The 144,179-nt window shown below is 40.1% G+C and overlaps 2 protein-coding genes and 2 long non-coding RNA genes across 4 annotated transcripts; 3 read left to right on the plus strand and 1 right to left on the minus strand.

Moving 5' to 3' along the window:
* Positions 1 to 17,627: 17,627 nt before the first annotated feature.
* On the minus strand, positions 17,628 to 39,004 carry LOC118713643 (APAF1 interacting protein). The gene is made up of 7 exons (XM_036428478.2): positions 38,862 to 39,004; positions 32,084 to 32,184; positions 27,041 to 27,089; positions 25,655 to 25,772; positions 23,857 to 23,992; positions 18,520 to 18,687; positions 17,628 to 17,938 (listed from the first exon to the last, which is right to left on the minus strand). The coding sequence occupies exons 1-7, from the start codon at positions 38,916 to 38,918 to the stop codon at positions 17,839 to 17,841; spliced, it is 729 nt and encodes a 242-aa protein (XP_036284371.1). The 5' UTR covers positions 38,919 to 39,004; the 3' UTR covers positions 17,628 to 17,838.
* A 234-nt stretch (positions 39,005 to 39,238) lies between these two features.
* PDHX (pyruvate dehydrogenase complex component X) lies at positions 39,239 to 81,417 on the plus strand. The gene is made up of 11 exons (XM_036428469.2): positions 39,239 to 39,453; positions 48,768 to 48,848; positions 58,722 to 58,822; positions 65,492 to 65,691; positions 65,980 to 66,078; positions 67,590 to 67,776; positions 69,947 to 70,094; positions 73,896 to 73,954; positions 76,525 to 76,683; positions 79,969 to 80,033; positions 80,566 to 81,417. The coding sequence occupies exons 1-11, from the start codon at positions 39,294 to 39,296 to the stop codon at positions 80,822 to 80,824; spliced, it is 1,518 nt and encodes a 505-aa protein (XP_036284362.1). The 5' UTR covers positions 39,239 to 39,293; the 3' UTR covers positions 80,825 to 81,417.
* Positions 81,418 to 96,164: 14,747 nt separating this feature from the next.
* On the plus strand, positions 96,165 to 99,979 carry LOC118713644. The gene is made up of 3 exons (XR_004986343.1): positions 96,165 to 96,843; positions 97,255 to 98,699; positions 98,791 to 99,979. It is a non-coding gene; the product is annotated as an uncharacterized LOC118713644 (long non-coding RNA).
* Positions 99,980 to 117,522: 17,543 nt separating this feature from the next.
* On the plus strand, positions 117,523 to 142,443 carry LOC118713646. Its single transcript, XR_006740869.1, has 3 exons — positions 117,523 to 118,496; positions 118,821 to 118,988; positions 141,230 to 142,443. It is a non-coding gene; the product is annotated as an uncharacterized LOC118713646 (long non-coding RNA).
* Positions 142,444 to 144,179: the final 1,736 nt, after the last annotated feature.

The raw sequence follows: 144,179 nt of genomic DNA on the forward strand, positions 1-144,179 counted from the left end.
CCAGAGAGGCAAGAAGGATGTGTGTTCACAGAGGGTCCCTGAGACCTGGTATGCTTTGATGCCCAGGTGAAAAGATGGTACCAATTTGGTCCCTTTCTGGCTAGCAGCTTAGTAGCACCCTGAGACACAGGCTTGACCCAGACACCAGATTTGTCATTGAGACCATGGGGGGAACTTGGGAAGCAGACATTGTCAGCACAGAGCTGGAATGGAACACAGCAGGCTTGTATGTGAATGCCTATGGAACATCACCAGAAAACCTTGCAAAGTGGGCAGAATTTTCTAGAGTCTGATGCCTCGTGTTCACATAAGTGTGGGCAAGTGCTAGCTACTGACATGGGAATTGCTATTGTTATAGTGATTCCACTAGTATCTACAAATATTTTCTCCCTGCTTTCCTTGGTCTGGTTGGTCCTGGGTGGTTCTCCTCCCTCAGGCCATGCTGGCCTATTGGGCTTTTATCCTGGCACGAGCGAGGGCAAGACAGATGGGCAGCATTGATCTTTTCTTCTCTGTAACTATCTCTAATTCTCTGCTGATTTATTTTATTTTATTTTATTTACTCTTTTAAATGCATTTTTTAAACAACTTAGTTTCTTATTAATCCTCACCCAAGGATATTTTTCCATTGATTTTTAGAGAGTGGAAGGGAGGGGGAAAGATATATAGAGAGAAACATCAATGTGAGAGAGACACATTCATTGGTTGCATCCCACACAGACCCCAACCAGGATCAGGCATCTAGCCTGCAACCGAGTTATATGCCCTTGACCAGAATCGAACCCGGGACCCTTGTGTCCCAGGGCCAATGCTCTATCCACTGAGCCAAACCTGCTAGGGCATCTCTGCTGAATGTAAATAGGGAAAAACAAAGTCCAGAATAGAAACTACATAGGAGGATTCCGAATCTGCTCTGGCATCCCACCTCTTGGCGTCCCATCTCTATGGACATGGGTGAGCTCCTGAGAGAGAAAGGAACCCGTTGTCCTCCCCTTTGTCCAGGCCCAACTACCTTGCTGTGCCTGAATTCCAGTGTCACAGGATTGGAGTGAAATTGCCCTTGATTTCTGGTAGCTGAGCTCTCTGGAGAGGCCCCTCCAGTATTGAGCTATTCACTCACCACTCCTTTATTTACATATCAGTTGGGTGAAGTACACCCACTCAGATTGTGAAACACCATTCATTGTTTTTGGCAAGTCACTCTTTAGGTGTAGTCATGAAGTCTTATTCTTAGGGGTTCAAAAGTGTTTCATAGCAATGTCAACTCTGTAGTTAAGGCCCTACGTGAAAACCTTGACCTGAGAAAGGAGAAAAACTCCCAATCGGTGAGGCAAGTCATTAAGCAAAGGACTATATTTTATTGTGTAAATTACACCACATTTACTGTGACGCTAAACTTCCAATAACCCTTGTAAAGTCCTCCTGGGTAATGACTGAACCACGAATAGTGAGTTCCAGGGCTGCAGAACAGAACATGTTTGTCCTTAAATGCTGTTGGGAAAGAGAAACTGGATTAAAATGGAAAACAGCAGAGTTCCCAGTCTCTAGTCACTGAAGAGTTGGCTTGGGTTCAGGGGTGGAATCCTGGTTTTCCCCCCAAACCTCCCCAGTACCGGGTTATGCAAATCTTAGGTGTATCAAGAGTTGAGCATGAAATCGGTTGCAGGTTGGAATGTTTATAGCATATAGGCAACTTGGTAGAATATTCTCTCTCTCTTCTCGTTGGCCATTTTGCTCCTTATTTCCCTGGAACTGAGAGGCATGTGAGCATTGCTTTCAGAACCACAAGGTTTGCTTCCTAAATATGGAAAGTGTGTGCACAACTCCTGGAAGCACCATGACCCTATGTGAATGTTGCCCCCTAGAGTTGTGCAAAGCACCAACCCTAATTCCTTTATAATGGGGCCATTCATACAAGTGCCTGCAAAAATGATGTTCATGTCCTGGATATTCCATTCTAGTGTTCTCTTCCCACCACCTGGTTCAGTTTAATGGTGTTGCTAGTCTCAGTCTATTTTCACCTTTTCCCGTTCAGCCTTCAAAGATGGAACCTTTCATCCATGTTTATGACCAAGGGTTGTAATATGCAACATCTGGCCCAAGGGAGATGGGAGGGGAGAATGAGGGTTGTGAAAAAGAGAATAAGTCCTAGTGGCCCCAAAGAACCTGGAAAATGTGAGAATTGTTCTGGGAAAGATGTGATAATTGGCTTTTAATAGAAAATATATTTTAGACCCCATAGCTAGTGTCTGGTGCTGAGATGAAATGAGGGCTTGGCATTGCTGGCAGGTGATGAGGAAAGTGATGTATTCCCCACATCCCTCTTTCTTGCAGGAAAGCAGGTTTTTTGTTCTTTTTGCAATAGGTGCCTACTTACAAAAACAGCTGGTTCTCTTAGGAAGTGTGCATCCAACTAATCCTCCACATAAATACTTGGCCTCAACAGAGAAAATAAGTTTACCACATTCAGCAGAAAACTTGATTGCACTTGTCTCTGGGCCTTTGAAAAAACAGGGCTACTTTGCCCATTAGGCACCATAGGCATAGTGCCTAGGCTGGAGCCCAAGAACTTTTCAAGAGCCGATTAAAATACCTTAGACCTAGGAGGAAAAAAAGAGAGAGAGAGAGAGAGAGAGAGAGAGAGAGAGAGAGAGGGAGAGAGAGAGAGAGAGAGAAGGAAATGTTTTGCTTCCTAAAGATGAAAATTGTGAAATCAGAATTTTAAAATGTTTAGTGACATAGCTGCAAGTTAGAGCATACATCATCTTCATCTGTTATTACATTCGATATTTATAAGCATCTTGTAACAATTAAAAATAATTTGTGGGCATTTGATTTTCTTAATATTTCTCAGGAGTGTCCAATGATTGCTGAGAAGGCATAGTTAGTGTGAATCAAACGAGTTACTCATAAAAGATAATTTTGAGAAATTCAAATTAGAAAATGCTTTTCAAGTTTTTTATTTATGGATTCAACAAAGCTACCACATGCTGCTTGGGATAAAGTTGAGGGAAGCACAGTGTCTGACCACTTCATATGAGACTTTGCAGTCTGGGAAAGAAGGTAGAAAAGAAAGCAGGTTAATTGTAGCACGGCCACTGCCTGGAGGATTATTCTCTGTTGCTTGAACTGACACAGGGTTCAATATGTTTTTATTTATTTCATAAGTGTCTTGTGTATCGGGTACTGTTCTCAACAAGGTGCTAGTTAATACTTTTGCAAATATTAACCCATTTAATTCTCAAGGCATTGCTTTGTAGCATTATTATTATCCCCATTTTACAGATGAGGACATTGAATGATACTTGAATTGCTTTGCATGAAATGGGATTTTGCCCAACAGATAAATTTTAAGTCTAGGACAAAGCATTGCATTCCAAATAGAAAGACTAGCCTATGACACAGCCTATAGGTATAAACAAACAAACAGATATGATGCCTTGTTTACAAATAATCTACATGGCTGGGACTTGATGCGCTTAGAGAGGGTGTGTAGAGATCAGAAAGGAAAGCAAGAAAAACATAAGCCCTTGGTTATCTTGAGGAGTTTGGCTTTTAGTCAGTTTTGACTGTGGTGGGTTAAATGTTAAGGGCCTCTCCCAACTTCTACTAATTAAAAACCATGGAAGAAGCGCTTGCTAAATTTAATTATGCAAAAGAAGATTTTTAGTATGCAGGGAAGGAAATGATCCAGAGTCAAAAGTCAAACAATAACTTAGGATAAAATATTTGCTCTGCACAATGCAGTCAATCTTTCTTAATTTACTAATTGTGTTTACAAGTCAATGAGGGAATTAGGTGTGGTGATGGATGTTAACTGGACTCATTGTGATGATCATTTCACAAGACTTAACAAATATCGAGTCATTATGTTGTACACCTGAAACTAACAGAATGTTATAGGTCAATTTTGTCAATAAAAAATAAGGGGGAAGCCAAAACTGGTTTGGCTCAGTGGTAGAGTGTCGGTCTGCGGACTGAAAGGTCCCAGGTTCGATTCCGGTCAAGGGCATGTACATTGGTTGCGGGCACATCCCCGGTAGGGGGTGTGCAAGAGGCAGCTGGTCGATGTTTCTCTCTCATCAACGTTTCTAGCTCTCTATCTCTCTCCCTTCCTCTCTGTAAAAAATCAATAAAATATATTTAAAAAAAAATAAGAGGGAAAAACACCAACAAATCAAGAGACAAAGGACATGAACAGATATCCAAAGAAAAGGCAGGTAAACATTTCTGAAGGTGTTCTGTCTACTTATAATAAGAGAAATGTACGTGAAAATAAGAAGAAGGTATGATTGTCATTGTTGGTTTGGCAAAGGTAAAAGGTTTGATGACACACTAGCCCGGCCAGAGTTTGGGGAAATATCCACTCTCATACGTAGCTGGTAGGAGGATAAATTGGCCCAATCTCTGTGAGGGCAATTGGGCAACATCTATCAAAATTATGAATGTGTACATTTATTAACCTGATGGTTTCACTCTCAGGAGTTTATTCTGCAGGTATACTAACACATGGATATGATGTTGTACATATAAGAATATGTCCTTCACTAAGAAATTGGCTAAGTCCATACCACTTCCTAGAATTCTTTGATGTCTTTAAGAAGAGTGAGTCTGTGCTATATGTACTGATGAGGAAGGACCTATATGTTTTTTTCAAATATATGTTTTTTTCAATATATAGTGGGGGGGGAAAAGTACACAACAGTGGGATGAGTTTGTTACCATTGTATATGCATGTGTGTTTAAGGAAACATATACATTTAGGCTTGAGTATGCATTAAATGCTTCTAGAAGAATCAGAAGAAACTGGCAACACCAATTGCTTCTAGGGAAGGAAACCAGGTAGCTGGGAAAGATTATGAAGATACACTTTTTATAGTATAATTTTGGTCTCTTTCAAGTTTTTTTAAACCATGTTTCCTTTTTATTTATTTATATATTTTAATGTATTTTTATTGATTTCAGAGAGGGAGAGGGAGAGATAGAAACATTAATGATGAGACAGAATCATTGATCGGCTGCCTCTTGCATGCTCCCAACTGGAGATCAAGCCCACAATCCAGTCATAGGTCCTGACCAGGAAGTGGTGGGAGCATCTCCACCTCCACAGCAGTGTCTGACTGACAATTTAGGCCTACTCCCCAGACTGTGAGAGGGCGCAGGCCAGGCTGAGGGACCACTCAAATGCATGAATTTCGTGTACCAGGCTTCTAGTTTTTTATAAAACTCCAAACTAAGTTATGTTCTTGAGGGAGGGAGAGGAGAGAAGGGTGTGGCCATGATAAGCAGGAGCCTCAGGTTGAAGTTGGCTAGAGAGGTGGCTGCTCTGTCCACCTCCTGCTGTGAGGTTCCATCCTGGGCCTCCCTGCAGGACAGGCCAGTGGGAGAGATAGTGCATTCAGGGAAGGTGTAAAGCAGACCTTGTTGGAGTACTTTTATTTAAGAACCTTCCGAAATGCTGGCTTTGTGGTTACTTAAGCATGGAGATAAAGGTTGTGAAATCCTTCTGGCCTCAGTTTTGGTTACAACCCTGGGTTTGTGCTCACTGACACATTCTGGCATGCACATAATCCTCGCTGACCCTAATTGCAGCAAAGCTCAGTGTGGCTAAAAGGAATGAATTATCTATATACCTATTTTTAGTGAGCGTCTGGTATCAATCTGAATTGCTTTAATATGCTTATGTAACCTCCCTGAAGGACTGATGTCCTCAGTTAAGAAGGATGAGCGCGGAAGACTGCATGCCCATTTAAAAGAGCCTGCGTTCAGACCTCTCAAGGTCTGGTGAATAAAGAGAATAAAGGATCAACGATGACTTCAACTGACAAGGCCAGGCCCTTCTAATTATGAAAACTGCCCAGCTGCCCTGCAATATTTTCTTTGCCAGGAGACAACTCCTATCCCCAAAGTTGAAGCGACTTCTTGCTGAGCTGGTTTCGGAGGATTAAGCTCAGTGTAATTTCATCCTTCCCAGGTGTGAGACGCCTGTGTGCGCAGTAATATGATTCCGTGCTGTCAGGGAAACAGTGCGTCTTTGTCAGCTCTGCCTGCCGGTGTCCAACCAACCCCTGCATCATGACCTCACTCTCAGCAAGTGTGGTCACCATTTGCCCTTCTGCTGAGAAACGCGAGGGCTCAACAGCAGCCACACCGCCACCCTGGTCAAGCAGAGTGGAGGTGTGTGCCGGTGACCAAGCTGGACTTCAGAAAGCGTGTCCAGTCCCATTCCTTTTGGATTCAACTCCTACGTGGTGAACAATGCTATCTCTGATTTCATCCAGGATGAAAACAAAATGCTTAGTAATTAATTTGTGTTTGCTTTAGCTAGTCATTGGGTTAATTATATATCAGATCTTTTGAATCATGGCCTCAATAATGGTCTCCTTGATGAATGTTGACATTTTTGATACATAATATGTACTCTGTAATGTAAAATATTAGCTATCACTTATTAATAACGATGGTGAACTTTCATTGAGATATAAGAATCATGTACTGCTCTATGTGCTTACACCGATTATTGCTTTTGAGACATGCCTCTACAATTATCATGTTCATTTTTACAGATTGAAAAGTAAAATGCAGGTGATGATAAGTAACCTGATAGAGGGTTGGTTGTAGGATTCAAACCCAGGAGTCTGAGTCTGGCATTTTTGCATGTAACGACAAAGGTATCTACCTCCATAGGCAGACACATGAACACTCTGAGGGGTGGTGATGGTTATCCCCACTTGATAGATGGGCAAATAGGGTCTCAGAGAGTTGAAATATGTTACCCAGGCTCCACAGGTAGGAAAAGGTTAATGCTAGCAAGCTCAGGTCCAAATCTGAGCTCTTAACTTACAAATTATCTGACAGAGAAAGGTGAATCTATTCATATCTCGTCCACATGGCGCCTAGCACACGCGATGAGTAGAAAGATACAGGCCATATTACCACTTGTCTGTACCTGTCCATACAGAGCAGCGTTGGAAGTAAGCTGGGGATTATAGAAACTTGTTACTCTAAATCTTACTGCCTTACCCTGAGTCTTCTTGTAGCAAAAGAAGAGTCTTGAAGAGGTGGAACCTTAACTATCAGAGGTCAAAGCGCATAATTTCACAGATGAGGAGCTACCACTTTAGAGATAGGAAGCGATTTATGCAGAGTCACAGAGGAAATGTTAGTGGCCTTGCAGGGGTTGGAGCCAGAATCTCCTGACACCTGGTCTAGTGATCTCTCTTTTACACCTTTGTTACCACAAAGCTTTACTGTCCCTTGCATCGCAAAAGTATCGTTTGGGTGTGGTTTCCTATTGTGTAGTTTCGGGTCAGTCCTGTTCTTCAATATCGTACTTTAAAGTTCTTTATCTGAAGTCTCTACAGTGTCTACACAGTTAACCCAAAGCCCGAACTTGCTGCTTTTATGATACAAAAATATTGAATATAACTAACTTCTTACAATTCTACCTGATAGTTTTTAGTTTAGGAAGTACCAACTAGTATAGTCTGCCTTGAATTTAGTAAATCAAGAAAGCATGTTCTTGTCCTAACCAGCTTGGCTCAGTGGATAGAGCATCAGCTGGAGGACTGAAAGGTCTCAGGTTTGATTTCCATTAAAGGGCACGTACCTCAATTGCAGGCTTGATCCCTGTCCCTGGTTGGGCCCATGCAGGAGGCAACCAATCGATGTGTATCATATTGGTGTTTCTCTTTCTCTGTCTCTCCCCCTCTCTTCCACTCTATCTAAAAAAAACCATGGAAAAATATCCTCAGGCAAGTATTAACAATAACAACAACAAATAATAAAGCATGTTCTCTTATTGGATTACTTCTTTATCCAAATACATTTCCTAAATCTATGTGAATACTTTCTAGTCTTCCCTGTCCATCCCGAGGAAACATTAAACAACTCACGAAGAGTAGAGGAGGGACATCATAGCTAAGACTTTCCCAAGGTTTCCAAGTATGATGAGTTGTGAATAACCTCTGTGTTCTTGGCAATTAACTTTGATATTCCTTAACTCCGTCATCATGACCACCAAAATCGGGTTAAACTTCTTTATCTTCCATTCTTATAGCACCCCATAGTTCTCTTTTGTAGTGTTTACACTTTTCTATTGACTTGTAAAATGATTTGACAATTTCTTCTGTTTCCATTAGGGCAGAATCCTGACTGGTTTTGTTCGTATTACACTTCCAACACTTCACACAGTGTGCAGCACATAGTAGGTGCTCAAAAAATACATGCTGAATGAAGAGTAAACAAAAATAAAAACATATGCTTTGTTTTATTCCTGTCCTCACCACCCAAAAACCTAATATCAGAATGTTTTGTTTAAATTGAACAATGAAATCTGTAGAACAAGTTCATCTTAACACTGAGAGATTCACCTGCCCCATGCCAGCCAATGAACTATACCCAGTATCAATGCCCTCAGAAAGCAGCTCTGGCAAAGACTCACTTGATATTTCTTTGTATGGCCATGAGGTGAGAAGTATGTAGATAACTTAAATTTTGAAATATCAAGCTTTAGGAGGCTTTAAAACCTATCAGCAAGACATCACCATAAACATGTGGTCATTATGCTTTCTGACCATTCTGCCAATTTTCCTTACTATTCTTGCCAGCACATGTGCACACACAGCAGATCAAAGGCAGACCCAAGTGGTCATAGGCTGGTAGAGCCATTCTCCTAACAAGGGCAGGGATTGGAATTGAGAGGAACATAAATGGAAGGTCCAGTCTCCTCGTGTTCACTAGGGGCTAAGTTAGTACCATTGTGACACAGTGGAAGATGCTCAGGAATTGATTTGAAAGGGACAGAGGTCTTAAGAACATTGAGCCAAACCATAGACTTTGACCCCCTTCATTGTGCAGTCCTTCTTTGAGAAAGTTATCTGACTCTAGCATGATTCACAGCCTGTCAGTAACTGGGAAAGCTAAATCCTCACAGATGACCTAGTTGTTGCCCTATGTGTATCCCGGAACCTGACATGAAACCTCGTGTTACTGCAGAGACTAGAACTTTTAGTGATTGCTTTATTTGTTTAAGCTAAGGCATAGAAAGAATGATCTCTTCCCAGTTGGAAAAAGGACAATGTGACTTGGCACCTTCACTGCTCTTAAATGCCTTGCAATCTTCTAGTCAAGATCATTATCTGCAGGCTGGGTGTACCAGAAAGTAGAGTCTTCACCGCTGACATCTCAGCGGGGATTATGATCCTTTCTGCTTATGGAACCTGAGAAAGCCAGGCCCTGGAAAAGAGCCGAGACAGATTGCTTGCTTGAGAAATGAACTCACCAAGCGGGACGTGGTTTAAGCAATCAGTCTAAGCTTAGGTTGAAGTTGACAGTTGCACAGTCAGAATTTCCTGGGTCTCTTGTCTTTTCACTACCAAACTTCTCCAATGAATGGTCTGTGCATACTTCTCAAGGTCTTCTCCTTTGCCCTCTGACATCTAGCTTCCATTTTTCAGTCTTCCCTAAGCTCAGCCATCTCCCCTTTTCGATGTGGGTTTGTCAATATTTTCTACAGTTGCCTCTAATGTTTCTCTTAAAGGTTCTCTGCTACTATCCCTGCCTCCAAGGTCCAAGTAAGGGCAAGAGGAAAATGGTTTGTAGCTTTCTCACTTGGGTTGACTCTGATGATTGATTGATTTGTATGCTGTGGAAGACAGAGTCCAATTCAGCTGCAAGTTCTGAGTTTTGAAAGCCTGAGTATATATTTTGCTTAAATTTCCAGTTGTGTGACTGACCACATGCTCTATGCAAAAAGCTTGAGGTGTCTGGGCACCAATTAGTGGCCCTAAATTACTATAAAAATTTCTGCTTTATTAGCTTTCTTCTTACATCTTATCAGAAGGGTGAATAGTGAAAGGGTGCATAGTGAGATACATAGACAGTGGCAGGTTTTATGAACATGTTTGTTGAATTTTAAAGACATTAGGCAAATTTCCTAGGATTCACCAAGTCTCCTTTTTGCAAATTCAAAGATGCCCCTCAAAACTTAAAAAGCTGACCAAGACCGGTTTGGCTCAGTGGATAGAGCGTCGGCCTGCGGACTGAAAGGTCCCGAGTTCGATTCCGGTCAGGGGCACGTACCTTGGTTGCGGGCACATCCCAATCCAGTGGGGGATGTGCAGGAGGCAGCTGATTGATGGGTTCTCTCTCATGGATGTTTCTAACTCTCTGTTCCTCTCTCTTCCTCTCTGTAAAAAAAATCAATAAAATATATTTTAAAAGAAAAAGAAAAAAAAGAGGGTGCTGGCGTGTAAACTCACAGTCTGACCCCAGGTCCTTGTTTAAAAAAAAAAAAAAAATTAAAAAGCTGAAAAACTAAACCTCTACTTATTAAGAAGTATACTTGACACTTTGCATATGTAATCTCATTTACATAACCCTATAGGGGGCATTTTCATCCCCATCAAAATCATATCAACAATCAGTGGTGAAGTTGGACTCATAGTTATGTTTTTCTGAAGCTATAGTCCATATTCTTAATATTATTCGACACTCAGTCATATTCTTGATTTTTTTTAGCAGTAGGTGATATTTTATTTTCTTTCTTCCTTTTGAACTCTCACATCTTAAACTAAGTATTATGCTCTTCTAGTTTTCCACATATCTCCTGTTTCTCTACCTCCTTTGTTGGTTTATTTTCTCTTTTTTAAATGCTAGAATGTGCCCCAAATCTTAGTGTGTCTTCAAACCTTGGAAAGATTGTTTATACTCATGGTTCAATTAATACTTTGACAATACCACCAGATTCTACTGGTAAGTACCACAACAAAAGAGATTAGCTCTGTCATATTCCCTAGAAATTTTTGAACATCTTGCAGAGTTCCTGACATGTAGTAGGTATTCAAAAAATATTGTTGACTAAATAAATGGCTGAATGTATGGGTGAATCACTGATCTGCTGAGATTTCTCAGATGTTGTTTTTCACAAAATCTAAACCCACATTTTCAGCTGTCCACTGGATATTGCCACCTTAGTGTCCTGCCCTTGCTATGAAATGGTAGTAAGAGTTTGGAGGAACTACTGAGAGTTTTAAGAATTTGCTGGGGTAGTCACACCAGTTTAACTATCTCATGTTTTCCTTTTTGTAGGAAGCTGTTTTACCAAGGTGGATTATAAATCTCTCACAGGCTTCTATTTTACAGGAGGTAATAGAAGCCTGGTCCTTCCAATGACATAAGTTTGAGCTCCTTACGGAGTATCTCAGTGTAGCTACTGAATGGCTACTTAATAAGGACTAAGTAGACATAGATGGAAAGATTTTCTGCATCTTAAGCAAATGGTAGCTCATTTGAGGGTGCCAGTATCACCACTCTCAGTGGGTAAACGCAGCCTAATGTTGAATGCCCAAGGAGGCTTAATTCCAGGGCAAGTCTGAGCATGAAAGGATAATGAGCTCATAGCCCTGAAGAGTCATAATTCTATCAGGGGCTCCAGATCTGTCTCTTAGTTGCTTTCTCCTACTCTGAGTCCTCAAATATGCCTATCAAATTTGGCTGTGAATGCCAAGGTTGGTGGCTGTTCTTAGTTACTAGGGTTGTGGTCCACTGAAAATTTGTTCATTCTGAAATAACTAATCAAATAACTTCTTGTGGGGGAGGCAATTATCAAAGAGAGACTTAGAGGCTGGATGGCATCTACTGGCTGAGTCATCCTATCCATTTTTCATAACTATTCTATAGTATGTGCCCTCTAGTGGGCATTAACATATGATTCAACTATTTTCACACTTCATGACCACTCTCTTATGTCTCTCTATTCTCATGCTTCTGTCCCAGGCCAATTTGACCCCAACTTTCCAATCTTTCTCCCTCCAGACATCTGATGAGCCAGTTAGGCCATTTGCCACTGCCAATGAGTCTGTACTAGTATATATTTCAACCTTGGGCCACTTCTTTTGTCCATATAAAGGGAGTGACCAGATTTTTTTCCTAATTGGAAGAATTTTTGCATCACCTCTATCTTTCAAGGCCACCCCTGGATAGGGATGTAGTTGGGCTGCTGGCCATTTTTGGCTACCTCCCTATACTAAAGTGACCCATCCATAAACCAAGTGGAGACTTTTTCCTTCACTTTCAGCGGGGTGGAAGAAACCTATCACAACACTGTAGGTGTGAGCTATGTCTACCAATACAGGGCTTTCCAACATTCATATTCTTCTGGCCTTAATTTTACCCTGCAACATTAATGCCTACATTTCTATTTCTTTCTTTCTCTTCACGTCCCCCCCAAAAAATTATCTTATTATGTACATTTTCACATGGTCCTCAATCCTTTTTATTTACTTATTTTTTAATATATATTTTTATTGATTTTTTACAGAGTGTAAGGGAGAGGGATAGAAAGTTAGAAACATCGATGGGAGAGAAACATTGATCAGCTGCCTTCTGCAAACACCCTACGGGGGATGTGCCCACAACCAAGGTACATGCCCTTGACCGGAATCGAACCTGGGACCTTTCAGTCCACAGACCAACATCTATCCACTGAGCCAAACCGGTTTTGGCTCAATTCTTTTTAGAATGAGTGTGGGTATATATAAATGCAATATAAATGCTCTAACACCATATACATATATGTTTCTAAAAAATCCATGCTATGCTAAAAATAATAAGACATTGGGATCGACAAGACCAAAGAATTTATGGAACTACGTACCTAGAACAGCAATAAAAACAATAATATTACTAATAAAAATGCTAAAACAGTTAGCTCTCTTCCTTCCAGTGTTTGCTCTTAGCATCACTGTTAAGCACTTACTTCCTTATAATTCCATCTGAAGATTCCTTCATTAATCCATTGTTTTATGTAGTGAGGGGGAAGGGGTGAGGAGGGGAGGGAGTCTTCTTAGTGTCTTCATCATGGCTGTTCTAGACAGCTCAGCAGAGTGAAAACACTGAGGGCTTGCAAAGTTACTAATTGAACCTTTTTATTTATTTTGTAATGAAGTAAAATTTGCAGATTTTCAGTCCCCCCCCCTTCACCCCCCAAGGTTTCCTATTTTCTTTTCTAAAATAAAGTCTTTTTTTGTGTGTGGTTTTTTAAAATATATTTTTATTGATTTCAGAGAGGAAGGGAGAGGGAAAGAGAGCTAGAAACATCAATGATGAGAGAGAATCATTGATCAGCTGTCTTCTTGCACACCCCACACTGGGGATGGAGCCTGACTGGGAATTGAACCCTGACCTCCTGGTTCATTCATTGTCTATCGTTGATGCTCAGCCACTGAGTCATGCTGGCTGGGCAGGTTTCTCTAAAGCTTTCTCAATTGTGAGAGCTTGCCCTGATGGCTCTAACACAATGTGCTGAGAGAAAAATTGTGTATGAACCCACACCCCTTTCAGTGATGCCAATATATCAACATCATTTATCTATTTACCAATTCTGTATGAAGTGCCTAAAAGACCATGGTATCATCTACATCACATGTGTCAAACACAAGGCCCGCGGGCCAAATCTGTCCCGCCAGGCCTTGCAATGTGGCCCGCACCGCGCTGTCATCACTGCACTCCGCTGCGTTTCCATCACAATGACAGTTTATGACTGTTCAGTAAACCATTCGGCCCGCGATTTAGGCTGGATTTTAGATTTTGGCCCCTTCTCTGATTGAGTTCGACACCCCTAATCTACATTAATGTGAATTAGCCTTTTATTTTGTGTAATTGAGTAGCATCTATTAGTAAAGCTTTTTTTTTATCAGCTAAGATTATTAAAAAAGAACTCATCTTGAAACAAGTTTAAAAAAAGCATATTTGTTCATCTCTTCTGACTCAAAGGCTGAAGGTGAATTCAAGGGCTTGGCTGGATCCAGGTACTGACCCTCACTTTTTCCATAGATACTTCTCTATTAGAATTCTATTTCTATAGCTGCTTTTCCTGCTTCTCTTTGTGTGTTGGTTTCAATCTCTTCAGCAGGAGACAGGTTTTCTGTGCCTGGCAGAGTGGGAGAAGGGCCCTGACAGCTTGCTTTGAGTCAGGAACATCATACTTAAAATGAGCTCTGTGGGCAGGGGATAGGGGTGCCCTGATTGCCCAAGCCTGGGTCATGTGCTTATACCAGGCAGGATATTGTGATTGACACCTATGCCAAAACTTCATAGACTAGGAGGTTGGATGAAAGTGGATTCAATGAATGAGGGAAATTGGTTAGACTCCAACAATGATTTACTACTACCGTGTTTCCCTGAAAATAAGACATCCTCCGAAAACAAGACCTACTTACAGGTTTCCTTCTGAGTGAAATATAAGGCATCTCTCCGAAAATAAGGCCCCCCTAGGCTAAACATGAGAGATTTGGTCCACTGATTCTGAAAGAGATGGAGTCACAAGAAATTCACCAGGAAATTCAGGAATTGGATTGTTATGATGTTCCAGAAGATGATGACATGATTGTCATTGAATAAATGAGTAAATTCTTGATACTGTAGGATTCACAGTTTGTCTGGTTTGTGTTGACAACTACCGTACTACTGTACCATATACAGGTAATAAATTTCCTTTATTTTCATTTAACAATAAATGTGTACCGTATTCTTTTTCATGGAAAAATAAGACATCCCCTGAAAATAAGACCTAGTGCATGTTTGGGAGCAAAAATTAATATAAGACACTGTCTTATTTTCGGGGAAACAGGGTACATAATACCAATATGTATTATAATAACACAACGTATAAAAGAAAAATAGCTGAAAATAGGAATTAAAAGATTCTTAGAAAATAGAAAAGAAGAGGAGGAGGAGGCGGAGGAGGAGGAGGAGGAGGAGGAGGAGGAGGAGGAGGAGAAGAAGAAGAAGAAGAAGAAGAAGAAGAAGAAGAAGAAGAAGAAGAAGAAGAAGAAGAAGAAGAAGTTTAAATAATTCTGCTCAAGGTCATTGCAAAAATACTCAAAGTACTAACGTGTTGAGAACATAGGTGTCAGGAGAGAAAGTATGTCAGGACAGAAAGATAAAAGTAAAAAACAAAAGATGTATATTTAAAGAATAAAAAGAAAGAAAAGGCAAAGGGAGAAAAAAGTAATAAAGCAATGAATAAAATCACTTTAATTAAGAATGAATGAGCAGAGGTAATTGGTGAAAAGGAAAATGAGTATGAAAACCTCAGTCATGGGATGTGAAAGCTTTTTTTCTTTTTCTTTTTGTTAATCCTCACCTGAGGATATTTTTCCATTGGTTTTTAGGAAGAAGGAAAGAGAGAAACACATCAATTGGTTGTCTCCTGCAGGAGCCCTGAGCAGGGCCTGGGCCAGGGAGGAACCTGCAACTAAGGTACATACCCTTTACCAGAATCAAACCTGGGACCTTTGGTTGGCAGGCTGATGGGCTATCCACTAAGCAGCTAGGGCAAGTGAAAGATTTAAGAAAGATTACAAGTGATAATATACTTTAAGGTAATGAGGATTTGGTTTACAGTAATGTTTTTATGCCATATTGGAACTATAGGGGGTGATTTGTTTGTTAAGTAAATAAGAAAAGTGCCTGAAGAGTATGTGAATGACAGTGAATGATTGAAGATTAACAGCTAGAAGTAGTTAAGGCCTGGGTTAAAATCACACTTTTTTGTCAGGTTGGTGAGTCAGAATGATTGTTAAGTGCTAAATGGCAATTCTTCTGAGGTTCCCTGGGGCAAAAGTAATATCTTTCACAATGCCAGCTTTCACAAGGTGAGGTTTTAACAATGTCATTGGAGGCTGGGAAGGGAGATCAGCAGCTTGAAGTAAGTGGATCAGAAGAGGCAGGGGAGAAAATTACAATAGATCCCGAAACTCAGGAAACAGAGGAAAGACTTTTTCAAAGAATTGCTATAAAAAGCACACAGGGATTGCTGATGTGGCATTAATGAATGTAGATCAAAATGAGTGAATTCATTCCTTTGTGTGATAAGATCACTACTTAGAGATGCCAAGCAATTAAATGAACTGCAGTAATTGCTAAACACCAGGGAATTTAAAGGGCAGAATTATACCTGATATCCTGTAAAAGGAATGGTTTAAAAAAAAAAAAAAAAGAAGAAGAAAAGTGCCATTGGAAAGTGTCACTTTGGTGCAAAGCCCTTAGAGGTTTGAATTTATTATTTTTAAAAATATGTTTTATTGATTTTTTTTACAGAGAAAAAGGGAGAGGGTTAGAGAGTTAGAAACATTGATGAGAGAAAAACATCCATCAGCTGTCTCCTGCACACCCCCTAATGGGTATGTGCCTGCAACCAAGGTACATGCTCTTGACCAGAATCGAAGTGGGACCCTTCAGTCCACAGGCCAATGCTCTATCCACTGAACCAAACCAGTTAGGACAGAGGTTTGGATTTTAAACAAAATTAACACATTTCTAGTTCCATGAAAGAGAGGTTACCAGGATTCTCCTACTAGAACCCAGTGGGAAGACAGGAATGTACAGGCTCATCAGTGTGTGTAAATAAGATTATTCTTAAGAATTGTAGAGGGAGGGAGGGAAATAGTTATTTCTTTAATAATATCCTAATACTCAATAACATTTTGATGTTACTTATCTCTATAAGTATTGTTAAAATGTTTTATTCAACATATTTTGTTTTAATAAAACGTCAGAAAGAATATACCTGAAATTTATATAAACAATGAAAATAGATATGTCAACCTGGAAATGTCCCTGTTTACATTATCTTGAACAATTTAAGGATTAACCAATCAAATGCATAGATTGGTATTAGCAGAGGTATTTGCTTATCCCGGTTAAATGCCACAGAATTAGAGCCAAAGACCTGGAATTTAGAGCCAAATTCCCACCTCTACCACTCATAGGCATTGAGCAAGTTAATGTTTTCATTTGTAACATGGGGATTTCCTCAGAAAACAAATATTTGTGGGCACAGGTATGGAAACTGATAAAACATGGTCACCTGGTTCACCAGATGTTTTTTTGTTTTTTTTTGTTGTTGTTTTTTTTTTTTGTAAATGGTGATAACATTATCAACACAGGATTGTTGAGAAGTTGATGAGAAGAATGAGTGTTTACTACGCTATAAATTTTATGTAATTACTTATTACTACAGGCCCGGTGCACAAAATTCGTGCAGTGGGGGGGCGGGGAGAGGAAGAATTGTCCTTCAGCCTAGGACAATATCCCCTTTTCCTTCATTATATTAAATGTGATGGATGCAATTAAGTCTGAAACTAATAGAAAAATTGTGAGTGATTTTATAACACATCACTCAAATAACGAGTTTGCCAACCAGCTGGGGAGGGGGAGAGTATAGATGAAGACATGGCTAAGGGCAGAGAGCACTGAGGCCCCCTAACATTTTGAAATCTGATAAAGGAGAGAAATTCAAGAACCACAAAAGCAACAGGTGAGGTAAGTAGAAAGTCACATCCATCTAGTGTCATGGAAGCCTGAGAACAATGTTTCAGGGAGGGAGTGGCCACCAGTCATGCTACTGCAAAGTCAAATAAAATACAGAGAACTAACCACTAGTTTTGGCAAAAACAAGAAAGCGCTCATCTCATAATTAAGTGGAAATTTCCCAATGAATTCTATTATTACCAGCAACTTTGAAGAATAAGAGGAATTCTTTGGAAATGTATATATAAAAAAGGGAATTAATTTAAAGGGAAGTATTTTTGCTGTTATGGATTTAAAAATAAACAGAAACATTCATTATTAAAAATTTTTATTCTACTGCATTGTCATTCAAAATGACAAGAATTTAAGCAAATACCATCCAAAGTCAGAAGATATTCAGAGTGATCCTCTGCAGTGTATAGTGGCAAATTAATGGCAGCAGGTTCAATTTTTAAAAAGTCAGGTTTCATTTCAGTGACAGTTAAGATAAGCTTTGTCTCTGTACATAAACGTCCATTTGGCTTATACAATCCCATTTTCTCCAACTGGAAACCTTGTAGGATCCAGTCCAATTTTCTTCATTGATACGGCGATGTCAAACAAATAGTCGTAACACTCACACCTATCAAAGAAAGCAAAAAGGGCTGAAGGTCCTCAGAGAAACAGAGTCATCCAAACCTAATCCTCACACTTCTCCTCTCCATAAGTTAACCCTGTTCCTAGCTGGTTAGGAATTTTTCTCAGTTTCAAGCTATGTTTTTCTTATTTTGCCTCCACCATTGTTAAAACATGGAAAGTGTCAATATTGGACCATGCAACCGTATTATATAATTCTCAGGATATAAAAGGGAATTTTAAATGCACCACTGATATAAATTTAAATTTGTTACTATGTGCCACTTTTTGAAATAAATGTAGCAGGCCGTTATATAACTTGGATTCTAGCCTTAAACTCCTCAAACAAGGTCCGACTGCTTCCTTGTATCAAAGTGCATGGTGTCTTTCCAAATAGTAGCTCATCCAGTCAAGTAAAAATGTATTTCTTATTAAATGAATACACGATACAAATCAAATATCTAGATTTAAATAATAAAAAATATTTAAATCAACTTGATCAATAACATAAATCCTAAGATATAGTTTGTTCTCTTTCACATTGAGAGTGTAGCGACTTGTCCCAAATGCTCTTTGATTTATGCTTACATGGTTTTAGCCTTCTCCCACGTTTCTCCCCAGACATAGACGCCATGACGTCTGACTAGCACCGCAGAGGAGTCTGGGTATTCATTCATCGCACGAGCCATTCGTTCTTTGAGGTCTTTCTCCTCAGGCGTATTCTCAATAATGGGTACCACCAACATGTCATCGTATCTACAGGATGAAACAAGCCATCCCCCCCCCCCCCAATTAAAACAAAAGTATTCATATGTAACATTTACAGTTTTTCAAGCAACCAGTTAGACATCCTCTTTGTATCTGGAAAGCCACTTGAAGTTACGGAACAAGATGCTGCATGTTAATTCTTTGTATCTTGCACAAACATCTGTATCAAAAGATGCCTTGGGAATTTAGCAGGCATCATTCCAATCCCAAGACTAAGTGGCAGAAATTTGTATGGGATACCAAAACCTAACCAAAAAAAAATTATCAAGATCATACAAGTATTTCCTTGTAGCAGAGGCAATCAAAATATATTCAACAGGAGATGGGGAATGATAGAGTTCAGCATCAGAACTGAAGGAGGGATTAACAATTGAACTACTTATTGAATAGGAATTTTTCAATGATACAAAACCTTTTACTTAACTCTGCAGGACCTGAGCGTCTCAGACAAGTAAATACAGGTGTGGACTGTGGCACTGGGCTAGCAAGAAACTTCTGGAGATCACTATTAAAGGTATGATATCATTTCAGAACATCATTAAGTCAAGAACTTCACTTAGTTCACCTTGTTTAATATAATGAAATCAGAACGAGTGTTCCTTTTTGTTCATGTAATAACATTTAAAGCAAATAATTATTATAAAGTTTAAGTCTATCCCTGAGGTCATTTATAACCAGTCAAAACTCAGACAAGTTTCCTTTTTACATGAATTTCTCTTGCCTTGGTAATATAACACTTGCTTTTTCACTCCCTCTGTAAGGGCTAAATTTAATCAAAAAGCTCTGCTGAAGCATTATCAGAAATTGCTATGTTAGGGCAGGTACAGACTAAGTAGCTGTCATATGTAACGTGGCCAATCATTATTATTAACAGTAGGGAGTTGCTCATTACTTCATTTAAGTAAAGTAGATGTAATTATAAAATATCCTTCCATATGGAAAGAATGAATTGCTAGTCACAAATCTTTCCTAATATTAGTCAGGAAAACTATAAGCTTACATTTTCCTCTAGCACAGTGGTTGGCAAACTCATTAGTCAGCAGAACCAAATATCAACAGTACCACAACTGAGATTTCTTTTGGGAGCCACATTTTTTAAACTTAAACTTCTTCTAACACCACTTCTTCAAAATAGACTCGCCCAGGCTGAAAAGCGACTTCTGCGCATGGGCCACAAAGTTTCAATGGCAGTGTGCGTGCGCGCCTGCATATGGTATTTTGTGGAAGAGCCCACGTAAGGGGCCAAAGAACCACATGTGGCTCATGAGCCGTGGTTTGCTGACCACTGCTCTAGCATATACTGAACAGTCAGACATATTTCCAGGGGCAAATTTATTTCACAGCAAAAGAAGACCTGAAAGCTAACTCAATCCAGGCCACCCACTTTAAAGCTGGAACACAAATCCTTACCATTTAAATGAGGGACAGAGCAAGGATAGTCCATGATCACCAACTGTGTTCTTTCCACTATACTATGTACATGCATTTGCTTCCAAAAGGGAGGGCAATTAATTTAAACTAGAGGCCCAGTGCAGAAAATTCATGCACTCAGGAGGAGTGCGGCTCAGCACAGCTTGTGCCCTCTCACAGTCCAGGAGCTCTCAGGGGATGTCTGACTGACAGTTTAGGCCCAGTCGGACATCCTTAGTGCTGCCATGGAGGCGGAAGAGGCTCCCACCACTGCTGTTGCGCTCTCCAGCTGTGAGCCCAGCTTCTGGCTGAGCCGCGCTCCCCCTTGTGGGAACGCACTGACTACCAGTGAGCAGCTCCTGTGTTGAGTGGGATCAGGCCAAAAATGGCTCTCCAACATCCCCCAAGGGGTCCCAGATTGTGAGAGGGCACAGGCCAGACCACGGGACCCCACTGGTGCACAATTGGGGCCAGGGAGGAAAGCAGGAGGCTGACCAGCCGGAGAGGGACAGTGGGAGGGCTCCAGGGCGTGTCCAGCCTGTCTAGCTCAGTCCCAATTGGCTGGACCCCAGCAGCAAGCTCACCTACTGGTTGGAGCATCTGCCCTTAGTGCCCAATACACATCATAGTGACTGGTAAATTGGTCGACTGTCTGCTCCCTGGTGGTTAGTACATGTCATAGTGAGCAGTTGAGGGGCCTTAGTATATTATTAGCATATTACACTTTAATTGAACGGACGACTGGACACTTAGCATATTAGGCTTTTATTATATAGGACTAGTGGTCCAGTACACAAAATTCATGCACAGGGGGATAGAAGGGGAGTGTCCCTCAGCCCAGCCTGTACCTTCTCCAATCCGGGACCCCTTGGGTGATGTCCAACTGCCGATTTAGGCCTGATTCCACATGCCTCTTGGATATCCCTTTCACAATCCGGGACCACTGGCTCCAACTGCTCAACTGCTTGCCTGCTTGCGTGACCACCACTAACCACTCTGCCTGCCAGCCTGATCACCTCTAACTTCTCTCCCACCCTGACAGCCTGATTGCCCCCAACTGCCCTCCCCTGCCGGCCTAATTGTCCCTAACCAATTTTGCCTCGACCCTGCCACCATGGCTTTGTCTGGAAGGATGTCTGGAAGGTCTCCCAGTCTAATTAGTATATCACCCTTTTATTAGTGTGTGTGTATATATATATATTCATATTCATATATATATATATATATATATATATATATATATATATATATATATATAGGAACCTCCCCTGATAAGAGCTGGATATGTGAATTTTTTTTTCCCAAGGTGAACTTTAAAAAATAGAGTAGAGAATATCAGAACCTTTCTTTCTTTCTTCATCCACATTCTTTTACTCCTTCTTTGGAAAACTGGACTCTCAGGATTCTTCCCAAACTCTGATAAAATATCACTACCCCTTGAGCTGTAATAATGACTATGTTACTGATTTCCAAGCCAGGCTCAAATAAAATTACAAAGGATGTCTCAAAAAAAATTATATTTTTTAAATTCTGAAACATTCACAAAATATACTAAATGTGTATGTTACAATACATAAGAAATGGCATCTTTTAAAAAAAAACTCATGTCTGCCAAAATCAGTTTGGCTCAGTGGATACAGCATTGGTCTGCGGACTGAAAGGTCCCAGGTTCGATTCCAGTCAAGGGCATGTACATTGGGAGCTGGTCAATGTTTCTCATCAACGTTTCTAGCTCTCTATCCCTCTCCCTTCCTCTCTGTGGAAAATCAATAAAATATATTTTTAAAAACTCATGTCTGTTTTTTTCTCTCACACAGAATTCAAAAGCTCTCTATTCCTCTACCCACCCTTTCATGTTTTTTTAATTCCTTTGCCAAAGCAACCAAATACTGATGAAATTGATATCTCACATAATGCCTTTCCTCCAAGACCCAGATATGGAAAAGGCACTATACTTTCTTTAGTACGTATACTTTCATAATATAAATATTTAACTTTTGTAAATAGGTATTTCATGGTGCTGAGGCATGCTTTAGGCACACAATAAATATTAACTACAATCAAATCAAATTAATTTCTCAGCACACTAGTTTAAACATGTACTTTCTATTACATGCAGCAACAATAAGATATTGCTGTCAGGACACTTTATAAAACTGGCACCCCTTTCCCCAAAACAAGGCCCTTTAGGAAATGAAGACTCAGGAGTAAGGATGCCGATACATTCAAATAAAATGCTGAGCTTGTACCCAAGCCCAGAACATGTTTCCTCATGTCACTATATTCTAGATGGATGAATATTAACTACATTTTTGTGGGCTGGTGAAATTATATGATTTTTGTCTAGGCCTTTGTTCTATACTATCTATGCTACTTTCCAGACTGAAAAATTATAAAAATATGGAGATCTACTTAATGGAAATAATTATAAAACTTTTATAAATAGGAACATACTTGGAGGCCTGGTGGACAAAATTCCTGCACTCGGGAGGGGATGGGGAGGGTTCCTCAGCCCGGCCTACACCCTCTCGCAGTCTGGAAGCCATCAGTCGGACATCCTTAACACTGCAGCAGAGGCAGGAGAGGTCCCACCACCACTGCTGCGCTCATCAGCTGTGATCCCAGTTTCTGCCTGAGCAGTGCTCCCCCTGTGGGCAGCTCCCGCATTGAGGAGTGTCATAGCAACCAGTCATCCTGCCATCAGGCTAAAACTGGCTCTCTGATATCCCCTTAGGGGGTCCCAGATTGTGAGAGGACACAGGCCAGGCCAAGTGACCCCAACAGTGCATGATTGGGGCTGGGGAGGGACGTAGGGGTTGGCCAGTTAGGGAGGGACTGTGGGAAGGCTCCAAGGCGTGTCCAGCCTGTCTCATTCAGTCTCGATCAGCTGGACCCTAGCAGCAAGCTAACCTACCAGTCGGAGCATCTGTCCCCTTGTGGTCAGTGCATGTCATAGCAAGCAGTTGATCGGTCTTAGCATATTATTAGCATATTACACTTTAAATGGTTGAACGGCCAACTGGACAACCAAACACTTAGCATATTAGGCTTTCAATCTATAGGATTCTAGAAATATGAAATCAAATAAAAACTAAGAGAAAACTTTAGTGGGGACTGAAACTCCCTGCAGACTAAGTGAAGATGGGGATACCTTGCTCTCTGGGTGCTTCAGTGTAGGGACATAATCTTTCCATCTCTACAGAAGTTTCAGCCAAGGTCTTGTCATTTTGCTCTGACAATCATTTCATTACTCATGTTGCTAATCATTTACCAAGGCTGCAGTGAAAAGGGTCAGGGGAGGTATCTGATCTGTGTCACTAAGAAGAGATCTGGAAGTATAACATCAAGTGGGGTATTACTGAACACAGATTCCACAACATCTCATTAAGTGCATTAAAAAATCAGTTGGCTCAGTGGTAGAGCATCGGTTTGCAGACTGAAAGGTCTCGGGTTCAATTCCGGTCAGGGGCATGTACGTTGGTTGCGGGCACATCTCCAGTAGGGGGTGTGCAGGAGGCGGCTGGTCGATGTTTCTCTCTCATTGACATTTCTGGCTCTCTATCTCTCTCCCTTCCTCTCTGTAAAAAATCAATAAAATATATTTTTAAAAAATAATTTTTAAAAAATTAAAAATAATAATAATAAAATAAAAATAAATAAAAAATAAATTAAAAATCAGTAGCCTGTTTATAAAAAAGAGGAAAAATGTTTTTCAAATTCTTTAAGCAAAAGTAGAAAAGAAAATACCTGTAATACCCTCCCGAGGTACACTTCCTTATTCCTTTTATCATCTCTTGATGTGTAATTTTAAACTCCGGTCCTGGAAAGAGAAGGGTGGCCATGACCGCGGCTTTAGAGTGGGTGTGAATCACTGCGCCTGCTCCTGGGGAGGAAAGAAAAGTCACACGTGAGGTGAAAGCTAAATTATACCTTAAAATTAAGAAAAAATACACACATGCACACACACACACACACACACACACACGTACGCATTGGAACGCACATTTATTTATGCACTTGTTGTTCTAGGTATGGAATAAGTTGGCAGTACGTAGTAAGGTAGGAGGGAGGGAGGAAAATAGAAATACTAATAGAGGAGCCAGAAAGCAAAAAATAGGAAAAAAAAATTTAAATTACACTTTACAAGCATCAGAACCATTCCTTATACTTTACATGTGCCCACGAACTAGCTCTTAGATGGTCTGAAGTGCAGCTATAACGATTATGGAGATCACAATCACAATACTACTATCACCTACTTAGGGCTTCCTATGTGCCAGGCACCTACTTAGGGATTCCCTTTTTATGTCATCTCTTCGCATCATCACAATCACCACAGAGGTCACCAGTTCATGGTCAGTGGAAGCTCGGAGAAGTTAAAAAAATGTGTGCATGGTTCACGGACAGTAGTGACAGCACTTGAATTTGAACCCAGGTCCACCTGACCCCTGATCACCAAGTTAGGCTTCATAGTACAGGACGTATCTTGGTAGCATAAGGGATGACTCTGAGGTGTAGATGTAATGAATTTACGTACAAAGGACTTGTATGCTATACAAGTCGGTAAGCTTGTTGAGCTTCATGCTGGGAAAGCTTCACGCTGGGAAAACCTGCTTCCTTCAATTATATCGTCAGTTGAAATGACAATGTTTGGAACAGGAGAGCATGGTGACTTGCTCAATACAGATTTCATGAAAGCGACCGTCTATGACATCACCGCTGTGGCTGAGCCAGGACTTCGGTTACGATTTCCCATTTTCACAGTGTCCTCTAGGTTCAACCTTTATAGGCTGTCTTCTACCGCAATTTTGGGGGATTTAAAATAAGACTCCTATTTTTATCACACAGTACATTTTTCAAAAGGAGATTTACTTCCACTACAAGTTCCCAGAGGTATAACTCTAAACTGAAAGTGGGAACCTGATTACAAACACAATCTTTGGTCTACTCGACCATCTACTAGAGTCCCACAGATCTCGGTTGGAATTCTGGACCCAAAATGCTCACTAGCTGTTTGTTTTGGAAAATATCTTTTTTCCAGAGCCTCTGTCCTCTCACCAGTAAATTGGACTAATAGACCTTGCACATAGGCTGATGCGAGGACTGAAGGGGTTAACACACTGAAAGTTTGGGTGTGTAGTACCGTATTTCCCCGAAAATAAGACATCCTCCGAAAATAAGACCTACTTACAGGTTTCCTTCTGAGTGAAATATAAGGCATCCCCCGAAAATATTACACTTTAATTGGCTCCCCTCAGCTCTGACTCAGAATGAAAATTAATTTACCGTAAACTAGTCGCTAGGGCCGCCCCGATTGGCGTCTAGCAACCAGTGATGTTACACAGAGTCCTGACGTCAAAAAATAAGACATCACCTGAAAATAAGACCTAGTGCATCTTTGGGAGAAAAAATTAATATAAGACACTGTCTTATTTTTGGGGAAACAGGGTAGGTATCCAAGAAATGTTAACTGCAGCAATCATTGGCATTATTTAGGAGAGCCTACTCTGCAAATATTCTTTATATCAAATACATTTCTGCCTACCTCTCATTGTGTAAGCATTCATAAAAAGAGGAGTACACTGGCTTTTTCTTAGATTCTTATACGACGGAGGTCCGCTTATATCATGTTCATTGATGTCACAAACAAACATGTCTTCAGGCTATTTACAGAGAGCAAAAAAGAAAAAAAGAAAGTTTATACAATATCATTAGAAATGTCCCCTTTCTTATGTATACAGGGGCAGGGAAAAGTAGGTTTACATTTGTCAATATGAGAAAGTTTATTCTTATATTACTATTTATTATTTATTGTATTATCTTTGTATTACAAATGTAAACCTACTTTTGCTCATTCCTGGATACAGTATACACTCACATGCAGAGTGATAATTATACATATTCAACTCATATTTTAAATATTCATATAATTGTAATTTCTCTCTCAAAATTTTTACCCATTTTGAGAATAAAAAATAGTTTACACTAATGAAAATATTTTAAAGAAAGCTAAAAAAAAAAAATCTCCCTTTAAAATCCGAAGAAGAAACTGATACAGTATGGAACATTTAACATGTATTCAATGATGTTGCTGTCATTTCATCAATTTAAGTTCTCAATTTAGCCCTGTAATTTCACAACTATATTTCAGAGAGACTATATAAAGAAGCCATTATCCTAAGATGGGGGTTATAATTTCATAATATAAGAAGAATACTACAAAGTTTAATTTCCTTATTCCAAGATGCTTAACAGGCACTCTCAGATGTTAACCTCAATAAGGTATATTATTCTGAAAGTTCTAAGGAATTATGTAGAGCCACAGACATTTCTTAGTAATGTGTGCATATTTGACTTATAACTTTAATTCTCCAGGTGTATTACAAACTATAGGGTTTATTACAAATGTTTTATTAATGAACCATTATGCCTCAGACCGATGTTAAATATGATGTGGTTGTTTTAAGTAGATTTTAGGTATTATTCTAGCATTAACACAAATGAGTCTTCTCCAAATTTGAAATAAGTTTTACGACTTTAACTTGGAATAGCTTTGCGATCATTAAATAGAAATCATCTCCGTGTATTTGAGACCATCAATCTGATTATCCTACTAGTCTGATAAAGATGGAGTTATAATGCTACAAAGTTAGGATCCCTTTGATTATATGACTTAAGCTTGTGTTATTCACTTTTGCCCTCTAGAGGTTGAATGTGAATTCAACTCATACTGGTTGCATGGAGGACACTTATGACCTTAAAAAGAATTTAATGGTTATTCAACTAATGTTTGTTGATTAGTTATTTAAATTATCATCATATTACCACCCTTCAAAACTAACATTTCTTTTACAACTAATTCCATTTCCAAAAACAACAGTGAAGTAGAGAAGAACTACATCTGGGTTTAAGAAGGACCTCTTTGCCATACCTGAATCCGTTCCTTTTGCACTCCTGACGGAGCAATGTAGATTTCATTGCTGGTAACACAAAGAACAGAAATTGGTATTTAGTTAACTCTATTGCTCTGCTTTTGCACAAAGAAAAAAATGTATCCTTGCAGTCCAATCATTAGTGTTCTGAATAATGAAGTCATACATGTAACAGCTTAATTTAATTAACGGTATAGGCCGTATAGAAAGAATACCAAATACTTGAATGCTTTTGCCTTGCTGGTGACAGCGTAAAATGTTGCAAGTTGCTTGAGTCTTCTATATTTTGGAATGTGTATTTATTTCTTTCCATGGGGCAAAATCATTGGTAACCAGGCTTTCACCTGGTGTGGAGAAATACAATCTGAAAACACAAGTCTTTAGCATGAATCTTGAAGCATGAATGAGCAGAGTTTATCCTAGCACATGCGGAATGCAGTTACTCTAAAAATCCAATCAGGAGGAAACATGCTCACTAGGAGTAGAAGTCCTGCAGGCATGCTCTTATTAGAAAACATGAAGTTCAGAGACCTCTGCTGGACAGTTTGTTAAATTACAGTTTATTAAACTACAGCATTAACTGGGCTACTTTTGGGGTGGAACAGTATGCTTCCTGTTTGAAAAACACATCTACCTTATGAAAATATTGGGAAATAAAAGCTAAAACAATTATAAAAGTGACAAATGTAAAAGGCATGGCTACATCTGGAGATCTCTCTGTTATAGGATGTTGTCTTATACCCTATCATTCACAAGGTGCTCTCAAATTTGATTTGAGAAATTAATTTCAAAGTCTTCTCTAAATTCTCTCCTCCACTCAAGAAAGATCCTTTGGCTCATTTATCAGTTTCAGTGGCTTCCAGAGGGTATCAGAGCTGCCAGATTTGCAAGCGAAGGAAACACCAGCAAATGCATGCTCTAGCTTCTGCCGCTGAGGCATGGACACTGAATAAATACTGTTCCATAGTGAAAATGAGGATGGCAGCCTCTATTAAATCCAACTGTCAAGTCCAGGTCATTAGTAAATCTACAGACTTGGAACTGACAAAGATGTAAGGAGATGAATGTTCCTTTAATGGTCCCCTAGTAAATTAAGGTCTAGAAAATAAACGCCTGGCCTGATCATGGCAGGGAAATCCAAAGCACAGTAAGCAACCTTCACGCATCTGTTTTCACCAAGTAGCTAGTGCTTCAGAGCTTCGTTGCATAAGAAAACCACAGAGTGCCATTCCTCTAGAGCAGTGGTCACCAACCTTTCGAACCTCGAAGACCACTGGAACTTTTCGAACCTCCAGGACCACTGGGACCAGCAGTTGGCGACCGCTGTTCCAAAGATTTCCTTAGACCAGTGGTCACCAACCTTTCAGACTTCATGGATCATCAGTGGTCTGCGGACCACCAGTTGGCGACTGCTGCTCTAGAGCAGGGATGGGGGCCTCAGAGAGCCCGGGGAAATCATTTGGTTTGGCCCTGCCAAGGCATTAGGGGTGAGTTCATTAAATGTTTGACCAAGTATAATAGGCTAATTTTTAAAATATACATCTTATTGATTTTTTACAGAGAGGAAGAGAGAGGGATAGAGAGTTAGAAACATCGATGAGAATCATTGATCAGCTGCCTCTTGCACACCCCCTACTGGAGACAGTGCCTGCAACCAAGGTACATGCCCTTGACCGGAATCGAACCTGGGATCTTTCAGTCCACAGACTGCTCTATCCACTAAGCCAAACCGGTTTCAGCAGTAGGCTAATTTTTAAGTAGATACTTTTGTATGGCCTGCAAATGATGTCATAAATATCCAAATGGCCCGTGGCAGAAGGAAGGCCCCCCCATCCCTGCTCTAGAAGTCGTGGGAATGGGTAGGGGGTAACACAGTTAAATAGGGCCCTTTACAACTACCAGGGGTCCAAATATTTTGTCCTGTGTCACATGGAAGAAACTCTAGAATCATGCGTGGTATGGAGTCAAATGACCTCCAGTGGGAAGTGGACTTGCAGGTCTTCTTATGTGGGAAAAACTCAGGCCGTCCTGGGAACAAAGCCAAGTAAAGTATAAAACAGTCTGCTGGTAAATAAAACCCATCCACAAAGTAGGAAAATCCAGGGTATTTATCCTGTTTATTCAAGTGATTGGTGGGCCAAACCTGTTTTTAGTACTGCCTTTGTAAAATAAAAATTAGTTCAGACTTTGTCAACATTGGTCATTAAAAGATTAGGTAAATAGATTTTTTTAGAAAAGTATTTTTACACCTACAAAGAAGGAGGTATCTGGATAAAAATGCAAAGATGACAGAGCTTTTATCTTAGGAGGGAAATATGCCAGAGACTAAAAGTAAAGTATTTACTTGGTGCCGTAAGCCGCAAACAAAAAGCATTTTAAATTTCAAGGTATTAAGTTTTGGAATTTATTTCTCTAAACTCCCTGCTCTTTCTTAAGTGGTAAGCAGACAGTCAAAACCCAAGAGTCCATAATACATTTACTTTATTTACTGTCTAGTCATTTGAATCTTACTATGCCTTAATTATCTTGGCTATATATGAGTTTATTAACTTTAAGTCTAATAGCATGCAACAGGATTAGTATCTCTGACATATAATATTACAGCTGGGAAAGCAGGAAATGCTAAATGTGAATGGTAGTGCCCAACCTAAACACAATGGCTTCTGAGTATCCTAGGATTACCCTGCTCACTGTCATTTTCTTGGTCCTCCATTTCCTTCTTCTGATTTAATTCTTATGTGCATCTTAAGCTCTTTTATATACATTTTTTGATCTCACACATCAGTAGCATGGAATCAGTAAATAATTTTATATTCCTAAAGAGCTTATTGTCAGTATTTTTGTAGAAACATAATCTAATGGGTGTGTATTTCATTCCTAAGCATCAGACGAAGAAAACCAAACTTTCCCTAATAACGTGAGAATAATATTGCCAACAAAGTAGTTGATGTGGGCTTTGAAGTATTAGGAAAGTCATTTAAGTATTAGGAAAAAAGTGGGATATTTTGGTACAAATTACTTAGTTTACTATGTAAGGCACAAATGTAATAAGATTCCAAATGCAGGGCCAGAAAACTGTGGCTGTTCCCACTTAAGAACCCCAGGAGGAGCTCCTTAGCCATTAAGAATCTAAGACAAATTTACACACGAGGCAACTTTCTTATGAATGGACTGTAGTGCTATAAAAGCCATTGAATTTTTAAAAGGTGTCAGTGAGTGTTTTAGGGTGACCACACAACTTAATATATGGATTAGTAAAATTCTTCTAGGAAAAACATAGTCTTATATGTCTATACTAGAGACCCTGTGCACAGATTCATGCACTGGTGGAGTCCCTTGGCCTGGCCTGTGCCCTCTCGCAACCCAGGATTCAGCCTGATCCCGGCAGGCCAGGCCAAGAGACCCCACCAGTGCATGAACCCATGCACCAGGCCTCTAGTATGCACATAAGATCTTTGATTAATCTCTTCCCATCTTTCCCCTTCCCTCTTCCATCTGAGATTCATCAGTCTGTTCTGTTTCCATGCCTGTCCATTAAGTGCCTGCCCCCTGGTGGTCAGTGTGCATCAGAGCTACCAGTCAAACAGTCCCTTAATCTTTTATATATATAGATATATATTTTTAAAACCCTGTTTAGATTTGCAATGACCCTTTATCTGTGTTCTATTTCTAATTTCACTTTCTTTTTTTCAAAAGAGCCAGTTAAAATGGTTATTTTAGCTCAGTTTGGTAGAAAGCTCTATTTTGTTCATATACAAACTACTTCTGCATATGCAAAAAAAAGGTGTTAACTAAGGACAATGCTTAGAATAATACAGCTGAGAAACCATTGCTAGGACTCAACTCTTAAATGCATGAAATAACAACAAACATGATTTTCATGGGATTTTGCTAGTAACAGGTCATCTCAAAAGTTTTGGCAAAATAACCCAAAAGCCTGCCCGATGCTGACTTGGCACATTGGTACTGGGTTGATGGTAAGGATAGAGACATAGATGAATGTCCGATGCACCTCATGGGATGTGACTTTCCCAGACCGACTGCGCCCCCTACACACATAACTGTGAAAGTGGTTGACTAAGATCCCTGCTGTTACTCCCACTTCAATTAATATTTCATGAGTTTCTCAGTAATTTGAATCTGATAAAATTACAATGGCATCATCTCATCTTGCGGGATGCCATAAAATCCCTTTTGTCCCAAATGTCCTGACTATATTTTACATTCCTTTCACACAATGCAGCCTCCTTGGAAGCATTACTATACATACTCAATATTATATAAATGTTGTAGTAATCCGATTTCATTAAAGAAAGTGAGTTACGGTAAAGAAATAAATCAAGTTACTCAGTTTAACATTCAGCCTCCAGACAATAATATTCTTAACCATTTCAGGAGGAGAAGCACTTGAGAGAATGAGATGCCTTAACCTCTCTTTTCATTGTCAGTAAGTTGCCTATTTGTTCATCCTCTTGGAGAAAAGACATTGAATAATTGAATGAAGTATTAAATACTATTTACTCCTCCTGTTTCTAGTTCAGAACCTCCTATTTTGTCCTGAGCCTCATGAACTATCAGGTGCTACCTCCATTAATAATGATACATGTGCTTAGAAAGGTATACTGCCTTTCTTTTGACTCAATAACATATAATTTTTAGGATTTCTATAGTTGGTGATCTGTATTTAAGTGGTTTTAAAATATGCCTCTGGACCTTTAAGGCAAATCCTGTTTACCTTGGCAATTCCAGACATATGAACATACCTGGCAGCATGTATTAATATTTACCTTTGGGACTCCAAAGACTGAGGACCAGGTTATTCTGGTTAGAAATGGTGTTCCAAAATCCTTAGTTATTTATTATATTGCAACTTCGGCATACTTGTTTCACTCTGTGATGCAAATACTTACTTCTCAAAGTGGAGATGAAATACCTTCACTATCACATAAAACTGCATCAGTTGTTTGGATATATGTGCATTAGGCTCCCCATGGTCTGCTTCTACGGGGAATTCCCAGAAATGAAATCAGCTGAAAACTTACCCATGCTTCAAGCTAATTCCTCCTCCAGTTCCCGTGACCCAGCCCAAATGGTAAAACTGTTTGCAAAGCTCTGGGATCAGGTATCTTGGGTGTTCCTTGTCCTTCAAAAGAGGAAAATTATTTTTAAAATAGATGTTATTTTAGCAGGTGACTATTGTAGCTTTTATTATTGATATCTCTATTAATAAGCTAACTTAAGGAAGTTTAAGAAAAAAAATCTACCACAGAGAGGGTACTATGATAGAGAAAGCTATTATAAAACATGCTTTGTTTTTAGTTTTTAGAAAGTGGATCTATTATATAATTGGCAACCAGAAATTATTCAGAATAAGGCCTATAGTCCATTACTGAAAATAGGCTCCAAGAACAAAGTGGGGAAATGTCCATTATACAGTATATTACAAAGTGTCTATTGAGATGGCTGAAATAAAGTAAAATGTAATGTTGAAAGGAACATGCTTGTCATCTAGCAAATTTCTTTACACCAAGTAATTCAGTAAGGCCGTATATACAGGACATACAATATTTTGTTCATATTCTGTGTTGGTTCAATTTTTTTTATTGGACACATGCCCAGGTTGTGGGCTTGATCCCCAGGAGGGGAGACAGATGCAGGAGGAAGCCACTCAATGCTTCTCTCTCTCTTCCTCTCCCTCCAGCTCTCTCTCAAATCAATTTAAAAAAAACTTATTAAAAAAAAAAAAAGAGTAAGTCTACCTGGAAGGGAAGTGAGCTCCAAAGCCATCATTTCCCTGAAGGTATTTGCAGAACTCTGATGACTTTGAGTTTCAATTTTGATAGCTATGCAAACTACTAGAAACACAGATAAAATCTAGGGCACGCCCCAAATAGGGCATCTAACAGAAAATTGCTATATACACCAGAGACTCCAAGGGGTCATTCCCTCTATCTAAAATAGACCCACTGAGCAGAAGAGCACAGCACGGAAGCTTGCCTACAACATCTTGGCACTGGGTAAAAAGGCTTAAAACATCTTTGAATCCAAATTAGTGTTGAACAGACTGAATTTTCAGCTACCTAACTGGATTTCTGAAATCATGGTAGTTTTTCAAACTCACCTTTTAATATCTGACATACACATTTTATTTTAGGTATGTATTATAAACTAGAGGCCCAGTGCAGGAAAACTCATGGGTGGGGGGAGTCCCCTCACCTTGGCCTGTGCCCTCTTGCAGCCCAGGAGCCCTCAGGGGATGTCCCACTGAAGTCTAAGCTATCAGTTGGACAGACTGAGTGCTGCCATGGAGGCTGGAGAGCCGTGAGCCTGGCTTCTGGCTGAGCAGTGCTGCCCATGTGGTGGTCAGTGCATGTCATAGAGACCAGTCATTCCAACATTCAGTCAATTTGCACATTAGCCTTTTATCATATAGGATGATAACTTGATGGAATAGATTCAAAATATAAAGTTAAGAAGGTGGGAACACTGACATCCTTTTAAGTTCTGTTTCAACATATGGCTTAGGAGTAGATGGGCATACATTTAAATCCATATTACATAATTTTAGGCTTACATGACTTTGAGTTTCAGTTTACTGGTCCATCAAATGAGAACATCATGAGGGTTAAAATGAGATCAAATGAATATAAAGCACCCAGCACACTGTGCGACACAATGTTAGTTTCCTTCCCATTTTAATGAGTTAAAAGTTCTTGAATTAAAATTAATAGTCAAGCTATGTTGGTTTTTCTTACATCTGTCCTTACTAAATCTAGCCATACCGTGTATAATTTGCTGTTTCCTTTTTTAGAGATACAAATGTTATTTTAATTATATAGTAAAGTACAGCTAATGAGAAGACTCCTGTACTTTTCCAATCCTTAGAACCATCAACTTTCACAGCAAGTTCCAAATATTATAGAAAAATGGTCTGTTATTAAGGGTCTCCCTTTGCCCTTTTGTCTTTTCCAGTACTGAGGTATTATAGCAATTAGCCAGCTTTGTTCTACAGGAATAACAATGAGAAGGCAGCTGTTGTTAATGCAATTTCATTCAATTGTTCAAACCCACAAACTTACAATTTCAAGAACAACCTCTTAGCAGGGGGAACCAACAGAGACATCTTTGGTAAAAATGCAATCATTTAAGTTGTCCAAAGTAAAAATAAGAATATATATATTTTAACAAGAATTGACAGGAAGGAAAGGTTTGGTATTTAGTTTTCCCCTGAATGTCAATGACATAACTTGTCTAATATTGTTACATCTGATTTTCAATTAGAATAAGAATTTAGATAGACATATCTAAAGATGGATTACAATCAACTGCTTATAGCTGAGGTCCTACTCTAAGTGAGGGAAGAACACTTACCAGTACACAGTGTCTTGCATATATTAAAGACATTAAAGTCTAAGGCATTTGAATCGGCATTTTATTTTTTCAATTTTTCAATCGAGCTTTTTAAGAAAATCAGTCTCAACCGTCGCTGAGATACCTGACAGCCAACCATGGCTCAGATTCTCTCCTCTACTTTTTGTTTCAATCTCAGCATAGAGACCTGTATTACTACTCAGACAGGTTACCTTGGAGATGCTAATACAAACATAAAATAAACCTGTGTTAAGGATATTATTTAACCCATCAACTAATGAGGGAACCAGAAAGATGTCACAACTGCTACCACAATTCAACCTTCATCTCTATGAACAATCATCATCTGCACTGCTGTCAGTCACCTACAACTCAGAGTTGTAAAATAGCCTAAAGATGGCCCCAAGCATACATAACCATAGCATATTCCTCCTCCTAAATATGCATGCACAGGCCTGACACCCTCTAAGAGCGCACTAACAATGATTCCCTTTACCTTGTCTAGCCTGAAACAATGACAATTACACACAAAAAAATATTAAAATAGACCAGCTTGAAATGAGTTTATTCTTGTCTGTAGTTATCAAGCGTTATCCCCAAATGGCTGTGAGATTATCTGTAATCATTTCAGTCACAATTGTTCCTGACCCTGGCCCCAGGAAGGGACTGGATGCAGACACAGCAAAACTGTCAGCATTGTCTGTCTCTGGTGTTTGCTGCTTTCCGCACATCCGTTTCACCGTCCTCTAGGCGCATACTGTACTGCTTTTCTGTGCCACTTCACCTCCACTCAAAGCCTTTTGCCACATTTAAAAGTGCTTCTTCAGCTGAAACCAGTTTGCTCAGTGGATAGAGCGTCTGCCTGCGGAGTGAAAGGTCTCAGGTTCGATTCCAGGCAAGGGCATGTACCTTGGTTGGGGGCATATCCCCAGTAGGGGGTGTGCAAGAGGCAGCTGATCGATGTTTTTAACTCTCTATCCCTCTCTCTTCCTCTCTGTAAAAAAATCAATAAACTATATTAAAAAACACAAACACAAAACTCTTCTTCACATTAGTCACGCCCTAACTAGAAACCTGAAGACCCTAAGGCAAGTCAGTGACCCTTTCTGGGTATCAGTTTCCTTATATTAATAACCTGGATCAGTGATTCTCAGACTAGTGAAGTTCAAGATCAGTAGTTTTTCTTTTTAAATTTTAGGGACTGACATAAGGTTGTCAAGTTATAGAATTAATTATACTTAACAATTAATGCAATTTCATTATTTTTGAAAGAAGGTATATTCTTTCAAAAATAAAGTACATTTTTAACATAAGAAAAGTAGGAAAGATAACCTCAGAATGAAAGCTAATCCTTGAAATAAAATGCATTAATTTTGTGAAATTCACTTTTTTTACTGTCCTTATTTTTATTTTGCAATAGTCGGGTAGAAAATCCTTCAGAGACTGATATTTGGGGATGATTAAGGTTATCTTTTCCTATTTGGTCTCCTTGCCTACAATTTCTCCTTCTCCGCTTACCCTTCACTCTACTATTAGTACTAAAATAATAAACTATTTTGATTATTGAACTCCTTTCCTTACATCATCTAATGGCAAAACAACTTTTTAGTCTAAGTCCTTCTGCTTTCTTGCCCTAATTTAACTTTTCAAATATTTTCACTGTTGTTGTTGTTTTTTTTTTTTTTTACATAAATCTCCCACTTCTATTCATCCTAGCTGTGGATGTCAATCATCAGGAAGGCTCTTAAAGACCCCCTGGTGTTCACAACATGGTATATAGTTCCTCTCCTACATTGTGCCAGGGTTGGTCTGTATGCCCAACAGACTACTGCAGAACGGTACTATGTCACTTCTGGGATTAGGCTGTAAGACTACAGCTTCCATCTTGGTTGTCCTCTCTCCTCAGTTCACTTGGTGTGAGGAAATCCAGCTGCTCAAGATACTCCTACAGCCTATGCAGAAGGCCACGCGATGAAGAACTGAGACCTGTGGTAAAAAATCAGTGAGGAACAGAGGCCTGCCAACAACTTGGCTGAAGTCAAGTCTTGAGATCAATTGTAGCTCCAGCTGACAGCTGGGCTGCCAACTCATGGGAGACCCTGAGCCAGAACCTCCAACTAAACTCTCCTGGATTCCTAATTCTCAGAAACTGGTCCACCAAATGTTTGTGTTTTAAGCTTAAGTTCTGGGACACTTGTTACGCAGCAATAGATAACTAAGACATTTTCTTGCCAGCCAAGAATCCCTTTTTTTGTCTTTGTACTGGTACTGCTTATGCTGGATTATTAGAGAACAATCCTGCCTCTAGCTGCCAGATTCCTGCTTGTCAGCCTTTACACCAGACCCCTGCCCACTTCACCTATCTTCCTTCTCTCATGGTAGCAAATATCACTCCTTCCTTGGACTCAGTAACACAGCATTGGCTCTATGTGCCTTTCTTTTGGTATTAATTATGGAGCCCTCTCATTCATTCATTCATTCAGCAACTTTTGCTGAAGGCCCCAAAGAAATGAATACGAGGAAAATAAAATTCGTACCCTTGAGGAACTCACAATCTTGGAAAGAAGTTAACAGTTATGATGTGACAAAGCAATATATAATTCAAGCTGATTCTGGGAGCAGAAAGCTCTGGGTGGGAGGGAGTGGTAGTTAGGAAAAACAACCTAGAGGAGGGATGGTTGTGCTAAGTCTTAATGGACTGGGAATAAGAGGAGAAAGGGCATTTCAGTCAGAGAGAATCCAGTAGTTGGAACTGGTTATAAATTAGGTTCTGTGGAATGGAGGGGAAAGGGAGGCAGATGCACAAGAGCTGGGACTTGATGTTATAGGTACCTGAAAACCACTGAACAGTTTCAGACAGATGACATGACCAGATCTTGGGTTGGCAACATTTCTACAGTGGCAGTGGAAAGGAGAGGATGAGGGTGGTGACCAAGGAAACAAAAGACCAGACCAGGAAGGAGGCTGTGGAAAGAGTTTTTAAAGGAAATTGCAAAAAGTGATGATGGACATGGATTTAGAAGGTATTTTAGAAGCTTAAAAAAAAGGATTAACTTTGGGTGAGAAAACTGATGAAAACTCAAGGTTGCCTGTGAAACGGGCTTGGTAGAGGATGAGGCTAGATGGTGGTGTTTTGCGGTAGCTACTTAGGGAATGTAAGGGGAAGCTCCCCAGAGGCCTGCCTGAGGTGCTCAGAGGCTAGCAGTAGGACATCAAAATACTTGGAGAGAAACTTAAGGGGTTCAGAACAGGCCTCCTAAGATGTACCACTTTGGCACCCGAGTAATTTTGAGCAGAAGGTAATCGAGACCCTGCAGACTCAGGAGAAACCTTTATTTCTCCCTTAAAGAATTTAAATTTGGGGTCTTGCTCATAAGAGTTATTACCAGAAATAACTCTTCATGACCTGTCTATAAGGCAGGGCAAGCTTCTAATTACTTAACATCTGCTCTTTTTTTATCAAAGAATGACCTTCTCCATGCATATGGGGGGCCCTGGCTCTTATTAGTATGTATATATGGGGTTCCTTTATGTACTATGTAATTTAATTTAGTCTTTTTTTTTTTAATCTGTCTCATGTTAATTATTGGACCAGCCAAAAAAAACCCAGAAGGGTAGAGGAAAAGTTCACCTCCCCCACAAGTATTTCACAAAATCTCTGGCTGGTTATTACTTTTTCATTGGGACCGTCAGCCCTAAGAAAGAATAACGGGGGAGGGATGAGGGGGCTAATGTTATCTCTGCTTCTTAGGCAAGCTTTCTCACAATGCATCGAAGTTGTTCATTTGTCAGGTATCCCTACGGTAGGCCATTTGCCTTAATCGTCGCTGTATTCATGAGCACAGTGGAGCTCCATAAAACTGTGGGTGTGTATAAGCAAATGAACAGCATATACAGTCCCAGGGTGGATTTCCCTCTGACCTCAGTTTCAGGAATAATCGTTGCAGTGATCATCCCATAATCACTCTAGTCTACACGGAGGCAGGAAACCTGCTCCGAGGGACCGTGCTGGCTACGGAGGCACAGCCGCGGTCCAGGCGGAGGTTTCCCGTGTGCCTGCGGGGCGTGCCTGGCAAACCTCCGGCTGGTGGCCAGTGCTGCAAAGGGACGCTGGAGAGCTCGGTGTCTGCTCCCGTTCACTCCGGGGCTGCACGTTTCCTCGCCTGGCCTGCCTTCCTACAATGACAAGCTGCTCTGAAACACACACTTAGGACTCTCCTCCGTTATTTTTCCCTTTTTTATTTTTAACGGAAGTGCCCTGCTCCCGCTGTAGGATGCAGCCCAGCCCATGCGAGCGGCACAAGCCTTCAGGTCGCCCAGTGCAGCGTGGGCTGCAGCCCGCCGGGGTCACGTGGGGATTGCGTCCAGCAGCCCCGGAAGCCCCCGCCGTATCCCACCCGCAGTGCCTCGCCTCCTTGGAATAAAAGACACTTGCGGCCCCGCCCCTACCTGCGCGCTGCTTCGCCGCCTGCAACAATTTCCCTCCAGAGCGGAACAGTCAGACATGGCCCTGACTGCAGGGGAACCAGTGGCCTTCAATCAATATGCGCACGCCTGCACTACCAAGGCGAGATCTTAAATACAATCAGGCAAATCTGAGGACAGCCCAGGGGCCGGGCGGACCAGGCGAGGGGCGGGGCTGGGAGAGGGCCTCGCTGACTGGGTAGCCTGCAGCGCTGCAGCCTGAACGGGGGCGGGGCCAGCGAGGCTGGGGGCGGGGCCAAGAGGCTTTAACCGAGACTCAAGGGCACAGCTGGTACATAGGGGGCGTGGCTAATACTTAGTGGGTGTGGCTGGTTGGGTGGGGGCGGGGCCAGGGAGGGGCTTGATGACAGAGGGATCAGGCAGTGCGGCTGGGAGCCCGTGGAAAAGGCCGGAAAGATGGCGGCCTCCTGGAGGCTAGGCTGTGACCTGCGGATGCTGCGCTCTCTCCTGGGCTTCGGCGGCCGGCGAGGCCTGGGGCTGGTGAAGGGGGCTGCTGGGTGGCCTGCCGGCGGCGGAGCTGGCTGGAGATGGCTTCACGGCACGCAGTGGCTGCGGGGTGAGTGGTCGCGGCTCGCTCGGCTTCTCTGCGGAACTGGACACCCTGGGCCTGGGTCAGGCAAAGGCTGTTTCCTGGAGGGCCTGCCTTTGGCTGTGGACGTACTCGGGCTCTCGGTTCCCTGGGCCTTTTCCTCGGGAGGGGGTCCGCTGACGTGGGCGCTGATGAGTGCATGCCCCGAAGGGCAGCCTTTGGGAGCTGGAGGAACTTGACTGTCTGTGGCCCCTGGTTGATATGGCTTCTCTTGACCTTGCCTTGGAATTTGGGTTGGTTTGTTGTTGGTTTTTGAAAGGCGCGAAGATAAGTCCTAAACGCCCTTCTCTCAGGCCCCTTCCCAGTGTCTGAGTTCCTTTAGGGTCGTCCAGCATCGCTGTCCGGGAGAAGCTGCCTAAGGCTGTTTCGATTCAAAAAGCTACTTTGGGCTGTTATTCATTCTTTTGGCCTTTCTGTAGTGGGAGGTCTTTGCCACCCGGTGTGCTGGTAAAGGACTTGATTTCTAAATGCCTATGGCGTCCCAGACAAGCCTGGCAAAGCATGAGCATGAAAGAGTGAAAAATTAGGAAGGGAAATCATTTCATGAAGTTTACTATAGGAAATCGGCATTTAGTAATGATAATCGATATAAGTAACAATTCTTCCGGTACTTAACAGTATATACATAGGGCATTATTATTATTACTTTTTCACACGTGGGAAGGGCGGGGTCATAGAACTAACGTTTTTTTAATGTGACGCGTTACCTGCCAGTGATCATTCTGGCACTACACAGAATGAATTTTAATCTGAAAAATTAGGTGCAGTAGATATTTGCCTGCATTCTGGGCTACCCGAGGCGCAGGGGGAGAAAAAAAAAAATTACACCAAGCGACACGGTAAGATGGGTGCGCTGGGATTTCTAAGGATTTGGTGATGGGAACAGCTTATTTCAGTTTCTTCAGATTAATGATTCATAAAATACTCTGAACAATGTGTTGTTGTTTTTTAACTGTGTCTAGACTTTTCTTTCCACCCAGTTTATTAATTATTGAACTTTTCCTACAGCCCCCAGAGAGCTGCCTGCGGTTAGAGGAGTTTTGATGTTTTGGGTTGGTGTTTGTTGGGCTACACTTTGAGACTCACTGCCTTAGAAAATCATGGAATAGTAAAAGCCCCGTGTTGGAAATAATCTGGGAAGGGTGTTCTTAACCTTGTTTGTAAAACAGATCCTTTTGAGAATATCTGGATGCTCTCAGTGGTTCTTAACCTTTTTAATGCCGCAACCCTTTAATACAGTTCCTCATGTTGTGGTGACCCCCAACCATAAAGTTATTTTCGTTGCCACTTCATAACTGTAATTTTGCTACTGTTAATGAATCGTTATGTACCGTATTTTTTGGACCATAAGACGCTCCGGACCATAAGACGCACCAGTTTTTAGAGAAGGGAAATGAAGAAAAAAAGATTCTGAAACAAATAGTGTCCTAAAATATTTTATGTGCATTAAAACCCAACATCACAGTCATAAACACATGTAATCAACCCTGTAAAGTAAACAGCAGCATTTAGAACCATTTTAGAGCCGGGCAAGCACACAGAGACCACACAGAGCCAGGCAAGTAAAAAAACTTTTTTTTTAAAGTATATGTGTAGGCTATATTTGGACCATAAGACGCAGGGACTTCCCCCCCCCCCCCCCACTTCTGGGGGGGAAAAAGTGCGTCTTATGGTCGGAAAAATACGGTAAAAATCTATTTTCTGATGGTCTTAGGTTGAGAACCACTAGCAGGGTTGCCTACGACCATCAGAAAACACAGATATTTACATTACGATTCATAACAGTAGCAAAATTCCAGTTATGAAGTGGCAACGAAAACTATTTTATACATGAGGAACTGTATTAAAGGGTCGCAGCATTAGGAAGGTTGAGAACCACTGCTCTAGACCTTCTCCACAGAGAAAGGGGCATGTGTTCATGCAGGTTCAGCGGGGTTCCTCAAACCCAGTTGAAGGACCCATGCGTTTAGAAACTCACTTAGGCAATCCTTATCTGATGTATGGTAGCATTTCACCCTCCCCCCTCCGTGGTCCCCACACCATGAACACTAACGGCTGGAGCATCATCTGCAAGGAAGCTGTATTAGTTTCCTAGTGCCTCCCTGTTTCACATATAAAGACCCTTGTGGTTATACTGTGTCCGTGTGCGTAATAATAGGATGCGTCCCCATGTCAAGGTCAGCTGTTGAGTAACTCGAATTCCTTCTTAAACCTTAACTCACCCTTGCTATGTAACATAACGTATTCACAGGTACTGGGTGTTAGGACCTGGCCATCTTTTATGGGGTGGCAGCAAAGAGGGGCTGTGGGCACCACAGAAGCTGATTGTGTTGTTGGGTAGCTACAAGTTATTTGAAAGTTTGGGATTTTTTTTCTGATGCTGAGCCAAACTCTGTCTCCTACCTTTTCACCTACATGCTTTTGTTCTGCCTCGCTCCTGGAGCTGCAGCCCTCAATTCTGTTGTAGACCTTATCCTTAAGGTGTGTACAGTCTTCTTGGGGAAATAAAGGATAATGGCATGATTTCACCAGTGTGCGTAGTGAGCTCTGAGAGGTAAGCTGAGGATAATAAGTGAGTACATAAGAAGGTTTCCTGCAGGTGGCAGCCCTCCCAGGCTAAAAGAACAGCTGATGCAAAGGCCCTGGTGCCAGATGTGTATTTACATGAGTGACAGCATCTATAAATGTGTTTTCAAACTAGTCTAGGCAGTTAATTTTGAAGAGTTTCCATTGCTGCCCTTTTAGACTGAATGGCCTGATTTTGAATTTAATTAATAACTAAGATGTTAATAATATTGGTTTTAAGTTCTTTTTGAGGAATAACCTGTTGCATTTAAAATAACATGAGGAGAAAAATAAATGAGGCCCAATCTTTGTAGTGCTTTTGCCTAATATATAGCTACAGGCCTTGCATATTTTGGATGTTAAATAAACATGTAGGGAAACTAAAAATCTGAAAAGTTATAAAAGGACGCAGAGGTCCACACTATGATTGCAAATTGGCGGCCGCTGAACTGACCTATATCATTTTAGAAGAAAATTAAATTTATTGACAATGTTTAAAAACTAGAAACTTTGCCTTCGCTGGGTTCTCCGTAGTGAGAGCATCACCCTGGGACTGAAGGGTTGAGGGTTCAATTCCGGTCAAGGGCATGTACCTTGATTGCAGGGTTCATTCCCAGCCCTGGTCAGGACGGGGGTGGGAGGCAACAAATTCATGTGTCTCTCTCACTTGGATGTTTCTCTCTCTGTATCTCTCCCCCCTCCCTCCCACCCTTTCTAAAAATCAATGGCAGAAAAAATATCTTTGGGTGAGGATTAATCCACAGAAAATAGATAGATAGATAGATAGATAGATAGATAGATAGATAGATAGACAGACAAATAAAATTTTTACATAAAAATATAGATTTTCGTATTTTTTTGAAAATTTAATTTTAGGGTCAATATGGTGACAATTAGTTAAAACTGAGTAACGATTGTTCTCTTTAGGTAGGAAATCACTTTCTAGTTTACCACTTTCCACTATTACTTCCCAGCCAGCAAGGCTGTATGTGCCTTGATTTATGTCATCACCTCTAGTTGTCATTTTTTTCTTGTATCTTTATCTGCTGGAGAAAGCAGACGACAAAAGATAGACCAGGAAAAGTGGCAGAGGTCAGATAATGTGTGTATATTATGGAAGAGAGTTCCATTATCAAAACAAAACAAAACAAAACAACAAAAAAAAAAAACAAAGAACCTTAGATGTTGCTAGCCCCTTTCTTTCACATGATTATTCCCTGCAGGCATCTGAGTTTTTGATAGCAGTTCAGTGACAGGCAGACACTTTGGTAAGAGTTGATGGTATAGTCTTTTTGCCAAAGCATGGATACCATTTTAGGCCTGATCCTTATTAAGTGCTTCTATGCTAATACTGATAAGACTGATACTATTCTTTGAATTCTTTTAACTGTGGCAATAAACAGAATAGCTGAAGTAAAAATAAGATTTCTTATGTGGATACAGTAGCACATATATGAAGTGCTGCTGGGCCATGGGGAACTGTGATGATTTCATCCATTTCTTCTATGGCTCCCATTGTCTGTCTTTCTCTCTTTCTCTGATTTACTTTGTTTTTCTTCATAAACTTGCCAATCTGTTTACTCATAGCTTTTCTTTCTTTATAATGTCAGCTTGTGTTGCCTTAATGCTGATTGAGGCCCTATGCCCCATGATCTTTCAGTTTAGTTTAAGTGGGCACTACCTCCTCGATCTAATTCCAGATTCCCTGGAGTGAAGCTGTTGACTCATTGTAGGTCAGTCATACCCAGGGCACATACGGCAGATTTTTTCAAAGCCTGTGGTTTGGACATTTTCTTTTCAAAAAAGAAGGATGTGTTGGGAATCACTGATTGGCATGTCTGTTACTATGACAGGTAGATTAAAGTAGAACAGTAGTGAAGTGCTTCTTAATTTTAATGGTTTCTAGAGTAAGTAATGGCTAAGTATGATCACCTAAGCAAAGCAAAACTAGGCTAGTCAGTAGTTTAGAGATGCCCCTTTTTCCCTTGACCTTGTAGGTTTGTGTTTTAAAATAACAAAAACAAAAGTACACTTTTTTTTAGATGTTAGATAAGTTTGGGGAGAAAATGAAATTAGATAAATTTGTTGTAGAAAGTTAATATTCTATATAATAAAAGCATAATATGCTAAGTGTCCGGTCGACCATTCAACCAATCAAAGTGTAATATGCTAATGCAGTGGTTGGCAAATTCATTAAGTCAACAGAGCCAAATATCAACAGTACAATGATTTAAAAATAAAATGAAATTTCTTTTGAGAGCTGAAAACCGACTTTTACAATGGGCCACGAAGTTTCAATCGCACTGTACATGCATGCCCGCACGTGGTATTTTGTGGAAGAGCCACACTCAAGGGGCCAAAGAGCTGCATGTGGCTCTCAAGCTGCAGTTTGCTGACCATTGTGCTATTGATAGGCTAAGGCCACTCAACCGCTCCATATGACGTGCACTGACCACCAGGGAGCAGACACTCTGATGGATAGGTTAGCTTGCTGCTAGGGTCTGGCCAATTGGGATTGAGCTAGACAGGCCGGACATGCCTGGAGCTCTCCTTCAGTCCCTCTCTGGCTGGCCAACCTCCCAGGTCCCTCCCCAGCCCCGATCATGCACTGATGGGGGGTCCCTCGGCCTGTTCCAGAGGCCAGGCTGAGGGACTCCCATTGGTGCACTAATTTATGCACTGGGCATCTAGTTACTGTAAGCTATAAAAAACAAAGGTAATGAAAACCACTTAAAATAATGTCACCAACTAGAGATAACTACTCTGGTCATTTAGGAGTATATCCTTTCAAAGTCTTTTTGTACAAGCTGAGCAGGTAGTAGAAATTAGATTATGCTATATATACTGTTTGGGGCATTTCTTACATGTTTTTATACCATACCAAGACTTGTAAATGCTATTTTCCTCTGGACTGTTATGCATATATTTTCTGTTGTCATCCATTGATATTTTGTGCACCTACTAGAGGCCTGGTGCACAAAATTCGTGCATGGGGTTGGGGGGGTCCCTCAGCCCAGCCTGCATCTTCTCCAATCTGGGACCCCTCAAGGGATGTCCAACTGCCTATTAAGGCCTGATCCAGTCGGACATCCCTATCACAATCCACGACTGCTAGCTCCCAACTGCTCGCCTGCCTGCGTGCCTTCTTGATTGCCCCTAATCACTTCTGCCTGCCAGCCTGATCACCCCCTAACCATTCCCCTGCCAGCCTGTTTGCCCCCAACTTCCATCTTCTGCCCGCCTGGTCACCCTTAACTGCCCTCCCTTGCAGGCCTGGTCCCTCCCAACTGCCCTCCCCAGCTGGCCATCTTTTGGTGGCCATCTTCTGCCCACATGGTGGCAGCCATCTTTGACCACATGGGGGCAGCAATCTTGTGTGTTGGACTGATGGTCAATCTGCATATTACTCTTTTATTAGATAGGATATTTCATTCTGCTTTATTTTACTCAGCCTGCAGGTGGCAGAATTGTTTTCTTTGAATGGAAGTTTTAAAGGTTGAATTAAGCTTAATGAGTTCTTGCCTTGAAAAGAGAGGTAATTAAATGAGCACTGTCTCTCCCTAAGAAAGTACTGGGTAATTTCCTTCTTTATTGGTCTATCTGCATTTCATGATTTTCGTGTTTGGATTCTAGTGGCATAAATGGGCCAGAATAACTCCTGTACCATGTGCAAACTGCTGAGATCTGTTCATGTTAGCCATAAAGCAATTTGATCTACATGTGTATGCTTATATTATCTTTTTTTTTTTTTTTTTTTTTTTTTTATCTTGAGAACTTTTAAAACTGATCTAGATCCTCAATTTAAAGCTTTGGTATAATTGATTTTGCCTGAAGTAGAAATGTTTTGCTTTTAGGGCAAAATAAATACTTTAAGGAATAAGAAGCTAGAATTATATCAGTGTGCTCTATTTGATGTGGAAGGCAGAATTGTGCTGCAGAAAGATTGGAAGAGCAAATTTGAAGAAATGTAAGAATTGCTTAGGGAAACAGCTATAACAATTCAGTGATTGAAAGATTGCTTGTGTGCCTTATGTAGCAGGTAAAGCAGCAATATGAAAAGCAAAAAAAAAAAAAAATTTTGTCATTCATTTGATGAAAAAGAAAAAAGATTAAGACAGTTTGAATGACTTGTGAAACACTACTTTTAAAATCAGCATTTAGCCCTGCTGGTGTGGCTCAGTAGTTAAGTGTTGTCTCAAGAACCAAGAGTCACCAGTTCCATTCCAGGAGAGGGCGCATGCCTGGGTTGTAAGGTCAATCCCAGTAGGGGGTGTGCAGGAGACAGACAATCGATGTTTCCCTCTCCTTTCTCTCTCCAAAAATCAATGGAAATATATTTTTAAAATTTAAAAATCAAACCATATCAAAATATATATTTAATTTACATATAAACTGGAAATGTACATTACTGTAGTCATTTTGAATATTTTTTAACTTGCTACAGAAGGACAGACTTTATTAGCCATTAATGTAGTTTGTTAGCTTGATAGAAAGGGATAGAACTCTACAATGACTTAAAAGGGATTAAATTCTAACAAAAAATATGGGGTGTTTTTTTAAAGCTAATTGTGGTGTTTTTTTTAAAGTTAATTGTGAAATAGCCTGAACGACCAGCAGAAGTTGGGGAGACCACACTTCCTTTATTTTTACCCAGAAGTGTGCCCAGTTTTTCATAGAAAATATAACTTGGTGCACATTTCCAGGCGTCCTCAATTTGACAGAAGGGTAGAATGTATTGCGTACTGGAATGAAAAAGGAAGCTATTTAATTTCTAGTGAAATTAAACAATATTAGGTATAGGTTAAAATTCTGAGAGGTCTAGAAAAGCCCACACTATCTCAGTGGGATTTATGGCAACCACAAAGGGCGGATATTAATTATGTGCAGCTCTGTCACTCAAAGCTGATATTAATGCTTGTATAATTACTTTTCTACTGGAAATATACATTTGAAAAAGATGTGTATAATGTTCCAGTTGAAAGAGGATATATATTTGAATGAAATATGTACCATTATTAATAAATTAATGCTTATGTTTGAAATTATTTTCCAGCATGATAGTTTGAGGATAGATTGGTTAGATTAATCACAAAATACAAATGGGGAGAGAGGTGGGGGGAGATATATATAATACTTGAAGCACTTGGAGAATTTTTTTAAAAAAGTAAATACATTGCACATTTTACCTGCCATAAGTAAGCCAGTATAATCAATCAAAAGATATTACTGAATAATGGAGATGTCTAAAATGACTGTCTATGTTTTTTGTCACTTTCATTTCAGAATAAGGGTAGTGATTTATTACACAATTTTTATATTTTATTGTTATTATTCAGAGAAGCAATTTCAATTCATCCATGGAGGCTGGCTGTATTAGGAATGATTACATTCTTTTTATTTTAAAATATGGGCAATTCTGCAGCTTTTGATGTGGTAATTTTGAAAACAATAATAAATGCAGAAATTTTATAATATAGTCCTTAATGTCAGGAATAATGGAAATGTGAAGGTCTGTTAGGTGAGAGATTATAATGGCAGAAAGAATCATAAATATGAATTGTATCATGGCAGCTAGAACCAAAATATAAAAATATTGAAGACAGACTTTGTTTTGAGAGAAGTGATTTAGTGTTTGTCATAAATTGGAATCTGGACTTAAAAGCAATGAGGTCCATTTATTTTGCTTCTTTGAAGTGGAACTCTATTTGATATAAATTTAATATGCATGTGCCTATGAGATATTCCCTCATAATGCCAGCCTTGATCTTTTTCTTAGAAGCAACAAACTGAAATTTGTTTTAAGCTGTGTCTTTCAAGGAGAGGCTGGCCTCTTATCATGGTGCTATTAGATTGTAGGATTTTTTCATATTAGTTTCCTTTTTCAAAACCCAGTTCTCAAAAACTAAATGCTCAGGCTTAGGCTGGCTGAACATCCTGTGGGCAAATGTGCTTGATTGTTTTTCATTAAGCCATGCAAACATTTTCATTTCGTGTAAAAAGTGAAAAAAGCTGATATATGTACCTCCAGGTACCCTCCAGGTAGGCAGTTCTTAAAAGAAAATGAGGAAAAGACAAAGGCAAGTATTTACTCGGGTCTTTTTCCCCAGTCTGCCTTTTGTATTCCCAGGTGAATTGTGGTACGGAACACACTCGAGGGTCAATTTAACTAACCACTTAGGTTCCCTTGGCCTGGTCATGCCTGACAAAGCATACCTTTCCTTTCACATATGCCAGCAAGAACATTTGATTCTTGAACAATATAATATTAGAGGAAAATAAAAACACAACCAATTTGTTACAGTCTAACCTTGATTATTCTGTTATAGGTTATCAGAACTCTTAATTACTTTTAATTATTTGTCTTTTTTGTTGATCATTTTATTTGTAAATACTTTTTACATTAACAAAAGGGGATGGAGAAGATGAAATATAAATCAACTTTTCTATTTTTTAATTTTATAAACATCTGGCTTAAAAATATGCAGAGCACACTATTAGAAAGGAGTTGAAAATATTCAAAAAAATTTTTTTAAAAGTTGAGAATTTCATGTTTCTATACTATTTCTATACTTAGTTTGATCAGTTAGGAGTCTTTTCAACTTTGGAATATTTTCTTCCTCAAATTGAAGTTGATATTAATTTACTTGAACTTTCTATTGATGCCTTGTGAGGTGCATTATGTTTTTGTGGCTAATCTTTCCTTTTTTCACTTTCAGCTGATCCTATTAAGATACTGATGCCATCCCTGTCTCCGACAATGGAAGAAGGGAACATTGTGAAATGGCTGAAAAAGGAAGGTGAGCAAGTACATTATTACTGTCTTGTGTTATTTGATCATTTTTTTAAAAAAATCAGTTGTATTACTTAGTATTAATACATGATAAATGCAATAAATTGGGTTCCTCTGCTAGTTAAGTTTGTTTAAACAAAATTTTTCCATGTTAGTGTAGCAGAAGTTTTCTGGATTCAACCTGTAACCTTCCATAAGCAGAGAATGGTAAAAATATTTTAAGGTGTTTTTTTTTCCTCTCAAGTTTTAGTCCTTATACTTAACTTCTAGTTTCAACATCATAAATTTGTTTCTAGAATTTGAGAAAGACATGTAATATGATTGAAACAGCCAGTGCTTCAATAGGAAGCACTTTGAGGATTTGGCTCTGCATGGTTGTTGCCATCATTTAAAATAATTATCAGTATCTAAGAAAGTTTCATCTTTCTAAAAAATTGTAATCACTTGGAATCTATTTTTAAATTTCCTTTTCCTGATAAATTGCAGAGCTTTGGCTGTTTCCATGTTCAGTATGATAAAGTGTTGGTTTCATTACATAGTAATTGAGACAAGGACAGACTTTCAGGGTTATTATAAAAGATTAAATTTGTTCACTCTTTGAGAACTGATAGGCCAGTAGATAAGAGGATTCTTTGGACCACATTTATCTCTCAGACTTCTAGCTCGCTGGTGACCTGATAGTTATTCACAGCCATGATAATGGAGAGTATATAAAGAGCCTGGAGGCAAATTATCTCATCAAATTATTCTTTTTTCCTTTTGATTTCAGTGTGCTATTTTATAAAGGACAAGCCAAGATGTACTGGAGCACATTTTCTAGGAGGTTTTTCTTAAAATTCTGAGTCCTGTTAAACTGAGGAGAAATGTTTGTTTGCTAATCCACTACAAATAATTGAGAGCAATATTAACCCTTTGCACTCCGAACCATTCTGGACATTGGCTACCAGCTACTCGACGCTAATGGCGGAAACGTGCGTTGAATTAACTCAATTCCCTGTAATCACTAATAAACTGCAATGTCCCCTGAGAGGGGACATCCGAGTGATATGCTAGAATTCCGATGTCCCCTGAGAGGGGACAGCGGAGTGCAAAGGGTTAATTCTTGGTTCTCAGTCATTCACTGGCTTCTTTTTTAAGTTCATCACCTTTGTGATTTAATTGAGCATAATTTACTGTTAACATTTATGTATTGTACATATGGGTATGATTGTCTAAGTATGTTTAGTACTTGATATATTTATAATAACTTGATTCAATCATTCTGTATTAAAATTATTTCTATTCTGGCAGCAAACTTTTTACATACCTTTTTCTCTTAATAGCTGTGTGTTTAAAATTTATCTTAAGGTATTATTAATGTATGATCATAATTTAAAACTATGAGTTTAGACCTTCAAACAGTAAGAAGATTGACATTTTTTTTTTCATGAAAAAGAAGTGTTATATCTAATTATAAATCTTGATTTGTTTTGAAGAGAAGGTTAATGTGATAACTTTTAATGGATAGCAGTTCAGTCTTCAAATTTTCTTGAAAATCTGAGACTGTTATTCATAGTTACTGTAATAGTCGTGTGTGTGCGTGCGCGCACACGTGTCTTAAGCCAAGACAGTAGTGTGCAATGAAAAGAATGCTGGTCTAGGGATCAAGGTTTGTATTTCGGGGTTCCCACTCTGCCGTGAAATATCTGGGAATGAGTTGAATTAGATGAGATGTAAGATATATCCCTGGCTTTAGAATTCTCTAATAACAACTTAATTTCATTTTCTTTTTCTTTTTTCAATCACAAAAACATGCAAATAATATAGCATATAAATTATTCCCATCTTTGTTGCTCTAATGAATATTTGGAAAGTAGTTTTATATGAGCGTTAGAATACTTCATTTCAGTCTGAGGATTAAGTAAAATTAGTATATATAAAATTAGTAGAGAAAATACTTCAAAAGTGCTAGGTAACACACATCTCTTGAAAGGTGAATTGAGCTGTATGTGATTCCACAAGTTGGTTATTTGGGATGGAAAGTGTGCTTCTGACATTTTCAGTTTAATTAAAAGTCGATTTTGTTAAAATTTTTAAAAAGGAAGAAAATATCCTTGTTGCCCCTGTGGTGAGAGAATATTTGAGTGTATGAAAAACATTGTTTTCTTTCTTGAGAGATTGAAGAGCATGTTCTGAAGCTCTGGCTCGGAGCCAGGCTGAGACAGTTACGTGGAGAACTGAGCCACAAAGACATGGTGTCTGGCACATACGGAGTGCGCTGCTTCATTGCTGGTTGCTGCTTCTGCTCTCGGTGTCCTCTCTCTTCCGCCATTTATGTGGGAATTCCTTCTGTCATGGGACTGGGAATGTTTAGGTGGTGTTGTGGAAGTTGTACACTATAATAATAGTGTGTAAAATTCAGAAGTAAAGCTGTCTTGAAGGAGTTTGTCACTGAAGTGTTATCACTAGGTACCACCAGAAGTTGTATGGGTATCTGTCATCTGCTGCTAGAAGAGACTTTGATTTTTATTAATTTGGGTGTGTTTATACTGTGTTTGTGGTGCTAAAATGGACATTTTTTGAAATGGGTATTTCACAAATATCAAAATTTTTTCAGTATACTTCTATTTTAACACAGCTTTATTGAGGTATAATTTACATGACATGACATTTACCTATTTTAGGTGCACCACTTAATGACTTTTAGTAAATATATAGTTTTGCCATCATTACCACAATCCAGTTTTAGAATATTTCCATCATCTCAAAAGATACCTATTGCCTGGTTGCAGTCCCTTTTCCCACATCACTAGACTTAATCCTGAGGAGCTTTTTGTCAGGACATATGTAAATAGAATCTATGTATACTAGTATACAGTCTTTTGTGACTGGCTTCTTCCATTTAGCATGATTTTAAGGCTCTTTCATGTTGTAGCAATTCATTTCTTTTGTTAGTAAATAATATTCCATCACTATGCTTTTTTACTCTTGTTAGTATTTCTGTTATGTCATTATTTTAGAATTAGTGAGTGGAATTTTCAGTAGAACTTTCAGTGGTGATAGAAATGTTCTTGTCTGCACCGTCCAATACAGTATCCACTCACCAACCACATAAGTCAGGTACATGTAATGAACAGTGCAATCTATAATAATAATCCATAATAATAAAAGCATATATGCTAATTAGATTAGACAGCCTAATGACCTTAGGACGTCATTTAGGAAGAAGCTGCAATAGCAGGGGCTGAGGCAGAGGTGGTTAGGGGCAGTTAGGCAGGCAGACAGGTGAGTGGTTAGGAGCCAGCAGTCCAGATTGTGAGAGGGTGCAGGCCGGACCCCCAACCCCCTTTACACGAATTTTGTGTACTGGGCCTCTAGTAAAATACAAGAGGTCAGGAGAGTGAAGGGAGTTACCACTTTACCTAGCCATTTTCTTCTCAAACTGTGTCCTTAGCCCTCTAGGCAGTACCTCAGATGGCCTAGGAGCCAGGTTGCCTGGGGACTTGGCCATGCAAATAATATCCTGTGTCTGCTGAAATGAAAAGAGTTGGCAGACTTGCTGGGGGCTGGGGGGGGAGGGGGGGGTCGCGGGCGGGGCGGGGCGGGACAGGACTGGACGCTCCTCTAGCTTCCCACTCCGCTGCAGGCAGTGATTGGGTGGAGCAGGCATTGTTGCTTGTTTGTACTCTTCTTTACTCTGATTAGGACTTCTTGAAGCAGGTCTAACATTATTTTTTTACTTAAACTGCCCTATACAATGTCTTACACATAAGAGCAGTTAGTAAATATTTGTTAAATAAATAATTGAGGTTTTGGTTTTTTTTCTAATCATGGTTGTCATGAGGGTTCAATGTACGACAAAATTATTTTTTTCTTTAATTAACATTAAAATAGGTTTGATTGACTTGGTCTTACGTATAAAAACTAACCCCCCCTCCTGCCAATATTACCACAAACATCGTTTTAATCCTCACTCAGGGATGTGTTTTTTTTTTAATTATTATTATTGATTTTAGAGAGAGAAACATTGAGGTGAGAGAAAAACATTCATTGATTGCCTCCCATATACACCCCAACCAGAATTGGACCCGAAACCTGGGTATGTACCCCGACCAGAATCAAACCTGTGACTCTTTCCGTGCAAGGGATGATGCTCCAACCAACTGAGCCATACTGGCTAGGGCTACCGCGCACATCTTTTAAATTAAGACTTTTATTCTTGGCAGAATCAAGTCATTTTGTAAAAGCCACAGGATATGTCTCATTAACGACATAAACACCACCACGAACTGTGTTTCATCAAAACCATACCTCCTACCCAGAATGTTTAAAGAGAACGGGAAGCCTCTCCATACTCCGTTCCTGGGCTCTGGCAACTTCCCAGGGGGACAAAGGAACAGGATAATGCTGCTGGCTTCGGTGCTGGGGAGCGGCCCCCGGGCGGGCCTCCGCTCCGGCCCCTCCTGGGGCCCGCACTCTCGCTCCGGGCCCGCTCCACCTCGTCTGCACCATGAAGAGTTGGCACAGGGACACTGCAAGGCTGCCATCTCTTTCTGCAACCAGCCAGCCCTCAACATGGCAGCTGAGGAGCCGCCTGTCACCTCACACCGGCCATGATGCTCTGTCCTAGCTTCTCATCTTCTCTCGACTACCAGCTTATGGACAGAACCGTATCTTACTGTTGTATTTATACCCAGTGCTTAGTATAATGTCTTGTGCATGAATATTTGTGGAATGATCTGTTTGAAATAACAAGGTTTGGACTAGGGAGCTAGAATGAGTCTTGGTTCTCGATGGTTACTAATAACATACCTACCATTTTCCTCTAATGATGTTGCCAAGTATTATTTGAAGATGTGTGTGAAGAGTTAACATAACATCTCCAGTTCTGTGATTTTGTTTTTAATATAGCTGCACATTCAAAACTTTTTTTAGAGAGAGATTATGTAACTTGTTCAAGATTACTATAGTAAGTGTCAGAGCTTAGACTCAAACCTGTCTGAGTTGGAGGAGTTCCTTGCAGCTTTCCCAATTATGGTGCTAAATTGTGGATCAAGGCTGCACTGAGTATATTTGGAATCTTCCTGGCTCATTATTGGGTCTCAGGATTTTCTTTTGGCATGTACATTATGTTTGATTAATTGATAGATAGAACCTTAGTTTCATAATAAATTAAAGAGTACTGTGCTCTTAGGTAATAATAAGATGTTTTAAACTCGACAGTTTGATGTATACCTTCTGAGGAAATGAGGATGTGTGAAATTATTGTTCATTTTTTTCTAAAGTGTTTTAATTTCAAACTCATTATCTTTAAGGTCCTAGCCTGGGGAATTAGGTAGACTATAAAATACTTGGGACGTGTCCTGTTCCTGTTGTGAAGACGCCCATAGTTTGGTAGAAAGAGGGAACCTAATTTTTTTTTTAAGTAATTAATAATAGCAACATAACATTCTATAATGCAATTTCTGATTCATTGGAAATAAATTACAACTATAAGAATTCAGGAACAGGAACAAGACCATTTAGATTGATCTATGGCTGAAGTAGAATTTATGGGTGGTTTTTTTTGTGTGTGTGTGTGTGTGTGTGTTTTTAATATATTTTATTGATTTTTTTACAGAGAGGAAGGGAGAAGGATAGAGAGCTGGAAACATAGATGAGAGAGAAACATCGACCAGCTGCCTCCTGCACACCCCCTACTGTGGATGTGCCCACACCCAATGTACATGCCCTTGACCAGAATCGAACCTGGGACCTTTTAGTCCTCAGACTGATGCTCTATCCACTGAGCCAAACCGGTTTCGGCTATGGGTGGTTCTTAAAGGATGTTTAGAATATGGAATAGATGAGCTCAAGTGATAAAAACATTTTGTCTTTTTCTAGGCATCTAAAAGAAGTATTTAATTGCTAGGTTGCCTGGTTCAGTTTTTTTCCCATGGTTACAGCAGAAACATATAAAGGTGTGATTTTTTCCTTTTGAAGTACAGTCTATTTAAACTATTAAAACATCTGTCTTATAAAGAAGTAAGATTATATCAATATAATCTTTTGCTGTAGCTTTCTCTGTATTTTTTTTTTTTTTAACTGATTCCTACTTACCAGACCATCCTAATATCTCAGCCCTTTTCAGGTATTGTTAGGGAAATCCTCCAAAGTTCCCTGTTTTCTTTACCCCCAGGACTTTGGGTATGTCCTGCCTTCTGCCTGGATTAAGGTCCATTTACTTCATTATCTCTCCCTCATCTTTTCAGGCTCAGATTAGATGTCCTTCACCTTCCAAAAATGGAGGTAGATGCCCTTTCTGAATATACCCATAACATCTTGACTTCACCTAATCTTATTGTAATTTCCAATTAGCTTTTCACTAAAAAGTAAATAAGCTTCCTGAGGCCAGAAATCTTAACTCCCCCCCCCCTTCAGTTTTGTATCTTGAGTGTGCTAATGCGTTTTCAATAAATATTTGTTCAGTAAAAAAAATCTCCTTGGAGTCAGACCAAGCACCTTTTCTTTTAGGGTTTTCACTAAATATTATCTAACAGATAAGTTTGTTTATTTCATTAGTGGAGTATATATATTGGTGGTTCTGAACTGTTTTAACTAAGAGGTATTATAACCACCTCTGTGAAAATTTTGGTGTACAATGAAGTAGTTTCTGTATAGTGAACTTTCTTAGTATTTTAGATTTTTCTTCATGTTCTTCTGTTGAGTATGCCTATTAATATTGTTGTACAACTGTTTCTTGGTGTGTATGTGAGGGGTGTGTGTGAGGGTTTTGGCTGGTGATTTGGGCTGTGAAAGAATTCACAACTGAGAGAAGAGGTAGTAAGAGAGAGGGAGTTTATTTTACTTTCCCCAAAGGGGAAAGGGTCAGTGCATTGTTAATCTGTACAAGGCCAAGAAAACAAAGGGCAGCCTCCTTTTTATAAGCTGTGACTATTGCTAAGCAATAAGAAAGGGTGGGGATTTGAGACCTGAAATTGAGCAAATATGGGGGGTGGGAGAGAGGTGGGTGGGTTGTAGTTTGTTTTGTTTGTTATTCAAGAGGCAGCCCTGCTGATGTCTTGGGAGGTGTCATATCAGTATTTTTCCAAGCCTATATAACATGCTTGGAGCAAAAATTATGAGGCTTTCCTAAAAGGCTTGTTTGAAGTGCAGTGGGAAGAAAAGTTTATACTAATTATCCCTGTATTATCAAAACAGCAGGGAAGAGGTATTTTCAAGAATGTAGCCTAGGAAGTAGATTATCTTTTCTTGCTATTTGAAAAGAGAGGCTGTTTGAATCAGAGGAACTAACAGCCTTCGGGTTTAATTACCAGATACTTCTCATAAATTGTGGAAAGCCATAGCAAAGAAAAAGCAAGCGCCCCCACCCCTTTTTTTTTTCCTAATAGATGTATCTGTATGTTGCATATTTCTTTTGTCCCTTATTTTTTATTTTTGTTTTAGGTCTTGTTTGGTTATAAGCCATATTTACCATATTTTTATTTTTTAAATTTTGATAACCTTTGCTTTTGGTAGGTGGATTTAAGCCATTTATATTTATTACAATTACTGACACATTTGAACGTATTTCTACCTTTTTGTTTTATTCTTTTCTGTTTTTCTTATGTGTCTGCCTTCAGTTAGATGTTCGTTTTTATTATTTTCTGTGTTTCCTCAGCTTTTTGAATACTGTAGATACTTCTGTTTTTTAAGCTTTTGGTGTACACTGTTAAGTTTTTAAGGTAATATTAAATGTTGCCAATGAAGTCTATTATTTGATATTTTTTCCTCCTATTTATATCAAAGTTCTTAGCATGCTTTAATGATCATCTGAACATTCCCTTTTTCATATTATTCTTTTTTAGAGTTTCAGCTTTACACCTTTATAAACACTCAAATATTTTAAATTAATAGTTAACATTTTTAGCAACTTCTCTGCTAATTGTTTCTTATAGTCCATGGGTTACCTTTGTGAACACTTTTCTTCTTGATGAACTGTAGTTTATAATAACTCATCAGTACATGATAAATTTTCTTAGCTTTTATATGTCTAAAGAATACTTTTTCTTCATTCTTAAATGATGGTTTGGCCACATGTAAAATTTTAGACAGTTATTTTTCCTCAGCTTTTTGAAGATACTTCTCCATTGTCTTCTGACCTCTATAGCAGCTGCTGAGAAGTGTGCTCTCAGTCTGGCATCTCATTGAGGTAATCTTATTTTTTTCCTCTGAAAGTTTTTATGATTGTGTTTTTATTGATGATAGTATACAATTTCTCTTAAGTGTATCTAATGTGAATTCCAGTTTATACAGACTAATACTTTTTTTTTCTGTTTAGCCTTTTCTTTATCAAGTTATTACTTGCCAGAAAGCAAAAGCTCAGTCCATTTTTATATATACATATAGTCAGCTAGAGCAAGATGTAGAATATTTCCAACAAGCTGCAAGGCTCCCTGTGCCCTCTCCCAGTCTATCCACTATAGATAGGCATATTCTAAACTCATTCAGAACGCTTTCATTGTGAGGGTACATGACTCTTCATTTCTGAGAAAATTCTCAGTAGTTATCTTTTCATGTATTGCTTCTCCACCATTCCCTCCAGCCTCTTCCCTTAAACTCCATTAAACAAACATTGCAACCTCAATCTATTGTATGTCTAATGCGTCTTCTATTTTTTATCTTGTCTGCCTACATTAAGTTCCAGGTAGTTTCTTAATGCTATCTATAATTGACCAATTCACTTCACTCTGCTCATCCAAAATACACCCGATTGATTGTTTCTTTTTATTTCACTGACTGTATTTTTCATTTCCAAGATTTCTAATTAGTTTTTTCATTCTACCTGATGTTATTTTATTTCTGTACATTATTATTTTTTTCTATCTCTTGTTTTTTGATGGATCTTCTAAATGAATTGCATCTGAAATGAGTTTCTGTTCCTAGTAGTGATTTTATGGTTTTTCTTTCTTAGCATTAAATATCTTCATATATTTTGGAGCTCTGTCTTGCAATTTACTTTTGAGTGGAAGGTTTTGTGTTTTAATGTCTTCCTACCTGTCCCCTACTCTTCCCTTCCTCCGCCCTCCAATCAGGGATTTAGCTATTGATACTAGAGATATTACCAAGTGTAGTAGCAGAGCCCGAAGGTGGCTTGGCTCTGTTCCTGGTTTTGAGGCAGTGTTTTTGTTCACCCACCTTCCTAGACCCACAGTTCTTAAAGCCACAGTCCTAGTCGGCAGGTGATGATCACTTCTGTTATCAGCCTCCGATTATTATGAGCAGAGGAACCCTGACCCAGTCCTAGCTTTAAGTTGAGAGTCTGATTTGAGCCTCCTGGCTTCATGAGGCCACTTTTAGTTCCCTTTACTCTAAGAGCAACTACTACACTTTGCCCCAATCTGCTTTTAGATCTAGAAACCAGCCAGTCAGGTCCTGCTCAACGTTTTTGAATTTCTCTACTGTTTCTGTTGCACAGAAATGTTTCTTATTTGACCTCATTGTATCTGTGATTATCTCTCTTTTTGCTTAATATGCTTTATTCATTTATACTCTGTAGTGCCAACAGGTTTTCTGAACTCTACCTACGTTGTGAACCCAGAAGTGCTATTAATTGTAACACTTTTCTCTTCATGGAATAATAGTCAAAGTTTACTATAAAAGGAGGAATATGGGGTCTGGAATTAATTTGTTCAGAGGAGGATGTGCATTCATTGCTATTCGCTGTATCTTCATATATACTCTTACACACATGCAAACACTCATATATACATGATGAGAATTACTTGTAATTCCACAGCCTAGAAACAAATACTGATATTTTGGTACTTATTATTCATGTTTTACAAACATATACACACACCAACTCACATACTAAAATGTGTATCTTAAAAAACAAAACAAACCCAGTCTTGTTTTGTAGGTGAAGCTGTGAGTGCCGGAGACGCCTTATGTGAGATAGAGACGGACAAAGCTGTGGTGACCTTAGATGCAAGTGATGATGGCATTTTGGCCAAAATAGTGGTAAGTTTATTTTGATTGTTTACAACAGATGCAGATTTCTTATATTTTAAATTCAGATGTATAAAATATTTTAGTATTAAGGTTTAAGAATAGCCCGTGGTGACCAGACCCCAGAGAACTGTTTCAACCTCAACAGCAGTACTTGGTGTTTGGATTTTCTAGTGAGGTATGAAAAGCATTCTGGCCTGAGGGATGAGAGAAGGCTAGTTGAGATGGAATTTGAAGACAAAGAAAGCAATAGGGTAATTCTTAGAAATAGCAATTTCGAAGTTTATAGTTGGTAAAATGAAAAAGACGGAATGTTTTACTCTTATCTCATGAGAATGATAAATCCTATCTTTATTGCTCCCTGGGACCCCCCCAGGACTGCAGGCATATAAAGCTGCCATCTGCTCAGCTCCTTCCTCTAGACAAGACTATTTTAAGACGTTCTGGGAAGTCTTGTCCATAGGTTTCATAGTCACACTCACTGGCCTAGTCCCATTCTTACTCATTCTCACAATTTAGACATTTTTATATTTTAAAATGCATATTTATATAAAAATGTATGTATAGAATATTTCACACAGTTGAATATGATCGAGTTGACAGTCTTTTCTGTTGACATAGTATAAGTTCTGTTCCATGAACATTTTTATGGAAAATATGCTGTGGATCTAGCAAGACCAGTCATTTCCTTTAAGCCTGTGTGTGTGTGTGTGTGTGTGTGTGTGTGTGTGTGTGTGTATAATATGCCAAGGGAGTTCAGTCACTCGCTATGACATACACTGACCACTAGGAAGGCAGCCGGAAAGCTCTGATCAGCCTGATCATTGGCCAGGCCTAGGGACCCTACCCTACCCGTGCATGAATTTCATGCACCAAGTCACTAGTTTAAATATATGCAGTTGTTTAACAAAAACATTTCTAAAAGAAAGGATTTGTTGAGCCAAATGCTAGCCAGAAAAAGAACCAGGCCCTACAGCTGAAAGTCTGAACCCCCAGCAGCAGTGCTGAATGAAAACAGGACAGGTGTCCCGGAGTTGAAGGACAAACAGTTTGGGGAAGAAGATAGACATTGTTTTGAAAGAATTTGCATTGGCTGTAGATAAAGGCAGTTGGGAATGGTCAAGAAGCACCAGTTCTGTGCTAAATACATAGTGTTTGTTCCTGTGGATTGGTTGTGGGTCACAGTCCAGAAAGTTCTAGCGTAAGCAAGAAGCGGAGGCACTGCTGGTGAGCTCCTTGGCTATTCTCTTTAAATAACCCTGGAGATAGTCACCTTGAAGTTAAATCACCTTCAGTGCACACTCGGGAATGTAAGCAGTCTTTTGTTGGTTCTGCCTGGCAGTAACCTCTCCTGTCTCTTCCTTCCACCCTCAGGCCTACTGTAATTTAATTTAGGACACTAGAATTTTCTCCTCATCAGAATCATTTTGAGAGCTCTTCTCTGGGCAATCTCTACTTTATAATATAAAATATGGAGCTATATCCTGGGTACTCTAGTGGCTTCACTAGATGTTGAAGTTGATATAGCCCTTCAAACAAAACGTCTAGCAATATAAGAGAGCTCTCTTAAACATCAAGAAGCCATTGTAGCCATTAAAATTTGTTTCTAAAAACCAACGTGATTTCTTTACATATTATACATTAGTAAATAATAAAAAATGTTTGGAAAAATGGTTTTTAAATATATGTTGACATTGATTACAATCTTGTGGACTACAAGGAAAAACATAAGTATAGAAAAGAATAAAGTGTTATAAAAATGTTATGTGTTTGTCTTTGGGGAGGGAACCAAGTGATCTTCCTTCCCCATTTTTGCTATATTTTCCAAATTTTATGTAATAAGCATATTATTTTTTAAACAGAATATCAGAGTATATTTGAAAAGTAAGTAAATTAAAATGCTTAAAACCTGACTAGGTAGGGTTACTATAATGGTGCATGTTCGTTTCTTCTCTTCCAGAACATCTAATAGACAGCACGTGTAGCAACTAAAATTGCAGGCTCTGGGGCCTCAGTGCTGCCTGATTCATATAGCTAATGAGTTGTGCCAGTTATTCATGATGTAATGATGGGCAAATCCTTTGACTTCTCTCTGCCTTTTCTTCATAATAAAGTGGAGATAAAAATACCCACGTCATGGGGTGCTGGTAGAGATTGAGAGAAGATGTATGCACTCATCACAAGACCTGTCACCCACCAAGTGCCAAAAATGTTGTTATTCCCATCAATATTATAATTACCAGCACTCACTTGGCTCTGGGTGACCATTAGATCCCATGCTCTCTGCAAGGTTGTCCAATAAATTATAATGTTTGTTTGTGACTAGATGATAAGTATCCATTCATACCTCCCTGTTTGATTTGTACAGGTAAGCTATGCATTGGTAGTAGTCCTTTGTATATGTGTTTTTAATTCCGAAATTCCAGTTCAGTTTTGCTTTGAGCATGGATATAATATCTTCTTTTATATATTCTGTCCACAGACCACACTTTGAAATGTTACACTCTCATTAGATGGAGATCTTTACACAGTTTTCATTTATGTTTCTTATTTTTTTGTTCCTTTCCCTTTTTTCTAGTTGCTTATATTTTATTTTTTATAATCTAATTTGACAAACTTCCTTTACTTGTCATCTACAATATTAATAGCCACGTAAAACACATGGTTGAAAATGCTTCCTTGGAGGAAATATGAACAGAAGGCTAAAGTTTCTTTACCTTTATAACTAAATATAAATATATGATGTAGCAGCTAAGATTGTAGGCTTTGAAAATATATTCGTATAAAAATAGTTTTTTGACTAATTTATGCAAAGGATTTGAAAACAAAAAAGGTTGTTTGAATTTCCATATGTAATAAACCTAGCTACATTTTATCCTGTGTGCTTTTGGCAAGCTGAGTTCCTGGCCCTAGATTGTCTGGGTTGTTTGGCTGTGAAAGTCTCCCAGAATTGATAGCATTTTCCAGTAAGCTGCTTCGCGGTGCATTTCACATTGCTAACAATGAATGCCACAGGCCAGGAGTGGCTGTTCATCTGGCCCCCTAATGCTCTGGAAAGCAATGGGGGGTATGATGGATAGCAGCTTTAGGGGCACAAATAGCTATTTTCTTGCCAAAGAAAAGATTGTATGTATATTTTAGGACTTTATGGCTTTATTATTTCGCATGCTTTTTTGATAGAAATGGGAGTATATTAATGTACAATATATATACACTTTTATAGGGGAAAATAGTGAAAAAATGAGGTGGTATATGCTGCAGTTTACCTTGTCTTGTCCTTGATTTGTTTTCAGCCTCAGTGTTTCTTAGTTATCTTCCTTTTAAACTCAAGTTCGTTGGCATATAAGTCAATCTGTATATATTAAAGAATAAAAACAACTGAAAGCTGTATAATGGTTAACATGGAAATTCTTTACTAGATTTTCAAACCCATTAGGCCAGTCAGGTTACTTAGCTCATCTCCACTAACCACTGCAGTTAGTACTCAGTACTCACTTAGCGGTTCTGAAGTGTTCTACTTTTAAACATAAAAAATATTTAAATAATTGTTTAACTTACTGATTATTTTTTAAATATCAGAATCAAAGCATTGTATTTATTAGAACTTAAATGGAATGAACCCCTTTACACAGAAATTATTGTGTCTCTTGAATTCACCTCCTATCCTTTGGTACATAGATGAGGGTAGGCTGTTCTGAGCACATTTGCAGGTTTATGTCAGACTATGGAGATGTCTCTGGTAAAGAGGCCCTTACAAGAGGTTCATGGCTTGGGACAGAATTCAGCCTCTGAGTATTATAGAAAAATAGCTCGTCAAAAGCCTTACCACCTTTGTTTCATATGCTGCTCTTTACTCTTCAGTTCTTCCAGCCTCTGCCAAGGGACAATCCTCTGAAGTCCAGTCTTTATCCATGTTGTGTATATTTTTTGTTTTAAAAATCAGTAACCAGCCCTAGCTGTTTTTGCTCAGTGGATAGAGCATTGACCTGAAGACTAAAGGGTCCCAAGTTCGATTCCAGTCAAGGGCACATGCCCCATTTGTGGGCTTGATACCCAGTTCGAGGCATGCAGGAGGCAGCTGATCAATGATTCTCTCTCATCATTGATGTTTCTATCTCTGTCCCTCTATCTTTCCTCTCTGAAATCAATAAAAATATAATTTTTAAAATAATAATAAAATAAAAAACTTGAAAATACCAACACCCTAGTAGTAACAATAACAACATCTTGTATAGTTATGTAGTGGTTACTAGATGTCTGGCACTGTTTTGTATCTTATATCAAACTCATTTATTCCTCATAACAACTCTTGAGTAGTTACTATTATTATTTTCGTTACAGATGAAGAAACGGTCAGGGTGAGACAACTTTCTAAGGTCACCTAACTAGCAAGAAGCAGAGCCAGTATGAAACTGAGCAAGTCTCTAAAAGACTGGAAGGGAATGCTTGTACATTAAATGACAGATTCCAGATTCAATATTTCACTATTAATCAACAGCTTTCTCGGGGCTAACTATAAAAATCCTACACTTCTCATTAGGAGATCAGTGGCACAAGAGTAGGGAGAATTTTATCCAGTAAGCAGGTGCCTGGTAAAGAACTGGCCGAGTGAAGTGTCCTGGAACTCCAATCGCTCTGGTGGAGCCGTCCCAGTGCTAACAGTGACAAAGGCCACCTTGTTTGGTTTCTAAACACTTTGGAGAGAGCATTATTTACTCTTCTTTTACCGAGTCTATGCCAGTTTTAAACATTTGCCAACTACAACATAAGCACACTAGTCTACAGGAAACTAGCACACTTCTAAAAGTCCTCTTTATTTCTCAGGGAATAAAGAAAGCCAGAGAAATGATCTGAACTTCACGTAGTGATTTCAGTGACTTTAAATGGAACTCTAATAGATACTATTTTAACTTCTGTTATATTGATATATTCAAGTTGTGTGGTAGCATACACTGTTATTTGATTTTTAAATATAATAATGTTGAAATGATACTAAATACTTGTGAAGGTGTCAATTGATAGGGTATATATGGGAATCATTTATATGATTTATAAATAAAACAGATGTGGTGTCAGTTTTAGATTTAATATCATGTCTGATTCAGATGCTAGAAATTTATTGATATTTTTCCAATACAACTTTCCTATTTATTAAAAAATCATTTGCATTGGAGTATTGTTCTTTGTACTTGGATATTGATCCTATTTCTGGTTCAGTTTTGATAGGAGTTAATATCAAGTGGACTTTATATCACTTAGTGCTTTTTTATATCAAGTTTTAAAAATTAGTCATTTTACCTTGTGATTCTTAGTTAGCAATTCATAAGCAAATAATTAGACATTTTTAGAAGACTCAAAAAATAACCTAATAATAATCCTTACTCATCTTTTTAATGTAATAAGGACAAATGAGCAGTCCAAAGAAGTAAAACTGTTCAGTATGTGGCAAAGAACTAAAAAAAATGTTTTTGGGTTTCTTAGTATTTTTCCACAGCTTGCAGTTCCTTAAACGTTCTGAGTCTTAAATACCCATTTCTTATATATATTTTGCCTTATCAAAGCATCGTTCTGTTTCTTCTCTATCAGTAATTAGTAAATTAGAAAGTTTCCTTACTCCCCAGACTTACACCCTATTCTTTAAGGAATAGAGTACATAGTAATCAGCATAAAAATTAGAACCTCTCAGAAATGCCAGACTCATTCTAGGAGTTTTGCTTTTACTTATAATTACTATATTAGTGAACATCCTGCAGCCTGTCATTTAGTTATTCATTAAATTACATCTGAAATGAACCTTACTTACAGTAATTGAAAGGGAATATAATAGAAAATGTTAAAGGAATGACATTTTCTTCTATTACTGAACTTATAAAATACTGTCATTTGAAGGTTCTATAAAGACTTTTTAAAAATAAGAGTTTTTAAAAATAAATTAATGCTACTAAAGCATTTAAAATATATTTATATCAAGCTTTCCTTCAATCTTACACTTTTAATTGGCATTGTCTGTGAAAATGTGTTTGATTAGTTGAGAAACCACCATGTTTCTAATGTACTCAAAAAGAAGTTCATGCTGTTTTCTCAGGTTTGTAAATAGATATGTAGAAAAAGGTAGGAACTACACTTAACATTAACAAGAGTTGTTAACCAATTCTATCTATATAATGAGATGTTCTTTTTTCTAGATTAAGCTTACTGAAAATATTTTTCATTGAATTAATTTTAGTAAAGGACCTATTGGGGGAATTAATCTCTTATGAGTTCTTAAGAGTTCTCTAAGCCATTGTATAGAGCTCTGAGAAAGACACATAGTTGACATGTGTAACCACAGTTATTTGTGTGAGATTTGTACTGATTGAGATCAGAAGGATAATGGTCATAAATATGTCTTACTGTTTAAAAGCTGTCTGAAAGAGGGGAGATTCTAGATTTTTCCTTTATTTCAGGAAATAGCATTAGTAACTGGGAGGGGGAAAGTGGTAAAGGAAGGTATTAGTGGGGGAAGGAAGGAAGGAAAGGGAGGTCGTGAGTGGGAAGGGGAGGCTGGCTGACTTGGAAGCAGATGTAACTCAAAGTAATTGATATTTCTAACTGGCACAGCAACATCCAACAAAGGAATAAGCTTATTCATGAGGTCATGAGCCTTTCCATCTCTGCAGTTATTTTCTTTTTAAAATATAGGTTGAAGAAGGATCTAAAGGTATACGGCTAGGTTCACTAATTGGCTTGCTAGTTGAAGAAGGAGAAGATTGGAAACATGTTGAGATTCCCAAAGATGTAGGTCCTCCAGCAGCCACCTCACAGCCCTCAGCGCCTCGCCCCTCCCCAGGACCACCCGTTCCTGTGCCTGTCAGAAAGGAACTCCCACCAGGGACACTGCAGTGAGTGTTTATTTGAATGAACCACGTGAAAAGTAGCAGCTTTCTCCTTGTGCATATTTACTCTTTTTAAAAGATTATTTTGAAATGGTAACTAATTAAATTTGTGTGGAAATGTGTTGATAGTAATAGAAACCAGATTAGTACAGATTAATTTATTTGTCTGTGGCTGTTTGTTTTAGCTTTATGTTTCTATTTTTTTAATGATCAGAAAAACTGTTGACTTTAAGATATATTTGAATCAAATATGAGTGTTAATTGATCCCACTAATCTTCATTGTTTCTTCTTAGGCTCCGTGTAAGTCCAGCTGCCCGTAATATTCTGGAAAAACACAAACTGGATGCCAGCCAGGGCACAGCCTCTGGTCCTCGGGGGATTTTTACCAAAGAGTATGTGTGTGCTTTTCGTAATAGCCAATTTCATTACTTATCATGATCATTATTTTCTGAAAGTACTTAGAGGAGAGCTTATTCAAGTTATGATTTAAAAGAAAGTACACTGTTCCTTTGTGTTTTTAATTGCCTTTGTCTGAGTAAAATTGTATGCTGTGCAAGAGTTTTCTGAATAATTGCAGCATTACTGAAAAACAATTCTAATTTGGAAACTAAGTGAGATCCTTGGAAATGGTGATAAAGGCAGAAAATTAGAGTTCAGGAGAGTGAATTTTTGTGTTATTTTACGTTTTTATGAAAAAAATATGCAATTGCATTTAAATTTCTAAAACATGGAAATTACTTTTAAAAACAATATTATTCTTATCTGTTTGAATTTTATTCACTTGTATGATCAAAGTAATTTCCAGATACAGTTGGGTCTCTTTTTAGATTTTCTTTCCTATTTTGTCTATATTTTTTAATACCACACTTTTAATTCTTCCAAATGGATTTTGAACAATTCGTCTAGGCTCCTGGCAGGGTATGGCAGGGAACCATGTTGTTTGTATTGGGTTGTGTCACATTTTAAATTAACTTAGAAAGAACTGGCATCTTTATGATGTTGAATCTTCCAAGAACACTGATATGTCTTCCCATTTGTTTAAATTTTGTCTTTCAAGGGTCTATTAGAATAGACAGTGCCTTATCTATTGAAATTTATTCTAATGGGGATGACAAAGATTAGTCAAATAGGCATATAAACCTAATATAAGGCTGCTGTAGTTATATGTGCCACATTTCTATTGGCAGTTCCATTAAAATTTTTAAATTGCGGTAAGGTTTTAAAGCAATATGCTTATTTGTAAGAAAAAAAGGCTTGACATATTTAGTAATCTCACTAGATCCTTTTAAAAAACAAAAATACCTTTATTTTACACAGTAATACAATGGAAAGTTTATTATTAGTCTATTTTTTATTCTAAATGATGTTGAGGTTAGGTTCATTACATTAGATTGTGCTGATAGCCTGTTGAGCGAAATTAACAGTACTGTGATTTTTCTGGCCATAAACAAGGTAATTAGCACTAAACAGTGATTTAGTAAATGTCCTAATGAAAGTCATAGGCACAATAAGCTTCATAATTTCTGAATGTGAAAATTATTTCACAAGTTTAAAGAATGAGGGTGTGGTTTAGTTATGAATTGCTCATATTCCAAATGACACCCCCCCCCCCCCCGTCCCTGGAATGAAAAGACTAATTTTTTTTTAAATAACTATATCCAGTATGTTAATAAATTTCTAATTCTTTGGATTTTGAAACAGTACAAATGTTGTACTGATTGGACAAATAATATGAATCAGCAGACAAGATTCATTTGTCTAGCTCAAATAATTCCTTTTGCATTTTAGCCTTGACATGTATGTATGTCTGTATCTTCCCTCCACATCTCCCTACCATTTTTCTAAAGGTTTTATTGTAGTTTTTGTTGCTGATCATGATTATCTAATTCCCTCTTATTTCCAGGGATGCTGTCAAGCTTGTCCAGTTGAAACAGGCGGGCAAAGTCACGGAAACCAGACCGACCCCAGCCCCTCCAGTAGCTCCCACTGCACCTTTGCCCACAAAGGCCCCAGCCCCAGCCGCAGCCCCACCATCTTATCCCCGGCCCATGATCCCACCAGTGTCAACTCCTGGACAACCTAACGTAGCGGTAATGTCATCTAAGTAGATTTTTATTTTCCAGTTTTAAGTGGGAAAGGAAATAAGCACCATTACTGCATGTTTTGCAAGTACTTTTTTGCAATCTATTTTAGTAGCAGCTAAAACTCTCCAAGTGCTTTGTTTTGCAGAGCTCCTATCACAAACCAAATTTATTTATACAGTTCTGACTTCCAAAAGGAACACCAGGATTATGATTCCATTCCAATTTACTACAAGTTCCACACCTTCAGTACCATATACATGCTCTGTAATCCTGATACTTTTCATGTCTTGTTTAGCTAGTAATTAGTAGCTGATACCAGCTCCCTTTTGTGGAAAAATTGTAATTTTTCACTAAGGAAATTGATAGGCTCACTATGAAGAACAGTCTTTTTGTTTACAAATTGCTCCATTTTTGTCCCTCCCTTTCCTAGGTTTCACGTTATTTCTTCCCATCAGAAGAAATGCAGAATAATCCGGTTTATTTAAAATTGAAGGGCACTTAAAATATTAACAGGCAAACAGAGATAAACCTATGCTACTTTTTCTAACGGAGAGATATATTTAAATATAATATTTTAGAAGAATTGAAAATAGTACAAGTTTCATAGGAAACAGATTTTTTTACTGTACATTAATGACTTATGACTACATATACAAAAATTTTATGTGTAATCAAATCTTAATTTCTTTAAAAACTAAGTTATTCAAATTAGAAAGATAAACCTCACTTTCAAATTCTTACAGTATATAGAGAGTATTTATTCTGTTTGATTAAGTATTTTGTTAACCTAAAATGTTTAGTTCTCTAAGTGAGCAATTGTTAAAAAGGAAATCATCTGTATTTTCTGTTTCTGTATTATCCTGAAGTGATTATAACCCAATCCCAGGATGATGTAAAGGATAAGGAAGGAATTAGAGGTAATTTAAGGTCCCATGTTTTTGTTAGAAGTTCAAGGAACAGAATGGAAAGGCGACAATAAAGTTACAGAAAGATTTTTTTTTTATCTCATTCATACTCCATATTTTGAATTTCTAGGACATAGATATTCATGTGATTTTTAAAAAATAACAAACTGAAATAGAAATAATTTGATAGATTATCCAGTATATTAGATTATCTTTTGCTACTTTATGCCATTTTTTAAAAATATATTTTTATTGCTTTCAGGGAGGGAGGGAGAGAGATAGAAACATCAGTGATGAGAGAGAATCATTGATTGGAGATCAGGTCCGCAACCCAGGCATGTGCCCCTGACTAGAGTTGAATCTGGGACCCTTTAGTCTGCAGGCTGATGTGCTATCTACTGAACCAAACCAGCTAGGGCTACTTTATGACATTTTTACAAATAAAAAATTGCTTTTAGTTGTTTTGTTGATTTATTGGCTGCTTTGAGTATTCTTAAGAAACTAGAGGCCCCGTGCATGAAATTCATGCACAGGTAGGCTCTCTAGGCCTGGTTGGAGATCAGGGCCAATTAGGGCCTTCTGTCTGCCAGCTGGGCCTTTCTTCATTATGCACTGCCCCCGGTGGTGAGCACACATCATAACAAGTGCTCAAACTCCCCAGGGGACACTTGGCATATTAGCCTTTTATATATAGAGATAATGTTTATCACAAAAATTGCTTATAGGTGGTACCTCTGGGGTATGTGTGTGTATTTTTATACATGTGCATGCACACACACACACATCCATGAGGAATTATTCATGATTTCTTAGATATTTTAAAATCATCTCAATCATAGTAACATATGAAGTCCCATTCATAACTGACACTTGAATTTTTCCATTTTCTTCTACACTCATATACTGTGACTTTTTTTCTACAGTTTTATACTCCTTAGGTTTCTTACATTTTTCCTTATACTAAGAATTTTTTTTAAATCTTAGAGAAAGGAAGAGAGAGAGAAAGGAGAGAGAGACAGACTTCATGTGAGAGAAACATTGATGGATTGCCTCCTATACATGCCCTGACCAGGCATTGAGCCCGCCACCTTATGGTGTACAGGAAGACATTTTAGCCAACTGGCTAGGGCACTAAGAATTTTTAATAGTACTTTTTTAATATTAATCTTTAATTATTATCAAAAGTAACTGAGACCTGATTTCTGTTATGAAATTTATTTTTTTTTCTTTTATTTTTCATGGTTTAATGGACAGATTTCTATTCCTTGCAGGGCACATTCACTGAAATCCCAGCTAGCAATATTCGAAGAGTTATTGCCAAAAGGCTAACTGAATCTAAAAGTACTGTACCTCATGCATATGCTACTGCTGATTGTGACGTTGGAGCTGTTTTAAAAGTTAGACAAAATCTGGTCAAAGGTTAGTAAAGTTGAATTTACTTAATGCAATACACATGCTAACTGTAATAAAATCCTTTAATTATAAAATGCACATATGTAGCTTTTTATTTCAATTTCATCATCTTGGAATATATTAGTGCTAAAAAAAAATTGGCTTATTTCTTATAAGAAATAGATTCCATAGTATTGAATAAATCATACTTTTTTATATGATACCCAAATAAAGCTGTCCTTAGCATTTTAGAAAATATAAAGTTCAAACTGGTTTAAGAATGTTTTAGATTATAAATATGTCTTATGTATCACTTTTCTTGATACAAGTTTTAATTTCTTTTTCAAAGTATATTTTAGGTTATTAAATTTGTAATGTTTCTCCCATAAATCAATTAAGGCTAAGATTGGTGAGACATAAGAATTGTTAGCATAAACTAATATATCATTTATTTCTACTTTGTATGACTCTTATTTCATTTTCTTGCCTTATTGCACTGTTGAGGACCTCTATTGCATGCCAAATATAAGTAGTAAAAGCAGATATTCTCACCTCATTCTTGATCTTGGGAGAAAATATTCAGTCTTTAATATTAGCTGCAGGGTTTTGTAGATTTCCTTTTTCAGACTGAAATTCACATTTGGATGGATGTTGAATTTTGTCAAATACTTTTTAAAAAATATATTTTATTGATTTTTTTACAGAGAGGAAGGGAGAGGAATAGATAGTTAGAAACATTGATGAGAGGGAAACATCAATTAGCTGCCTCCTGCACACTCCCCACTGGGTTTGTGCATGCAACCAAGGTACATGCCCTTGACCGGAATCGAACCTGGGACCCTTCAGTCCACAGGCCGACACTCTATCCATTGAACCAAACCGGTTAGGGCAAGTCAAATACTTTTTGTGCATCTTTTGAGATAACGTTTCCTTTTCCTCCCTATTAATATGGTGAATTTTATTGCTTTCCAAATGTTGAATTGACCTTATTTATATGAGTGATTACTTGTAATGAGTGCATAAAACTCATTTAATCATTAATTTTTTCATAATTGCTTAATTCCATTTTCTAAAAATTTGCTAAGAATCTTTACAATTATGTATATTGGGAAATTCTGACATGTAAGCATTGGAAATCCATTTTTATTTCTATTCCTGAGGGATTTTAAAGAAACAAAGAAGTTGTATGTTTCTGGAAATCTGAATTAGAAGAGCTATGAATTAAATGAGCAGCTGACAGTTACCATGACAGTTTGGCAGTTTTTATGTTTATGGTAATTTATCTACTCTCTTTCTGAAATCTTCAGCATGCCTCTGAAATGAGGTCTTATTCACACAAAATTCCATGATACTATAATAACAAGATTATTTATTGCTGCCACATATCATTGACTAGATCTTGATCTTCTAGAAATTCTTGCAATAAAGAATCAAGTGTAGTTTACATTTTCCAACACTTCCATACTCACTGGGGAAAGCAAGAGTACAAATCAAATGCTTTAGTTATGGCAGCTCTGTAAGAAGGGAGAGGACCTCAGCTTTATCTTAAAATCATCATGTGTACTGGAGGGACATTAATTCAAATGGACTCACCGTAAAACTAGACAGAAAACCTCATTTTACTTTCTGCACTAGGACCTTGCTGTATCTTGTTAAGTTAAAAAGCAGATCTTATCTAATGCAGTGGTCTAAAATTTTTGTTGTACGCCTCATTAGTAAAAAAAATTTGAATATCCCCCAGATACATATTTATTTCATAAAGTGACTATGTGTACCACAGTTCTAATATACCGTATTTTTCGGACCATAAGACGCACTTTTTTTCCCCCAGAAGTGGGGGTAAAAAGTCCCTGCGTCTTATGGTCCAAATATAGCCTACACATATACTTTTAAAAAAAAGTTTTTTTTACTTGCCCGGCTCTGTGTGGTCTCTGTGTGCTTGCCCGGCTCTAAAATGGTTCTAAATGCTGCTGTTTACTTTACAGGGTTGATTACATGTGTTTATGACTGTGATGTTGGGTTTTAATGCACATAAAATATTTTAGGACACTCTTTGTTTCAGAATCTTTTTTTCTTCATTTCCCCTCTCTAAAAACTGGTGCGTCTTATGGTCCGGAGCGTCTTATGGTCCGAAAAATACGGTAGTCAGTATATTATTGATATAAAGCATATGCAGAAAAAGAACATTTGAAAAGTGAGAAAAAAACAAATCATCCTGTTTGTATACATCATAGAGAGAACATTTGTCTCTTTAGAGACATGCAAGTTGATTTTCTTTCTGCAAGTTCTTGTGTATTATATCTGGGCAATTTAAAAGAATTATTGGGTCGGCAACTAAGTAATTGCGGATTTTTTAAAGAAAGAATTTTTTCATGGAACTAAATAACTTTATTCTGTAATGTATTGCCCATTTTGATCAATGACCTTTTGCCATCTTTCAGGCAGCATCATAATCCCACGTTCAAAAAACTTCTGGTTTTTATTAGCAAAAAACTGAATCAGGTACGATTTGACATCATCATCATTATTGAAATTTTTACCACTCAAGGAGTTTTGTAAAGATCGAAACAAAAAGTAATCAGATGGTGCAAGGTCAGGACTATATGGTGGATGTGGCAAAACATCCCAACCAAGCTCCATTAATTTTTGCCGAGTGACCAAAGATGTGTGTGGCCTTGCATTGTCATGATGGAATACAACACCTTTTCGATTTGTCAATTCAGGCCGCTTTTCTTCAACTGCATTGTTTAATTTCATTAGTTGTTCAATGTAGACATCAGAATTGATCGTTCGGTTGGGTGGTAAGAGTTCAAAGTAGACAATTCCTTTGTAATCCGACCAAACTGATAACAAAACCTTCTTTTGATGAATATCAACTTTTGATGTTGTTTGAGTTGGTTCACCTGGCCTGCTCCACGATATTTTCCGCTTGATATTGTTGTAAACAACCCATTTTTCATCGCCAGTTATCAGTCGTTTTAAAAATGGATCATTTTCATTACGTTTCTTTAGCAAATCGCAGCTGCTAATGCGTTGCGTTAACTGTGATTCTTTCAGTTCGTGAGGAACCCATGTATCGAGTTTTTGAACATAGCCAAGTTGTTTTAAGTGATTTTCAATGCATGTATGTGATACATGAAGCTTCTCTGCAATCTCACGTGTTGTACTGTGACAGTCCGAATTGATTATTGCTTTGATTAGGGCGTCATCAACTTTAACTGGACGACCAGAGCGTTTTTCATCTTTGAGTGAAAAATCACCAGAACGAAATTTGGCAAACCAATTTTGACACTGCCGTTCTTTTAAGGCTTCGTCACCATAAACAGCACATAACTTTTTATGAGCTTGCGATGTGTTTTTCCCTTTGCGGAAATAAAAAAGCAAAATATGACGAAAATGTTCCTTTTAATTTTCCATTTTTCAACGAACGCCAAACGAAAACTACAAAACAGATCAAAAAACTTTTTTCACTGATTAACAGCTGAGTAGCCAACTATCAAATAACAAAATGTGTTTTACATTTGTACTACGTCTGCAAACCTAAAAATTCAACTGAAGCCATATATGTGTGAAACCCGCAATTACTTAGCTGCCGACCCAATATAATCAAGCCCCAGAAATAAACTTTCCATGGTTAATACTATTTATCCAGGACCTCACATAATACAAGTTTTTCTAATCAGTGGAATCTTATTGAATAAGCAAACAAAACCTGTCATGTTTTTTACCATTGCTTGTCAGTATAGTAATTTACAAGTTTGAAATCCTAATGGTCAATGTTAAAGTTTATTATGAACGTTAATATTAATATGCTTGTTTTTCTTTCAGATGACATTAAAGTGTCAATAAATGATTTTATCATCAAGGCAGTAGCTGTTACTCTTAAAGTAAGTAGCAAATCCCAATAATCTCACATCTTTGGATTTTTATGGATAAATAGAACTCTTATTTTTAAATCACAGCCCTTTATAATTTTATTGCTAAAATCATTCTATCATTTAATCTTCCTCAGTTTTATAGATGAAGAAACAAAATCAAAAGGGCTTACAACTAACTAATTACAGTAGAATAGTGACCATTTATTCAACAAATACTAATTGACCCCCTGTCTTGTGCTAAATACATGCCAGGCATTTGAAATATGGTGGTGAACAAAGGCCTACATAATTTCTGTTCTCATGGGGCTTATGTTCTAGTTGGAAGAGACAAGCAAATGCTGTCAGATAGTGAAAATGCTCAGCTGAAATAGAGAGCAAGTTCAGGGACAAAATAACTATGGCCGTTGTATTCAAAAGCAAGGCCTCTCTAGCAAGGAGGTAATGAGACAAAGCCTGCAAGAAGAGAGGGAGGGAGTCAAGTGGGTATGAGCTAGAGATGATTCCAGACCGAGGCATGGAGTTTCCCATGTACTAAGACTGGGAAATGGGAGAGGAGTCCGTTTGCAGCAGGGACTCTCGAGTTTGTGTCTGGACCTTGTGTATTAAGTTTCAGAAGCCAAATAGCGTTCCGGTGGAGTGGCAAGAAGCTAGGTAGTCTGTCTGACTAGCGAATCTGAAACCCAGGCTTCCTGACTAGCTGCTCAGCACCATCTCCTGTCATGTCTTCTTTGTGGAATGAGGCTGCTTTTCTGTATTGCGACTTTGTAGGTGCTATATTGAAGGTACATTTACAAAGAATGTATTTTTATTTCTTGAACAGTTAAATAGTTGAGAATTTATAGGCATGCCGTTTCAGCTGTTCATGTCGAAGTGTTCATATGTCTTTGACCAAATAATATTTTGAATTATTAATGATTTTCTAAGTTATTCTTGCCCTCCTTGAGTGTTCATTAGCTCTTGGTCAATTTCATTTCATAATTTTGTATCAGGAGCCATACTAATTGTAATTTAAATTTTGTGCTAGCTTTTTTTTTCTTTTTTCTTTTAAGTAAATTGATTCATCAAAATGGATTTGGGTGCTTTTTTTTCCTTCCCTTTCTCTCTGATTCTTTTAATATTGTGAAGCTTTTTATTCTTGAAGTTATAGAGCATTCACCAGTAAAAGTACCTGAGTTCTGTTTTGAAGAGGGAGCATTGCCAACTTTCTCAGCCCCCCCACCCCCATAATTATTGAACTGTTTAATTTTCAGCTTTTTCTTGAATCAGTCTTGGAAGTGTATATATTCTCAGAAAATAAAGTTATTTCATCTAAATTCCCAAACTTAATTAGCTTAGAGTCACTTAAATTTGCTTATAATTATGTTAATGTCTGAAATGCCTGGGGATTTTCTGAACTGTCTCGCTTTTGCATACTTATTTTGTGTTCCTTCACTTCCTCAGGTTTATTTTGATAAGAGATATTTTCTTAGGAAACTTGAATGTAATTCATTATAATTATCTTTTATTAGTAAGATTATTTAGATTTATAAATTTTCCTTTGAGTACAACTTAGTCCCATAGGTTTTTGTCACAATAGCTTCCTAGCTAAATTTATTTGCTTAGTGAGGGGTGAGTTTTCCTCTTTTATTTTACCATTATCTCTAAAGAATTTTAAATCTTCTAAGAGGTTGGGACTTTCTTGTTTATTTTGACTTAATGGCATTGTTGAATGAGTGAGCCTCAGAAGAGATGAGTGAAGAAATGAAAATGAGCTCAGCATGGCAGGGTGGGGCCTGAGGGACCTGGGAAATCATCTTAGCGGAGTGGTCAGAAGTAAGATTAGGTAGGTAGCAGGAATTGTTCTGTGGATGGCTATGTTTACATTACAGAAGAGAGGTATGGATCTTATTCTGTAGAAAGCAAAGAATTTTTGAGAAGAGAAAATTTTTTATGTCTATTTTTCAGCATCATTTTCTGCTATGATACTTGACAATGTATCCATTTGCATTGTTTCCAAGTATTTGACCATTTCATCTGGTTTTTGTATTATATGTATATTAAATATAGACATGCTCACATGTAGGACATATCATATGTTTATGAAGCTAGAAAATCTTTCTTAAATAAGGAAGTCATTTATGAATGGCATGTTGGTACCTCCTAGGGCTGTGCTAGAAAATCAGGCTTCCTTAATACCTCAGGAATGAGTGGATGAATGTCACCACCCCTCTTCCCTGTCTGCCTTCTCAAGGTCATGTTGGTAAAATTTTGGGGCAGGAAGTACACCAAACATAAAATATTTTATAGCAGTCAGGTTTCACAAAGGAAGCCTTTTTTTAACCATGATATAAAGGGATCAAAATGTGTTTTTGATCAGAATTTCCTCAAGCTTGTTTCAGAAAGATGGAATGCTTAATTGTTCATCCCAGATATTAAAGGTATTTAACACCGAGATCCAAACCATATCTTAAAGCAAATTTTTATTTCCTTCTGTCTAGCTGTATTCACTTTCCAGTGAGCATATTTAGTTACTTTTCTATTCACCTTGGTCTGAAGCTGCTTCTTTATTAGTAACATGTATTTCTGTTTCTGATTTCTAGCAAATGCCAAATGTTAATGTAAGCTGGGATGGAGAAGGCCCAAAGCAACTGCCCTTTATCGATATTTCAGTGGCTGTGGCAACAGATAGAGGTTTAATTACACCAATCATAAAAGACGCTGCGGCCAAAGGCATACAGGAAATTGCTGACTCTGTGAAGGTAGGCCTTAAATACTCTGCTTTCAAAACGTTGGATTTTACTTCCTGACAAAGCATTGAGGTGATCTGGTCACTCTGTGATTGATATGCATATATCTATATGTAATTATTTATATTTGTATATGTAGTTGTGTCTGTGTATTTCCAAGTGATTGTCATTTTTATATAGAGTTTACGTTTTTAATCCAGAAATGATCCATTTACTTATTTTATTTACTTATTACTTTTTAATCCTCACCTAAAGATATGTTTTTATTGATTTTAGGGAAAGAGGAAGGAAGGGAAGGAGGCGGGGGGACGAGGGGAGAGAGGAGAGAGAAACATCGATTGGATGCCTCCCTTATGTGCCCCAACAGGGGATTGAACCTACACAGCCTAGGTATGTGCCCTGGTAGGGAATCTAACCCACAGCCTTTTGGTGTACGGGACAACGCTCTAACCAACTGAGCCACCTGGCCAGTCCCATTTTAAGAACATTTTACATTCAAAATTGCAGAAATAGCATGCAGATAAAATAGGGTCAGTTGTATTCAAGTTATAGATGAATTATTTACTTCCAGAAGTCTAGAATTCAACTTTTAAGATCATAGTTTAGATAGTTAAAGCTGAAACTATATTTCTAAAAACGTGGTGATAGGCCTCACTATTAACATCATTTTATTCTTAAAAGTTCATTCATTTTCTTTTTAGAATTGCGACCACTACAAGTGCTTAGTGTTCTAAAAACAAAAGTACTTAATTTTTCCCGCGTTTTCTTCAGAAGCAGTTCTGTGGCTCTAATGTAGAAGAATCTGATTTCACCAAAAATATTACATTGAACAAGCAGGAACACAGGCAGTAGGTCAGCTTTGACAGCCTCAATAGTTTCTGTGTTTTTTATCAGAAATATCATAGTGTCAGCATTGACAATTTCAGATTCCTTGTTTTTGTTTTTGTTTACCAAGGACCAGTTGTGTTTAGTGGTAGAACAAGTTATGAGAGGGATTAAGAAGTAGAAGATAAGATTTCTTTGGGAAGCTGATGTTATATGTGAGTGCCTGTGTCTGGACCTACTTGCCCAAAATAAATAAATAAATGAAAACAAGGCAATCTGGTTTAAAAAACATGCCTTTAGAATCGTAGAGTTAGATATAAATGATGGTGACCTTAGTAGAATTATCATTTTAAAGCCTTTCTCCACTCCTCTTTGAAAAGATTTGCAGAGTGTGTGCTTATAGATAAAAATGCAACTATATTTTGTAGTTGAGAGGTGGTGTGACTTTGGCCAATTTAAAAGTCAAAGTAATTTTCCAAGGAGTTTGTGGGTCCTTGGAAATGCATCATGGACCCCGGGTTAAGAACACCTGCACTAAGTATTTACTTCTTGACCCACAGTAATCCCAAGGATGCCAGGGTATGCTGCTAAAGGCGTGTTTTAGCCAAGTTCAAGTTTGTATTTCCTGAATAGAGGAATATGGTAACAAACCTTAGATCATCCCACGCGTTTCTCAATTCTTCATTAATTATAGTACTTTTAAAAGGCAGAGGTAAAGTTTACTTTGCATCAGTACCCAGTATAATTTTGAATGAATTAATAAGGCATGTGATATATTTTAGAAATATTTGCTGTCCATCTTGTATTATATTGTTTCAGCTATCTGCTTAGAGTTGTTACCAGCTTTGGCTTTAAGTTCATATTTTCACACTACCAGGAAAACCCCGTGAGAATTCTTTAGGAATTTTTAGAACCATCAATCCTCCTCAGTCTATTTTTACTTCAGGTTCTTAGAGTTCATTGATAGGAATATCCTGCTGATGTCTTCAGAGTGTACAGAGATTTTTTAAAAGTGCTTGCAGCCTAGTTTTTAAAATGGATATGCTTTTTATGTGTTAGTGCAGTCACTCGTGTGGAAATCATCTGCCTTTAAAGAAATGCCTCTCAAGGTCCACATGATGTGTCTGTGCAAGTCATGTGAACAGTGGCATTGCTTCAGGCAGAAAAAGCACTTCCGCAGATCATTCCCTCCGCCTCTGATACTCCACGGACTGCACAATCTAAATCTCTCTCTTCAGTTTTCATTTTGGTTTCAAACAGCTTCATAAGTAACTGTATCCTAAGAAAATCAATCTATAGTTGTTTCAGTTGCATTAAGTTACAGTAATACGTTGAAATTATTTTTAGATTTTTAAAGAATATTTTATTTTTCAAAGTGGAAATTATTTATAGTTTCAAATTAAACAGTTATTAATGGTGATTGTAATTGTACTTAGGTTAGGTATATAATACAGACCATTAAGTAAGCCCAGGACTTATTTTATCAACTCTTCTCCTCATAAAGTAAATTCATTATTAATTTTTTTATATGGAATGATTGAGCTTCTGTGTCCCTGCTTTGGAAGCATTGTAAAGTAAAACTCAAACAGAAGTGCAGTTAACTGCAAATGCAAGTAGAGGAAAATTTAAGAACTTCTTAAACTCACTCTCAGGGTGTTATCCGTCTTTCCCTCTGTAAGGAAGTTTTTAGAACTCAGTATTGTCAAGAGTGATATAACATTACTACATCCTTATATTCTTTGTGGGGTGTCCATTAGACTAGCTCATCCAGGAAGTGCTTCAGCTCTAGGATGAAGAAGCAGTAATGTCCACTTTCTGGGGCTTAGTAATCCCACTTCTGAGAATTTATATGAAATCATTCAAAAGAAACCAGTGAACCAAATGATGCCACTGGGGAAATGACTAAGTAAATTCTGGCAGGTGCAGTGTTTAGAAAAACAGACATTGGAAAATCATTTATAAAGACTTGGCAACAAGAAAGATGCTTCTAATATGGGGAAGTGAAATATAAGGTTTGGGTTTTTTTTAACAACTGTCTGAAATTACATGTGTGTTATGGATAAAAAAGAGGAAAGAGTGAAAGATGAAAACTATTATGTCGGTTGCAAGTTTGTTGCCATTACATAGTTTAATCAAAATATTAGGTTGACAATAATGTTTTCTAATATCTTATAAGAAAAAAGTTTTATAGACAAAATGGAAAACACCAGAACATTCTGTATAATGGTGGTGCACAATTTTTCAAGGAAAGTGCTTTTTCTACAGTTTTGATTCACAACTTTAGCTTCTTTAGATTATATCCTATCTTGTTCATTTTAAAATTGACTTTAGAGAAAATTACATATACATCTTATAAAGTGAAAGCAAAGCATCTCAGAGATGAGACTGTACCCTGTCCATATATTTCAAATGACAAATACCTTGCACTGTGCATAATACAGTGTTGTTTGACATGTTTTGCATTTTTCTCAGGCTCTCTCAAAGAAAGCAAGAGATGGGAAATTGTTACCTGAAGAATACCAAGGAGGATCTTTGTGGTAAAATTTAAACTCTTAATTATCAGTAGCATCAAACAGATGTTACCTGTTTTTTTATATCAGAGAGGAAGGGAAAAGGAAGCAGATATAGAAACATCAATGATGAGAGAATCATTGATTGGCTGCCTCCGGCACAACCCACACTGGGGATCAAGCCTGCAACCCAAGCTGTGCCCTGACCGGGAATCGAGGGAATTGATTCATGAGTCAGTGCTCAACCACTGAACCACATTGGCCAGGCTCCGTGATATTTTTTATATTATTATATATGGTATTATTCTTAAATTTTATTTCCCAGTCACAGCAACTTGTATATAAATATAAAATGAATTTTTATATTGACCTTTTATCTAGTGACTTAGTAAAATTCACTTACTAATCTGGCTAGTTTATCTGTAGAGTCTTAAATTTTCTACCACTACTACACAATCAGTTTACCTGTGAATGACAGTTTTAAAGTGAAAATGTGCATGGGAGGAAAGTCTTCTTTGATTGTCAACATGCCACCTTCAGAGCTTTTTATTTCCTCTAGCATTTCCAACTTGGGGATGTTTGGCATCGATGAGTTCTCTGCGGTGATCAACCCTCCTCAGGCCTGCATCTTGGCCGTGGGGCGATTCCGATCTGTGCTGAAGCTCACTCAGGACGAAGAGGGGAGCGACAAACTGCAGCAGCAGCAGCTCATCCGGGTCACCATGTCGAGTGACGGCCGAGTCATCGATGATGAGCTAGCCACCAAGTTTCTTGAAACTTTTAAAGCAAACCTAGAGAACCCTTTCCGACTTGCCTAGTTCTCAAAGGTAGAACTGTTACCCAGAAACATGTACTATACGGAAGCAATTAGGTATTTAAGTGTGAAGTGGATGAAGTGTTTATTTATTTAAGGTTAAAGTTTCACAAGAGTTCAGTGTGGGCTTAATGTTGTAGAAATAACAAACTGTAACTAATAAAAGAAAGAGAACATTTAGCTAGGTCCCTTTTTAACCTTGGTGCTGTACAAAGGGGGTGTTAACTAAATGTAAGTTAAATTATGTTTGGCTCTTTCGAGCATAGTCAAGAAATTGTTACACTTATATTTAATGTATTGTCATTGGATGTGGTCTTCAAAGAAACACCCATTAAGTTAGCAGTGGGACCTCACTTTGACCAGCACTGCTCTAGACATACTTGAACAATTAATATGTACAGACGTCTATTCTGGATAGTAGTAGGTAAACATAGATCCCATTGTATTAGGGGTTATGACAACATTATTGAATTTTTTATGTATATAAAGCCATATGTTTTAGAGTGCTTCCTACCAGTCTTGTTTTTTACTCCTGTGACACTGTGAACTTCTTAAAAGGAAGAATTAAAAAATCAAAAATGAAGAGAGAAAGACCCCCCAAAATCTGTTTCAATGGTGTAAACTATAGTTTAAATACTTAAAACTCAGAAATAACTGCTCACCTTCATACTAAATTAGAATATATTAAAATAAATTATGCTGTTTCCTAACCAAACATTTTAAATTATTGTTGATTTGAACACAAAATGCTTCTTAGTGCATTTTAACCAGGTTTGTATTGTGTAGTAGGATGTGAGAAAATGTAAAAATGCCCATTGTATTCTACATGTTAGGACACAGAAGTTTAGAGAAACCTTGAAGTAAATTAATAATTTCCCTGGATCAGCTCAAAGGGTCTCTACAGGAAGAAACGAAGCATTTAAAACTTATGCATTAGGAAAATAATGGATTTCCTGTGAGGGAAATGCAAAGAGGGTAGAGAAGAATGCTTGCCAAGCAGGTGAGAACTGTCCTTGTTACTCCATCGATGATATGAAATTTTCACTAATTATTGTAAAGGTTAGAAGAGTTTATTTCTTTTAACAACTCTAACTGGCAAGGTAATCCCATCAAAATGGGATGGTAATTTGACTGTCCAATCACAGAAAGGCTCCTGGTAGTCTGCTGCTGTGAGTGTGACATGCTGCACGCCGGCATGCAAAGAGCCTTCCAAAATGGTTTTGTTTTCTAAATTTCATATCCAAGGAATAGAGCACTAAACCGCCATAATACCCCATGGCCTGGGCCAAGGTGCATAAACCGCAATGCGTCTGTTTCCCTGTGGGGGGCATGGACCTTGGTCCTCACCCCAGCCTGCCTCACCGGGCTGTTGTGGCCTGCACAGGAGAAATGCTAGGTAACGTAAGACATTTCCGTTCATGAACATCACAGCCAAGCTTTTCATGGAATCTGTTGCTTCTCATGGTTTGACTGACTTCTCAGCTGTTGGTACAAATGCTGATTTCTGCCAGCCAGCACTTCTGTGCCGCTTAGGCTGGTGTAAGGGGATTGTCGCTTCTGTAGAAAAAAGAATCCCCTTTCAGTGTGAAGTCAGGGAATCACACCGATTTGAGAAAGGACTGTGGTGTGGTTGGTTTGGATCATTGTAGAGAGTGCACTGCCTGGGCATCCTCTTCAATGTTTTATACAGATTTTGGTCTGATAGGTATCACTGCGAGAGGAAAGAAAAGTGAGATTTTTATCCCTCATCATCCTTTATCTCCTCCTGAGAAGACTTCTAAGGAAAACCACACGTTCCAGCTACCACTTGGGCAGGAAAACGTCAGTGAATACTAGATTTATGTCAAAGCAGCCCTCATCTCCCTGATTGCAGCTCTAGTGAACTCTTACAGGCACAGTCTGTGCACTGACTGTTTTGTGTCAGATTGAAATTCTTAATATGTTGCTGGGTTTGGAACATTACGAGGAAATGTATGTGTACTGGTATAAGTATCATATATAGTGCCATATGGAACTTGTGTTTTTAGATATCTTTTTTCTCCTTTGCATTATGAGCCTAATTGCATTCTACTTTGTATAGGTCAGCCATTTGGGCATTATGCTAAAAGTAAACCTAGCTTCCTAGTCTTTTATTGGAAGGTAGGTGGTGCTGTGAGTTAATATATTGTACTTGGAGTATGGGAGAAAAAAATTAAAATGGCATATAAATCTTAGAGTACACAGCCTGGCTGGGATAGCTCAGTGATTGGGCATTGAATGAGAAGGTCAACCATTCGATTCAGTCAGGGCACATGCCCGGGTTGCAGGCTTGATCCCCAAATGGGGCATGCAGGAGTCAACTGATCAATGATTTTCTCATCTTTGATGTTTCCATCTCTCTTTCCCCTTTCTTTCTAAAAATTAATAAAAATATTTTTTTAAAATAAAAATCTTCATTTTCATGGAAAATTTGCCCTCATTGCACATTGTGTTGCGATGAACGTGGCCTCTGGTGAAGTGACTAAATGAAAGAACCAAGTGTGTGGCAGATAAGAATGAGCCATTAGCCGAAACCGGTTTGGCTCACTGGTAGAGCGTCGGTTTGCGGACTGAAAGGTCCCAGGTTCGATTCCCGTCAAGGGCATGTACCTTGGTTGCGGGCACATCCCCGGTTGGGGGTGTGCAAGAGGCAACTGGTCGATGTTTCTCTCTCATTGACGTTTCTAGCTCTCTATCTCTCTTCCTTCCTCTCTGTAAAAAATCAATAAAATATATATATATTTTTAAATGAACCATTAATTTAAATTTGACATTATCAATGGGGAACAGTCTTTGCAGAAAGAAGTACCAATGCGGAGTCTGTTTAAGATTAGTCTGGCCACAGTATGCAAGGAGAGGGCAGCAGTCAGGAAGCAGCTGCAGGCTTTTGCTATGTGAAAGCGTGAATGGTTAAGACACTGCACTAGGTCAGGTGGCTCTAAAGTAGGGGTGTCGAACTCAATCAGAGAAGGGGCCAAAATCTAAAATCCAGCCTAAATCGCGGGCCGAATGGTTTACTGAACAGTCATAAACTGTCATTGTGATGGAAACGCAGCTGAGTGCAGTGATGACAGCGCGGTGCGGGCCACATTGCAAGGCCTGGCGGGACGGATTTGGCCCGAGGGCCTTGTGTTTAACACATGTGCTCTAAAGAAAGGGGGGGATGAAGAGAAGTGGCCATGTCTGTTTGCAGTGGTGGCTTATGAACATAAGGGTGTGTGCCGTGGGATAATGCAGCAGCAGGGATGCAGTTGCCCAAACCACACAATACACCATGGCCCAACCACCATGCAAACGTTATGTACAGCCAGCGCTATATTTTAGAAGACATTTAAACTTTATAAATGGTGAAAGCAGTTTATAAAAGCAGTAGTCTTCCATTGAAATTTTTAAAAATTGTTTTGTGGATTTATTTTCTACTGTCTCCATTGATTGCAAGAGATGAGGACAAGCAGGGTTGGAGGGAAGGTGTTGGTCTAGATTTGTAAAATTAAAAACATTTGATTGAAGTTATAGGGAATAAAGAAGTTTTTTGAAAACTTATTAGCCTCAAAGAGTGGCTATCTTTTGTTGGTTTACCATAATGTGTTTACTTTTACATTTTTATTATTCATTTACATTTTCTGCAACAAATTCTAGCAGCCTTTTTCTTTCTAGCAAAGTGACTATTTTCAAATTCTAATTTAATCTCTACCATCTGTGATAGGTACAGTTAAGGAACACGTGGACTTTTATTAAAAGTTGAGAGCTTAATAAGCAAATTCTTTAATTAGTTATGATTTTCCTTTTTCCATACCTTAAAAACAGGTTAATTCTTACCCAAGGATAAGTCTTAATTTCTTGGTGAGAGGGAGAAACATCAGTTTGAGAAAGAAACATCGATCTGTTGCCTTTTGTATATGCCCCAACCAGGGATCAAACCTGCAACGTAGGTGTGTGTTCTGACCAGGAATCAAACCTTCATCCTTTTGGTGCACAGGATAACGCTCCAACCGACTGAGCCACCCAGCCAGAGCTAAACTAATTTATTTATTTTTTCTGAAATTTCTTAGTTTATGAAATTTTTTATTACTCCTATCACTAAAAAGCGGGTCTTAAAATATACGGCTGTTGTGTTAAAATTAAATGACATTAGACATAGCAGTTAATTAAGCATAAAGTATTACGTAAATCTAAGATGTTACTTTTTAGCACATAAATTGCACTTTTTCATCAGTAGTCTCACCAGCTGTCTGATGGGGAATGGCATTTATAGGATGGTACTTAAATTACCATCCTTCTCAACGGAGCTCCTGACATTTAGTGCATATTTTTTGTCTTCCTAGTTTGAATACTTAAATCAAGAGTCTTTTAAGCACTCTCAGTAAACAACTTATTTCTGTGCCTCAATACAGTCTTACCTATAAAATGAGGAAACAGAAGAATAAATTAATCATAGCGGTGTTTTGTTTGTCGTGTTTAGAATTAAGATTAACTCCGCGAGGTAAATATATCCTACTTTACAATAGTCATTACCAGACAGGATAAGGAAACTCTGAGATTATGTCAGTTGGCTGAAGGCACATAGCTCAGAAGTGCCACTCTGAGCTGTGTGCCTTTCAAATCCCACTCTGAGCTGAAGAGAAAAGGACCCCAAGTACTTATTGAGAACTACTAATCAGTAACTAGAAAAATATATATGGCCCCACCTTTCTGGTTTGTGCAGTGCCAAAATTCGCACACTGCTTTGCAGAATACAACTTCCTAAGTTGTGTTACTGCTGCTGAGGTTCTGTATTAACAGATAGCATTTCCACTTGAAATAACTGAAGGTCCTGTTCTTCAGTAATAACACGAATGTGTTTATTCACCACCACTCTTCAGTCAATTCGTATGTTCCCTGTATTGGTTCTCTTTGTGCCTTTATGATAATTGTATGCAGAAAGTGGTAAGGGGTTTTTGTTTCCATAATGGGCAACTATTCTTAACCCGAAATCCTGAAGTCAAGTGTTAACTCCTACTTCGGAATGGCGGACTTAGAAAAGTATAAGCATTAAAAATGTAAGGGCTGAGTTCCTCTAAGGATAAAATCATGATATAGAACATGTTCCTTTTAATAAATATCTTTGAATCTGGTCAAAATTTAGATCCAAAAGTAATTACCTCAACAATTTAAAAATATGTTTTTTTAAAAAGAATGGTATAGAGTGGGGGCCAGGTGGAGGGGAGCTATGGGAGGGAGTTGGGGGGAGAGTAGAAACAATTGTAATAATCTGAACAATAAAGATTTATTTTTTAAAAAGAATGGTGTAATTTTTAAAAATATGTATATTTTAAAATATATTTTTATTGATTTCAGAGAGAAGAAGGGAGAGAGGGAAGAGAAACATCAAGGGTCAGAGAGAATCATCAATTGGCTGCCTCCCATACACCCCACACGGGATCAAGCCCACAACCAGGGCATATGCCCTGACCAGGAATCGAACCTTGACCTGGTTCATAGGTCGACGCTCAACCACTGAGCCACAACAGTTGGGCCATATATATTTTTCTAGTTACTGATTAGTTCTCAATAAGTACTTGGGGTCCTTTTCTCTTCAAACTATATATATATATATATTCACCTTGAAAATATAGTAAAATATTATAATACAATAGCAGTAGCTAACTTACTGTGTTCCAGACATTGTTCCAAGTGCTTCATCTGTATTATTAACTCATTAAGTCTTCAACACATAAGATAGGTATTGGTATTGTCAGTACTTCATAAAAGCATATACACAAAAATCTAACTTGTACAATATAAGATTACATAGCCAGCAAGAGGCAGTGACAGGATTCAAGGCAGGCAATCTGGCCCCAGAGCCTCACAAGAGATTGCTCTTTTAAAGAAACATCAAACTTTAAAGTTTAGCACATTAAAAAAAGACATGGGTTGAGGAAATACTACCTCTCTGTTCATATAATGAAAAGTTTGTTGAGCTCAGAAGCGCCTCCTTTAGGAATATAGAAATAATACAGAAATGAGTCTGGCTAAAGCCACAGTAATCTGACATGCAATGTCCAAATAAAATATCTTTAAGTTAGTAAATGTCTTCGTGGTTGAAAGTACATGTTCTTTTCTATGCAGATAGCAGAGCTCGGTAAGTAAAAATATTCTTGATTTTTCCCATATTGTTTTCTAAGTTTCTTGGGTGTGTTTTTGTTAGAAACACATCCCTTCTCCATCCTGTGATGCTATCACCAACATAATTATTAATTCATAAAGGATTATAACACATGGCTCATACCTTGTCAGATGCCAGACTGATTGGGTTTCTCCCACTCTTTCCCCCTCAAACCCTCTTAATGTATCAGCCTGCCGTCCACTAAACACAGTTCTGTGCCTGAGTTTCGATTAAGTAAAAGTGTTAACCATTTGTCAAGATTAGCTTCATGCTTTCCATAAGACGTTCTAAAACCAGTTTCCTTTTTGCAGTGGGTGGATATGTCAGCATTTTATGATGGTAGCATTGACTCATCTGTTATTTAGAAGTCAGAGAAGTCTTTTGTGCATATTATAAATAAGACAGCAGAAGCCGCTTACCTGAAGACGTGTTGCCTGCATCCATTGTGCTTTCTCATTAGGGAAAAATTGCTCTCCTTTTAATTGGGGGATGACTGTTGAGCAAAAGGTTCTACTTCATGGCACTCAGAACAACAGATATATGGTGACCTTTTGTTTTTGTTTTTGTTTTTAAGAGGAAAGTCATTAAGGAGAAGGTGAGGGGGAGGAGAAGACTTAACAAGTGGGAAAAAATTATGTATTGAGTAGATGTCTGGACAAGGAAGAACACAGAGTAACAGGAACAGTCAGAAATCTGATATGAACAGACAGGTCTGACCTTTTTTCTTTGTTTTGTTTAAGACACATGTGTCAAACACAAGGCCCGCGGGCCAAATCCGTCCCCCCAGGCCTTGCAATGTAGCCCGCACCGCGCTGTCATCACTGCACTCCGCTGCGTTTCCATCACAATGACAGTTTATGACTGTTCAGTAAACCATTCGGCCAGCGATTTAGGCTGGATTTTAGATTTTGGCCCCTTCTCTGATTGAGTTCGACACCCCTAGTTTAAGAAAATGTTGAGCCAAAACCAGTTTGGCTCAATGCATAGAGCGTCAGCTTGTGGACTGAAGGGTCCCGGGTTTGATTCCAGTTAAGGGCATGTACAGTGGTGCCTCGCATTAAGAACGCCTCGCACAGCGAACGCTGCACACAACGAACTTCATTTCATGATTCATACAACGAACTTCGTTTCACACAACGAAGTCGCCCGAGCTTCCACAATCGCTGCCGATGTATTGCATCCTTCCGCGCAGGCACTGCAGGCAGTCATTAGTCACTGCGCTTAACTTAAGCACGTATCGCGGCAATCATTCTTCATTACGAATTAAATCACGCACGTATCACGGCAGTCGTCCTTTTAAGTTAAACTCAATATTTTTTTTATATCATGGCTTCTAAAAAAAGCAGGAAGGTGATTTCTGTTGAAATGAAACAGGAAATAATGAGAAGGAGTGAATGTGGGGTAAAACAGTGTGACCTCGTCAAAGAGTTTGGCCTCAGCAAGACCACCATTTTCACCATTTTGACAAATAAGGATGCAATCAAATCAGCCAAAGGAGTATCAAAACTATTTCATGAAAAACATAGGTCTTCAATCCACGAGGAAATGAAGAGGCTATTAGTGATTTGGATTAAGGACAGGCAGGTGAAAGGTGACGTAACAACCCAAGATATTATCTGTCACAAAGCCAAGAGAATTTATGACGATCTAAAGAAAAACGTCCCTGGAAGTAGCAGCAATCAAGATAATGAAGAAGAATTCAAAGCCAGCAGGGGGTGGTTTTTTAGATTTAAGAAAAGGTGTGGAATCCACAGCGTTACTATGCATGGTGAGGCTGGCAGTGCTGACAAGAAAGAAGCAGAAAAGTTCTCTATTAACTTTCAAAAATGTATTAAGGATGAAGGATACTGCCCACAACAAGTGTTCAATGCCGATGAAACGGGTCTTTTCTGGAAAAGAATGCCGAGCAGAACCTTCATTACAAAAGAGGAGAAGAAATTGCCAGGACACAAAGCCATGAAGGACAGACTTACCCTATGTTTTCGTCTAATGCCAGCGGAGACCTCAAGATCAAACCTCTATTGGTTTATCACTCTGAAAATCCAAGAATTTTCAAGAAAAATAACGTTATTAAGTCCAAACTGCCCGTCCATTGGAAGTCCAATCAAAAAGCCTGGGTGACCCAAGTTATCTTCAACGAATGGATTCTGGAAACCTTTGCTCCTGCCGTGAAGAAATTCTTGCTGGAAAAAGAACTGCCGCTCAAAGCCCTTCTGATACTTGACAATGCCCCTTCTCACCCAAAAGACCTAGAGGAAATATTGGAGGAAAATTGTCCTTTTATCAAGGTGCAGTATTTGCCACCAAACACCACATCCATTCTTCAGCCAATGGATCATCAAGTTATTGCGAACTTTAAAAAACTCTACACTAGAGTCCTCTTTAATAAGGTGTTTGAAGAATGCGAGTTTGGTGGAGACAATATGACTGTCCGAAAGTTTTGGAAGGAGAAATTTGATGTCCTTATGGCAATACGACTTATACAGAAGGCCTGGGAAGAAGTGTCACAAAGGACCCTCATTTCTGCTTGGAAGATGCTTGTGCCTTCGTGGACCCAGGAAGAAGCAGTAGTTGATGACACAGAAGTGGTGAAGGACATCATCACAGTGGCCCAAAGGTTGGAATTAGAGGTAGAGGAAGAGGATGTAGAGGAGCTTATTGAGGAACACGAAGAAGAGCTGACAACTGAAGAGCTCCAAGCACTTCTGGTCCAGCAACAGGACAATGCTCAAAGGGAAGCGTCATCTGATAACGAGGAGCAACAATCAAACAATCAACCAATCCCAACTGCTGACATCAAGAACATCCTGGTCAAATGGAAAGCAGTTCAGGAGTTTACCAATGCCCACTATCCGGATTCAGCTGAAGCAAACAGGATCAACGATCTTTACTCCGATACTCTTGTCCGTTATTTCCGGCAGATGTTGGAGAAAAGAGAAAAACAAACGACTTTGGACAGGTTTTTCATGAAACCATCGGCCAAAAAGCAGAAAATGGATGAAGATGTGCAAGATTCGGTAGACTCTACTTAGTCTGTCTTAAAATTAAAAAAATGTTTGTTTTTTTTTTAATTATGTTTTTAGATGTATCTAAATAAAAATAATAACAAAAAAATTATCTTTTTTTATGTCATCTTAGCATATTTTATGCTACAGAACGAATTATTTTTTTTAACATGTGTTGTTATGGGAAAACGCGTTTCACATAACGAGCTTTTCGCATAACAAACTTGCTCCTGGAACAAATTAAGTTCGTTGTGTGAGGCACCACTGTACCTTGGTTGCGGGCACATTCCCAGTGGAGGGTGTGCAAGAGGCAGCTGATCGATAACTCTCTCTCATCGATGTTTCTAACTATCTCCCTTCCTCTCTATACAAAATCAATAAAATATATTTTAAAGAAAGAAAATGTTGAACTTTTATGTCTTTCTTCCTTTTTTTTCTCTCTCTCTCTTCCTCCCTCCTTCCTTCCCTTTCTTCTTCCCTCTTTCTTTTTTTAGCATTAAAGGAAATTCCTTAGTTGTAAGGATTGGCTAATGGCATTGGCCTAAAGTTACCAGTCACAACTACCAAGTAACACTATTTTAAATTTCTATCCATCTTGGTTTGATAACTTTTATATTTACCTTTAGAAAGACATTTTAAAGTCAGTGACTATATATATATAAAAAGCCAACGACCTGACCCCGGAACAACCAGTCACTATGACGCTCACTGCAGCTAGAGAACTGGCCCAATTGGGGGATGGGGCCGACTGGCCAACCTCCTGCAGTGCCTTCCCTTGGCTGGCCCCACCCCAGATGTGCCCCCAGCACCCTAATCAGCCTGTGGTCCCTCTCCCCAGCCAGCTCTGCCCCTGATGGCCCCCCCACACACACCCCAATCAGGGGTTGCGCTGGCTGGCCAACCTCCCCCGGCCCCTCCCCTGTCCCCATTCAGGGGTGAGGCCAGCCAGTCCACTGCCCACAGCCCCTCCCCATGGCCAGCCCTACCTCCAATCGCTCCCCCCCAGTTGGGGGCAGGGCCTGCTGGCCAGTTGTCCATGGCCCCTCCCCTAAGCCAACCTGGCCCTGATCAGGGGTCCGATCAGGGCCAGCCAGCCTACCAACCTCCTGCTGTCTCCTCCTCCCGACAGGCCCAGTCTTATCTACCGATTGGGGCCAGGCTGACCTGACCCCACCTGTGCAGGAATTCTGCATTGGGCCTCTAGTTTAAAAATAAATGTGTAGGAACCCCTGATGCTCGTGTTTATTCTGCTTGGTGAAAGGTGGAAACATCCAACTGGTCCTTTGTCATGTACCTCAAACATACTCCAGATTTCACAGGAAGATTCCTGTTGTTCCTACCTCAATGCCTCTAGCCCCCTGTTCTCTGCCCCCAAGGACCCATCTATAAGGATTCAAGGAGGAGAACATCTATTAAGTTATGATGCAACGCTGTTAGGATTCTCTCGTTTTTGCCTAATGGCAGGTGTGATCACATCAGCCTATAGCTGTCTTTTTTTGAAGGACAGCCTTCTTAAGAAAGGCTGGATTGGCCCAGCCAGCATGGCTCAGTGGTTGAGCATCGATCTTTGAACCAGGAGATCACAGTTCAATTCCTGGTCAGGCCACATGCCCAGATTGCAGGCTTGATTCTCATCATTGATGTTTCTATCTCTCTCCCTCTCCCTCTCTCAAATCAAGAAAGGCTGGATTGGGCAGATAACACTGGTATGCTTTGAGTTTTCAGGAAAAGATCTTTTGATTTGTGTTCTTGTACAATTACTTGTGATTTTTTTGACAGAGGAATAGTAAACTAAGGAGCTAAGGGCATGGGCCTCTAAGATGGAAGCCAAAGAGGAACCAACCTGGTTTTGTTCTTCATTTAGGCAGTGGTGTGCTGATAAATGTTGTAACAGCCAGCTCTCTGAGAAAGAAATGTATATTTCATATATAATCAAATGTAAGTCTGTTAGAAATTGTACTGATATACAAATAATAAAATATGCAATTCACTTTATAGAATATGCAATACTATTAAATACAATAAATGTGTAATACAGTAATATAATTCAAAATATACTTTTCACAAATCATAATAGGATGTGCAGGAATTTATAATCAGAACCAGCTCACCAGGATCTACTCTATCAGGGTTTGAGGTGGGAGTCCCATTAACAAATTGCCTGGGCTAGTTCTCTGCTCGTTGTATTCCTTTGCAATCTCATGGAGAAGATGGAATGGGGGCTGAAGATAAAGAGTTCCCATGTTTGAGACCTTGGGACTCAGCCCCTTTTTTCTAACACCCTTAATACAAGGTATCTTAGCATCTCTAACCAACCCAACTTCTCACTTCCTAACTAGAAATTGGACTCTTATTGAAAGACCGCGGAAAAAGCAGATATGAAAGTCTATGGGCAAGTTAGTTGGAACCATGAGATCTTTCGCTGGGCTTGTCTGCTGACTCACGGGGAAGTTTTCCGTTCAGTAGCTCACATTTTCAAATGTCCTTTGTTATTTAGGAAAGCTTAACAGCAAAGCATGATTGGCTCTTGGCTTGGTATGGAGCTTAACTCAACAAATGAAAATGAGTGGTGGCCTCCACCGTTTTGGTTTTTTTTTTTGAAATTTGAAATTAATTTATGAAAACCTAAAATTAGAACATGTGAAGTGGAGAATGATGTCATTTTTTCCAAAAGGGCTTTTGCTTTATAAAAAGATCTACAGGGAGTTACCTGAAAAATCAGATAGTTTTAAATGGTGCTTACAAAATCCTCATTTCTGTATATGCTTGCAGAATTACACAGATTGCATTAAACGTACTGAACCTACATTCATCAGACAGTATCCAGAACATGTCTTCTTACATCTGTGAAATAGGAAATAAGACCCAAGTTGGGGTTGGGAGTATCAGAGGGGTTACATGCTAGCATAAGGGTATGCTTGGGGAAGGGAGAGAGAGAAACATCAATCGGTTGCCTTCTGTACATGCTCCAATGGATTGAACCCGCAACCCAGGTATATGTCCCAACCGGAAATTGAATTGGCAACCCTTCGGTGCACAGGATGGTGCTCAGCCAACTGACCCACTCCAGCCGAGCCAAAAACCATTTTCTTCATTGCCAGACTGAGTCACTTGCTGTCCACGTGACTGAGCCAGCAACTTTGAAACTGCTTTTGTCTCTGTAACACACCCAGTGAAATTCCTAATAAAAACGGAGAAACCTCAGCTTGAGTGAAAGTTTTGAACTCCTACATTCCTGGAAAAGGTCTCCATGGAACATATATATGAGGGGAAAGTATGGGTTTTAGAGCAGAGGCCCGTGTGCATGAAATGTGATAACCCTGCAAGTTCAACTTCCATGTACTCATAAAATTCCTAATGAAGTTTACCCAAAATGTGTCTTGGAAATTTTAAAAAGCCTGTGTCCAGAAGGAAAAAAGAGGTGTCCAGGGATCATTAGGAGTCAGATCATTTTCCTGAGCTGTTTCTAAATCCTCTGATGAGCCTTAAGAGAACGTGAGCTATGCTACAGATGTGATAATAGACGATTACTAGGACTTTGCTTGAGCCTTATTAAAAAAATAAATTAAAATAAAATAAAAAGAATTACATTGCCATCTGAAAACTCCCTTAAGATCTGTGAATGCTGGGTTTCAAAGGGAGCAAGTCTAACTGGGCACCACAGGCAAGCCATGTCTTGGGCAGGGAGAACAGATTCGAAAGAGAAGCACACCAAGCCATGTGCTTTGTCTTCTTCATTTGCTATTGCCTCACATTTGTGCTGAGACAATTTCTTTCTTTCTAACTGAGCATGTCCAACATGGAAATGTGTAACCTTCTGTGCAGCAATGTTCTGAAGAGACGGGGAACCCAGGGATCTCTGGTCCCTGTCGCCGCATTTCCCACCTCCTCCCACCACATGGGCCTCACGGGCTTGTGTCTCCACCTCTGCTCACATGCTCTCTTCCCCAGCTACAAGTGCCATTTCCACTGCTGTCCGTCATCCGAATCCCTCATTTCGTGGCCTTATGCAAAGAGATCCTTCCTCTGCAGACCAGAGGACAGGTGGCCACTGCTGTAAGTCTCCTGGAGAGGCAGGCTGGGGCCAGGAATTGGCACGAAGCTCCAATCAGTCTCCCCATGCACTGTATGCAGTCACTGGGGCCAAGTAGCAATGACAGATGAAGTGAATGGGGACACGCAGTCTTACTAACGTGTACGAACGTAGCAGAGATTTTGTCCTTCGATTCATGACACCATTCAGACAGTCCTGCTGTCTCTCCCCTTTGGGGGCTCCTGTCTGCTTTTCAGATACGGTTCCTATTTCTTAGCCCCAGGGACAAAGCCCTGCGTGCCCTGGCCACGACTCTCCAGCCTCCCTTTGTTATGTCATTCTTCCGCATCCACATCTGTCCCACTGTTGTTTGGACTCCTCCAGAGATGCTGCTATTTGTCCTTTAAAGTAAAAAGTAGGTCAAGTGTCACTTCTTCTTGAATTTTGGATGGATTTTTTTCTGGGATCTTCCAGGCTGTGTCAAGCCCTGCTCTGCGTGCCTGCAGGGATCTTTCCCTGAAGCACTTCCTGCTTTGTCTACCTTTTTTTTTCTTCTTCTTCTTTTTTAAAATATATTTTATTGAACTTTTACAGAGAGGAAAGGAGAGAGATAGTTAGAAACATCGATCAGCTGCCTCCTGCACACCCCCTATTGGGGATGTGCCCCTGACCCAGGAACTGAACCTGGGACCTTTCAGTTTGCAGGCTGACGCTCTATCCACTGAGCCAAACCAGTTTTGGCTAGTCATGACCTTTCTTATCTCATTCATGGTGAGCTTCCTAATGACAGATCATCTTCAACTCTGCCCCCAGCACTCAGCAAAATGCCCAACACAGTAATTCCTCAACTAGTGTTGGAAAGAAGACATGATCTGTTGCATTACCTAGAAATTAAAATAGTGAATATAAAGAAAGAAAAAAAGACAAGACATCGTCTCTGAGTTCAACTAAAGAAATCAGAATTTTGACACTCTTTAGTGGCCCATGGGAGAGAAGAAAGACACAAAAATATGAGCCCGGGCCTGTGATTGATGAATGCTGGAACTCTGACAGCATGTGACTCAGGTATTCCTGAGAACATAAAGCCTTGGAAAAGGGCAAGCGCACTACTCAGGAAGAACTTCAAATAAAAAATGATCACTAAGCAAACACTGAGGGAGAGCTGTCTTCAGTAAGAAATAATGCCCTAGGAATGCACCAGGATTCAGAACAAATAAATCTAGAGAAAGAAGAGATTGTATCCGAAGGAACCTGTTTGGTTAGCTGGAAAGTTGAGGGATGATTCATAGCTCTCCAGGGTCACATAGTACAGTAGGTAAATCAATGACATGGTAGCAAAGAATCTACCGTTCCTTAGTACGGTATGCTTTTAGCTCCAGGGGAAGGGAGGTATTTCATTCTATGACAGCCAGTGTGCCACAGAGCTATTTGGTTGATAGGGTCAAAGAAAGTATCAATATAGAGAATTCTCCAAGTTGGCCACAGTACGTAGCAGTGAGGATAGCATGAAGGTGTACGGCATTGCACAGCTGTGTTGGTAAACCCCCTAAGGTGCTGTTAACTTGTGGAGCGATGGTTGCATAACCCTGCGACCAGGTTATATTGTGCCCAGCTCAGCCCCACCCTCCTCCAAGAGGATTAATGGTGGAAAACCCTAGTCAGGCCCTGAACCAAACAACCCTCAATCACGTTTCCATGAAACCTTTCTACAGTAGGTGAACGTTGAAAGGAGGCCCTTTCAGAACCTTGAGTCCTGGTGCAAGAAGCCCAGAATCCAGAGAGCATACATTCCCATCACTATCTCTGCAGGGGACGGAGAAGAACTTTCCTGCTAGAGAAGCTTGTTGGGTTTGGGGGTTTCTAATAGACCTGTTTTCAAAATGAACAAACATGTTGTCTGTTCCTTTGCAAAGATCTTGCTGGACTAGAGGAGGCCAATGCTGAGACATCAGAGTAGGGCCATCGGGACCTCAGTGGCTGTGTTTTGATCTGGGAGGCAGGGCTTATTTCTTCTTGAAACCAGTCTTGAGAATGGCTCTCTTTGCCTGGCCTCTTGTGTTCCCTCATCCAGTATCATTGGGACATTTCCTGCCCCAAAACACATCAATACACTGACAAGGTGGCAAAGAGAACCCAAGCTGCCAGAATCATCCTCATTCACACCATTGCCACTTGTGTTAGTCCTTGGTAATGAAAGAATCCAGCAGATGGTCAAGAGTGCGTTGTCTGGCTGTAGTCTGGGTTCTTTGTAAATGCTGTTAACTGGCAGATTAATTGTGATTCTCACACTTCCTCTCTCACTTTCTCAGCCTGCAAACACTAGGAGGCTCAACCTCAAATCTATTTTCCTATGTTTCTGGTGGTTGGTTCCTGAGTACTTCCCTTAGAGACAGTGCCTGCTTTTATGCTACTTCCGTCTGACACAGGCCATGCTCTCTATGCCTTTTTCCTCACCTTAAAATTAGGGTTTATAATTATAATGCCTACCTCATGGAGTTCCAGAGAGGAGTAAATGAGTTAACACACATAAAGTGCTTCAGTTTTAGGTGCCAGTTTTTAAGCCCTTTGGTATGCATAGATTCTCAGATTCAACCTTGCAGTGGCAAAGCATAGAACATGTAGCTGAAAGAGATTGATTGTATGGCCAGCTTTTTGTTTTTTTAAAGCAGACAACTGAAATCCAGAGAAGAGACAGGTCTCTTCCCAACGTCACATGGCTGTTAGAGATAGAGCGCGAAGCAGCACTGGGGCTCCCTGCCACCTGAAGCAACTTTCTCAAGGTCCCTGGCTACCGGGCAGTGAGAGGATCAGATTCTTATAGAGTAAGTGGCCACGTCCTGCATTAACCAGCCTTGCTTGCTTAGGCTTTCTGAATGGGCATAATGTTGAGGACTTTATAGTTTAAGAATATAATGCCAAACTTTGAGTGGGTAAACTCAGGAGGAGAGACAAGGATTTCAGAAGGCAAAATTATGAGTAGCTAGTTGCCAGAGCTTTCATACCTCAAGGGCGATGGAAATGTGCTTTACCGATATTCTTAATTTATTCTTTATGCCTCTCTGAGCATGACAGATTAGGAAGGAAATGGTGTCTGTTTCTAGGATTGAGCCTGTTGAGGTTTGGAAATAGCCTAGAGCAGCCCTGGTGTTGGCCACCAGGAAGAAGTACATAGAAGTTATCTCCTTCTGAGGTTGGGACAATGTCCCATTGACCTGTTTTCCCTTTTCCTTCAGAGCAGGAGATTGCATCTGAAGGCGTGGTATGGAAATGAATAACCTGAGAAAGCACAGCAGGATGTGAGTAAATTAAAGCATTGGGGTTTTTCCCTTGGGTTTTTAGGCAAAGAGGACCTACCTTCTATAAAAACTTAAATGAAAAAAGTACTAACATGAGTGAACATAGGGGCAAGTCCAAAGCCGAGATGCCATTTTTGCTCTAAGTAAATTCACTGAGGGAATTTCCCCCCTGAAAGAAAGAAAGAAAGAAAGAAAGAAAGAAAGAAAGAAAGAAAGAAAGAAAGAAAGAAAGAAAGAAAGAAAGAAAGAAAGATGGAGGAAGGGAGGGAGGGAGGGAAGGAAGAAAGGAAGGAAGGAAGAGGGAAGGAAGGAAGGAAGGAAGGAAGGAAGGAAGGAAGGAAGGAAGGAAGGAAGGAAGGAAGGAAAGAATGATTCCAAACCACTGCTTTCACTGTTCTAATTTCCCACTCTTCTTGGAGGTTAATCAAGGGGAATACTGTCAATGGGTTGAATAGTTGTGGAACCTAATGAGTTAGTACTACTCGGAGCTTTTATTGAAAAGGACATCTAACTGGTACAATCGACATGGGTAAGAGCAGTTGAATGCAAGGCAAGTATGACAAATGATAATGAGGTTGCAGTGAGCGGAGTATTCTACCTTGTTACCAATAAGTGTGGTGGCCCTGGTTTCTCCCAGGAAGAGGGATCTGGCTTTGGCATTGCCCATGTCAGACACCCAGGGCATTTCCCTGCTGACTCTCTCCTGAGGGACAGAACATGCTAATATCTCACAAGCCCAAATTCCAAGTCCCTGTTTGTTGAAAGAGGTCAGCCGGCATTCTGACCTTACTCAGGTTCCTGATTATGGTATTTTGAATTGGGTGGCTCAGAAATCCCCAGAGATTTCACTGTCTGGTTTCTGGAAGTTTATGGAAAGTGAAACTCAGCAACAGGATCCCCAAAGAAAATATAAAAATTAGCACATGACAGGAGTAACTTCTTGGTTGCTGGGGTGCGTGTGTACAGGGATCCAGCCCCATTGAGAGCCATCCCCTGGGTTGGGGGACGGACACAGGCCATCATCTCACAGAGAGCATCAGGACAGCTTCTGCTTTCCCTCCATGGAGGGCCTGCCTGAGAAAGAGTTGGCTTCTTTTATTGTTGCTTTGAAACGCTTATTGTTGTCTTCTATTTTGCTGTCACCATGAAACTGTAATAAATAGAGAAGCGTGATTTCTTCATCGTCTCCATCTTCAGATGCACTTCTCCTCCAGGGTACCTGAGAGCATGCAGCTGTTGGGGATCAGGAGGAGGGGAGAGAGAAGTGGGGTTTGGGAAGCACTGGTCAGTTCCAGTCTGAGCAACAATGTAGTCTGGGAAACAATGTAGTCTCATGCCAGTTCCTGGCATTTGGTGTGCTTTTGTTTGTGAAAGGGTACGGTGTGTGCATTATAACGTGTGTGTGTGTGTGTGTGTGTGTGTGTGTGTGTGTGTGTGTGTGTTTTAGAACACTGAATTACTCATAAACCCAAGGCTTTGGCTCTCTTTCATGGAGCTTTCTTTAGGGGGCTGTTTTTGTCAACTTGGGCATGGTGTCACACCGACTCACTCCCATGGAATCCAGTTAAATGTTCTTAATGCGTTTGCTCCAGCTGTGGACATGTGTTTTGATTTACATTGTGCTTGCATGGCCCGTGGGTATGCTTCGTTCCTATGGAAGACATAATTTGCAACAGAAGACTTGGAATAGCAGCATCCTGCCTACAAAGTCACTGGAACAAGAAGAAAAGACTCCCTGATTAATTCCCACATCTCAGACTGCTCTTCAGAGAGACACCATTTCAAGTGGTGAACTCAGTGTGGTTCTCAATCCTGGATCCGTAATAGCCTCTCCTGCATGGAACATTAACTCCTCATACCCTCAGCCTACCCATCCCCATCTCTCCCAGTCCCAGAGATTCCCAGCATATCTTGGGAGGTGGCCTTGGGATCAATAATAGGTAGGTAGGTAGGTAGGTAGGAAGATAGATAGATAGATAGATAGATAGATAGATAGATAGATAGATAGATAATAGGTAGATGGATGATAGATATTTTTAACACAGAGATGAATTCGAAGATCAGCCATAGTTGAGAACCACTGAGTCCATGTGATCTTTTCAACACAACTCGCAATAATGACAAATCATAGGTATACCTAAGAATAGGGAGAGAAAGAGATATGCATGGAAATAAAGACAGCCAGCCAAAGAATGCCCATGGTCACTAGGGGGCTTCTTGGTTACAACCAACTGCTCCCTTACCTCATGGGCTAATTTGGCTTTCTGCAAAGATGTTACAAAACTCTATAAAAATGACATGGTTTAGAATCAGAGCATTGGAAGGTTGTAGAAGTGGCATGCATGAGTGAGCCCACAAATGAAGAGCCATTCATGATCTGCACCATGCGTGGCTGGTTCCTGGTAGATATCCTTTAGTTGGATGGGGCTCAAGCTTTTGAGTGTTGTTTGCACATCCAATACATACACAAGCTGGTAATAACCACCTACTATGTGCCAACTACTCATCTAACACTTTACTTACATCATCTCTTAGCACCTCTACAAGGCCAGCATTATTATCCCCGTTCTATAAATGAGACAGTAAAGACCCTTGCCCACATGCACTCAACAGTTGGGAAGGGTTGGAACTCAGACCTGAGGGAGTCCCAAAGCCAGACTGCAGCCACACTGGAAAACGGAAGACCATGGAGCTGAAAGCTATGCAACCACTTCAGAGAAATATGTCAGAGCCTCACATGCAAGGGTATGCTCACATGACATGTCCTAGCCAAGGGCCAAATCTTCTGGTAACTGTGGCAGTGATGACTGAAGAGTGTGATGACAGCCATCTTAAGCATGCACAGTGGAGTGTGAACCTCCATTCACTCTGGGTGCTTTTATTTATCTCTGTTTTTATGTATGTTTGAAATATCTCATTGCTAATCATTCTTGGGCAAAGGAACATGGAAGCAAGTGGATAAGCTTTTCTGCACTATGGATTAGTCAGGTGGTTTCCCATAAACGGAAGGGCAGATAATTGCTGATATGACCTCAACAAAGATAAGGTGGAGAAAGGTATGTTTGCTAACTAACTGCAAAGGAAAAAGAAGTGTAAGAGGTGATTAAATCCATTGTTTCTGTGCTCTGTGCTCCTCCAAAGCATCACACTGGACTGTCTCTGTCTCTTCCAGCTTGACGACAGAAAGCAACTAGCCAGCAGTACACTCAAGGAGAACAGAGACCTTCCTAGTTTTGTGTAGGATGCCCATTGTAGGTATATTGTTTTTCATAGGTTATACTAGAGGCTTGTTGCACGAAGATCCGTGCAATAGGCCTTCCTTCCCCTGGCTGCCGGCACCAGTTTTCCCCCAGCACCTGGGACCCAGGCCTTTGCTCTGGCTGTCGCCTTCCATATTTGCTTCAGCCAGAGCCTTCAGTTTTCGCTCCAGCCAGAGCACTGCTCATGTAGCTCCCTCTGCTCCCTGCCCTCCCCCTCATAGCAGGCATCCCACCCCACCCGGCTGCTCCTTGCCTGCATGCATGCTGCCCAGAGGCCCAGAGAAGCCAGGGGTCAGGGCCACCGCCATCTTTGTTGGGTTAATTTGCATACTCACTCCTGATGGGCTGGTGGGTGTTGTGAAGTGAGTCAATTTGCATATTTGTCTTTTATTAGTGTAGATGAGTGCTCGTGAGCTGGGATTGCTTTACATTAAACACTCAAAATTATGAGAACAGCCATCCCCAGTGATCACTTGCTTTTTGGAGTGAACCTCAAAGGCCAGGAAGAGATTCCAGCAGCTTTTGCTTAAAAAACTTTCTTACACTGCTTTCCAGGTTCAATATGACACAGAGGGTTGTGCTTTGATTTTTGACTTGGGATTCATGGAAGTTATCAATAAAGTTTAATTTTCTAATCTCCCACTTCAGAGCAGCTGACAGATACCAGCTAACATTTGTTGTGTGTGCAATATAAGGAAGGAGTCTCCATTTATTTCCCAATGCATTTAGCTACAAGGCACTAATGTACACATCTTAGTGAGAGTCATTGATTTGAGGAAAGCTACTAACATAAATAAGCTGTGACAGGGAGAGTTCATCCAAGTTTTAATGAGACATCTCATCTCTCTTTCTGCTTAGTTTAAAAAAAAAAATCTACTTTGACACTTTAATCTCGAGGAAGAATGAAAGCAGAAAGGGCAGTTTAAGACACAGTTCTTGCACATGTCAATCATATTAATAGAGGGTGTCCCCCAAAAAATGTATACACACTTAACAACTGAGAGCTCGGTTGGTGCTTCTTTTCAGATTTAATCTTTTGGAATTAATAAATTATTTAAAGTGTGATTTCTAGCAAACAGATAATAATACATATTCATGTTTATTAATGCAAACAACTTTAAATGTTCACATATGGATTAAATGACCATTAAAATAACAGTCAAGATATTCTTACACTTCAGTCAGTTTCTTAAGTTATTTTTTTCTTTTAAAGTATTTTACTAATTATAAAATTAATATGGGTAATTGTGATACATAAGTAACAAAGTAAACTTAGAAAACTACTATTTTTGCTCTCAACATTTTATACAATATAAAAGATAATGACACTTTCTTGATGTAATATCTTAATTGATCATAACATTTTTCTGGCTTGAACACATTTTTCATTTAATTAGATTATTATAATTTTAGCAACATTTTTATGAACTTTAAAAAATTTTAATGACATTTTTAGAGTAGTTTTAGGTTCACAGCAAAATTGAGCAGAAGGTATAAAGTCTTTCCATATATTCTACCACACACACACATGTACAACCTCCCCCGCTATCAACCTCCCCCACCATCAACATCCCTGTCGTCCGGAGAGGTACATTTATTGCAATTGATGAACCTACACTGAAACATCATTATCACCCAAAGTCTGTGGTGTATATTATTAGGGTTCACTCATGATGATGTACATTCTCTGGGTTTGGACAGATTTGTATACGGACATATTTCCACCTTATGGTATCATAGATGAGTATTTTCACTGCCCTAAACATCCTTGGTGCTCTGCCCACTCACTCCGCCATTTCTAGTTCTAAAACTGTCACTGGTATTTTTCTGAAGAATGTTATTTTTTTTCGGTACCTTTTTGTTATTGTGTGGTTTGTGTTTTTTTTCGTGAAATTTCTGAGATCTCCAAAATTGTAATTTATGATTAATACATTTGAAATTCTTGTTGCATTCAAGTAATTCTTATTTATAGTGAAAACATATTTTTAGTTGAGAAAGTATTTTATAGATGCCAAGGTATATGGTAAGGTCAGAGCAATTTATACTGCATGGAAGATATAGACTCAGTTCTATTTTTTCATATTGAAATAGCTAAATATTTCAGCCTAAATATTTTACATACTGTCTCTCAGCTTCCATTCAGAGGAACATTTTTTAACAGATATTTTTAAAGACAGGATTTACCATAAAAGATTTCTTGTATTACCATTTTTAATGTTTTAACATATTTAAATGCTGAAAAAATTCTGGATTTTTATTTTTGCTTCATTCTGGCACAGAATATCACTTTATCCAATTAAAAACAGAATCACCATCCAAATACACTTCCTACATGTTGAGATATTCCAAATTCAATATTTTCCAAATCAAATCTCTGGTACTGTTTGAGTGATGATCACTTTATTTGTTAAGTTCTGTCTTTGCTTTAATAATATTTCCATATCTTCTTGTTGGCAAGCTTTGTTTTTATTGATGGCAGTTCTCCATAAGCTTCAAAAGCTGCATTGGGGAACTTTTCATTCATCATATACTTTCATTAAAGATTTTCAATGGCTTTTAAATGAAATTCAATAAAATAAATAAATAAAAATTCAATACATGTAGGACTCTTAGGTTGATTCACAAAAAAATAATTCAAAGGTTTGAAAAGATCTAAAATCTGATTGCTTATTAGAAGCAAGGAGATGAAGCTCATATCACTATGGCAAGGTTTTTTTGTTTGTCTATTTCTTTAATTTCATCATTAGCTTTGTCACAAAAATTTGGTATTTGAGTTATTTAGTTACTCTGTATGTGTGTGTGTGTGTGTGTGTGTGTGTGTGTGTGTAAATTTTGATAACTCTAGCTTTTATTTTTATTGGTAAAACAGCATTGCTTGTTTGTACACATCTATAGCTTGTGCGTTTACCCAACCAACTCTAAGTACAGTTCTGCTCCACTGTTTTCATTCAGTAAGAACATAGTTTTTGCTTTGTGGCTACACATCACCAGCTCAGTGGAAACATTCTACTTACATTTACAGTAACATTCAAAATAAGGACCTGTTTCACTTTGGACAGGATGAATTCCCAGCACTTTCCTGGGATCCCATGAGTTGGATTTTGAAGACCACAAATCCAATTTTAGGAAGTATTTGAACTCATTGACTAGTTGAAGTATCAAGTGACAGTGGTATGCAAAACTGGCCCTTTTAGAAAACTGTTTGCAGCATTCCCAATTTGTTAGTAACAACCACTTATTTCACTTTGTAAGTTGGAAACGAGCAAAATTAATTGAGCATATACAGTTGGTCTTTGTGCAAAGCCATTCTTTGTAAGTGCATATTCCACAGCTGCCCTCATTGTGGGCACATTCTTCTTTAAATATCCACTGACTTAAGAAGGTGCTGATGCTTCTTCAGTGGCACTCTTGTCCCTTCTGATTGTCAGGTGGTTGGCGATATTGCCATGATATTCTTTAATAAATAAGGGATATTTACCCTTCATAGCAAGGGATTTGGCTAGTAAATGCCAAACCTATTGTGTGCACATGACACTTCCATCAATTGTCTGAGACACAGAAAGTTAGTACCTAACTGTTCACTAACCATACACTTTTAGTTCATTTAAAAAAAAATTGGGGGCAGCCGAAACAGGTTTAGCTCAGTGGATAGAACATCGGTTTGCGGACTAAAAGGTCCCAGGTTCCATTCCGGTCAAGGGCATGTACATTGGTTGCAGGCACACCCCTGGTGTGGGATGTGCAGGAGGCAGCTGATTAATGATTCTCTCTCATTGATGTTTCTAGCTCTCTATCCCTCTCCCTTCCTCTCTGTAAAAAATCAATAAAATACATATAAAAAAAATTGGGGGCTTATTGTTGCCTAAAGGATTTGCAAAATAAAAGTCTTTCCAAATAATAAAATATACAAATATTTGTACATTTATACAATACAATTACTGATAAAACCACTGCATATGACTACTCTACTTCCCATACTCTCTTTCCTGTATGATTGGGCAGTGTCTGTGTACTGCACATAATTTATAAACACCTAACCTGTGATTTCCATTTTCCTCTAACCCAGTGATGAGGGCCTGGCATTTTCATCAAACTCAGAGACTGATGCAAGGCTGGTATAATATTCACAAATCAATAAATGTGATACAACATAAACAAATTGGAAGACAAAAATCACCAGATCATTTTAATTGATGCAGAATAAGCATTCAACAAAATCCAACACCCTTTTTTGATAAAAACTCAGCAAAGTGGGCTCATACCTCCGCATAATAAATGCCACATATGACAAACCTATAGCCAACATCATACTCAGTGGGCCAAAACTAAAACCATTTTCCCTAAGAACAAGAACAAGAGAGGATGTCCGCTTTCACTACTCTTGGAGGAAATTCTAGCCACAGCAATCAGACAAAAAGAAGAAATAAAAGGCATCCAAATTGGAAAAGAGGAAGTAAAATTCTCGTATTCCCAGATGACATGATATTATAATAGAAAACACTAAAGACTCCACCAAAAAACCACTAGATTTAATAAACGAATTCGGCAATACAGCAGGATACAAAATTAACACCCAGAAATTGATGGCATTTTTATACACAAGTAATGGATTCTCAGAAAGAGAAACTAAAAATACAATTCCGTTTTATATTGCATCAATTCTTTTGGGTATTTACCCAGAAATGAAATTGCTAGGTTATATGGTAATTCTATTTTTAATTTTTTGAGGAACTGCAATACTGTTTTACATCCTACCAGTGGGAATGCACAACATGACAGCTTTATTTTATATCTGCTGGATTTTCTCAATCTAGCTTCTATATTTTCTATCTATTCATTTGTATTTGCCATCTGTTCTCTGTGATACATTCTAGAGAGTTTCCTCAATTTTACCTTCCAGTTCACTGGTTTTTCTCTGCAGTTGTCTTATTTATCCCTCCTCCTTTCTTAAAATGCCTTAATTATTTGAAACAGACTTATTAGTTGTCTTTTAGAATGCTGTACTAAATCCAGCTCTTTGTGTGCTAACTCTTTAATTCATGCCTTATGACCCTTTCTTATTTACTGTCATAGTTTATCATTATACCACTTCTGATGATGCAAGAAGCCCATGGACTATGGATTTTAGAAGTCTATAAAGGACTTATTTGTTTAACTTGTGCTTATGGGACTTTCACAGGTTATACACCAGTTTTAGGATTTCCATACAACAGAGTAGTATAAATTCTGTCACCACACCAGCGTTTTCTACAGTCTTGGAGTGTTTATATCTCAAATGCAACTTTCTTCTTTGCCTATGACCTTAGCAAATAGCAGGCTTCCTTTCATCGTTTGCACTTTTATAATAAATACATACTTGAAAATTTTCATGGAAAAAAATATCATACTTTCCATGCTATGGTAGATGCTTTCAATAAGTAAGTTTTCATCTCAAAATTGTCCAAGAAGTAGGGTGTTTTATTTTATTTTCTTAACCCTTAATATTGAAAGTATTACATATGTCGAGTTTTTTCCCATTGACCCTTGCTAGCCTGCCTCTGTCCCCACCCTTCTCCAGGCCTTCATCAGCCTATTGTCTGTGCCCACGGATTATGCACATAGGCATACAAGTTCTGTAGTTGATCTCCCCTACCCACTGACCCACCCCCTTTCTCTCTGAGGTTCCCAAGTTTTCAGTGGGAACCCTCCACAGCTGAGATATCCTTCCAGAACTTCTGCTGCTGTCTGTGGGAGCCTGGGCAGCCCTCTTGCACCTCCATACTTTCTACCAGTCTCCATGCAGTCTCCACTTTCTGTCCTTGATTATCAGGGCTCTCTCCAGCTAGTTTTCAGTTGATTACTCAGGATGGACTTTCTGTATTTTAGTTGTAATTCCAGTTTGGTCCTGGGAGAGTGTCAGTGTAGCTTCTGCTTATTCTACCGCCATTTTGGAACTCGGTATTATTTTAAATTTAGGTTTATATTTCTGATTAACCTAAGAGGAAAAGTGATTGGACCCTCTTGCTATATCCACCATCCCCTGGCCTTCTATAGCAACCCCACACAAAGCAGCAAGTTCAGTAAAAGTTTGAATGTTGTCAAATGATTCCCAGCTGATATTTAATGATAGAAATTCACTGAAAAAAAATTAGCTAAGCCTGTAGGTTTGCATGTGAATTCGAAGGAAGCTTAGAAGTTTGGTGTTCTTTTTTAAACTATGGCTTCCCCCCAAGTCCTACAGCTTCTTGTGAAAAGTCAAGATGCCTCCGTTTTGGGTGTGGCTCCCACATTTGCTTTTGTAAGTAATATGACTCATGTTTTGGGTTCACTTAATATAAAGTTGTAGGAAGTGGTGGGAAGTGAGCTACTTAGCAGGAGAAAAATATAGTACTTTGGGGGTTTCTAATGGCTTTCCTGAGCCTAGGTGTCTGCTGAGCTGAAACAGCATTAGCACTCTGAAGGGCATGCTCTGTGCCTGACCAAAAACTTGAAGCTAGAATCATCTGACGACTTCTAGTCAGAAGGAAGGAAGCTGACCGTGATTGAACACCCATCATAATTGGGTTCTTGAACCTGGTGCTTTGCATGGATTATTGTGGTTTTTATTTAAAGCCTCATAAAAGTCCCAATTTATAAATAAGCTGGACTAAGGTTTAGAAAGTTTGACGATTTCATTCATAGTCATATAAGCAGTAAATAGGTAATGGAGCTGGGATTTGAAAGCTCAGATTCTTTCTGAATCCACCAGGCTGTACAGTAAAGGCATCAATTCAAGTCACTGCTGGGAACAGATGTGAAGGGCTTAAATGAGTGACTATAATACCTTATGAAATGAAAGAGAAATTGTATTTGATGAAGGGAACTTTTTTTCTAGTAAAAATTGTTGTTATCACTTAGTCTGTACTTCCCATATCTGATATTCTGTCTTCATGAGAGGTTGGGTCCCTGGTGAATATCCTGGCATTCCATGAATTTTACTTGTCTCTGAACTAGTCCTTCAGTCCTTATATGAGCCTGAATTCTGATTTCCAGAATGAGCCTCAGTAGACATCACACTGGTGTGCTGTTTTATGAGTGAGCACTTCCAAGCTAACTCCCAAGAGCTGTGACTCGCCCAGTTCTAATTATATCTTGTCCTGGCTCCTCCAATTATGGGTTTGTCTCAATGTTTCCAAGGGCAGATGAGGTCAGCAGTCCTCTATCTATCTGGTGGTTTTTAGGTGCTCAGCTAACGAGAGCTGTTCTTTGTGGAAGTGGAGAAGAGAGTGACCCGCCATCAAGAATTTGAGTGGTGTCTCTAAAGTTTTCACAGTAATTTGACAACACCTGTTAGTAAAGTGCTCTCGGGGTTCCGATGACGGAGGTTGGCAGTCCTGCTTCAGGTTTCAATGCTAGAGGGCACATATCCTTATGCTTACCCCATGGCTGAGATGGCAGGGATACATGATAGACTTTAGACCCCACAGAGCCAGCAACTCAGGGGATATCGCAGGAAATTGCAGTGGATGAAACAGAGGGCAGAGCTAGACCAGGAAAGAGAGATAAGATGCTATTGGACCTTTGGAAACTGGCAGAACTCCTGTGAGTGCAGGTGGGCCACCTCCTGGTGATTTTTAGGAGTAGTTGGGAGACACTGTTGGCAGCTAGTAGTCCTGCAAAGCTGATAAGAACAAGAACCTCTGAGACACAGGCTATGAGGACACAGAATGCTGGACTGAAAGGGACTGAGAGGCTCTATATTTCGTCAGTACACTCCACAGCCCAGCCACAGCCCAGACAGGCCAAGTGATGTCCCAGCATTACGCAGCCACTCAGAACCCACTACTTTTCAACCCCCCAATTGCTATCTTCAATGCACAACAAATATTGAAGTCTTTCCTCCCAAACTGAAAGGTTTTCTTGTGTTTACAATTCTGATTACTAAGTACGAAGGGCTTTTTTGGGTCCTTGTAGATGACATGGATGTGTGATTGAGTAGCATGTCTCCAACTGCAGGATCTTCAGAACCTGATACCATGTCTAAGGCTCTGGATAATACTGCTCATGCAGAAATTTTTATAGAGGGCTCGGAGCAGATTCTGAAGGTGAATCTGCACCAAGACCTTCCTTCTTCTGTCCTATTGCCCCTACTCTATCCCCCCACATGCCTCATCCTCACTGACCAAATCACTGGTCCAGACAGCTTATGATGGGTGGGGAGAAGAAGGAACCAGAAAAAGGGCAGAGGGACCTGAGGGCAAATCTCAGTCTGAGTCACACTTGAAAGAGACCAAGACTATATGCTGAGCACAGAGATTAAAAGTCAAAGCAGAACCAAACTTGGAATAGGAGAGGGACAAGCTTCTAGGAAAAATGGAGTAAAGGAGGAGGGTGTAGGAAAGGAAAAGCAGAAAGATTTCCTTTTAAGTGCTAAAACTTATCAACTGATTAGAGGCCAGGTGCACGAATTGGTGCATAGGTGGGGTCCGCTGGCCCCACCCCTGATCAGAGGGGGTGAGGCCACGGATGGTTGGCTGTCCAGCCTACAGCCTGGTCAAACTCCCGATTGAGGGGACAATTTGCATATTAGCCTTTTATTATATAGGATGGGAGCTCCCAGAGCAGGTCAGAGGTCAAGCTTCGTGGACTTGTTCAGTGATGGGCCAGTGGTATCTGCTCTGGACAACAAAGGGGAAGTCAGGACACTGGATATTTGCAGCACATGGCAATATCCCCAAGTTGTTCATCAATCACAATTTCTCTTCCATTTTTTATGGTATTGAGGTTGCTAATTTAAGCCCTTCACATACTTTCCCAGCAGCAAATTGAATTTATGACTTTACTGTACATCTGGAGACCGTCTCATCTCCACCCCTTATGTCTGGAGACCTTAGATAAGTCCTTATTTCTTGAGTGTCTCATTTTCTCAATTTGTAAAATGGCATGAAGACCCATACAGATTTTGTGAGTATAAAATGCAACAATGAAGGAACTTTCTCTAGAACCATGCCTGGGACACAGTAAATGTAAATTGTTTATTACACTGCTATCTCTGATCTTAGACAATTGCCAGGAATCGCCTTGGGGTATCCATGAATCGTAAGCACGAGGATCAGACTAAAAAGGCTGTCTCAAACATGGGGTTAATTGGATAACTTCTCTTTTTCTGACAATACCTGTACAGTGTTTTTAGTCTGAGCATTTAAAATAAACCTTTAAGGTATGTTTTAAACCTGTTTGCTGGGGAGGGAGGGACACTCTCAAAAACAATGTGAGTTTCATAAAAACAGCCTCCACCTAATCCCTATTGGCGCTAAGTGGGGGCTTTTGTTTAAACCACTTAATGACCTTGCTCTATGGTTATTTTTAGTCTATAAACTTTTGAAAAGCCCCTTCTGTTCTGGAAGTGGGAATGGCAGGGTGAGGGGAGTGGGGAGAGGGAGGAAGGGATGGGAGAGGAAAGGCTTGGACCAAGCAGGCATTGGACCTCATATTGTGTAACAGACTGCTGTGTGCAGATGGGGAGGAAAGTGGCAGATGAGGGTTGAAGGTGGAAGGTGCCCTCTTCTTTGAATTTCACCTTGTTGCCTTCCTTGGACCTGGAGGCCTGTGAGTTACCACTCACCTCCAACTCTCTCGCCCAGAGGCTGTTGATTCACTCCCAGCCTTAGTATTTCAGGTCCAGGGGAAGTGGGAGTACTTTATGCTTCCCTCCTATCCCTTTAAGATATATGCTCCCTTGCTAACTATGCTCTCTCTTCTGCTCCTTCTCTCTCACTCTCCCATCCCACTCCTCAATGCCCAGGCTGCTGATCAGACCTCATTCTCTGAGGACTCAAACCCCTGCTTTTCTAAGTCAAATCCCATTGTCATTCTCAGTGGCTCTACTTCCAGGTGGACACTTGTCCAGCTCCTTAATTCCTTGGTTCCTTAATCCACTCATGCCCAGTGGCAACCTCTGCCCTTTACCTGAGCCACCCACTCATCTGTTCATTCCCTAGACACTGCCCTCTCCAGAAAGCAGACGACTTTCAGAATCTAGATGTCAACACCCTTCTCTCAGACCATCACCTCCACTTTCATTTCACCTCCTCTATCATTTTACTTTAACTCAGAGACAAAGCCTTTGACTCCCACTGCTCTCTCCCCACACATCAGTCCTTTTTTAAAAAAAAATTCACATTCCATCTTGTCCCAGTATAGATTTCATGGCCTACCATTATAATCATTTTCTTGAAAATACCCCCAACTCCCTTGTCTCATCCTGTGTCCTATTCATGTGGCAAAACTCCAACTCCTTCATAAATTCATTATCCTGCCTTCTGTCTTTGCTAAACTTATATCTGAACAATAGGACATTGTAGGAGAAAAACCAAAGAATGAAGTTCACTGGTTTCAGTTAAAACTCATAATCACGAGTCTCAAAAGATGCCTAGCAATCACATCACTTCCTTCTACAAGACCAGCCTTCCTAGTTTCCAAGGTGATAATTCTGTACTCAAAATACAGTCTCTTCTACTTGTTTCTAGGTGTGCCTCCCCCCACATACTCCACTCAAGGAAAAAAGTGACCAAACATGGACTAACTTCATTTCATTACTTTTATTTCCCTAAAGTAAAAACTGCAAACCTAGCTGCATGATATCCATCTTTAACTAGCCTCCTGTTTCAAAGCTTGGAGCGTCTCTCATTTAACCAAGGGCCATTCTTATTTGTTATCAGCAAAACAAACAGAAAATGCAAATAAGATTGTCTCCTCTTATTCTCTCAAGATGCTAACTCCTTTTCCTCCTATATCTCTAATGTTTCACTTTCTACCACGCTATTCCCATCTTTGTTAACTGAACAATCCTCCACCCATTCTTACCCTGTATTCTGTCTCACATTTTTTCCCATTGGATCTTCAACTCATTTCAGTCTCGCTTTCATCCTACTTCTTAAGTAAACTTATTTGCATCAGTCATCTATGACCTTGAAGTTCAGGAGATACTTTTTGATCCTCTTGATCAATCCAGTTGAGCATCCCCTTCTTGAAATGCTTCCCTTTCTTGACTTCCTCTGACATCACTATTTGGGTGTTTTTTTCCTCATCCCTCACTATTCTATCAATAGAGTGCCAAGGCTTAGTCCTGGGTATTGTCTCCCTATATCTACACATTCATCTCAGAGCTTTCAATGCCATCTCTGTTGCATAGCCATCTCTGTGCTGATGGCTCCCAAATTCACATGTCCCACCTTTTTTTTTTTTTTCTTTTTTTTTTTTATTTTTATTTTTTTTAAATAAATTTTTATTGTTCATATTATTACAAATGTGCCTTTCCCCCCCCCTTCTCACCCCACCCTCTGCCCTTTTCCCACCCCCCATTGTCCTCATCCATAGGTGCACAGTTTATGTTCAGTCTCTTCCCACATCCCCGTCTCCCCTTTTCCCCAAGAATAAACAGTTCACTCCCCTTCCATACCTCTGATTCTATTATATTCAACAGTTAATATTGTTCCTCAGATTTTTTTTTTTTAGTTTCCTTGGTTTTTAATTCACTTGTTCATAGTTACGTATTTGTTGTTCATAATTTTTATCTTTATTTACTTTCTCTTCTGAAAGAACCCCCTTCAGCAATTCATATAATTCTGGTTTGGTGGTGATAAACTCCTTTAGCTTTTTTTTATTAGTGAAGCTCTTTATCTGATCTTCGAATCTGAGTGATAGCTTTGCTGGATAGATTATCTTTGGCTGTAGGTTCTTGCTATTCATCACCTTGAATATTTCTTGCCATTCCCGTCTGGCCTGCATGGTTTCTGTTGAGAAATCAGCTGACAATCGTATAGGTGCTCCTTTATAGGTAACTACCTTCTTTGCTCTTGCTTCTTTTAATATTCTCTCTTTATCTTTTGCTGTTGGAATCTTAATTATGATTTGTCTTGGTGTGGTCCTCTTTGGATTCTTTTTGTTTGGAGTTCTGTGCGCTTCCTGGACTTGTAAGTCTAATTCTTTCACCAGGTGGGGAAAGTTTTCTGTCACTATTTCTTTCAGTATGTTTTCGATATCTTGCTCTCTCTCATCTTCTGGGACCCCCATAATTCTGATGTTGGTTCGCTTGAAGTTGTCCCAGAGGTTTCTTACATTATCTTCAACTTTCTGGATTCTCTGGCCTTCTTGCGTCTGCGGAGGAGTGTCTTCTGGCTCTTTATGTTCCAAATCTTTGACTTGATTCTTGCGATCTTCCATTCTGTTTTTAGGACTCCATAAAATATTTTTTATTTCAGACAATGTATTCTTTATTTCTTGTTGATCCCTTATTATTTCTAGTTGACCCCTTTTCATATCCTCATAGGTCTTGTTTATTTTATCGGCCTTTTCTAGGAGATTCTTGAACTACCTTATAAGTGTGGTTTTGAACTCTATATCCAGTCGCTTTTTGTCCTCCATTTCTTTCGTTTGTGATCTATTTGGTTTAGGCATTTTTGCAGGCAGCTTTCCTGATGGGGCGGGGTTTCAGGGTGGAGCCTACAGCCTTGGCTTCCGTTAGCCCCGCCCTATGCGACTCCTGAGACTCAGGGTCCTTCAGTACTTGTTGCGAGCCCCTCTGAGAGAAAGGTGCCCTCGATTTTTGCCTGCTGCCAAACTGTCTATGCTCTCCCCCAATGAGTCCGGTATTGGGGTTCAGTTCAGTTGGTAGTGGGATTGGAGGTGGCGTTCAGAGCAGTCTGGAGCCCCTGTCTCCTTCCCGTCAGGGCAATCCCACGGCCCTTCTCTGCGCGCAGTGTGCGTGCCTCCGGAACCTCCTTTCGCCGTTTCCCCGAAGTCCCGCCTTACAGCCCGGCTCCCTATGGATGAGCCTGGGTCCCCGGGGTCTGGCCTAGAATTGGGGTTCAGAGCAGTTGGAGCTGGGCCCAGCACAGTCGGAGCTTTTCTCTCCTTCCCGCTAGGGACCGCCAGCCAGGCACTCGGCCTCCCTCCTCTCCGGCTCTGTCCTCTCCGCGCGTGCCGCGTGTCTCCGTACCTTGGGCTTTTACAGCTCCTTCGCGCTTCCTTCTGGTTTTCTCCTTGCTTCTTGTTGTAGAATTTCCAGTCAGTCGACTTTCCTGTAGTTCTGGGTAATGTACATTTTATATTTTAGTTGTATTTTGTTGAAATTGTTGTGTGCGGCTGCGGCTAGTTGCCTACCCCAGCCATCTTGGATTCTCTCCACGTGTCCCACCTTGATAGCTCTTATGAGGTCCAGACTCAAATAATAATATTAACAACAATAACAACAACCAAAGTAACTTACACTCAACTATTCACTGCATACCAAATCTACTTGAAGCACTTTACATGACTGAGTCATTGATTCTCATCACATATTTTTGAAGTAGGTACACCATCATCCCACTCAATAGATGGAGAAATTAAGACACAAATCACCTGATTATCTTCCAATCCAAAATTGATAAATAGTAGATGTGGAATTTTAAACTAAGCAGCTGAGTTTATCTACTATACCAAAATGTTGATATCTATTCATCCAACATATTTTTATGACATGTTACTCAAGACAGAAATCTGAAAGCCACTTTGTATTATTTTCTCTCTCTCCACATTTAAGCTTTTCGGAATTCCTAGTCATTTTAGCTTATAAAAATGCACCTTGAATCCAAGTATTTTCCATTTCTCCTACCACAACCTAGTCCAGGGTTTTCTATTTAGGCATCATTTGGCATTTGGGGCCAGATTATTCTTTGTTGTGTGGGGCTATGGTGTGAATCTTTAGGATCATTAGCAGACTCTATGGCCTTTTCCCACTAGATGCCAGTAGCAACCCCCATCACGACCAGAAAAAAATGTCTCCAAACCTTGCCAAGTGCCCCCTGGAGGGCAGAGAGCCACTAATTTAATACAGCTCTCACTATCTTTTGACTAAAGTACACTAGTCTCCTATGTGGTCTTCTTGCTCCAAATTTTATTTTTATTTTGTTATCAGCAAAATAAACAGAAAGTGCAAATAAGATTGTTATTCCTCTGTCTAAAATGCACTGTTTCCTATTGAATTTAGAAAAAAGGTTTAAGACATAATATTTGATTTTTAAAAGGTTTGAATGATCTGACTCTGCCAAATTTATCAGTCCTGTCGCATATTGTCTTCCCCTTTGCCTCACCCACATAGAATTCTTTCAGCAACTTGAATCAGTTGAGTTTTCCACCAACTCACTCCTCCCTCTGCCTCCCTCTCCCTAGTGCTTCTCCCTCTCCTCAGCGTGTGTGTATACACACAAAACACCACATACACACATCCCACACACACCACACCACATACATACACACCACACACCACACACACACACTACATCACATACACACATCCCACACATACCACACCACATACATACACACCACACACACACACTACATCACATACACATACACACCATACCCACAACATACCACACACACCATACCTGACACCACACACACACCCCACACATGCATACACACACCACACATATACACATCACACACACACCACATACCTTCTATACATACCACACATACCACACACACCTCACACCTCTCACATACACACAACTTACACATATACGTATTCCAAACGTGCACATACGCCACATACTCCACTCATACCACACACAGCACAGTACTACATACTACACACACCTCCCACACCATACAAATACACATACACCACACACATACATACCACATATGCACATAACTCATATACCCGCACACAACTCACATATATGTCACACACAAAACACAGAAAATATATCCCACACACATGCACACACATCACACATATGCACAGACCATGCATATTACTCCAAGCTGACTCTGCATTTCATATACTTGGCTCCTTGTCATCCTTTAGGCCTCTGCTTTAGCATCACCTTCACAGAGAGACCTCTAACCACTCTACCCAAATACATTCCCCCTTGCTCCCTCCCATTATTCTCCATCATGCCTTGGACCTGCTTCCTTCATGTCACTTGTAGGTATGTATTGATGTGTGCGTTTTCTATCTCACACATTAGTCCCATGAGTGCCCAGGCCATGGCAGTGTTGTTTACTGTGGTGTTCCCGACCCCTTGGCTCTGGCCTGGCACATGGACACTCAGTTCATTACTCAGTGGAGAGGCTGGTCAGTGCCAGCTGGTTAGAACGGATGAGTAAGTTCTGACTCCTTGGGAATAATGATATGAGCAACAAAGGAGGCTGAAGCCGTGACCAGGCATATAATCAGAGCCCACGTGGTTTGTCTTGGAATAAAGGAAATCCTAGCTGGGCTACCACTGTGCATTCTTGAGCTGTGAACGGGTCTCTCCCAGGTCAGGCTTGTTATTTCTGGCGCCAGTTGCCCACCACAGGCTAAGCCCTGAGTAGCCTGGTTTTCCCCCTTTCGGTATGTGGTTAGTAACTTGGGGGAAGTACCCCATTATCAGTTGTCCTGGGCCCCACGTTCAGGATGTTAGGAAACAGAAATTAATTATAACTCTCTTGGAACCATTTCAACAGCTGTGGTTTTTGAGGAACTTGGCTCTTTCAGAGCCAGTGTGAGAGAAGGGGAGATGGGCAGGGGGAGAGTGTTCTGTGCCCTCCTTCTTGGGGTACAAGTGCAACATCCCCTAGGGCATGTCTATGGTGCATGTGTGTGCTCACATGTATACACATGTGGGCGAGCCTGTGCATACATACACTTGAGCCCTTGTGTGAACTTGTCATAGCTGAAGCTGCAAGAGGCTTTAGCTAATATTTAGCCAACCTTCTCATTTCATAGCAGGAAGGTGAGGCCCTGAGGAATTTGACTTACCTAATGTTACCCAGCCAGTTCATGGAAGAGCTGGGTTCAAACAAAACCAAAGTTTCTTTCACTCTATTTCACTGTCTGGAAGATTCATTTCAAAATAAAACATTTGATTTTTTTTTTTATAAAGAATAATACGTAGATGAAGATTCAGAACGGCCATACTGGGTGCTCTGGGCTTGGTTAACCCAGAGAAGGCACCCCTTTGAGCTTTCTTTATAAGAGCAGCACTTGGCAGAGGAGTCCATCTGTAGATGAAATCCCAGCCTTGACCTCTGACCTCAACCCCATTCTTGCATCCCCACCCTGCTAGTTTCTTTGGCTTCAGCCATGACTTATCAACCACCACCCAGCCTGCCTGGGTTCCTCCTCCAGCCCCTTGATGTGGTTCTGCCTTAGCCACTCAGCCGATCCCCAACATGACTCCAGCCTAGTTCTTGCTTGTCCTGAACACATGGTAGCCACTCTGAATACCTGTGGACCCAACCAACCCTTCAGCCCTTTTCTTAAAGACTCACCTAATGGCTGAAACCGGTTTGGCTCAGTGGATAGGGCAACAGCCTGTGGACTGAAAGGTCCCAGGTTTGATTCCGGTCAAGGGCATGTACCTTGGTTGTGGGCACATCGCCAGTAGGAGATGTGCAAGAGGTAGCTGATCGATGATTCTCTCTCATTGATGTTTCTAACTCTCTATCTCTCTCTCTTCCTCTCTGTAAAAAATCAATAAAATATATTAAAACAAAACAAAAAAACAACAACTCACCTATCGGCCCAGAGCACGGCCTTCACCACTAGAATTCAAGAGCCCGGCGCTAACCCCACCTGTCTTGTTAGCCTCCCCTTCCTCGGAAATACTGAGAGGCGTGGCCACCACACAGAGGCAAAGGGCATTTCCCATTGGTGCAAACTGGTTTCCGTTTTTCATTGACCCATTTTACAGTGTGTTAACAGGAGGCAATGGTTATGGCATTGGCAGTACCCACAGCATGTCTTCCTAAGATGTGATTTTATTTTCGGTTAATCTTTAGCTGAGGATATTTTTCCTTTGATTTTTAGGGAGGGTGGTAGAAAGAGGGAAAGACAGAGAGAAATATTGATGTGAGAGAAACACATTGATTGGTTGCCTCCTCCATGCACCCCGACCAGGGCCTGGCCCAGAAAGGAGGAGCCTGCAACCCAGGTACGTGCCCTTGACCAGAATTGAACCAGACCCTTTGGTCCATAGGCAGACGCTCTATCCACTGAGCGAAACAGGCTAGGCCCTAAGATATGATCTTGACAGTTCTTATTTGCTATGTCCCTGGAGCTGCTCTGGTCTTTGCATTTTCCCAGCCTCGCGCTCCTGCCTTCCTGTCTGTTCTGTGAATTTCCCTAAACCCTTCCAATAAACTTATTTTTTTACTTCAGTTAATCCAGGGTTGGTTTGTGTTGTTTGTGCTTTGAAGCATACAACATAGGTGGGTGAGTTAACCTTCCTCAGAAGTGTTCTGAATGGGATACAGAAACTCTCAGTGGCTCACTTTAGTCACTGGTTGTAGAAAAAAAAAGGGGTATGGGGGAGGCTGCAGAGGAACTTATATAATCTATATGCTCCAAGGAAGTAAGAGGCATTGTAAGTATGGATGACTGTTTATCCTCAGATCTGCGTGACTACATAAATAATATTGCATGAATGAATGAATGAATGAATGAATGAATGAATGAAATCTTCAAAGAAAAGTTGGCTCGCCTTGGAGTTTCCTTCCCAGGTGGAGAACATAAGTTGCAAATAACTGTACCTACTTATCTGTGTATCATTATGATACGATTTAACTCACAGTCTTAACAGCAAAAATACTTTTTATCCGATAAATGTCTTGAGATGGGAAGAGAACTTGACCCTGGAAGTCCTGATTCCTTAAGCTCTGCTTCCTTGATAGGTTCTGGAAGGGAAGAATCTGAAGAGGGATTGATTTGCCTGTGGCCTCGTGAATCATTTTAATTGTCTAGCACTGGGCTTACATCATCTTTGTGGCTCAACCCTGAAAGAGGTTTCTGTACTATTAAGAAGCTCCCAAGTTAAAAACTAATTCCCAAATAGGATTGCACATTTTGGAAGGCATTGGAGGATCTGCAGTGCACCGTCAGGAAGCCCCGTGCCAAGCAAATGCTTCTTTGAGACCTGGGTAAGCTGACTTCCCCAGGCCCTGTCCCAACAATAGTCCCACCAGCATTGCTTCAAGTGGAACATCATTTTATCCACAAGAGACTGTTTCACACATCCTCTGAGGGTTTTTTTGTTTGTTTGTTTGTTTTGTTTTTTGTTGTTGTTTGGTCTGTTTTATGCCAGTGGTCTTGCAATGGGCAGGCATGGGTATCCCTTCTAAACCCTAGAGATAGCATTTTCTCTAAAGTCTACGTCAGGACATGAAGAAGTTCCAGATGACAAGAAGACATTCCCTCTTTCGGAAAATAGACTACATAATTTCTCAGTGAATTTCTCTGTGCAGGCTGACACAGAGCGACTCATCGGCTTTGTGGCGTTTTAAAGGCACAGGCTGCTGTTCCTGCTTCCCGAATCAAAAAGCCATGCGCATCCTGGCAGAGGGGACCCTGAGGGCGTGCGGGGGGTCGATGCTGGAAATCCACAGGGAACAAGCCTGGTCTTGACCAGAGAGGTAGGAGTGTGGGGGAGTATTCCAAATGAATTCTGAGTCACTGGGAAACTGATTTTTCCAGCTGAGGAAGGACCTAAAGACTAGATCCAGAGGGGGTGGGGAGACGCGGGAACTTATATCACGTATGCATAGCCCGTGGACACAGACAATAGTCTGGTGAAGGCCTGGGGCGGGGGGGGGGGGGGGGGGGGGGGCGCGGATGGAGGGCTGGGGGGGGTGTCAATGGGGAAAAAGAGGACATCTGTAATACTTTCAACAATAAAGATAATTTTTAAAAAAAAGAAAGAAAAAGAAAAAAGAATAGATCCAGAGAAAAGAGTGTTGGGAGGTAGAACACCCAGTGCAGGCTGCTCAAATTAAGACGTGGGAGTAGTTCAGAGAGCAATCTGATTGGTTTTGATGAGCAGCATCTTTCTTGTTTGTAATGCTTCACCTTCACTTTTTAGTCTTCAATGTGCTGTCTTGCATGGATCTGATAAAGGGATAAAAGCACTTCTACTTAACATAGAGATGAGAGACCTTTACTATTCAACTGCCCACAGGTAGATCTCACACTGCTTCTCTTGGGCTGGGAGGACAGGAGGAAAACTCACTTAGCTACTGAACTCAGAGAAAAGCGTGGTCCTCTGTATGGTTCAGTGTTAGGTTTCCCCCTTCCTGCCCACGTGGTGAAGCTGAGATGGCACTGACTGCTGCGGTCTGTTTTCCTTTTACAGAGCCATTTTTTTCTCTAAGGATCTTGAGTCTTATTTTCATAGTGAACGAGTGTTGTCTCTACCTCCCAACACTCTTTTCTCGGGATCTATTCTTTTTCTTTTTTAAAAAAATGTATCTTTATTGTTGAAAGTATTACAGATGTCTTTTCTCCCCCCCACCTCCCCCGCCCCTCCCCAGAAGCCTGAGATACAGGAAAGAATGGATCCTGAAGGGCCTCAGTTCCTAAAACATTGCTATCATCAGGATGTTTGCAGATCAGGCATCAGAGGAGTGACAGAGATGTTAGGAAGATGAGGAGGGAACCTCCTAGGAAGAGCCTGTTTTCATACGCAGTGGCCCAGACCAACCAAGATCTGGGTAGAGACAAGGGTAAAATAAGACTGTGTTTTGGAAACTGTGGTAAGAAGGAGGCAATGAGTCAGTGCTTACTCTCCCCAGAAAAATACATTGCTCACCGGAGAGGCCGCGGGGCAAAGCCCGTACATGTATCTGGAGGAGGGGTGGGAAGGGCAGATGGGCACATGGGAATCTGGAGGGAATGGAGTTGGGGTGGGGTGGCGAGGGGAGAGAGAATGTGAATGAACAAAAGATGGGAAAACACATTGGGGAAATGGTACTGAGAGTGGGTCTCTGGGGTGGAAGGAGCTGTCAAAACAGAAGCAGAACTCCTGCGCGGAGCTGATAGTGAAGGGAGATTTGCAGATTGGGTGGGAAACCCACAGACTTTTTTTTTTTTTTTTTTTTTTTTAAATGGTGTGCGTGCTTCTAATTTTAATTCAATATGTGTGAAACAAATGTGGTTGAGAGCAGTGTAGTCTTGGTGACTTAGGGCTATAATTAATGTCCAAGTTTAGGGTTTGACCACACACAGCATACCTGGAAACAGGCCTTTGTTTATCAGTTGCTGAAATAGAAGCTGAGTCACAGAAGTGACACAAGCAGAGCGGGTGCCTGTCTCAGACCTCCTGGGGGGTTAATGAACTTTGCCTTTTCTTGCTTGGCCTGGAGATCTCCTCTCTGATGATATCTATCCACTTTGCTCAAGGATGATCCCCTTAAGGGATGGTCCTAGATACCAGTGACTATACGTGTATGTCTGACTGGCTTTCAGAGTTGAGCTGTATATAGGGCATTTCATCAATTATTGTAGATTGTCAATAATTCCACTCACTGTTCTAAACTGGTGATTGAAGAGAGTTCAAGATCAAACTCCCCGATTTGCTTAAATTGCATTTCATCTGTACTTGAAGGGAACATGGAGGAAAACTCCACCTGCTTTGGAAAAAGACACGTGAATTTTTTCCCACCTTGTGGTAAATAGCTGCCATCATTATCCACTCTGCTCCCAGGCCCGAACCCTGGTCAGAGTAGGAAATAGGCTGAGTAAGAAGTACTACTGTCTCAGTGACTCAAGGGCCATTAAAAACAGTGGGATGGACTTAGATATATAAGTAATGGTAGGTCATCCCCCTATTCTCCATAGTCTTTCTATCACAGATAGGAAAGACCGTGAGGGGAATTCAAGATGACCCCTTGGGGGCAAGAAGAAAACAATACAGCCTCTATTATATTGATTTCTTATCCTTTTAAATGTTCTATTTTTGTGTATATATGTGTTTTATTCATCTATTTATCATCTATCATAGGTTATCTATCTATCTATCTATCTATCTATCTATCTATCTATCTATCTATCCATTCTTCTATCAAGAGGCCCATTGAACACCATTTTTGGAATTACAAATTCCTGAGAGATTTTATTTCAGTAGTTTTCAGGGGAGTCCTAGGAAACCATCCTTAAGTGACTTGTTTATTTTCAGTAAGGAAGCCTTTCTTAAATAAACCTGACACAAAATTCTAACATGTAAAACAGGTAAGATGGACTGCTCTAGTCTTGGCTGGTGTTTCTCAGTGGTTAGAGCATCAACTCTTGCACTGAAGGGTCATGTGTTTGATTCCAGTCAAGGGCATGTACCTGAATTGCAGGTTCAATCCCTGGCCCTGGTTGGGGTGTGTGCAGGAGGCAACCAATCGATGTGTCTCTCTCACATTGATTTTTTAAAATATATATATTATATTGATTTTTTTTCAGAGAGGAAGGGAGAGAGATAGAGTTAGAAACATCAATGAGAGAGAAACATCAATCAGCTGCCTCCTGCACAGCTCCTACAGGAATGTGCCTGCAACCAAGCAAGGTACATGCCCTTGACTGGAATTGAAGCTGGGTTCTTTCAGTTCACAGGCCAATGCTCTATCCACTGAGCCAAACCGGTTAGGGCTCACATTGACGTTTTTCTCTCTCCCTCCCTCCCTTCCAGCCTCTCTAAAAATCAATGGGAAAAATGTCCTCAGATGAGGATAAGCAAACAACAACAACAAAAAGATGACTGCTCTTTTGAAGGAGGACAGGAGACAGGGTAGGGGATGGCCCAGCCCCCAGGCTTTCCCTTTCATTTGCTCTGCTCTCTGCTCTCCAGGCCTGTGTCAACTTCCATTTGGAAACCACTGTGGTAGCTTATGAAACATGCATCTTTGAAGATGACCTGGCTCATGTCTGAAACCAGACTAACAGGACATGGTCCCGCTCTCAGGTTTGATCTTATATTTCCCACTAAGTGGTCCATCCCAGTCTCTTCTTCATGCCACGTGCTAAACACCCACTCGCAGCCCAGGCCAACAGAAGCTGGCTTTCCCAGGCCATTTTCCACCTCCCCACGGCTGCTTCATTTTTCTCAGCAGTAACTTCCCAATAGTTATCAGTTAATACTTTCTCCCTGAGTATTCTTGTTCATTGCAGAGTATGACCAAACCTCTGCAGCAAGCTTCTCTGAACTTATTGCAGATGTGCAATTAGAGATTTTTCTTAAACTAAATGCAATCTCACATTCTAGGCACACCTCACGCTTTAGCTAATGCAGTTATGATCATAATTTTATTTCTGATTTTGCTGGTTTAGAGATGGCCCATTTCCCAAGGGCACTTCACATGGTACTTTATAGAGTTACATTATCTTCATGAGCCACTTTGAGGGGCAAATATCCTCTTAGAATTATGGGGGGATATGGGAATGGCCAATAGAGACACATCCCTCCAACTGGCCTTCAAAAAGGACTCTGCCCAGCTACTTGGAGGGTAGCTAGCTGACAGCTGACACTCTCCCCAGTAGCAAACCTTTATATATATATATATATATATATATATATATATATATATATATATATATATATATATATATATATATAATTGATTTTTTTTTACAGAGAAGAAGAGAGAGGGATAGGAATTAGAAACATTGATCAGCTGCCTCCTGCACATCTCCCACTGGGGATGTGCCTGAAACTTAGGCACATGCCCTTGACTGGAATAGAACCTGGGACCTTTCAGTCCACAGGCCGACACACTATCTTAAATTAGTTAGCTAATTTAACCCAAACCAATTTTGGCCCCAGTAGCAACTCTTGAACCAGACTACTGCAGAGGAATCTCTCATTAGAAAGTAAATATCTTGGTCCACAGGTGACACATAGACCACGGTCACATGACCTTGTCTAACCCGAGAGGAGAACAGGATAAATGCAAGCACTAAACATGTCTATCACAGCAGCCTCCGAGTGTGCCAGAAAATTCCATTGATTATTGTCAGGGTAAATTTCAAAAGCTCTCTTACTGTATTAATTAATACCCATTATCACCCAATAGAATACAAATCATGAATTAGTTTGTCAGTTTTCGTTTTGTTGCTAATACTTTGAAGGAATGAAAAGCCATGGGGAAAGCACACTTGAAGATCCCTTCTTAATAAAAAGTGGCCCAGGGACTTGGCCAGACAGGGCAGAGCTGTGTGGGAGATGCTTGGGTGGCCCCTCTCTGGAGATGGATGGTGGGTGAGGGCAGTGAGGGTCTGAAGGAGAAGACCTTCTCAGGGAAGAAGGGCATCGAGAGATGGTAGAGGCCACCCATGGCCAACTTCCTTGAATTCCCCGTTTTGTCCCCAGCTGCTCACGTGAGCAAAGCATCTTTCAAATGTCTGTGAGTGTCATTTGAATGATACCACATCTTATCAAACCTTTGATCTGATGTTTGTCTCTGATCTGCCCTCCTTTTTCGCTGCCTTCCCACCCCCACCACACTGCTTTGAAAATGTTAAGTTGCTTGCGTAGACAATTGGGTTTCCTGTCACACTTTGGTGTCTGCCATGCTATGGAGACCGACAGGACAGAGATACACACTGTAGAAGGAAGTCACACTTGGTTTCGGTGCAAATTGACTTGTTAGATCCTTGACATTTTCCGGCCGCCTGGCACATGTGTGCAGGCCGAGGCTGGGAGCTTTGTTAGTATTTTCGAGTTGAGTGTTTACCCAAGCCCTGTAAGCCATCTGGGTTTGTGGGATGGACTTAGACCCCTTCTCCTTTGAGTTTTTCCACCTTTTCTTTCTAAGCTGAAAATATTCGTGAAGAGCCACTTCTGCCCCTCGTGGATCTGGGATGTTTACTCTTGGACTGAGAAGTGTTACTAAGGGGGGTCGGATTAGAACAGAACGAAGTCGAAGGGTTTGACCAACTTACACTATTAGAATTTTTCTTCAAAAATGGGCTAACAGACATGTGGCTTTCTGGTCCACTGCATGACTCCAGAGTCAGACTACTTGGGTTTACACGCTGACTCAACCACTTACTGGTGATGTGGCTGTAGGCAGATTATTTAACCTTTCAGAATCCAATTTTCTTTAATTTTAAAACAAGGACAATTTTATCTACTCAATATTTGTGTGTGTGTGTGTGTGTGTGTGTTAATCCTCACCCAAGAATATTTTTTCATTGATTTTTAGAGAGAGTGGAAGGGATGGGGAGAGTCACAGAGAGAAACATTGACATGAGAGAGACACATTGATTGGTTGCTTACGGCACTAGGCTGTTCCAGGGCCAGGGTTTGAACCTGCAATGAGGTACATGTCCTTGACCAGAATCGAACCTGGGACCCTTCCGTCCACGGACCAGCACTCTATCCATCGAGACAAACCAGCTAGGGCTCATCTATTCAATATTGAAGCCCATAAAGAGAACTTAATAAAATATGAACTATTCTTGTTTTGTTGTGCTCTAAACAGATTTGGGGAGAGATATCTGCTAATTTGATGTAGATGACTAGCTTTGTTATTGTCAGTAATAATATTATATGATCAAGTGTAAGGAACCGGCATGTACTTCAGTTTCCATATCCATAAAATGGGACTGATGCTACTGACCCTTCTTTCCTTACTGGATTATGAGATGCATCAAATGAAGTAAGAGATGCCTTGAGCAATAAATATGTACTTTGGAGATGGGAGATATTGTCCATGCTGTGTGAAATCATAGCTGTAGAGGTAGAAGAATGAATGTCATTGTTCATCCTCCTGTGACATTTGCTCCTGCCTCTGTGTACGACTGTGAATGAGGAGCCAGACTTTCTTGGGGTGGGGAAGACGGGGGCAGCTCTTCCTGCACTGCCTTGGACAGAGCATTGCTTTTGACTACCAACACTTCTATTTTGGAGTCAGATGTGCTTCCGTTAGGAGCTGTCTGTCTTTAAGAGGTGGATGTCAGAGCTTGTTTTCCAGCTCAAGAACCATGGGATGAGCAAAGCCAGCAGCAATGCAAATACACCAGACGTGGACAGAGGGCAGTGGGCAGACCCTCAGCCCTCTCCTGTCTGAAAGGTCCCTATCAGGCTGAGGTTGCTTAGCTGCCCCTGGGTAGCAAACAGTAAATAGGCATGCATTCGTGGAAAAAGGAAGGAAGAAAAAAAAAAATCCCCAGTGCTTTCATAAAATGCAGCATCTCACAGTTCCTGTTTAAGAGGGAAAATTCATTTTCTCCTATGTTAACAATATTTGGGTCAGGGTGAGCATGAAGGGGGAAGAGGAGAGGAGAAATTGCCCTTCTGTCCAGAGCTAGGCAGATATTGTGTGTGTGTGTGTGTGTGTGTGTGTGTGTGTGTGTATATATATATATATATATATATATATATATATATATATATATTTTTGGTTCTCATTTTAGAGGGAGTTCTTTGGTTCCAAGTAAATAAATAAATAAACAAATAAATCCCACATTAGCTAATTTAAGCAAAAAACAAACAACAACAAAACTACACACACCTCAGATCCCCACACATATGCATATTAGAAGGCCACGGAGTAGCTCACAGAATCAAATAAAAAACTAAAGACCCTGGCTTTGTACAGGACAGGAAACTGGGGACCTTGGAAGGGACTCTAAAGGTCTCCCCATCAGCCAGGAGTCCCTGTGTCGCCTCACTCAGGACTGCTCTTCCCTGGAGAGAGTTCATTGACCTTGCTTGGTGATGGGCCAATTTCTCAACCAACAGAAGATGAGGCACCCCCGTCCTGGCTCTGTTAGGAGGGAGATGTCATCCAGAGTCCCTGCTCATCAACATCCACTTCTTGGTTATAATTGGTACCCAAGACAGCCTGGGTTGTCATTTGCCCAAAGGGTGTTGACGTGTTTCTGCTTTATAGCATTCTTGATGAAATTAAACCATGGAAAAAGTGGGCTACCGTCTTCCCATCTGAGACAAGATCTCTACCTTGTCTTTCTGGCCCCTTGAAAAGGTTCTCAGACCTTCCTGAGGAGGGTGGTGGCTTCTCCTCACTCTCTCTGTAACAGCTCCATGTTCTGGATTCTGGAATGTGGGGCCCCAAGGCCCCCGGTTCCCCACCCTCACTCTTGCTTAGACAGCAAACTAAAAATAAATGTCCCCAGGACCGTTCGTGCTGGTGACAACGGTTGGACTGCCACCTCACCGCAAAGGCGCTTGCCATGTGGGTTTTGGAAAAGGGAAATGCTTAAGTGCTAGTTTATCAGCCAAAAGGAGCTGCGACAGAAAACACAAAACACCCGTCCCACCCACAGGCTCTGGTCCGAGTATCAGCTTACAGGAGAAAGCATAGCCCGTGGTAAATTAGAGACAGAGGTGTCGCTTTATTTACTCATGTGCGGGGGAAGGGGCAAAAAGTGGGACCTCAGCAGCTGCCTCCTGGACAGTTCTGGGAAAACACTGAAAGAGAACAAAAGTGTTGTTTTTAAGTGTTAGGACGTGTGTGTGTGTGTGCATGTGCGCTAGAGGCCTGGTGCATAAAAATTCATGCACTGGAGGGGGGGGGGGCGTCACTCAGCCCAGCCTGCCCCTCTCACAATCCAGAAGCCCTCAGAGGCGGGCAGCAACTCCGTGATCAGGGAAGGTGATGCCCCATCATACCTCCGCTGCTGCCACTGCCGGCAGCTCAAGCCTTGACTGGCCCTGCGTGGCTGGGAAGCTGAAGGGATTGGGGGACTCTAGAGGCAGGTGTACTTCTTCATCTTGTGGCTGTGTGTGCCACTGTCTTTGAGGGGAGGGCAGTCAATTAGCATAATCCCTCCTTATTAGCTGTGGACTCCACCATCTTTGCAAAGGTGTGAGGGCCAATAAGTATATTAGATAAGAAATATATATATATATTTCAGAGAGGAAGGGAGAAGGAGAAAGAGAAAGAGAAACATTAATGATGAGAAAATCATTGGTTGGCTGCCTTCTGCATGATCCCCTCTGGGGACTGAGTCTGCAACCTGAGCATATGGTTGGGAATCAAACGGTGACCTCCTGGTTCATAGGTTGATGCTCAAACAGAGCATGCCAGCCGAGCAAGTGTTAGGACATTTGAAAAATACAGAGGAACAAAGAAGAAAAGCCTATGGGGATGTCCAGTATGAATATTAGGAAGAAGAGCATGCTGGCCCTGGTTCATTTCCAAGCCTCCTCTCCCTGTCTCACTTGGGAAAGCTGTGTGAAATGAAGTGAAAGTTTAATCACTGTCACCAGTACAATGTCAGGTTTTAATGCATCCCAGTCACAGGCCTCCTTCATTCACTTTGTAATATTATGTAAGGCTTGCCCCATGTTTTAAGATTGCTTTGCCAGTATTATTTTAATGGCTTTTGGATATTCCATCAAATTTTCCATAGGTCACTGAAGCGGCCCACACACAGCAGACCAGGAATATTGAGAACAAGGCTGTGATGGGTATCTTTGTGCACAAATCAGGGCACCATCTGTGGAAGAAGGGTCCAGCCTCGCAGCTTGTTGGGTGTGAGGTCTCCACACCATCACCTTTATCTCTGTTATAAAGCAACTCTTACTAAATGGACAGGTCCATGTATCTGGTGCATAGGTTCTTCTAATCTAACTTTTTTTTCCCACCCTTTTTCCTCTTTGCATATTTCTGGAAGTCATTTTCTAGACTGTTAGCAAGGATACTCAAATATGAAAAAGAGGACATAACTTTGTTGTAGGTACTTGTAGCTAAGTCATAGAAAAAACTTGATGGAAACTGTTAAGAGCCAAGGTGAAACTTATTCAGGAAAATAAATCAGTCAGGTCTGGACACTGCTTTAAACAACATATTTAGTGTTTTTATATTTTTTTGAACTATGTACATTGTGACAGTAAAAGATGCTTCCATTAGGCATGTAGTCATTGTGTGTGACAATAATAGCAATAACTTTTTTTTTAAGGCAAGAAAGGATGTACAAGCCCATATTGTTTTCCTTCTAAATTTATCTTACCTTCCCATCATAGAAGCTCCTGGGAGTCCAGATGTTAATATTATTTCTCTTTCCACTTATCTCATCACCTAGATATGCACTGTGGAGTCTCTACTAGAACAATGGTCAAAGCAATAGCAAGAACTAACATCAGTGCAGTGCTTGCTGCATGCCAGGAGCTGTACTCAGACTTTGAGTGGATGGATTGGTACACTTAATCTTGAAAGAGGGAAGATGTCTAGTTGAGAATCAGTTGATCTTTTTGAGTAGTTGACAGCCACGGACTTTGGGAAGGGTCCTGAGTGGGGTTGAGCATGACCTATTCCACCATGGCCAGGGATCAGCGAGACAGCAGGAAAATGGCAAAAAAAAAAAAAAAAAAAAAAAAAAAAAAAAAACTAACTGGGATATTATTTATGAGAGGAGCAAGGTCAAATTCAGACCTTCTGAAGGTCATACACAGCTTCTATTTGGAGACAGATTGCAGGGTGAAGTGGGTGTACCCGGGAAGGCACCGTTGATGTAATCGGGGCAATGTGTGTATGTGTGTGTGTGTGTGTGTGTGTGTGTGTGTGTGTGGGGTCGGGGGGGTAGGGGGGAAAGGGGATGGCCTGGACTCAGGAGTTGCTGGTGGATATGGATAGAAGTACATGGACACAGGATGCATGTAGAGAGAGAATTGGCAGAACTTGCTGGTAACTTATATAAAGAAGGTAGGATGAGGGATAAACAAAGGCCAAGTGCTGGGTTTTTCATTTGAGTGCCTAGGCTGATGGAGCGCCATACTCTACGATGTGAAAATCTGGGGGAGGAACTGCGTCATGGGGAGGGAAATGGAAGGTTCTATTCTTACCTTGTCATTTGCCAAAGTTGACATGGTGACCAAAAATAAAGGACACAAAACTAGAAGCTTTCACTCTTTCATCATTTTTGTGTAGCCAAAAGAGACCAGACAGACCTGGGGCTGGGCTCAGACAAAGGGAGATGGCTGTGTGCAAGTTGCGGGACTTATCCCGCTTCATGTCTCAGCATCCTCATCTCTAAAATAAATATCACATGCTTGCCTTCCTCTTGTTGATTTAGGTAAGGTATTGCAGCTCCCAGCCCAGTCTCTGGCAGGTAGTAATTCCATGTCTTAAAGGTTAATTGAAGCTCTTTGAAATAACCTGCACAAGATGAAGCTGTTTTATGCAATATACTCTTCCTGTGCAGGTCCTGTATGTTTCTTAGCCTGGGTGACAGGGCATGACATAGATAAAGAACATGTGGAAGGCCCATATCCCTGTTACCAGCTATCTGAAGTCCACATTTAAATGTTTCATTTCTTTTATTTTTTTCTGAAATAGAAATGGTCTTGAAAAAAGAAGGAATTGTTTAAAGTATAATTGTCAATAATAGAAAGTCAGCATAATGTTCTGATTTGGAGCATGGAGCCTGGCTGCCCAGATCTGAATTTCTGCTCTGTCACATATGAGCTGTGGTGACTTTGGGCAAGTTACCCGACTCCTCTGTATCAAAGTTCTCTCCTCTGTGAAATTAGGACATTAGTGATTCCTACCTCACAGGGTTGTTAGGAGATTTAGTGAAGCTAATACACATAAAACCATAAAATAATGCCCAGGGAAGAGTAACCACACTTGGTGGTTGGCTTTTATAATATGAATAAAGTGTTAGAAACAGATGATCCTGAGAAGATGAGGGAAAGGTGAAACTGGGGCAGGGAAGCGGGGGAGTGGGTGGGGATGGGGGTGGGGGCAGAGATAAGAGGCACTGGACTCTGGAGGAGGATCAGACACTATGCGTGATCACAAGAAAAGCTGAACACAGACATTTATACTTCTTGGTTTTGTCTTGTCAAGCCTCCCAAAAAGAAAATTCCCAAACATTAGAGCTACATTTTCCCCTTTTAGCAGCAGCCTTTAATCCAGATTGGGCTCAAGCAAGGTAATATGCATCAAAGCATGCATTTCTGCAGAAGTTCCCTCCCTGGAGTTTATAAGAACATGTTAAAATGTCCCCTATACCCACCTGCCTAATTTGGCTGGAGTGTGTGACTTCCTGTGGCTTATCAAGGTCTCAACTGAAATCCGGCCACAGACTACTCTTCCAAAGCCTCCAGGGATGATCATCATTTCTGACATTTAAAATGGACTGGGGTTGCCAGGAAACTTGTGAGTTTCCTCTCTTGTCATCCTTTCTTAAAGGAAATTGCTTGGTGGACTGTTATATCTGGACTAGTAGCCCTGTACACGAATCCATGCACTAGTAGTTTCTTTGGGGCCTGGCAGCTCTGCACCTGCTGTGGACACAAAGCAATCATTCCGTCAGGCCACTCATGCTGCCCACCCTCAGCAGCTGCTCCACTTCCACCCCCCTGGGACTGGGGGATTGTAGTGGGGCTGAGAGGACTGGGTGCCACCATTTTGTGGTTATGGGTGATGGCTAATTTGCATATTATCTTTTTATTACATAGGATGGTAGTTGGCTTTTATAATTAACTAGAGGCCCCTTGCAGGAAGATTCCTCGCCTGCTTCCCTCCCTTCTCCGCAGCCCCACTGGCTTCTCTCCCTTCTCCCCGCCCCACCTGCTTCCCTTCCTTCTCTGCTGACCACTTGCTTGCTTCTCCGCAGCTTCACTCCCTTCTGCAGCACTTGGCTTCTTTCTACGCTATCTTCAGTCTTTGCTCTGGCCTGGATATACATATTAACTGCCATCATGGTTGGGTTAATTTGCATACTTTCACTGATTGGCTGGTAGGTGTGGCTTGTGGGTGTAGTGAAGGTAGTCAATTTGCATGTTTATCTTTTATTAGAGAGGATTTTCATCTGAGCCAAATTAGAGATAGAGCAACAATCCTAAAAAAAAAAAAAAAAAAAAAAAAATGGGGCAGGAGGGAAGCAGTTTGGTTGGGAGAAAGAAATCAGGAGTCCTATCTGGTCATGTTTATGTTTATTTGTGTAATAGACACCTGCATCGGGCCACACATATTGTACCATCTCTTTCTTTCTTGGCCAGTGCTCCATTAGCTCTGAGTTGGTCTTCTACTTTCAGATGTAAATGAAACACCACATGGCAAGGTGGCTTTCTGCAGGTCAACAAGGGATCGGCTTTTGCATGACGTAACATAGAGGTAGAAACCTGAGGGTGAACCTTACATGAGGGGAAATGAGAGTTCAGTGGGAGCTAGAAAATAAAGTCATTTCTTCCCTCTCCTATGGACAACTTTAAGGTATAATATCTTCAAGCAACTCTTCCCGAGAAGCTCCACATGCTGAGTGACCTTCTAGGGCCTTCAGCAACTCTGTGTGGTGGAAGCTGGGATGGTGATGCAGCTCCTCGCATTATCTCACACCTCCTTTTCTGCTACAGCCAATACCTTCCTCACTTCCCAATTAAACTGTTAGTATCTTAATCCTTTCCTCAGGCTCTGCTTTATGGAGGATCCAATTAAGACAACATCCAAACAGAGAGGGTGTGTTCTAGTTAAAATCTAGAACTCTGAAGTTAGGGTTGGAACTTCTAACTTGGGAAACATCACATATGTGGTATTTAGGCTCATAAGACTAGTGCAGTCACTTAGAGAGTGTGGGTCAAGAAATATGGGTCAAGGAGCAAATGTGGGACACTCTAAAACCTCATGTGGAGGCAGAGGAGGGTGGATCCAGCTGAGGGGTATTGAGAAAGAACAGTCAATGAGGTAGAAGAAAATCTGAGGGGGTGTAATGATATAAGCAAAAGGCGTGGAAAGTGTTGCAAGAACAATAGGAGTAACCAAGTGGGTAGAAGCTAGCTGAGCGGTCCAGTAATATGGGAGAGAGTGAAGACCATTAGTAAGGACACAATACACTTCATTTATTAGGTCCAGCAACATAGAAGTTGCATGTGGCTTTGATGAGAGTAGTTTCGGTAAGGAAGTAGAGTTGGCATTGGTCAAGGAGAGAAAAGGAAGTGAGGAAGTGAAAATAGCTAGCATCATAGATAAGTCTTGGGAGAAATTTAAAGGGAAAAGGAGGAAATAAATGGGTAGCAGTAAGGACATCTGTTGGCTGGATGCTGTGACTGGAAAATGTGTGTGGGAGAAGTATACTGGCTGGGAGTCAGGAAACCTAAATTCTAATCCCCTTTCTTCCATTAACCAGCTGAGGAGGCCCTAAATAAATTAGTTCCTTCTTTGGGCATTAATTTCCTCATTTGTCAAATCAAACATCTCTCAGATCCCCTTTAGCTCAGAAAAGCTATGTTCCACGGAGATGCTGAAGCTGACAGAGGAGGAACAGTGAGTGGGGAAAATAGGGTCCTTGAAGAAATAATGTAAGTCCTTAAGGGGCAGTAAAAGAGGCCTTAGTTGCCAGGGTGGTAGGAAGGATTAAATAAGACAATGCATGTAAAGCACTTAGCACAGTGCCTGACAATAGTAAGAACACAATACACTTCATTTATTACTAGAAACAATAGAGGTAGTCCCAGCAGCAGAAACGCCCAGGGTATTGTGTGCACTGATTTACTGCACACCTAAGACAGTGCCTTTTGGAGAAAAAGAAGGAAGGAGAAGCCGTGGGGGTGAACCAGGCAGCACCTGCTGTGACAGTGAGGACCACACTAGAAGCGACTTGTGGAATGAAGCATGGCTATGGACCTTAGGACGCCAGCTCAGACTTGGTGGCTTGGATGATGTGAGGCTCCACCGAAATGGGAAGATGTTTTACATTTAAAGGTTCTCCATATTCCATGTAAAAGTAAGGTGGGGATGCAAAGAGCCTAGAATAGCCAAGGCCACCTCAAAGAAGAACAAAGTTGGAGGATTTAACCACATGTCAAGAATGGTTATAAAGTGGCTAATTAAAACAAATGTGGCATGGGCACAACAATAGACAAATAGTGGAACAGAGTAGAGAGTTTAGACCAAAGCATATGTAAGAAGTTGATTTATGGAAATGACGTCACATCAAATCAGTGGGGGAAGGACAATCTTGCAATTAATGATGCCAGTCAAATGGATATCCAAATGGAAAAATGTGATTAAAACTCAACCCCTGTCTCATACCACAAGAAAAAGAAATCAATACTATGTCATCTGTAGATTGTAGAGAAAAACTTCTACAAGAATAGCCTTTTGATTTTGGGGTAGGCAGATACTCTTAAATAAGACACAAAAAGCACTAGCCAGAATGTCTCTATATTGAATTTAAAAATATTCATTTATCAAAACTAATCCGTTTTTCAAAAGATATAGTTAAAAAAAAATCAAGGTACAGAATGAGAAAAGATATTCACAGCATGTGTAACTGATAAAGGGCTCACATTCAGAGTGCATAAAGAACTCTTTCAGCCTAGCCAATGTGGCTCATTTGGTTGGAGTGTTGTTTCATACACCAAAAGGTGGTGGGTTCAATTCCCACTCAGGGCACATACCTAGGTTGTGCACACAAAAAAAATGCACAAAAAATGTTTATAATAGCCTCTAGATAGAAACAACTCAAATATACATCAAGTGTGGAACAGATGAATACATGATGATATTCATAGAATGAAGTGCTGTACACATGAAAATAAATTAACCACTACTACACACGGCATTAATGAATCTCACAAATATAATGTGGAATGAAAGAAGCTAGTTACAAAGAGAATACATATTGTCTGATTCCATTTATACAAAGTTCAATCACAAGCAATTTTCATCTATGGTGCTACAAGTCAGGATAGTGGTCCCTTTAAAAAGCAAGAAGGAGGTAGCGGTGGGAAGGGCCATGAGGTGGGCCCCGAGTGCTGATACTCCTTTATTTCTTGACTTGAGTGGTGGGTACCGTATTTTTCGGACCATAAGACGCACTTTTTCCCCCCCAGAAGTGTGTGGGGGGGGAAAGTCCCTGCGTCTTATGGTCCAAATATAGCCTACACATATACTTTAAAAAAAAAGTTTTTTTACTTGCCCGGCTCTGTGTGGTCTCTGTGTGCTTGCCCGGCTCTAAAATGGTTCTAAATGCTGCTATTTACTAGTTTACAGGGTTGATTACATGTGTTTATGACTGTGATGTTGGGTTTTAATGCACATAAAATATTTTAGGACACTATTTGTTTCAGAATCTTTTTTTCTTCATTTCCCTTCTCTAAAAACTGGTGCGTCTTATGGTCCGGAGCGTCTTATGGTCCGAAAAATACGGTACTTTGGGTGAGTTTTCTTTGCAATATCCACTTAAGATTCATGCACTTTTTTGTAGGTATGCTCTACTGAGGAAAAAAGATTTACCTAAGTAAATGAGGGCTGATCTTCATTTTAATAAATGATAAAATGTTTCTCCCCACCTTGTTTCTGACATCCTCCCAAATTTGGGTTCCCCACACTATGTGAATTTGTTGTTCTTACTAAATGTGTCAGCCACAATGGAAAAAATTTAATGGCTTTTTACAGATTTTTTTTTTAAGTTGAACATCTTCCTTGTAAGGCCATTAAAAAACTCTATCCTCAAATAAAACCATCAAACTTCACCCCAATCCTTTTATGGTTAAGAAAACTGAAATGCTGAATCTGGGAACAACAGTCATCTTGGGATCAGAAAGTGAAAGTAGATCAGAAATTCATGCATTCATTCACCTGACAAATTTTGATTAAGCACTGACTATTATTATAGGCACTGCAAAGACAAAAGTGAGCAAAAGAAAAGGTCCTATTCCTATGGAACTTACATTCTGGTAGAAAATACACAAGTAAACAAGCAAATATGATGAAGAGAAATAAGGCAGGAATATGAGGTAGCAGGTGCCAAAAATAAGGCTTTGTTTGTGCAGAGAGTGGTCAAGGAAGGCCTCACCCAAAGGTGAGAGACCTGAAAAAAAGGGGTGGCCATGTGGGTTGTCTGGGAGAATAATACTCCCCACCGAGGGAGCCTGAGATGGGAACCATTTTTGTGTCTGGGGAACAGCCAGGAGGCCAGCATGGCAGGCGAAGGATGAACAAAGATGACAGCGGAGATCAGAGTCAGGGATTATTAGGGCCTTCTAGACCCATTGGAAGGGCTGTGGCTTTGTCTCTAAATAAGACAGAGGCTTTTGAGTGGAAAGAGGGACATGATCTGCTTTAACTTTTAAGACTCACTCAGGCTGCTGGGAGGGAATAGGAAGAAAAGGGGAATAGAAAGCAAAAGCAAAAACAAGGAGCCGGCTCAGGAAGTTGTTATTGGTGATACAGTTGGGAGACCAAGGTGCCTTGGAACAGTGGTGCAGATATCTTTTTCTGGTAGGGACAAACAAGGTTTACTGTTTGGATGTAAGTTGTAAGACAAAGAGAAGAGTCAAGATGTTTGGCCTGAGCAACTGGAAGAATGGAGTTCTTGTCAACTGGCATGTGGGTGGAACAGGTGTGGTAGGAGCTTTCAAAATACTGTTTGCACATGTTTAGTCCCAGCCTATTAGATATCCTAGTGGAGATTACTGTATAAGGAGGCATATGGAGGTAAGGAGGCTGGGGCTCAACAGAGAAGTTGGTACGGAAGATGTAAATTTGGGTGTTGGCTGAAGCTAAAAGACTGGATGAGATCACTTAGGAAAAGGATAGAGACAGAAATGAGAAGTCATCCAAGGGATGGCCCTCTGAGATCAGCCCTGCCTTAAATCCTGCTTCCGCTGCAGAATGGGATATCCTCATGCTGGAGGAATTGGCCCTGCGTCCCCTGTGCCAGATGGCTGATTTGTTGCAGGTGTGAGGATAAGTGGGACAACACCATGTCCTGGAAATTGGACCCCAGTGGAGACCAACCATGTGAGGAGAACAAGCAAACATCTTCAGTTAACATCCTCTCCTCTCCCTGTCCTCAGCTCAGCGGGGATTTGAACTAGCAACCTGAGAGTAAGTTTCTCCAGTCTAGAACTGGTTTGCCAAACACCCATGACCCTCTCCTTTGGTGTTCTTTTTGCCTGTCTGCTAGTCCAGCCCAGGCTATTCTGTTCTCCCAGAAGAGTTCTTTGTCCCGAGGCAGGCAGAGCACCATTTGACACTAAGTCACAGACTAAGGGCTGGAGAAAGGTGTCCTCTAAGGAAATGGTCCTACATGCCTTACCCATTGACTAAAAATCCTAAACGTTTCCAAAATTCTCTTTATAATGAATCATCAGCTGAGCAGGCGCCCTGCTAGGAAGCTTATAAAAACCCTACAGAATTTTAAGGTTTGTGCATAGAGAAGACATGGCCAATGGGACTGTGGACATTTGCAGTAAGAATCTCTTTCCACAGTTTTTCAATCTAAAACTGGATTATAAGGGAAATGAAGAAGCATGTTGAGGAAGAAGTTCTTGAAATGCCTCTCAGTTTTCTCCCTTCCTCACTTTACTGTTACCACTTAGGCTCCCTAGAACTTGTCCGGGGAGTAGCAGCCAAGGAAAGCACCCCTGGAGAAGAGTGATGTTGGAGAAATAATAGCAGAATAATAGCAGCAGAAATGTTTATTGACCTAAACGTTCCAGATATGCCATAATTTTCCTACCTTACAGCATTCTTTTGAATGATTCTAACTTGGTTTCCCTACCTACTCCCTCCCACTCTCAGCTTGACCCTTTTTCCCCGGCTCTCTTCTCCTTTGTGATAAAGGAGCAGTGGACAGACATAGCAATTCCATGGTCTTCAAAGTCTTTAGCTGGGGCCTGTCTGAAGACCTCCCCCTCTCCATGTTTCTCCCATTCACCAGAGACTCTTCTCTGCTTTCCTGCCCGAGAGGGAAAGTAATCCAAGGAGCCCACAACCTGAAACTGGGGGCTGTATTTATGCAACTGGTGACCACCTGCTTCAGGATGGGACCCCTTCTGAGTCAGTTTTAGGAACTCAGCACACAGCAATAAAAATTGGGGAGTTTACTGAAACCAGTTTGGCTCAGTGTCAGCCTGCAGACTGAAAGGTCCCAGGTTCGATTCAGGTCAAGGGCATGTACCTTGGTTGTGAGCACATTCCCATTAGGGAGTGTGCAGGAGGCAGCTGAACAATGTTTCTCTCTCACTGATGTTTCTAGCTCTCTATCCCTCTCCCTTCCTCTCTGTAAAAAAAAAAAAAAAAAAAAAAAATCAATAAAATTGGTGAGTTTGAGATCCTTGAAGATCCCTGAAGGGGTAGAAAGAGAGAACTCTCTTTTGTTTTCAGCCAGAGTCCTAGAACACAAATATGAATGACAATTCACTCCCTGTTTCTTGTAGCTGGCAAGAGAGCAGCTCTTTTGATGTAGCCAAACTCCCCGTGCAAACACTGATGGAGGTCAATGGAAAGATGCCTTTCTTGGCCACCTCTCCATGGTGTTCCCCACTGGGTAATAGATAAGCAGTAAAAACAGTCTTTGGGCTCAACAAAATTTGATGAAGATATTGATAGAACTAGGTGCCTTTTCTGATCTCAAAATCTCACTCATACTTTACCCATCCAAGCTTTTCATTCTCTAACTTACTTATTCAATAACTCAGTATCTTTTTTTGTGTATGTGACTACTATGACCCAAACATGTGCTATGTGCTTCCATAGAAGAAGAAGAAGAAGAAGGAAAAGAAGAAGAAGAAGAAGAAGAAGAAGAAGAAGAAGAAGAAGAAGAAGGAAAAGAAGAAGACAGATGAGACAGTAAAAGTGATGAGAAAGTGATGGGAGAGGCAAAGTAATAAACATATCAAATCATTACACATTTTAGTAAGTGCTATGAGATATCTGTGGGCTGTGAGCTCAGAGGGTGAGGTTTGATGAACTGCGTGCCAAACATAGAAATAAACGTAAGCTGAAATCATAATGACTTGCTTTTATATGTAACTAGGAAATGTTCTTTGGAGAGTCACAACAAGATTTAAAAATGGAATCTCTTGACCCTGAACTAGAACCTCAGTAATATCAGTGATCTCATGACAGTAGTTCATATCTTTTTTTTTTTTTTTTTTTTTTTTAACAGAGAGGAAGGGAGAGGGATAGAGAGCCAGAAATGTTGATGAGAGAGAAACATCGACCAGCTGCCTCCTGCACACCCCTCACTGGGGACGTGCCCACAACCAATGTACATGCCCTTGATCGGAATCGAACCTGGGACCTTTCAGTCCACAGGCCGATGCTCTATCCACTGAGCCAAACCGGTTTCGGCGGTTCACATCTTTAGAATGCCTTTAATGTAATGTGACTTTGCATCTATGAGAGGACCAACCCAATTGCCCCAGCAACACACACGATTGGTGGTCCACCTCACAGCTATTCTTTATTTGCTCACCCCTTTTCATGATCTTATGTAATATATAGGGAGGTCTTTGTGATAGAGAAAAATCCTGAGAGAATGGTCTAAAACTCATCATTGGGCACTTGTTTGGATGAATTATGCATCATGTCGTCTCCTCAAGAGAGATGATGTTATGGAGGTCTATAGGAAGCAAGGTGGGTTGACACTTTCTCTTCTTATGTGGTTGCTTTCCTGGACTTAGAGAATGGAGCCCTCTGACTTCTCAGTTACTCTACATAGAACCCAAAGCCACCATTCATCTATGGTAACCTGGACAGGGATCATTTTCTACTCTTTGATAACTTACAACTAAAATTCTGCCTGGTAGATGGGAGGTGCATAATCATATTTTACAGAGACCTTAGAGACTTTAGAACCCTGGGTGCCTTTCTTAGGTTTCCCCATAGTTGACCTCATGTGGTCAGAGTCCTAAAATGTTTCAAGGGGCTCTTCAAAGATGCCATCTCAACCCAACTTGATTTTAGATCAGTAGCAAGTGTATATATCCCTTCTAACAAAATTAAATGATAGTTGACTGGTTTGAAGGAGTTCAGATAATTCAAAAAGCATTCTTCCTAGTTAAATGTATGGAGTTTCAATTTAAGGGCATAATGGTTATTGGAAATTTGTTACAATAAAAAAATAAGAAATAGAAAACAATTTTTTTAATGAGGAAAGGAAGACTCCAAAATTAAAGAGTGAGATATGTCTATTTAAAATAGGATTTGACTTACGAAGCCTTCAATTGCACGCAACCTTTGAGAGAAATAGATATCCCACAAAGAAAAAGGATGTGTAGAACAAGGTGGTCAAACTGACCCAGAACATCAGTCAGAATCCAACAACATTGCTTGAAAAGAGTTATTTCAAAATTCTTATCTTTTCTAATTTAAAACTTTATTTTTGAAATTATTTTATTAGGTCCCAAAGTCCTTCCCTGGTGAATAAGTGGATTTATTTACACATGTATTTGGTTGCTTGTGAAATCTACTTTGCATTTGTATACCATAATAAGGTCTTCCTATGGTTATATTATTGCTTTTAATAGCATCGATACAATAAGTAATGTTGATTTTTCTTCACACTGAAGCACAACATGTGTAGTCCTGGAGTCATGCACTGGCTGCCTTTATCCAGTTCTGCCAGGGGATTTTAATCATCTAAGAGACATGATTTTTCTCTAATTCTGTAATTACTATAAGACAAGCAATGCCTTGCACTCGTGGGTAGTCTCTTTGTCTTATGCAACAGTAATAGGCAGATGAAGATTCCTCAGTAAAAAGTCCAAAGAGGAGACAGAACAAGTCCAAAGCATTACCAACTAGGTCTTAAACTAAGGTAATATTTATGGAAAGAAAGGGGTGGATACTGGTTTGTAGAAACAAAAGCAGAAAGAAGTTGAATTTCCTCCAAACATGCTGGGACCTTAGAGGCTGGTTGAGGGAAAGAAGAAAGCTGGGAACTGCTAGACCCAAGAATAGGACACTGAGTTTGGAAAATAGGGCTGGCCCTTGATGGGGCATGGAGCAACTGTCCACATCATGGCAAGTAGAAAAGATGTGGCTCCCATGAGCTAATAGGTCAACATCTATATCTAAGTGGAAACTTTTGGGCAGGAAGAAAAAGATCACAGACTTTTTTAAAAAACAGGGATTGGCAAATTAGGGGTCAGTGAAATTCAGCCATGAGCATTTTTGTATGGTAAATTGGGCTTTATTGGAACGTGTGTCTGTTCGTGCTACAATGGCAGGATTGAATAGTTGTGACGGAGACTGAAGGTTTACAAAGTCCAAATAGTTTTATCTGGCCCTTTACAGAACTGCTTGGCAATCCCTGTTCTATAAAATGGTGAGGCAGAGTCAGCTTTGTGGTTCTAGGTGATGTGTTTGGTTTGGACACACCCTAGGCATAGGCTAAGGCAACCTCTTAAAAAAGAAAAATGGTTAGAGTCTAGGCAGAATGTCAAAATCATTGCTGAATGATCTAGAGTTCAGGATCTCAGATTTAGGCAGAAAAAAGCTCAGTTCTATTGATAGGACAAACATGGTGGGGATTAAGGCAAGAATGAGTCTCAGTAGATTTGTGGGACCCAAGTTTATCTGAGTCATGGAAGACATCAAGTCTAGAACAGCAAGTACAATTTCAGTGACCTTCTGATGGGTTTGAAACAGTGATTAAGTTGAAGTGCTCAGTGCTCAGCTGAGCAGGGACGGCAGAAGCTGCCCCCAAAGGAAGGAATAGCAAGTCCAAATAACCTGGATCTTTCTGCTAGAAAGCAGGAGGCTGGTGCTATCCTCTCCATTTCCTCTTCAGTGTGATATCTTATTACCCTCATCAACCCAAAGTAACGAGATTGAAATGTCTCCAGGAAAGGACTGCCAGATTTAGCAAATAAAAATACAGAACATCGAGTTTAATTTCAGATCAACAAAGAAAAAATTTTGATATAAGGTATGTCTGAAATATTTCATTCTACCAAACATTGGTACTTGAAATTCAAATTTTCCTGGAGTCTTTTATTTTTTCTGGCCCAGTAAACTGTTTGCCTTTGTGATAAATTATGACTAAACTAAGCAATATTTTGACTCCTGGGATAGCAAGAAATTTCAAGTTCTTTTGTGTCTCCTTCAGTTTTATTTTGCTTCTCCCTCCCTCTACATACAGATTCTTTTCTCACCTTCTTTCATCTGTTCTCTACCACTTCCTTTCCAAGGGCCATCACATCCATCAACACTTCCAAGAATTATAAGATGGCTTCAGCTGCCATTGATTAAACCAGAAAAGAGCTGAAAACTGAGAATGAAGAAGTCAAGCTTCTTAAAGTGACTCACAGGAAGGAAACCTGGTGAACAGACAGTTGGATGATTGGCTTCTGACTCACAGGAAGTTTCTTGACTCGAGATTTCTGGCCATCTACCACCATTCGTTTGTTATCAAACCACTGAAATTTCTCCGGCAGCACGCAGAGGCTGTCTTGGTAAAAGTCTTGGGTTTAGATGAACTGTTGGGCGCTTGCTGGTTGCAAACACTGAATTAAAGTGGACAATTTGGAGATTTACAGAAGGCCTCACATAAAAAAGCATAAAGCTCTATGACGGTCATGCTCATGGTTTTAAAGCATTATGCCAGCCCTGCAAGAAAGGGTCAGGACAAATCAAATCTGGTGTGTCTTGCTCTGTGTTGTGGTCTCAGTGCATAGACCTCACTTGCAGAGAAGAAGATGTGGGCTAATGTTATGCTAATATTATGATGACTTTAAGGGCTTGGCTAATACATAACTTATGTAGAATCTATTAAACAGATATGATTGATGTCCCCTATCCATTTCTTCTTTAGCAACCTTCTCATCATTGTGGCAGTGTTGGAGGTGCCCTGGGTCTCCCTCCCAGAAAGGCCTGCTGTTGAACTGTAAGAAGTGCAGTCAGCCTGCAGCCTATGGCTGTTAGCGCCTTAGAACCTGCCTCCTCCTTCCTGGGGCAGCCCCCAGCCAATGGCTGAGCACAGAGCAGCTGGGAGGCCTGGACATTTCTCTTCAACACTAACTCCTCTAATGAGCAATCTTTGTTCTGGAATTCCCCATCGGGCTGACCAAAACTTCCTCTGATATGCGTTGTGGTCTGAGCCCCTGTCCAATTCTGCTTTCTTCCTCTTTTGTCTTCACCAATGTTGCTCCCTAATAAACCTTTTGCATTCTTAGTTCTGCCTCGGCGTCTGCTTCTCTGATGGCACACTTGGCACAACCATCATGGCCTCAGTGAAGTGGGAAGGACTAAAAAGTAGGAAACAAAAATATTTTCAGGGATACAGTCATACCAGCAAAGAAGGGGGGGAGGAGCACCATTCTTCCTGTTCAGGAGAGTACAGGGAGGAGAAGACGGGTTGAGACAGGGTAAGAACTTCACACATCAAGATCATACCTCTCCTCTTTCTTGGGGCCAAGCCTTGTTGGGGACGGAACTATAGAAGCAATCAGAAAGGTTTGGGGGAGACTAAGGAGTATTGGGACAAATGGCCTCCTTTCCCACACATAGCCTAGAGGAGGCTGACAACAACCCGAACCCCACTTTCACCTTGGCATCATGTCTAACAGGGCTTGAGTAGGACAGTGCAGCATTAGCAAATGAGGGATCTTGGTAGTTAGCGATGTGGCCTACCACTACACTCCCATGTGAAGGTCAGAGGGTTCAAGAGGGAATCAGTGGAAGCACAGAGGCCTGATGTTGGGAAGTGAAGGCCAGTGAGATCAAGGAGTTTGTTTTCCACAGACAATGGTGGTGTCAATGTCTGTGGCTATGGATGCCATTGCATGCCAGAGGAAAAACTAGATAAGGAGCACCTCAAAGGACACTAGCACAGGACCTAGACACACAGCAGGGAAGCCCAAGGATAACAGAGGTCACCAAGCTGATTCCCACGCTCATAGCTACATGATAATGACACTACCACTAACCAGAGATCCAGGTGCTGATGTCAGGAGACTGACTGACTGACGGTGCAGGTGAAATCTCCTCCATACTCGATGGGGTGGGGGATTCCAAGAAGATTTGACTGGAAACAAAGAAGCTGTATATCTTTGCATGTTTGAGGGTGTGTGAATCACTGAGTGGCCCCACTACACTTACATAAAATATTTTAATTTTAATTTTAATTTTTATTTTTGTCCAACTTATGAAGGGAAGGAGGGTCAGGCTTGGTGTCTCTTAAGTCATGTCTGACTAGAAGCTGCCTGCCAAGAGCCTCCATGGTCTGGATAAATTATAGCATCTATGTGTGGTGAATATTTGGCTTCTCGCTAGACCACATTTTCCAAGAGGTGGGAGATAAACCACTGGTGACAGCTAAGATGATTTCAGGTTGTGTGGGAACACCGTTAATTAACACTGAATCACACCCACACTATCCCATTTCCAGTTTTTCTCAACCCTTCCTAAAATGTAACAGAAGGTTTGGGTGGTGTTCTTGTCTCAAACCTAACACTTTCCAATTCCCCTTTTTAACAAAGACTCTGGGTATCAGCAGCTCCCCCCCCCACACACAAACACACCCCAAATCTATTCTCCATGAAGTAGCCAGAATGATCCTTTAGACAGAAGTCAAATCAGGCCACTTCTCTGCTTAAGACCTTCCAATGTCTCCTTGTTAACTCAGGAAAAGCCTAACCACTCTAAGTGGCCCTCAAGGCCCCACCTGACCTCACACTCCCTATTTCCCTCTTCTCTTCCCCCCCCGCCCCCTAAACTCACCCCTCACTGGATCAGCCACACTGGCTTCCTGATTGGTCTCAGAATGTTCCTTCCCTAGGTACCAACACAGCTCACAATCTCACTGGCCAGGACTGGACTCAGATGCCACTTTCATAGTGAGGACTTCCCTGGTTATGCTATCCTAGATTGCAGATCTCTTCCACACTCCCTACCCTATCTGCTGTGTGTGTGTATATGTGTGTGTGTGTGTGTGTGTGTGTGTGTGCTCGAGTGCAATATATTTTACTTACTCATAATAGTTTGTTATAATCTTGTCATTTTTAAAATAAACTTGTCATCTTTATTTTCTGCCTCTCACTTGACTTCCAGCTCCATGAGGTCAGAAATTTCTACTTTGTTTATTCCAGTTTCCCCAACATCTAAAACAAGGCCTGGTAGGCAGTGAATTCTCACGCAGTA

Source organism: Pipistrellus kuhlii, unplaced genomic scaffold (genome assembly GCF_014108245.1).
Source record: "Pipistrellus kuhlii isolate mPipKuh1 unplaced genomic scaffold, mPipKuh1.p scaffold_m20_p_9, whole genome shotgun sequence".
NCBI classification, from domain to species: Eukaryota; Metazoa; Chordata; class Mammalia; order Chiroptera; family Vespertilionidae; genus Pipistrellus; species Pipistrellus kuhlii.

What these genes read in the sequence shown, in the direction of transcription:
- LOC118713643 (XM_036428478.2), bottom strand. Translation starts at nt 38,918, where the DNA reads ATGTCTGACTGTTCCGCTCTGGAGGGAAATTGTTGCAGGCGGCGAAGC. An exon ending in GGCGGCGAAGCAGCGCGCAG is followed by an intron (nt 32,185 to 38,861) that starts GTAGGGGCGGGG and finishes CCTCTTTTGAAG; the next exon opens with GACAAGGAACACCCAAGATA. An exon ending in ACCTCGGGAGGGTATTACAG is followed by an intron (nt 18,688 to 23,856) that starts GTATTTTCTTTT and finishes TTCATCCTGTAG; the next exon opens with ATACGATGACATGTTGGTGG.
- PDHX (XM_036428469.2), top strand. Translation starts at nt 39,294, where the DNA reads ATGGCGGCCTCCTGGAGGCTAGGCTGTGACCTGCGGATGCTGCGCTCT. An exon ending in AAATTGCTGACTCTGTGAAG is followed by an intron (nt 76,684 to 79,968) that starts GTAGGCCTTAAA and finishes CATTTTTCTCAG; the next exon opens with GCTCTCTCAAAGAAAGCAAG. An exon ending in TACCAAGGAGGATCTTTGTG is followed by an intron (nt 80,034 to 80,565) that starts GTAAAATTTAAA and finishes TATTTCCTCTAG; the next exon opens with CATTTCCAACTTGGGGATGT.